General features: G+C 40.4%; 1 long non-coding RNA gene across 1 annotated transcript; it reads left to right on the top strand.

The window, feature by feature from the left end:
• Positions 1-70173: 70173 nt before the first annotated feature.
• On the top strand, positions 70174-108877 carry LOC120372284. The gene is made up of 3 exons (XR_005584834.1): positions 70174-70260; positions 71106-71242; positions 107621-108877. It is a non-coding gene; the product is annotated as an uncharacterized LOC120372284 (long non-coding RNA).
• Positions 108878-144179: the final 35302 nt, after the last annotated feature.

Genomic DNA, 144179 nt, shown 5'->3' with positions numbered 1-144179 from the left:
TGCAGTAATGTGAATTAAGCCTGAAGGTCCTGATCCGCAAACACTTATGCATATTCTTCACTTTACTATTGTGAATAGTTCTGTGACTACTGGTGGTAGTAAAGTTAGGTATGTGCATAAGTGTTTGCAGAATCAAGTCCTATTTGTTCTTATCATTGTGATCCTCATTAAACAAAGGATGGAAGCACATGCTTTATTCTAAGCACATGATGGTGTCTTATAGGCTTCAGTTTCTCCCCACTAACTTTTTAGCTCTGAGGGAAATTTTCGTCTTTTTGAAAGGAATATTTGGAAATTGTTCCTTTATCCTAACGGGTGCAAGGGCGTTTTTCTTTTGAGTAAAATATTGATTGAAAGAAGAGAACAAGGATTATGAAAGACAAAACATTTCCCTAAGACAGATATATATCACAAATGTGCATTTCTATATGGGTTTCCTATAACTGCATTATAATTTTTGGATGTAAGAACATATTCTTCCTAGTGTATCATTGCATAGAAATCTAAAGCTTCCTGGTTCTGTGCAGTTCATCACTGTATGCATGTGCAAGATAAATGAGACAATGAACAAGGCATAAGTGCTTGCCAGGTTTTATTCTGATATAATCTAAAGACTTTGAATTCTGTTCCAAATACTGATGTAATGTAGGGCCGTCTCTGTCGGCTGTAGGGAGAAGATTGCAGCTGTAAAATGCACCTGCTGTTCAATCCGTTCTCCTATTTCCTCTGCTTTTTTCTGCAAAAATATTCAGTGGGCTGAGTGGTTTTATTACCAATATTGCGTTTAGAGGAGGACCATTCTTTTTTTTGTCAAATATATTTTTAAATACGTGCCTCTTGTATTTTAATTGTTTTTTCCAATGATACAATGATTTCTATTTGCATAGTACACAGAAATACTAAAAAGAGCACAGCAATATGCTCTGCATGGAGTTTTCCAGAACAAATCTACCGCATCCAGTTCCCAAATACCTGCTTTAAAGGAGCTTGCTTGACATATCTGTCAAATTTTACATTGGTCACTTAAGTGAAAGAGCATACTCCATACCCAGATCCTCAGTTAATGTAAATCAGCAGAGCTATTGACTTCAATAGAGTTATGCCAAATTACACCACCTGAGGATCTGGCCTTTATCTGTCTCAGATGAAAGCAAAAACATTTCCCACATAAAGGGAGTCAATTCATCATATATTCTTCCTACTTTAAAAGGATAGAAATCAGGAAAACCTCAAAGAAATGAAAGCAACTAGCTCACTGTGATTTTCCCCCATTCACTTAGTACCACCTGATCAGATTTTCTGAATTAGTGAAACTAAGATCATTAAAGCCATTTATATATTGATGAGAAATGCACATACATTGCTAAAGTTAAGGGGGAGGAGAGTTGCAGTCATTTGTGGTATTTTTTTTTTTGGCAATTAACACACAAGTTAGTGTTATTTCATTATTTCTGGCTGCAAATAATACACATTATTAGCTATTAACATCTTTAGTTGTCATGGGTACATAACAAATTTAATCTATTTGCCTAATCTTCCTAATAAGTCTCTGCATTAGACCAGTGGTTAAACATTTTAATATAAGAAACATATTGTTGGGTAACTCACACTAGCCTTCCACTTCCATTTATAGTGATTTCTGGGCTAAGGGAAACTTCAGCCCTTGAGCAACTTATTTCACAAAGCACCTTAAGAAGAAGCTTAAAGAGAACAAATCTCTTGTTCATTAGGAAACTGCTAAGAAATTACCATAAATAAATCTCCAGTAACCACTGACTGCAGCAGGATGAATTATGACTGGCCTCATAGCTGATTCTAAAATAAATCAGTGTTTTTTTCCCCACTCTGAACAAAGATTTAGAGAATCCATTAACAGATAGACACAGTACTTTTGGAAAGATGCATCCTTCTGAGCAAAGGCTTTTTAGGGTAAAGATATTTATCCTCTTCTGCTATTATAATGTTCAGTGCTCCAGAGAAGTTGTCCTAAACTGTACTTCTTACCAGCACAGATAAGCTGATAAAATTGTTCTTAAGATGTTTCTGGCTAAGATACTTTTAACAGATTAAAATGAATAAGCAGCCTGAACACCAGTTTAGCGTTATAAAGGATACTTTATTCTGCAGGCATTTCCGGCAGCAACACTCAGAGAATTCTGCTCCTAGAGCTTTATTTTAGTGCCAAAACGCCACAGGAACTTTTAGCTTCACTATATTAACACTACCTAGGTCATTATAGATAGAAACAATTGTAATTGTGGAAGTATCAAAATAGCACAGGAACTCCTGTCTTTGTATTCTAAGTGCTTCTAATTAGGGGGAGAGAGGCATTTGAGTGCCCTGAAAGATATACCTGTTTTAAAATGTCTGTAGAAATAAAAATGGAGTACTTATGGGTTCGATTGTGGCTTTTAGTCAATGGCCTGGTGTGAGATGGTATCTCCTAAGAACGGCCATACTGGGTCAGACCAAAGGTCCATCAAGCCCAGTATCCTGTCCTCTGACAATGGACAATGGCAGGTGCCCCAAAGGGAATGAACGGACAGGTTATCATCAAGTGATCCATGCCCTGTCATCCAATCCCAGCCTTTGGCAAACAGAGGCTAGGGACACCATTCCTGCCTAATAGCCATTGATGGACCTATCTTCAATGAATCTATCTAGCTCACTTTTGAACTTTGTTATAGTATTGGCCTTCACAACATCTTCTGGCAAGGAGTTCCAGAGGTTGACAGTGTGTTGCATGATAAAAATACTTTCTTGTGTTTGTTTTAAACCTGCTACCTATTAATTTCATTTGGTGGCTCCTTGTTCTTGTATTATGAGAAGGAGTAAATAACACTTCCTTATTTACTTTCTCTATACCACTCATAATTTTATCTCTACCATATACTCCCCTTTGTCGTCTCTTTTCTAAGATGAAAAGTCCCAGTCTTATTACTCTCCTCATATGGAAGCCGTTCTATACCCCTAATCATTTTTGTTGCCCTTTTCTGAACCTTTTCCAATTCCAATATATCTTTTTTGAGATGGGGTGACCACATCTGCATGCAGTATTCAAGGTGTGGGCATACCAGGGATTTATAGAGAGGCAATATGATATTTTCTATCTTATTATCTATCCCTTTCTTGATGATTCCCAACATTCTGTTTGCATTTTTGACTGCCGCTGCACACTGAGTGGATGATTTCAGAGAACTATCCACAATGACTCCAAGATCTCTTTTCCATGGGGAAGCTTTGGGAAGCATTGTACATCAAGGAGACACAATGCCTCTCAGAATTCCCAGGCATGCAGCAGGATCCCTGAACTGTTTATTTTCAGACTTTAACATTTGCACTTCCTTTAAAAGTGCATCTTTTTGGTAGAGAAAACGTACTTTGTCCTAGTGGTAGCAGCAGTTTGCTGAAATACACTAATGTTTATATAGCACTTTTCATCCATAGATCTCGAAGTGCTTTACAAAAGCGGGGGACTCAGTGTCATTACCCCATTTTACAGATGGAGAAACTGAGGCACAGGTAGGTAAATGACTTGCCCAAGCCAGCAATAAAGCCAGAAATTAAACCCAAGTCTGTTGGAGTCCAAGTCCAGTGCCCAATATGCTAACTAACACTGCCTCCCTATATACTTTGCTGCTGTTGTATCAAAGAAACAATCTCAAACTTCACTAACTATTTTATGGCTTGTTTCTTTATTTTCCCCCCCTTCTTTCTAACCTCTTTTGTTGGATTTTATTAGGTTGGGTTAGATGACTAGGCTAGAGATCTTCATTTCCATCTCTAATGTATACGATTCCTAGTAATTATGTACACATTGTTTGGGTCAACATAATTATCTTTGTACTCAGCATTCTTGGTGCTCAGCCCAAACAAAAAGTAAGAAGCCTACATTTTCAAAAGTGACTAGTACGTTTGGGTGTCATTTGTAGAGTAGGATGCTCTGCCTGAAATGATTCAGGTTGAAAATTAGGGTCTAATATGTCTCTGCCCAGTTCCTCAGAACCAAAATGCAAGAAGCAAGCCACAATATAGGAGAAGATTGCAAAGAAAAGAAAACTAGAGCTGTGTAAGCCATCTTCATTTCCTCTCATAGTGGGTGCACACACTTTTCTGGCAGAACCAGTTTGCATAGTTATGCAAACTCCTAAAATTAGGAAAAGTTAAGGATTAAAAAGCTTTCTTCAGTTGAATATCAATGTGAACCCACAGGCAAGATCTGGGTTCAAAGTGTTAGCTGGTTGCCAGAATCAGGGCTAGCTGCGATAGTGGTAAATGCCAATCAGCTGTCATATGGCAATTTTTTTTTTCTTATCCCACATCTAGCCTAAAGTAAGGAGGTCAGGAGCCCATTAAACTGTTTAAAGAAAAACTAGCCAGCACATCATAGGAATGCTTTGAAAGAGAGTATCTCCAGATCAGTATTGGGCATTCTGCCTTTTTCATGGTGTTAAATCTTACAGTAAAAGAAAGGAAAGGGGTGGGTGTGTGTGTGTGTGTGGTGGCAAATTGCCGGTACTGTTATGCTGGGTCTCACGCTTTCTCTTCATTGGGGAAGGTTCAGGGCGCCATTGCTTGCCTCTGAATCGGTATTTTTAATTACCCCACTAGTGTCCTTAAGGAGTGGAGTGGAGAGGGAGGGACCTGGGCCCGTCCTCTTCTCCAGGTCCCAACCCAGGGGCCCTGAGGTTAGTGGTGAACCACTTGTACTGGTGGTTCCTTCCCCTGGGCTACTTCCCTCTCCTGCCCTTCAGCTTGTGGAGGGGCTTCTTGCCTTCCTTCTACACAAGCCAGGTGCCCCTTACCTAGGGGTTTTGGACTTCTCAGCCCACCACAGCACTCTTCCAAACTTTCCTTTTGTCTCTCTTCAAAACTGCTTCAACTCCTTCAAACCGCTCTCTGCTCCAACCAAACCTTCCTGCTCCAACAACCCACACTGTCTGACCTGAAGCAGGGGTTTATATCATGGGACTCACTGCTGGTACTCTAATTGACTTCAGATGCTCTAATTGGCTTCAGGTGCTCTAGTTAATTTATAGCAAACCTTCCACCCCTTGCAGGGAATAAGGCTCCCTGCTAACACTCTCCTGCTGCCCTCTGGACATGCTGTAAAACAGTGTGCACGCATGTATACACACAATTTTCAAAAATACGTTTAGCACTTAGGCCAAACATTTCATAGAACCAAAGCTCAACTTTTGTTTAGTTATGTATAAGGATATTGGCATTTGACCCATCTAAAAAATTCTTTTGCATCATGATACTGTGATATAGTTAAATGACTGTTGGCTCTAATTTTAGATCCCAAAAAGAGAGTGGGGTAGCTTTGTGCCCTACAGATGCCAGCTTTATGGTGTTTCCATTTTTTTCCAGTCCATAATCTCACTTACTTCAGCCAGAATATTTCAAGCAGAGGAAAGATGCATCATTGTATGCAATTAATAGGATTATATCACCTGTATGCGATATACCAGCCTTGTATTTTTCTAAAATGAGTCGTGGGCATGAAGTCATGAGATTATTTATTAATACAGATTATCAAAAGTTGGTCTAACCTTTTTTCTTCTCCTCACCAGTGTTAATATCAGCTTAATTGTACTGTGTTGAACATGCCATATAGTATAGTAGCTTTCTTGTATAAGAGTTGCTGTGATAAGTTTGTGGCAAAGTAAACCATATAAGACTTCCCATAACATTTAGTAACAATAATGTGTTACGGTATCTGTCACAGTTTCAGAGCAACTGCACTTGCGTTCCTCTTCTGTGGTTCATCAAGGGCACCTACTTTATCCTACTGGTTCCCAGCCATCACCTCTCTTGAGTGGAGAACTGCATCTCATTCAGCCCTGCCTGGGATTTTAAGGCTATATAGCTCCCTGCCATAGGACAATCAGGTCAGCATAACTATGTCAGATCCATACCCTGAGCAGCGTAGTTAAATTAAGGATTCTTCCGTCAATCTAGCTACCGTCTCTTGAGGAGGTGGATTACCCAGGCTAATAGGATAATCCCTCCTATTGGCATTGGTAGTATGCAGTGCAACTGTGCTGCTGCAGCATTTGAAGTGTAGACATGCCCTTAGACTGATATATCCCCAGACAACAGTTTGTCTAAAAGGCCAGCACCTTCGCTTTTTTCTCTCTCTGAGGGCTATGACTAGGGCCCTATCAAATTCATGGTCCACTTTGGTCAATTTCATGTTCATAGGGTATTAAAATAAATATTTTTTCATGATTTCAGTTATTTAAATCTGAAATTTTATGATGATGATGTAATTGTAGGGGTCCTGACCCAAAAAAGAATTGTGGGGGCTGCGGGGGGGTCCCAAGGTTATTATAGGGGGGGTTGTGATACTGCTACCCTTACTTTTGTGCTGCTGCTAGCAGCAGCTCTGCCTTCAGAAGTAAGGATGGCATGGTATGGTATTGTCACCTTTCAGCGCTGCTGCCTCCAGAACTGGCCCCTCAGTCAGCAGCTGCCACTCTCCAGCTGCCCATTTCTGAAGAGAGCAGCGCAGAAGTAAGGATGCCATGGTATGGTATTGCCAACCTTACTTCTGTATTGCTGCTGGTGGGGGACTGCCTTCAGAGCTCGCCTTCTAGCTCTTATGGTAGTGCAGAAGTAACTGTGGCAATAATATGATGCCCCCTAAAATAACCTTGTGACCCCCTGCAACTCCCTTTTGGGTCAGGACTCCCAATTTGAGAAATGCTGGCCTCCCCTGTGAAATCTGTATAGTATATGGTAAAAGTGCACACACATCCAGATTTCACAGTCTGTGATGCATTTTTCATGGCTGTGAATTTGGTTGTCCCTAGTTATGACCAGTGTATTGCCAGCAGATACAAGTTACCACACAGCTCCTTCTAAGCAAGCACATTTATTCATAAGGTAAAAGCATTACAGAGAGAGCATATAAAACAATAAAGCAACTTACACGCATGATGAAAAGCTTACCAGCAGTCACCTCCAGTTCCAGCCTAGAGCTCTGGTAGGTTTTAGGTCTTCAAAACCCACAACTGGGTTTTCCTTGTGATTGAGTTCATTTAACTTAGTTCCAGAACTCATCTGTCCAGTCTCATTTCTTTATACAGCTTGGGCCTTTGTTATGGTAATCTTGGCCCTCTGTAATAGGTAGTCAGTGGACAATGACCCTTTCCTCAGGGCATAGCTTTGAAATGCTGGGTTTTTGCATTATCGGAGTTGAGGGTGGGGAATTTGATTAACCTCTCTTTAGGGATTGTCCAGGAAATACACTTAAGGTCCCAAAAGTCTATGCTTGTCTGACACCAGGGCCAGCTCCAGGCACCAGCCCAGCAAGCAGCTGCTTGGGGCGGCCAACAGTGAGGGGTGGCACATCCGGGTCTTTGGCGGCAATTCAGCGATGTCTCTCTCACTCCCTGTCAGAGTGAAGGACCAGCCGCTGAATTGCCGCCGAAGACCGAAGCGGTGGTGGTAGAGCTGCAGATCACGGCTTTTCTTTTTGCTGCTTGGGGTGGCAAAAACCCTGGAGCTGGCCCTGTCTGGCACATTTTCAATATAATCTTTTGAACTCTCAAGTCTCGCAACTGTCGCATCTCCCCCCATGAGAGGTTGCATATAGTCCTAGCCCAGAGTGATATATACATTTAATGCAATAGAGGCTTTCAAGGATATTGCAAGAATTGTCCTTTCTTTTTCAATAACCAAAAGGTTGAGAGTGCAGGAGAATAGTGGAAATGACAACTTCATGGGACAATCTCATAGTCCTTACTCAAAGGAAGGATTTGATTCTGTGTGATCTATATCACACACAGCTGTTAATCACAATAGGCCCAGTCCTGTTTCCCCTCTGATCTTTGGGAACAGAGTTATACCCCAAATAAATTAGTTTGTGAAGTGAAATGCCCTTTATTCCATTCTCTTTTTTTTTTTTTAAAGCCCTCATATAATGATTGCGTGTTCACATAAGTTTGGAATTTGGGGCGTGGCATGTTCTATCCTGTTGCCATCTTCAATTGGATTTAATCATATGCTTTTAAAATTAAGCATGATCTTAAGTGCTTTGCTGAATCTGTGCCTGTGACATTAATGGATAAACATCAGCTCAGTAAATGTGGCGATATGTAGGGGAAGGGAGTGGTGATGGTCTGTGGGGTTACTCCATGGAGACTTTCAATCCAGTGATTGGGAAGTTGCTTTGTATGCTTCTAGGGCACGCTGTATATTCAGAGGACTGGATAGCTGCACCACTTTAGTAGAATTTTCCATGAGCTTCCTAATTTTACTGGCATTTCTTTAATAATAATAATAAAAAAGGACATAATGTTTCTCTGCCATAGTGTTGCAAATGTGCACATTTTCTCCCTGCTTCTCAAAGACTGTTAGTTTTTAAAATGTGACCGAACACTTTCAAATCTGCGGTCATTGTCACTTGCTTTTAGTCATTGTCACAATATCCCATAGATCATTTACAAGACTGTCAGGCTTTTTCAGGCAGCTGTTAAGCACTGAGTAGTTATTTGCTTTGTCTGTATTTTGTGATGTTCCGTGCTCAGATATTTTCATTGCTCTTGCAAAGATGGTGAGTTTTGAACTCATGCTTCAGATTAAGCAGCCAAACAGCTGTCTCTGTTTAGAAAAAGGCTATCCATGCTTGGCATCTTATGCTATATAATGGGAGGGTCAACCTACTATGCTAGTAAAGACTGACACAATCCCTGACACTCTCCTGAGAGCAATCAGTCCATCTCCTATCACCCAGTTTTCTCTTAAAACTTACTTCAAAATTTTCTTGAGACAGAGAAAAATGCTCTAACAGCAGCAAAGAAGGGGGGGGGGAGTAAAAACGGGGCACTTCAGAATTTGAAAAATGACACCATGTTACAGCAGTCCATTAAAATGAGTTTCTGAGAAACTGAAAATGTAAATTTAAATTAGCTCCTTGGGGCTCTAGTAGTTATTACACACTGTTTGTAGAGAGCTTTGACACATTTTACTTTTTCAGTTAGAATAGTTTGTAAAAATACTTAAGACTCTTCACATTTCAATATACATTTTAAATACTGAGTAATTTTTCTTCGTTTTTTGCTTATGTTGTCCAACTGAATGTTAAACTCCTTCCACCTGAAAAGCTGGTATTGGCTAAAGAATTTGTTTTGTGGAATGAATATTCTGAAGAGTCGAGACAATATTTGTATGTTCTGCATATTGATGTTTATTCTAGCTAAATTACAGTCAGGTACAGATCCTCAGCGAGTGTGTGAACTTGGTATAGCATCACTGAAATTAAGGGATCTACACTGATTTACACCAGCTGAGGATCTGGAATGTGACTATGTATTGTATTAGATATCTAGTTATAGCAAGTAGGAAGCTGGCATCAGGGCCGGCTCCAGGGTTTTTGCCGCCCCAAGCAGCAAAAAGGAAATAAATTAATTAATTAAGCCGCGATCGCAATTTGCAGCTCTACCAATGCCGCTTTGGTCTTCAGCGGCAATTCGGCGGCTGGTCTTTGGCTTTGAGAGGGAGCGAGGGACTAGCTGCAGAAGACCGGGACGTGCCGCCCCTCACCATTTACACCCCCCCCCCCCCAAGCAACTGCTTGCTGGGCTGGTGCCTGGAGCCTGCCCTGTTGGCATAGTCAGAAGGTATAGTTGTTAAGGTTAAATGTATTGTCCTTTCTATCTTGAAAATAGGAACTTATTATACCCATTAATATATTTCCAAGTAATAACATAATCCAATTTATTTTTCCATTTTCTTATTCCTGGAATAAATTTACTCTTCATTGCTAGGAAGTCCTTGCTTTTCACTATTATCCTAGATTATACGTACTCCAAAAGAATCCAGTGAGAATGTTAGAGTAGGCGTCTTATTAGGAATGATAAAGAAATCCCTTATGGGTAGGGCTGTGTTTCTTACCACACTAACACATACACAGCCGAATTTTGCATTTGTATGTAGTCATGTTCTGGGAAATTATTGATATATTGTGTTACCTCTGTCTGATTGCCTAAGTCAGCTTTCAATAAAGGCTATTCTTAAAGGCACAGAAGTAATATAGAGAAAAGACCTATGCTCTCTAATATAACAGCAAGTATTAAATAAATGCTTCTTTGTTTAAAAAAAATAAGACCTTTCTGTAAACTCTCAGCTACTTTTCATACACTAATGCATCTCCCCCACGTAAGGACAGAATCTGTCCCTTTTGCTTGCAAATCCTTCCAAGCTTCCCAGGAGATTGCTGTATGTTTTCTGATTTGCATAGTTCTTTTATTGCTTCTAGATCCATTGCATTAAGCTTTCCATTTTGCAAACCAAACAAGATTAAAGGATGAGATTCTTAGCTGTTGTAATTGGGCATAGCTGGGTTGAAGTCAGGGGTTACACCGATTTTGCTCTAGCTGAAGATCCAACCCAAAATTACTAATGAGGCTGACCTGCAAGTGTTCTGCTTGAGGAACTCCTGTTGAAGTCTTTGGAAGAGCCGCACATAGAATATATGGAAGATCAGGGCCAAAATTTGTCAAGAGAAAAGTGCCTCCAGGGGCTTTTGTTTTAAATAATTACAGGTTCATATGATGAGCAAAAGTATTAAATATCTCTTTGAGGTTTTTATTTATATCCAGTAGAATACTTTTATAAAAGTTGAAAAATCCCACTGGCTAATATTTTGTTCTCTTGGCTACATTCAACATACTTCAAGTTCACAAAAGCGAATAAGAATATGCAAATTCCTCCAGTAAGGTTCTTCATGATAAACTTATCTTGATTCTCTCAGTGTGTTGAATCCCTTTACAAACTCCATCATTGTAAGACTTTTATTATACCATAACCTTCTGAATTTTGCACTTGAAAGGATAGCTTTATGGAAAGGGTTCCCTGTGCAATAATTATGGAAGTAGTATAGTATTGAAAGATGGCATTTTGAGGAGCCATGTGAAAAGCCAAAGGAATTGTTTGAATTCAGCGTATGTTAACAATTTTATGACAATTTATGTAAAAGTTACAGACTTCCTACATTACTAATGCCAACTTTTTTGCATTGTCATTTAACTGTAGGGAACATACTTCATCAATTTCTGCTGTATTTTCAGTACTACTCCTTGAAATGATAAACTATTTAATCAGAATAACTTAACAAAATAGTTTGGACTTGATTGGTTGAGGAGGGAGAAGGGATTGTCTTATCCATAAAACACTTTGAATTAGGAGATCTGGATTCTCTTCTCAGTTGTGCTACAGATTTTCCATGGAACTATGGACAAGTCACTTAGACCCATTTTTCCCCCTCAAATGTAGCCACTGATTTTGGATGCCCAGTCTTTGGGCTTATAAATTGGAACACCTAGGGCCTGTCATTCAAAGTTGACGAGTACCCACATCTCCCACTAGAGCTAATTGCAGTTGCCATACTGAGTATTTCTGAAAACTGGGCCTAAGGAGTGTGTGCTATAGGTTCCCACAAAGTGAAGCACCCCAAATCAGTGGCTGCTTTATCTGTGGTAATATGTAAATACTACTATTTGCCTCAAAAGGATGTTATAAGGCTTAAGTGTTTTGAGATCCTTATTGAGAAATTTCTACTCCTAAATAATTTCCATTACACCCAGTTTCTTTTGTGTTTCTGGACCCTTGCGTATAATAAAATGGGTTCTATTAGAGTATGGATCAATGAGACATCAAATGGCTAACTCAAATTAGTTGTTTAGAAATCTGAAATTAGAGAAATCTGTCTTAATTACCAAAGAACAGCACATACAGAAAGGTAATACATACTGATCTGGGATCGCATACTGTCCTTTTGCACTGATCCAAATTGTTACCATTTTCATGTGTTTTTATAAATTACTTTTTAACCTCATTTTACAGTTTGCTGTTAGCTGCGTAATTTAGCATTGCCCAAGTATTATTAAATGTCAACCTGCGGTTTATACCCAAACAGTTATAGACGATCATAACAATTCTGACTTATTTAACAATACACTAACATGGATTCAGAAAAAAAGTCTTAAGCAATCATTTCATTTTGCCCTTGAGATTGGTTATATACCCAATTTTAACATTTCCTGCAAGGTGCTTTACATCCGTTATCTTTTTGCTAGAATTTTCTCTCCTTTTACAATGTGTCTACCTACTTAACCAAAACCACACAAAAGGGATAACTTGCTGTTCAAGTAGTGCTAGCCAATCATTCAGCTCAAAACAATCTTAAGCAGCTGCAAAAGTAGGTTACGACAGATATATTTTTGCTCTTTAAGCAAATGAAATCTACCTAACATTGCCAGTATATTGTGCCAAATACTTGCCAGAGCTGTGATAGTGACTCAGGAAGAGGAGTGAGGATTATAGTGCAGGGCACCCTTTAAAAAAAAAATATATATATATATATAGGGAGATCTAGTCAGAATCAAAGATACCTAAGTAATTCTTTGAGTAGGATGCACCTTTAGAGCAGACTAGCTCCCAATAATAATAATAAATAAAAAACATAATTACTGTGCTTTGAAAAAACATCACCTGGCCACAACAAGCCATTTTATATGGTTACCAGAAACTGGTCTCCAAGAATTTAGTGAAGTATTTAACTCATGAATCATTTTGTCTCAGATCCCATAAAAAAAGTATTTATTGTTTTTAGCAATTACTTTATGGTTTGTTGTGGGGATACAAAAAGGTGACAAATGAGTCAATATGTTAAGAAATGGAGAAACTTCAGAGTAGTGTATGAATGGAAAAATACTGGTCTCTGTGCAATCGGCTCTTTTTAGATATGATTGGTTTTTCTGTCTATAAACAAATATTTAGTCGGTATGGCTGTATGTGGCTTCACACACAGTGAGCTTAGATTCATCAGCTCTCTGAGGTATATGGTAGGTCTGTGCCCTACAGGAGGCTTGTGCTTAGACCGCCTCAGTTTGGACAGTTCATGATACAATTGATTCTACCTGCTAAATCTGAAGTATAGTTGACATAGGAAGTTCCTGGTAGCAATTAAACCTTCTTTTACTGGGGTTATGAAGTGGAATGAAGCAGGAAAGTCTAATGGAAAAATACTCTGGGCCTGATCACCTTTTTCCTTATACTGATGTAAATAACTCCATTGAAGTCAATAGAGGTATATCAGTTTAAAAGCAATTTAACCTAGAGGTGAATCATTACCTGTGGACCCAGACTATTTAAATTTGAATAATATGTAACAGACCACTTTAGAGACTAGGAGCTTGCTAGGACCAGACTGGGAATCCCTCAATATGAATAGTGAGCGTTTACTCCGTAGTAGTCCCCATGAAACCAATGAGATTACTTGTGTGAGCAGTTGCTCATTGGTGAAGTAAAGGTTTCACAATGTGGCCCTATGAAACTTGGCTTTACAAAAGTGAATTGTAGAAAATTAATGCTAGACTCAGTACAGGAGAATGCCAGCGCTACATGAATCTACCAGTGACACCTGAAATAATGCTTTTTACAGTAACTTTTCTAACATTTCTGAGGAAAAAAACAAACGGATATACCTGTTAGCCTAAAATACAATGCATTTGTATTTGGCCATTAGGTCAAACACATCACCTAACTTGTTGGAAAGGTAACATGTCAAATTGCCCTAGTACAAAAATGCTTTTTATCCAGAAATGGATAACAATTTCTAAGGGTAAGTAAATACTTGCTACGGGTTAGCAAGAGCTGTATGTTTGCTGTTCCTTGAATTAATAGGAGTAATTTTGTGCAATTTTCTTAAGAGCTTTAAAGGGTGAAGACATAACAGCTTTGAAAGCTTTAATTCTTCATTATTATTACTTGGCATCTTTTCTGACCTGGAAAACTTGAGCTTGGTCTGGAAAATTCTTTCGTTCTACTTGCCATCTTTGAGCAAATAGTCAGTGTGGCCAAAGAGAGAGTTCATTTACTTTTGTTTTGATACTCTATCTTCAGCTTAAAAGAGGGGAGGCAGCTGGCAGGACTTTATCTCTGTGAGACCCCCTTGATATGCAGTGTGCTTCTCTCAAGCCAGTCCAAAACAACCCAACTCTGTTGACCACATGCCTCATTGTATTCAGAATTAAATGCAAAACTCATCTCTTTGATTTAGCATTCCATACCTTGAGTCAGGTCTACACAAACAGGTACATCTCATGTATATCGCGTAATTTCCCCTCCCAACACGCATGCATGCATGAACAAAAAATATGCTCCCCACCAAAATGCACAACAGAAAACATCTCATCTTTTACAAGCTGGAAAGGAGCAGAGATATACTGTTGTTGATATTTCTATTTTTATGTATTTAGGAAGCATTCAGCACAGTGAGGTGGCACCACTTTAGTCCCTAAATATATAGATCAAGCATCTTGGAAAGCCCTTCTATTCGCTCGGCGTTTAGTGAGAGTTAAAATTATTGGAAGGACTTTGTGAACATGGGAAGAGAGGATATTTTTCTTTTTAGACTGACTTTTGGAGGTGGGGGCTGGGAAATGCGGCATTGTTGTTTTTATGGATGTATTGTGTTTTTAGTTATAAGTACCCACAGACCAGAACAGGCCATTCTTATATGTACAAATCAAAATAAATATTAAATCTCATCCCTGTTCCCAGTATCCCTGACCTAGGATTACCCAGTCCTAGAGAACTACCTTCTTGCACAGAGCTCCCCCCAGCCATCTCACCCTCGGGCCCCTTTAAGATGGGTCATGAAAACCGGGTTTTTAGTACAAGTAGCAAAGTCAAACCAGTATTTTTATTAGGACCCTATTTGGTCAATCTTATAATTACTACCTCACAAATAGGCCTTAAGATGAGAGTAATAATCTGAGATCCCTTCGACGGTCAGTTTACCTTCCCTTTTCCCACTAAAACATGTACAGGTCATTTAATATTTGACAACTCATGTACTGGAGAGAGATCTCAGTTACTGAAATCCTCTACTGATCTATAGAACAAGGGTAGCCAGTCAGCAGCTGTGCAAGCTTCTTCACATGATGCTATTCAAGTACATCAACCCTGACTCTATGGACTATGTCTAAATGGAAGAGAACAATTTAGCTTTTGTCTATGTCTGCTGTGAATGTGAATTAAGGCTTTGCTGACATTAAAATTTTAACCAAATCAAGTGACCAGTCACAACATGGTTGTCACCTGAGCTCATTACACTATGCTTAAAAATTGTAGTGCAAAAATTGGATCCACTCTACACTGCTATATTGAACTGTGGATCACAGGATAACAATGGTCTAATCAGGTCTCCTAACTTTATTTTAGTTGCAGTACTTGTGAGACCCATCTCTGTTAGAAACTGGGTTGAGATACTATGTCTAGTAGTCTATGTGAAATGTCAATCAGTCATTTAAATATAACCATTGCCAATCACAGATTTGGATTTGAACCAGAGACCTAGCACAGAATTAAAAATACTATATCTCATTACCATTCCTTGATGAATCCAGTCCCTTAATAAGTTTGTGTTCTAAAAAGGATCTTGATCTAAGAATTGTCTTGTAGTCAGAATGGGCTCCCTAACCATTTATGTCTAAATGTTTACATTTCTTCAGAAGCCTCGTCAGTGAAGAATGAACTTAAATTGTGACTTTCCAATGCTGTCTACTATTTTAGATTGAATGTCTTGCATTGTATTATGTCCTCCTGGGTTATAATTGTATGATTGCTGTTCCCCCAAGACCTCCATAAAAACATGAGCTGTAGCCCAGTCTGCTATCTCAGTGAGCAGGACTTTGAATTGAATTAATAAATCCATGCATGTTCAGTACTAGGAACTGTAGAACCACCCATTTGCCTTTTCCCATTTACTGCAATGTCATAAACAAAGTGGGCAAGATTCTGCCCTCTGCTAGAACTGTGCAATTTGATTGATTTCAGTATTTGATCCAATCTACTTAATATGTAGACGTTCTATACTGTGCATGCAGGATAAGAAAACAGGTGTTTTGCTAAAGAGCCCCAGTGACAGTGTTTGTGTTATGATTACTGTGCACCATAATTATAATTCCAGTGGTGGTCCTGCACAATTCAGGGAACTTCAGTAGCAAAATGACTGTAATTTATTGCCATGTGGATTCTGTTGTTGTTGTTTGTGTGCTTTAGTACATGCTCTATTGCTTGTTGACATGCTCCAGTGCCTACTTGATGGAACCATTACTCACCTGCATTGGTTTGAAAAACTAAGCATTTTTTACTGTAAATAGACTATCTTCGAGTGAATAACAGGGATGTAGGAAGTTATGAGGATAGGAACTTAAGGAAAACTGCAGTAATTGAACATAATACACTGTGCTTAGGTATATATTTATAATATACTTACAAACCCTGCAGTCTTTGTTCAGGCAAAACTCCCATTGAAGTAAATGGGTAGGAGGTAAGTTTTGGTGCTCCATGACTTAATAAAAGTGTATGTGAAATTTTCTTTAGCAGGAAGTCGGTGGGTATAGTGCCAGAGAAACGATTTCAGGGTTTGCCCTTCAAGAACTGGTTAAGGTACATGTAAATGTCAGAGGTAATAAACTGGCAGTTTACTTACATTGCTATTATTAACATGTGTTGCAATCAGATATAACAACCAGTTTCTGATGCCCTTCAAGTTGTTCCCATTCCTTCTCCTCAGGTCACAAAGTCAGTTTGGTCATATTTCAATTGGCATCCCCCTCCCACATCAATGGAAGTAACTGTAGTAGAGATGTGTACATCTATGGGCTTCACCTGGAGGTGGCAGTTCTGACTCAGTGCATCAGCCAGCCTAGCCTGTTTCACCCGGACTGATATTGACTGCTTCTAGGGCTGCCTCTGCTGCTTCAGGATGCCCTGGCAACGTGGCACTTATATGTGGCTTGTGATATTATAGCTCTGCTCCAATTAGATTTACCACCTCTGGGTTCCTCAAGCTGGTCTCTGCTTCTTTCAGGGTTAACCTGGAATAAAAGCTTATTCCAACCTTTACCTTTATGACTTGACATTGGACTATGACCTAGCAATCTGGTACATTTTCAAAATGTCTCTTCTCCTTGATATGTAATTTTAGCAGAACATGTGAGATTTATGATCTTCTGTAGAATTTTTATTTATTTTTACAAATCTGTCTTTGTGTACGCACAAGTATATAAAACCTTCTTTAATCAGACCTCACGATTCCAGCAGATATACCCATGTCCCTGGTCACTTGGACACGTTGAGGGCATTTTCTTGGGCTGTATCACATGTTGGTCACTCTTGGATATAAGATTCCAGTACTTTTCATTTAGTTCAGTAAGGCAAATCTTATTAGAAATGATAAAAGATAAAGTTCCGGGGTATTTGAATGAGGATTTTGATTTGGGCCCCTCTCTAAATCCTGTGTGTGTGTGTCTTTTAAGAGTGATTGAAGTGTGAAAACAAAGGGGAGAACAAGGTAGTGGGGAAGGAAGAAAGTGGAGGCAAAAAAAAAGTTGGCTCTTGCAAACATATTTGGGCTAATTTTTTCAAAGTATTTATTCATTAGAATTCCCTGGATAATTTTCTTAAATTATTCTTTCTTCAATAATTCATTTTGTTTCATCTGCTTTGATGCGTCAGTGTATTCCCTAGCTTACTAAACCTCCTCTATCTGCTGTCCCTGTTGGCCCTTCCTCTGACAAGTTTCATCTGCTTTAGGCTGCCACAACCTGGCAGACTGTCTACCACTTGTGGCCCTGCTTCTGCAAGAGAAAGGCCCTGAAATGGCTGTGGCCCATATGGCAGATTACAAGATCAGGGCCTTGAAGGCTACGTTTGAAAGCTTAGTATAGTATCTCATTAGAGAGCAAGGGCCATATTCTGATTCTCTTCTCGCCTGGATCTCTTTTTTTTTTTTTTTTATATTTGTAGTTTTGTAAGTACAGAGACAATTTTGTGCCCACAATTATTTGTAGGTTCAAAGTAAATCCTTTATAGTTCTAAGTACCTGATTTAAAGACAAGGAAGCCACTGGCAGAGCGTTCATTATGAATGCTCAAGGGAACTTTGATCCTGGAATTTGGAATTAACCCTTACACCACCTCTATCTGCCAAGCCCTGGGTTTGTTTTCCTTCTGGAATCTCTGCACATCACATTTTTTTTCTGGACATTCGAAGAAGAGATTGGTGAGAGGTATAGGGTAGCTGGGTAGGGTTTTGTAACGATTATGGCTATTTGTCTGTCCATCGATTTGTTATGTATCTGAAGAAGTGGAAATTTTATTGTAACGGTACCCAAAGCATCACACCAGATGGATGCTTAGAGTTGTACATGTTTTAAAGAATACATAAATTAAATAAATTTGCTGGGCCATTCAGACATCTAAGTGACATTTATTGCACCAATAAATAATTGCTGGCACGAATACACAGGCAAGTTTTAAAAAAATTGAGGTGTTTACATGCATTGGTGTAGCCATGTTGGCCCCAGGATGTGTGAAATAGGTGAGTGAGGTTGTTGTTTATTGGACCAATTTCTGTTGGCAAAAGAGACAAGTTTTCAAACTTGCAGTGCTCTTCTTCAGGTTCAATAAAAGATTGGACCTCACCCAACTTGTCGCTGTATGTTTGTAGTTACTCTGAGTCATTTTCTCCATTTCTGGGGTAATCCACCTTTAATTTTGTTTGTTTGTTTATGGGGTTATATTTTGGAGCTAAAATAATACACTGCTTTTCTACAACACTTTTCATCAGTAGATTGTGGAGCATTTTATAAGGTTAAGTATCATTATCCCCATTTTACAGATGTGAAAACCGGCACAGAGATAAAATGACACCTAGGTTTTGGGAGTTTCAATCCAGTGCTCTTACCACTAGGCAACACTAAATTCAATAGGTTACTAAAAATTGAAGCTCTATTGGCTGTGCAGTGGCAGTCACAGACCCAAATACTAAAAGTGCTTTTCAGCTTGAACAGAAGTAGTTCAGTGTTCTAATGGAGTTAACTGAAGAAAACCAAGACACTGACACTCTGTGGGAAAACTTCAGCGTGTGTTGTCTAGAAAGTGCAAAGACAGTTCTAATAATGAAATTGAAAAGGGAAGAATGGATTAGCAATGCTACTTGAGCAGCAGTGGAAAAGAGAATTGTAAAGCAAAACTCATGTCTACTAAGACCTGTGAAGAGACAGTGGCATGAAGAATACAAAGATCTAGACAGAGGTTAAAAAAAAAAAAAGAGTGCTAGAAAAGATAAAAAGATAACGGAAAATTCAAGAGGCTGAAGATGCTAGTCAAAGAGGTGACTTTACAGCCTTGAATGAGACTATCAAATAGCTAACAGGGAACATTAGCAATACCCAAGACCATATTAAAGATTCAAATGAAAAGACTTAATATAGAAGAAGAACAAAGGTAAAGATGAGCAGAACATGTTCAGACTGTTTTAAATAGATAAAACCCAAGCTAACTATCAGAAATACACAATGAAGACTACCACTTGAGCTTGATGTTGATGTAGGAGATATTACAGCAGAAGAAATTAATACTTCAGTAAACTCAGAAATGGGAAAGCAGCTGGAGAAGATGCTTAAATCAAGTGACAAACAGTCCTCCATAATTTTCCTGCATTTTTGGTTCAAATATGGATGGAGAAAGGAATCCAACCAAGTGGTAGAGAGGCCTTACAGTAAAATTGGGAAAGACCTTACCAACTGTAATAACTGGAATCACATTACTCTCCATGCCTTGGAAAATCATGTGCAACATCATCCTATAAATGTATCAAGAAACAGCTATATCTTCAACTTAGAGAGAATCAAGCAAGTTTTAGACTGCTGAGGTCATATGCAGACCATGTTATTCTCAGACATATTATAGAAGAAAATGTGGAGTGGCAAGTACCCCTTGTGATAAGTTTTGTAGATTTCCAGAAAGCTTTTGACAGCGTACACAGAGACAATCTTTAGAAAATTATGGGAGACCTTAGCACAAATAGAGCAATCAAGTATCTCAATAATGCCAAATATGCAGTCAGAGATGATATCAGCCAATGGTTTGCAATGACAACTGGATTAAGGCAAGGAAGTATGGTGTCCCCACTGTTGTTTGAACTGCGTTGAGTATGTCACGAGGAAAGTAACCACAGAAGGAAACCAAGAAATTTTATGGAGAAATGATAAAACACAATTGGATGACCTTGGTTTTTTGCTGATGACATTGTTCTGTTTAGTTCAACACATCTTTTAATGGAAAAAAGACCCAGCTTTTGGCATATACTACAAAACAGGTTTGGTTTGTTCATCAAGTGGAAGACCAAATAAATATATGGCTATCACTCTCCCAAACATAACCACTGGAGTAGATGAAGAAACACTAGAAGTAAGCCATTTTATCAGCCTAGAGAATGAGGTGTGCAGTAATGGTGATGCCAAGCTAAAAGACAATCAATGAATACCAAAAGCAGCAAATAACTTTTTATAATTTTGAAAAGATTTGGAAAAGTAACATGACTGGTGTGGACACACACATTTGATTTTTTTAACACTGGCATCATGTTTGTTCACCTGTACAGAGCAGTGTCATGGAAATCCACAACAGAAATTAAGATCAACTATTTCCAAAGTAAATGACTGCAGAAAATCTTCAGAGCCCATTGGAAAGACTTTCTTGCAAGGGCAGAAATTCTAAGTAGAGCAAACCAATCTAAAGCATCAAATATGGTAAGGAAATGGAGGAATTTAGGACACGATTTAAGAATGCAAACAACATGACTTCTATGGCAAGTGATAATATGGACACCACATGGAAAGGGAAAGAGGGCAACCTAGAAAAACATTACCCATAATAATAAAGAAAGAAGCCAAATTAATCAAGATGATACTCGGAAGCTTGAACAGAGTAGCACATGAATGCAATAAATGGTGGAAACTGGTGGATGCCCTATGCACCTGAGTGCAGGAGGATCCATAGATCTCTTGAGGTCAAATCTTTCTTTCACTGATGCCCTATTCAGATCTCCCTTCGTTCATTCTGCTCTTAGGCTTTTCCTCTTCACCCTTCAGAATTCGAATTTCTCTCTTTCAGGGTCTCAAACACCAACATCCTAGAATCCTATAAATTTTAAAAAGATTGGAAATAAAATAGTAGCTGTTCTTGTACTGTTCCAAAGAACCTGATCTGGGTGAAATTATGGATTTTGCTTGTCTTGGCTTCATTTAAAAAAAATATTGAATTTGAACTTCTCTGTGTGTGGTGGCTTAATATCCCAGCACAGGGATGTGTGGAGCATGTGCTCTGAGTTGCCTGCCTTAATAAGTTAGAAACCCATACTATTGTGTGAGTTAAATTAATTTTAGCTGTGTGAACCGTTCTGTAGGTAAGCTTTAGATTTTATTTTTGAATCTAAAACAAGAAAGATTGTTGTTAGATAAGCATGAGGCACATCTGTTGTTATGTTTTGGTCCAGGTTGGTCCAGTTCCTTACGTGCCCCAAATATCTGATTAGCACATGAAGATTGAGGGATGTGTAAGGGTGGCTTCAAGCCCCCTGTGCAAGTCAGAGCAGCCCCGAATCTTCTCTACAACTTGCAGTAGCTTGCAGGGGCCCCTTGCACTCCTTACACACCCATTATGGGAGGGCAGGTCAGGATGGCATGGCACAGAGTCCCTTCAATACCAGTCAAGGATTCTCCTATGCAAGGGTGAATTCCAGCTGCCCTTTTAAGGAAGCTTTCCAGCCCCTTTGTACTGCCAGAGTGCTACAAATGGACCAGAACAGGGGCCAAAGATCCTGGTCTTTGTGCTGATTTGTAGTTATTGATATTATCATTTAAAATATTTGTATTGTATGAAAGGAAAACTGAACTTTAACAATTTCAACTACATTGATTTCCCCAAAGCAGCACTTATCAAGCTATTTTCATCCTATCGTAAAATCATCTCTTATGTTTGTTCACTGCTTTGTGCTGTATGAAAATTCAGAGTAAAAGAACCAGAGGAAAGAGAACAAGCCCTAAAAAGTGAGTGAAAGATGACACTCAGAACATAGCCTGTCAGCGCCAGAACATAGCCTGTCATCCTGCAGCAAATACATCGGTCTGTAATTGTCTCCAGCTCCGCTTCACACCACCTATATAAAGTTGCCTGTACATATCATCATTTCATAGTCTCTTGTCACCTGAATAATTTTTAAAAAACCCAAAACCCCAAAATGTCAAATTTGTGGAGTCCTCATTTATATTCTGCTCTTTCAAGATCAACATATTAAAATTTAAAATCAGAAAGTGAAGGCGTGTTCAGGCAAAGTTACGCAGTATATTTTAATCTGATTTAAGTCAAATAAGAACTTAAAATAACAAATACCTTAGGATTCCCATTGCATACAATAACCTTGCAGCACTTTATATTTTTGCTTTATCTAAAAAATTCTATGATGAAAGCTCCCTCCTTATTACTGCAATATAAATAAAAGCTAATATCTTATACTGTGTCTTAAAGCCATTTATTTGCTGAATATTTATGGGAGTTCTGGGCATTTTTTTTAATCCATTCCCTCTGGCTTGTAGTGAAAAATTGGCTGAAACTGGCATGAATTTGCAAACTGGAGGTTGCACAGATACGATGTAGCATGGAAACAAAAACACATATTTTAATTCTGCTTTCAATACTAGATTCCTGCTGATAAATGGTACTTTAAATCCAGAATCCCAAACTGATTATAGTGCAATAACCTGATGAATAGTTATTTTCTTGAGAAACATCATGTAATTTTTTAAAAAGAAACCAAATAGTCCAATTCACTCTGAACAATATTGTTAATTGATTACTCCTGATATTAAGCCAATTCATAACAGTTTACATAGTCCTCCAGCAATGGTAATGGCTTAATAATAAATTAGTGTGATTTGAGGAATTGAAAGTCTGTTAGCATGAAAGTTTTCAAACAATGAATTAAAATCAAGTCCTGACAAATGATACCAGCATTTTGCTTTCAGCACTTGATATAAAGTGTGTGCTGCTCTTACTGCATCGTAATCATGGAATTTCTGCTTATTAATTTGTTAATCTTGCAGCAGGAATCGTCTTGGGAGCCTGCACTTGACAAATGGATGAAGTTGAAACCTCCGCCCTTTTGAGTGGTAACTAAGTTGAACTCAAATCAGAGATGTTCGTATCTTCTTATTTTCTATATGTAGGTATTGATGCCCCATCCACACACTCTGTCATGTGATACTGTCATAGTTGCTTTCTTCTAACACTGAACAGGGTACTTGAATAGAATAAGGCAAATATAATTATCCTAAAGCTGCTCCTTCTCTCTCTTTCCTTCCCTTTCATTACAGAGCCTAGAAATTCCCTGATCCCCTCCTGGCTGGCTTTCTGCTGTAGATTTAAAGAAACACTACATACTTCTTCAAAACCATACCATTTCTTGTAATATTGTACTGTGTTGTGACTGTTTTCAGTACTAAGAAAGCATCAGCAAATAAAAATTTCCAACACTGATGGTCCTGTCCACACCTGTTGTTCTCTAGATATTAAATACCATTTGTTATTACAAATCCCTTGTGACCAGTCAGATGCTTTCTCTGTCACACTGCTAATTGTCAGAGCACTGACCCTTCCTCTCTATCTTGTTGTTCAAGTGTCGTAATTGAGACCTGTCAGCAGGGTGCCTCCTGCTGGTCGTCTGGGAATTAGCTCTTTTTTAGCCTCGGAGTGCCCTCTGCTGGCTGGTGGCCTGCCTGCCTCAGGCCCCATGTCCCTCCCGGACCCCAGTGCCCCTTTACCTCAGGGTTCTGCCCCAGCCATTCCCCCACAGTCTCTGGGTCTCCCCTCCCCGGGGAACCCCCAGCCCTCTATATCCACCTTGCATCCGTGGCTACTGCCAGTCATCATCTAGCCCCCTTTCACAGGGGCAAACTGCAGTCTGTAATGGCCACTCATCATTGACAAGGGGGTTGGACCAGCTGCCTCTGCCTAACCCCAAGCTACACCTCTGCAGCCGCAGTACCTCTTTAGGCCTTAACCAAGGCCTCAGCCTGGGGAGTTGCCAGGCTGGAGCTCCCCAGCTCCTCTTCCCCTTTTTCCCAGCACTGCTCTGCTTCAGGTACCTTGCTCCCAGGCAGCTAGCCCTTCCCACTCCAGGGTTAGAGTGAGATAACTTCAGCTCCTGGCCCCTCAGCCCTCTTATCAGGACTTGCTGGGTCCTGACTGAGCTGGCCACACCTGTGGTCAGCTACTCCCTGGCCTCGACTGCTCTCACTCCTTTTATCCCAGCCATAGTCCTCTCCAGGGTTGCTTTTAACCTCTGTTCTGCAGCCACTCCACTACATCAAGTCATACAACTCATGAAGAGAAAAGACATTAAAATATATTTGTTTAACCGTGTAGAATCTGTGTAGGAGAATATTGGGTTTTTGTTCCCTGGGCTTTTCCCTTTAAATTCTAGATAAAATCATGGTCCGAGAACTAAAGTAATGTGTTGTCTTCTGGTCCAGATTTGGCATGCAGATAGACTATAACTTCTATTCTACCAGTTTCTTTCCTAATTATAGTTTGTGAAAAAAGGTAGCCAAAGGATTTCATCCTCCTCTTGTGGTGAGTTGGAAACAACTGCCAGGTATATTCCTCTTCAACCAGCAATGAAGGAATTAATTTGTATTTGAATACAGTATTTATCTTCCTACACACTTCGTTGTTTATACTATTAGCGTCAGAAACACAGTGAGTAGAGTCGCCTTCTGATATGAGTATTTAATGTTATTGCTAGGCTCAGCCAATTTCTTGTTCAGCTCAGCTCTCTTTTCCAGTATCTGTCATTCATTAGAAACTTTTGCAAAGAACAAGGACAAATTCACAGTGGGAGGTTCCTACAAAGAATTATTCTGCCCTTTTTGTACAGTACACGTTTCTAAGCAACCAATGGTTGGGGGGAAAAGCTTCTGTGGCGATTAGATGTTGCACATTAATACTGCATTCTGCTATTGAAAATGAAGTCTTATTTATGTTCCAACTTTGTCACCCTTATATTGAGTTAGGCCAGGTATACACTAGGAAATTAGGTCTGTGTAACTGTCACTCAGGGATGTGAAAAATCCATGCCTGTGGGCAATGCAGTCAAACGGACTTAAACCTCAGTGTACACAGCACTAGGTCAATGGGAGAATTCTCCCATCAGCCTAGCTATAGACTCTCAGGTAGGTGGAGTACCTATGCCAATGGAAGAAGCCTTCTCATCGGCATAGGTAGCCTCTTCACTGAAGCACGACAACAGTGCATCTGTAGTAGTGCAGCTGTGCCACTGCAGCATTTAGGTGTGGACAGGCCCTTAGTCTCAATGAGATTGTTAGGATTGCTTGCTTGGAAGGTACTGCTCAAAATAAGTGAGAGTTAGCAGAATTTGGTCCCTGTAACATAGAAAAACAAGTTTCAGAGTAGCAGCCATGTTAGTCTGTATCCGCAAAAAGCACAGGAGTACTTGTGGCACCTTAGAGACTAACAAATTTATTTAAGCATAAGCTTTTGTGGGCTACAGCCCACTCCATCGGATGCTCAGTGACCTCAGTAACAGACTTAAATCACAATTTTGCAACAGAAATGCTTCAAAAACAGACTCCAATGAGAAACTGCTGAACTTGAATTAATATGCAAACTAGATACCATCAATTTAGGTTTAAATAGAGACTGAGAATGGTTGGGCCATTACACACATTGAATCTATTTCCCCATGTTAAGTATCCTCACACCTTCTTGTCAAATAGTCTAAAATGGGCTATCTTGATTATCACTACAAAAGTTTTTTTTTCTCCTGCTGACAATAGCTTATCTTAATTAATTAGCCTCTTAGAGTGGGTAGGGCAACTCCCACCTTTTCATGTTCTCTCTGTGTATATATATCTCCTCACTATATGTTCCATTCTGTGCATCCGATGAAGTGGGCTGTAGCCCACAAAAGCTTATGCTCAAATAAATGCCTTAGTCTCTAAGGTGCCACAAGTACTCCTGTTCTTTTTATAGAAAGACAAGATCATCAATAACATCTCTATTGCCTGCCCTTTTTTACCTCCCAAGATCAGAAATGAGAGAGTTAAGATATTTGGTCTTCACAATATCACAAAAGAGAGAATTTTGATTTTTACTTTGCATTTGTACTTTATCTTATGTATTAGACTCTGTCTGTTTGTGTCTGTGTGCACATTTTCCCCCCCCCCGCCCCGCCACTTTCCAGTTGAGGCTTTTGATAGTTTCCAGTAGATAAACCTTTGAATATATTTGAGATCACAAATTTGCCTCTTAAATCAGCCTCTGTACCAGATGATTGGAGAATAACTAATGTAACATTGATTAAAAAAAAAACAAACACAAAAACTTCAGACACAATCCTGGCAATTACAGGCCAGTAAGCCTAATTTCAGTACCAGGCAAAGTGGTTGAAACTATAATAAAGAACAAAATAATAATAAAGAACTATCAGACATGTAGATGATCTTGATATGTTGGCAAAGAGTCAATACAGCTTTTGCAAAGGGAAATCATGCCTGCAAATTATTACAATTCTTTGAGGTGTCCTCAAGCTTGTGGACAAGGATGATCCAGTTGACATAGTGTACTTGGACTTTCAGAAAGCCTTTGACAAAGTTCCACACCAAAGGCTCTTAAGCAAAGTAAGAAGTCAGGTGATAAGAGGGAAGAAGAAAGGAAACATAAGTTAGGAGTAAGGGGTCATTTTTCAAAATGGAGAGAGGTAAATAGCAGGGTCCCCCAAGGATCTTTTCTGGGACCAGTCCTATTCAACATACCCATAAACATTCTGGAAAAGGAGAGTAAACAGGAGGATAACAAAGTTTGTGGGTAATACAAAGTTACTCAAGATAGTCAAGTTCAAAGTTGATTGTGAAGTTACAAAGGGATCTCACAAAACTGGGCTAAGTGTTAGAACCATTATAAAAGGGATAGATAATAAGACAGAAAATATCATAATGACACTCTGTAAATCCATGGTACACCTACACATTGAATGCAGCATCCAGTTCTGGTCACCCCATCTCCAAACAGATATATTAGAAATGGAAAAGGGCAGAGAAGGGCAACAAAAATGATTAGGGGTATGGGACAGCATCCATATGAGGAGAGATTAATAAGACTGGGACTGTTCAGCTTAGAAATGGATAGGGGGGTATGATAATTGCCTATAAAATCATAGGGAAGTGTTATTTACCTTTTCACATAACACAAGAACCGGCGTCACCCAATGAAATTAATAGGCAGCAGGCTTAAAACAATAAAAAGTAAGTACTCTTTCATATATGCCTAGTCAACCTGGGGAACTCATTGCCAGTGTATATTGTGAAGGCCAAAAGTATAACTGGGTTAAAAAAATTAAGTTAGTGGAGGATAGGTCCATCAATGGCTATTAGCCAAGATGATCAGGGACATACCCCATGCTCTGGATTTCCCCGAGTTTCTGACTGCCAGAAGCTCTGACTTTTTTCAACAGGGGATGGATCACTCAATTAAATCACCCTTTTCTATTCATTCCTCTGAAGCATCTGGCAGTGGCTACTTTCGGAAGACAGGCTACTGAGCTAGATGGACCATTGGTCTGACCTAGTATGGCCATTCTTACATTTTTATAGTCACAAGGAATTTATACCTAAGAACTCTGTCAAATGTCAGTGGTCCCTGATAGCATTCTTTGTTAGTGATAAAATACAAAATAATACAGATTTTAGCATCAACAAAGATGCTCTTTAATGTTTATCTGTGGTCTTGAAGTGTGCTGGTTCTAGGTTTCTAGCATCTTTTCGCATGTAAGTTAAAAAATTACCAGAGGTAAGTGTTCTTTATATGGACTTGACACTGAGCAGCCTTTTTCATTGCCCTGTTCAATAGATGAACTGGAAACTAAATTTGTATTCTTATGTGGAACTCTGTTTAATGTGGAGTGAGCGAGCACTCTACAGCCTCAAGGATGGAGGTTCCCACAAGGGAGCAGTATAGAAAAAATTATGTGAAATCCTAGATAAAGATCTTCAATGGGACATCCCAAACAACATGGAAATTCTTTTCTTTAGAATCCATATCCTCCTAGGGAGATACTAGCAGTGAATGATGAATGTAAATAAACTATTACTGTCCATAGAATAACTATATGGTCAGAGAAAATTGATGTCCTTTGATGACATTACCAGTGTCTCTCACATGGAAAGGAATTCCTGGCTTAGTTCCAAAAGTGAGAATGCACCATTGGAAAGTCACTGAGTCTAGGTAGACTTTGGCAAAAAGAGTAGAATAAAATGAAGGTTTAGAAATGTATTAAATGATTTACCCAGCCCCTTGAAAATCTAAGACTGAAGTGGGAGGATAAACTTATAAAACTTAGACTTTACATTTTTCATTGCAGTTCCAAAGCCTCAGCATATGCTGGAAACAAAGCAAAGGCCATGCAAATTGAATATAACCGATCCAGGCACTGAGGGTTTGTCTACATTGCAATTAGATACCAATGGCTGGCCCGTGCCAGCTGACTCAGGCTCACTGGGCTGGGGCTAAGGGTCTGTTTAATTGTGGTGTAGACATTTGGGCTAGGTCTACAGCCTGAGCTCTGGGATCCTCTCACCTCACAGGGTCATTGAGCCCAGGATCCAACCTGAGCCCAAACATCTACATGGTAATTAAACAGCCCCTTAGCCTGAGCCAGCTGGCACAGACCAATTGCAGGTCTTTAATTGCAGTGTAGTTATATCCTAAAAGTTAATGCACATAGCTCTGTACTCAAATTGTGGTCTCTACTTTCCTGCATCTTCAAAACTGGCATTCTAGGAAACCACTCAGTTCATATATCTTTGTGTTGTGATCTATAATTTATACAAAAGAGACTTACAGACAAATAAAACTAGCATTGCTTAATTAGAGTCCTAGACTTTAAGGTCAGAAAGGACCATTATGATTGTCTAGTCTGACCACCTGCACAACACAGGCCACAGAATCTCACCCACCCACTCCTGTAATAAACCCCTAACCTATGTCTGAACTATTGAAGTCCTCAAATCATGGTTTAAAGACTTCAAGGTGCAGAGAATCCTCCAGCAAGTGACCCAGGCCCCACAGTGCAGAGGAAGGCGAAAACCCCCCAGGGCCTCTGCCAATCTGCCCTGGAGGAAAATTCCTTCCTGACCCCAAATATGGTGATCAGCTAAACCCTGAGCATGTGGGCAAGACTCACCAGCCAGGCACCCAGGAAAGAATTCTCTGTAGTAACTCAGATCCCACCCATCTAACATCCCAACACAGGCCATAATAGTCAAAGATAAATTAATTGCCAAAATTAGGCTATCCTATCATACCGTCTCCTCCATAAACTTATCAAGCGTAATCTTGAAGCCAGATATGTCTTTTGCCCCCACTGCTCCCCTTGGAAGGCTGTTCCAGAACTTCACTCATCTGATGGTTAGAAACCTTCATCTAATTTCAAGTCTAAACTTCCTGGTGGCCAGTTTATATCCATTTGTTCTTGTTTCGACATTGGTACTGAGCTTAAATAATTCCTCTCCCTCCCTGGTATTTATCCCTCTGATATATTTATAGAGAGCAATCATATCTCCCCTCAGCCTTCTTTTGGTTAGGCTAAATAAGCCAAGCTCTTTGAGTCTCCTTTCATAAGACAAAAACAACAAGGAGTCCGGTGGCACCTTAAAGACTAACAGATTTATTTGGGCATAAGCTTTCGTAGGTAAAAAACACCTCTTATTCAGATGCGTGGAGTGAAAGTTACAGATGCAGGCATTATACAATGAGAAGAGAAGGGAGTACCTCACAAGTGGAGAGCCGCTGTTGACAGGGCCAATTTGATCAGGGTGGATGTAGTCCACTCCCAATAATGGATCAGGAGGTGTCAGTTCCAGGAGATGCAAAGCTGCTTTTGTAATGAGCCAGCCACTCCCAGTCCCCATTCAAGCCCAAATTAATGGTGTTAAATTTACAAATGAATTTGTTTTGCTGTTTTTCTTTGATGTCCGTTTCTGAAGTTTTTTTGTTCAAGAATAGTTACTTTTAAATCTGTTATAGAATGTCTAGGGAGGTTGAAGTGTTCACCTACTGGCTTTTGTATGTTACCATTCCTGATGTCCGATTTGTGTCCATTTATTATTTTACATAGGGACTGTCTGGTTTGGTCAATGTACATGGCAGAAGGGCATTGTTGGCACATGATGGCATATATCACATTAGTAGACATGCAGGTGGCTGATGTGGCTTGGTCCTCTGATGGTGAGGCTAGAGTAGATATGGGGACAAAGTAGGCAACGAGGTTTGCTACAGGGATTGGTTCCTGGGTTGGTGTGGTGTGTAGTTGCTGGTGAGTATTACCTTTAGGTTGGGGGGGTCGTCTGTAACGAGGACTGGCCTGCCTCCCAAGGTCTGTGAGAGCGAGGGATGGTTTTCCAGGATAGGCTGTAGATCGTTGATAATGCACTGGAGAGGTTTTAGCTGGGTGCTGTACGTGATGGTCATTGGTGTTCTGTTATTTTCCTTGTTGGGCCTGTCCTGTAGTAGGTGATTTCTGGTACCCGTCTCACTCTGTCAATCTGTTTCCTCAGTTCCCCAGGTGGGTATTGTAGTTTTAAGAATGGTTGATAAAGATCTTGTAGGTGTTTGTCTGAGGGATTGGAGCAAATTCAGTTGTATTTTAGGGCTTGGCTGTAGACAATGGATTGTGTGATGTGTCCTGGATGGAAGCTGGAGGTAAGTATAGCAGTCAGTAGGTTTCCGTTATAGGGTGGTGTTTATATGATCATCACTTATTTGCACTGTAGTGTCCAGGAAGTGGATCTCTTGTGTGGACTGGTTTTCCATTCCATAAGACAGGTTTTCCATTCCTTGGATCATCCTAGTAGCCCTCCTCTGTACCTGTTCCAGTTTGAATTCGTCGTCCTTAAACATGGTAGACCAGAACTGCACACAGTATTCCAGATGAGGTCTCACCAGTGCCTTGTATAACGATACTAACACCTCCTTATCTGTACTGGAAATACCTTGCCTGATGCATCCCAAGACCACATTAGCTTTTTTCACAGCCATATCACATTGGTAGCTCAGAGTCATCCTGTGATCAACCAATATTCCAGTGGTGGTACTCCTCTGTTACTTCCAACTGATGAGATGAGGCGATCAGGTTGGTTAGGCATGATCTATCTCTTGCCTTTATTTCTGTCTTTCCTAAACAGCACATATCCTTCAATACCTGTACTCCAGTCATGACTACTATTCCACTATGTTTGTGTTATCGCTATAATATCTGGTTTCACTTCCTGTAGTAGTAATTCTAGTTCCTCCATTTTGTTACCTAGGCTCCTCGCATTGGTGTACAAACATCTTAATTTTTGCTGTTTGGCTTCGCTCATATTCTTTACCCAATTAGACACAGACATTCTACCACCAGTATCACCTATTAGACTGGTATCTACACTACCCTTCCTCCTTATGTCCATTCTCCTACCCACAGCTGTATCCTTTCTTACTTTGTTTTCTTCCCTCTCAATGTTAAAATCTGGCGTGGAGATCACCTGGACATCTCCCAACCATCTCCCCCAAATTCCTAGTTTAAATCCCTCTTAATCAGTTGTGCCAGCCTCCATCCTAGAAGTCTATTTCCCTCCCTACTCAGGGGAAGTCCATCCTGAGAGAACAGTCCTCTGTCCATGAATGCCTCCCAGTGGCCGTACATCCCAATGCCCTCCTTATAGCACCACTGCCTGAGCCATCTGTTGATCATTATAATCTTGTCACACCTTTGTTGCCCTTCTCTTGGAACAGGCAGAATCCCACTGAAGATCACCTGAGCCTCGAGTTCCTTAAGCGTCTTCCCCAGCCTGGCATAGTCTCCCTTGATACATTACAGCGAGAATCTAGCCGTATCATTTGTTCCCACATGTAGGACAATCAGTGTATTCTTTCCCAATTGTTCACATTTTTCTGACTAAATTCTTCCTCCCAGCTGATCTGGCTCATAATTGTTTTCAGCTTTATGAATTTGGCCCTGTTAAACTTCCAAGTATACATATTACTCATTTGGACTTATTCCACTTGCACATTATAAATGTGATCAAGTCATGATCCCTTCTACCTAAGAGACCGTTGGCTTTTAGTTCTCTGATCAGTTCCTCTTTATCTGTTAGGAAAAGGTTGAATACAGAATTCCCCTGTGTTGGATGCAACACCTTTTTTGAGTTAGGAAATTGCTATCTATAATGTTTAGAAATTCAAAGGATGTTTTAGTACTGGCAGCATAAGACTTCCAACATATGTCTCTCAAATTGAACTCACCCATGATCACACAGTGTAGTTTTGTTATAATGAAGCAGAAGGTGAAAGATTAAACTTGCTTTAACTCCTTTAAACAGTGGAACCATTTGCACAGGTTGAAAGGACTTTGGCAAGGTGATACAGAATGAAAGAAGTTGTTTTCATGTCCAGATACCCTAAACCAGTGCATTCATGTAGCCTTCACACCCTGGTAAATAATAATAACCCTCCCCCCAAAATTTTTTATATCCAATTGCCAAATAGCTCTAATGATAAAATATTAACACTCTTTCTGCTTGTGGCTCTAAACATCATTTTCTCCCTAGCTTTTCTCCAACTTTGCAGCAGTTCAGTGCTATTACGATTTTTAAAACATCCCTTGCAAGTTGTGATGGAGTTCTGAAATATTCTGCACAAAATAAAAAGCAGGTTTTCTTTCAGCTGCAAAGTAGAATTCAAATGGGGAAAAATTCTCTCTAAGCTGATAACTGGGTTTAAAACAATTAGAAAATAAAGGAAAAATATTATTCTTTATCAGATGCCTAAGTGGTATTAAGTGACTTTCTTGGATTTTTGCTCAATTTTTTAAGGTTGAGTAGTGGGGGAGAGGGCACAAAGTAACGGGTGCATAATGCTTCAGCTGATGGAGGGGTCGGGAGTAAGCAGAGATCGCTGTTCTGACTCCCCTCCCTCAATCAGCCATGAATAAGTTGCATCCCATAAAGTGATGTTCAGTGTCTAAGTACCTGGGAGCATTAAGATTCTATGGATGAAATCCTGGACCCATTGATGTTAGTGGGATTTTTGCCATTGACTTCAATAGGGCCATAATTTCACCCTAGGAGTCAAAATGCCTCTAAGTGCTTCTGAGACAGTACCTACAAGATGAAGTCAGGCCCTAAATGTTTTAAATCTTTGGACCTAATTCAGCTCTCAGTTATGTCCATGCAACTACAATGACTTCAGAGGAGTTGCATCTAAAAATGGCCACAACAAACTGAGAGAAATGACAAACTGAGTTTGCTTTCCCCAAATACCCTAGTGAATGACTTTATTGGTGAGAATGCTCATGGAAACAGTGAACTTTTAAAGCAAATATTGGAAAATATTAATGGAAAAAATAAATGTTGAACTCAGTCACAGACCTAATTCTGAACATTATGCACACGTTTCTTTTCCCTGATAACAATACCATCTGATTTATTTGTCCAAGCTGAGCTAACACAACAGATGGTTTGGCTATTGAATACTGCTTGTGAACAATCTACAGATTAAGAAGTATTTGAAAAAAATGTTCTGTAAGTACTTTCTAATAACAAATTTAAGAAAATAATAAACTTCCCATGAGTAGAAAAGAGAGTAAGTAGATTTGTTGAATAAATGATTTGCTATGAATTCATTCAGCATCAGCTGCAACTGAAAGAAGAATTTGGTCTCCCTCATTTGGCCATGCCCGCTTTTCACTTTTTTACTCCCCACCATACTCCCTCTCTTTACATCTTCTGTACTCAGGGCTGGCTCTGTCCTTCAAGGTGCTGAGAACTCTAGCCCTGATCTAGTAAAGCACTTTAGGCATGGGAGCAGATCCACTGAAGTCAACGCCATTAGTCACATGCTCAAATTTAAGCATGTGCTTAAAACTTTGCTGGATCAGGGCTGGAGTGCTCTGTACCTTGCAGGATTGAGCCCTTAAAGTTGTGCCCTTCCACAGGATACTTCATGAACACTTAGTTCTTACATCCATTTTTTGCCCCTTACATATGACTTATGATGTAGCTCATGGTGTAACTTCCTTCAGAATTTACTGTAATAATAATAGTGATTTGTTATACAATTAGTGGAACATGAGTTAAGTGACCGTGTTTGGAACCAGAACAAATTGGTTGCTTAGTAGCGTTGCCTCTCCTTGTTACAGGATGAACAAAACTTTACTAGAACCTTTTGGATCATTTAAAGCAGGGGTGAGCAAACTCTGGCCCACGGGCTGCATCTGGCCCTTCAGGCGTTTTAATCCGGCCCTCAAATTCCCACTGGGGAGGAGGGTCCAGGGATTGCCCCACTCTGGTGCTCCAGCGAGGGAATAGGTTCGGGGGTTGGCCCTGCTCCATGTGTGCCCTGGCTCCTCACCGCTCCCAGCAGCGGTGGCATGTCCCCCCTCCTATACGTAGGGTCAGCCCGGGGGCTCAGCACGCTGCCCTCACCCCAAGTGCAGCTCCCATTGCTGGGAACTGCAGCCAATGGGAGCTGCAGTGGCGGCACCTGCAGATGGGGCAACACACAGAGCCGTCTGGCTGCGCTTCCCCATAGGAGCGAGAGGGGAGACATGCCACTGCGTCTGGGAGCTGCTTGAGGTAAGCACTGCCCGAAGCCTGCCCCCTGACCCGCTCCCAGGCCCTAACCCCCTGCCCCAGTCCTGATCCTTTTCCCGCTCTCCAAACCCCTTGGTCCCAGCCCAGAGCACTCTCCTGCACCCCAACCCCTCATCCCCAGCCCCACACAACGTCTGCACCCCCCACCCCAACCCCCAGCCCAGATCCCCCTCCTGCACCTTGAATTCTTCATTTCTGGCCCCATACCAGAGCCCGCACCCCCAGGGAGAGCCCTCAACCCAACCCCCAATTTCGTGGGCATTCATGACCCGCCATACAATTTCCATACCCAGATGTGGCCCTTGGGCCAAAACGTTTGCCCACCCCTAATTTAAAGTGATCACTTAAAACAGGGGTTGCCTGAATGTGGTCCATCATGCAGATTCTTTGTGCATGTCCGTACAGAAAGATTTGGCTCTAATTATTTTTAAAAGATGATACATTTGACCAGTCTAATTTTGTCATTTAGTTTCTTACCTCTGAAACTGTAAACCTTTTAAGATTGATGAATAATTTAACTGTGAACGTCTCCTTATATCAAATATTTTCTGATGTGCTTAAATTAATTGGCCAAGCCAGTGTTTTTAAAGAGAAAATTATTCAAAGATCTCTGAAGCATATTTCCCAGTCCAGGACTGAAATTTAACTTACTCATGGTATTTCCATTTGTACAGTGTACCCACATAAATAACTCACATCGGTGACTAGATAGATAAATGACTGTTTGTGTTTTCACATATAGGAATAAAAGCATAATATTTCATAAACCTGTCAATGCTGATTTGTTTTCCCCAGAAATTCTAAAATATGGTTATGGTTGTTGCTTCATGACTCAGCTTGTATTGTTGGTAGATGAAGGTGTGAGGGGTTCACACTCCGAATGCTCCCACCCCATCACATTTTTATTAAATTTAGAAGCTTCCTAAGAAAGCAAGAGAGAATAAAAAAATGAGGACATAGAATTAAATTTATGCCTTATTTTATACATAGCACCCAATGTTTTTAGGTGGCTTGCAGACATAGAATAATACAGGTCCCTGCGCTGAATGGTTTACACTCCAGGTTTTACATTCATAAATATGGGGGAAGGGAGAGAGCACTTGGGTCCTCTCTCCCTTCCCCTGCAGGGAGCAGCTGCCAGGAGCAAACTTTCAGGCCACACATCTTGTCTTCTTTCCTTTTCCATCCCATCCCATCCTGTCAACTCCTTCCACCAGAGGAAGGTGGAGTGCTTTGGTGTGAGGTCAGTTACAGTGAAAGGAAGGAGGGCACTTAGCGTATGTCTACAAAGCAACTAGACACCCGTGACTGTACGGAGACTTCTGAGCTCAGGCTGGAGCCTGGGCTCTAGGGGGGTCCCGGAGCCTGGAAGTCTACACAGCAATAAAATAGTCCCACAGCCTGTGTCCTGTGAGCCCAAGTTGGCTGGCATGGGCCAGCTGCGGGTTTTTCTTTGCTGTGTAGACATACCCCTAGGGTGAACAAGGGCTGTGAAAGATTTTGATTGGAAGCTGGTCAGAGAGGAGGATGGAGAAGGAAGTGGAAAATTGAGAGATTGCTTGTTAGTTGTTTTGTGACTACTAGTTTGCCCTGTTTGGGGAATGTAAGCTCTTTAAGGCAACCTTGAAGTTCAGGCTTGGAGACCCACCCCCATTGTTGGGTTTCAGAGCCCAGACTGCAGCCCATGCAGGAATATCTACATTGCTATTTTAAGCCCTGTAGCATGGGCCCTGCAAGCCTGATTCAGTTGACCCAGCTCTGAGACTCTCTGATATGGGCTGGGTATTCTTTTTTTTGTTTGCAATGTAGCTGTACCCAATGATGCCCTCACACTGATAGGGGCCTTTAGATATTACCAGAATAAAAATAATCATAGATTATTAGGGTTAGAAGAGATCTCAGGAGGTCATCTAGTCCAACCCCCTGCTCAAAGCAGGACCAAGCCCCAGACAGATTTTTGCCCCAGATCCCTAAATGGCCCCCTCAAGGATTGAACTCACAACCCTGGATTTAGCAGGCTAATGGTGTTTTCCCCTTAAAATATACTCTGTTTTATATCATTAGAAATTGTATCAAATAATCCTTTCTGTTGCAGTCCATCCCCCATCCGTTTGTTGGATTGGAGCATGTTCAGAGCAGGGATGCTGTCTGCACATTTGTCTTTAAAGTACTTGGTACACTTTTGGGTGTTAAGAGGAAATTCATATTTCTATAAAGGATTTTATAGTATTCCAGACTTCCTAGAATCCTTATGCATGTGATGATGAAGTACATCCAAACATTCCTGACACTTGGAACCACTGTTAACTGATCAGAAAACCAGATTAATAAGGTCTCCTGTGCATTCTCACGACAAATTGCCTAATGTGTTCCAAGCCAACAAACTGAACAGAACATTTGAGTGCACAAGCATGAAGAATCTCTCGACACTACTGAACCAATTTCCTTCAAATGTATCTGTTTACTGTGACTTACAAAACAAGCTAATTTGGAGCATAATCTGTTTTGGCCATTGTTGAGTTATGGATTTGGAGAATTTTTGAATTAAACTTAGAACAAACATATTATTTTCCAGGTGCAAAAGTTCAAGTTGGCTGACTAGATTTCTCTTTAGACTTTTTCAAAATCTCCTCTGGACAAAATAATAAAAATGAAAAATTTCACCCTCAAATCTTTATTATTAGTGATGATGCTCAAGAAGGAATAAAGAACCTAGTTTCATTTTGAGAGCCCACTTTGAGACTGGAGGACTGGCAATTGTAAACATCCATCTTTTTACTTGTGAAGTAAGCACACTGGTCTGGAAATAACTGAAAAACAATAAATACAGAGCCTCTCAATGCCTTTCTTTAAAGTCACTTTTCACTTACCTACATAATGTACTTGGTTGATTTTAGATAAAACAATATGGAAAACTATATAGATAATCAACAATAACATTTTACCAAAGAAATTATTTCAGATTTAAGTTCAACGGTAAGTCCATCTTTTCCTTAATTTCTTTTGATAACCTCTGAGTTGAGATATTCTACTGGGATACATGCATCCATACCCTTAATCAATTTTGACGTTGAAGGTACAGATGCTTTTTATCCAATGTCTCATTATGCATGTTCCTTCCACGGGCAATTGTTTAATTTTAATTTTGTTTCACCATTACTGCAGCCCTGTGATTCTTCTTATTTGGGATGCCATCTGCTTTTTTGCATTGCTGGCATTCAGTATTAGCCTTTCCAAAGGAAATAATTTTTCTTATTTACACTCATACAACCCTTTTAAAGTCAATGGAATAGGACTGAAAATCTCACTATCAAACTTCTGCTTAATAATACTAATACTAATATGTTCTATTACTTAACAGAAATTGTATGTGAGAAGTTACCACAAATTATTTAATATATTCAGCTGTGATTTAAAATTTTCTAAAATATCTTTGCACTTAGAAGGTAAGTAATGTAACTGCTTAAAGCACAGAGTTCTTCAAGGATTGGCGGCAATGTATTTTTCAATCTATGAAGTGAATACAATTTGCTCATACTAAACAGATCCTGGGCTTCTGTTGGTTGCAGATGACACACGCATTAGGGGAGTGGTAAATATTGAGAAGGTGATTTTGCTGATACAGAGCAATTGGGATCAGGCCCTTTCACAGGTCCAGCGAGACTGAACAGCAACTCCCTTTTCTCTGTAGTTTGTGTCTTTATTTTAATTCAGTTGTTCGTGTTGATTATTATGTTCAACTTTTAAAAGTATTTGCAGCTTAATTGTAGGTCACGCTACAATCTGTGAGAACCTCTCCCACTCCAGCTGAGAGATACTGTGTTCTAGTGCTTTCTCTCTATGGGCAGTAGAGGCAAAATATTTTCCCCCTAAACTATGTAGTCCACTGTGTCTAATAACTATATTGTGGGTTTAGAGCAAGTGTGTGGCTTTGTTTCTTTTCGTATTCTCTTTTGTCATTCCTTCTCTGAAAAAAAGAATAAGTGAGAGAATATCAGCTGAAGGTGAAAGACACAAGTGTTTACATACACCAATGAATTTTTGCAATTACCTTTGTGAGGGAAATGAAGAATGCTGTGCTAGTTGATTTTTTTTTTAAATGACTGTTTAAGAGCTACTCAGAAGCTAGAAGGAGAAACTTTTTAAATATTTAACTGCTCTGAGAAGTGTTCCTGTAACTTTGGCTTAATGTAATGGACTGTGAAAGGATGCAAATGAATATGCAATCATTTGTGAGTAAAAGTCAAACCTAAATCTAGCAGGAGACCAAGTGATGAAACAGTTCTGATAAAATCCTACTGACAAAAATAATTAGAAAAATACGGCATATCTCATAAATTAATAAATGAAATGTGGATGGAGCACAGGTGATCTTCTGTGTTTAAAGAATGAAAAATGGCCTGAGATTACAATTAAGTTGTGGATCTCAATGTACAGTGTTCTAATCAGTGGTTCTCAAACTGTGGGTTGGGACCCCAAAACCCGAGGGCTTCAGCCCCGGGCAGTGGGGTTCAGGTTGCAGGCCCCCTGCCTGGGACTGAACCCCTTGAGCTTCAGCTTCCCCCCTCCCCCCGCCCAGAGCAATGAGGATTGGGCTCTGGCCTGCCTACCTGGGGCAGTGGGGCTCAGGCAGTCTCAGGCTTCGGTCCCCTCTCCTGGGGTCGTGAAGTAATTTTTTATGTCAGAAGGGGGTCACAGTGCAATGAAGTTTGAGACCCTCCCTGCTCTAGATTACTTAAATTAGGGGAGCTTCTGGTACTTCAGCACTGTTGGCATAGCAACCTTACTCTGTGAATATTCTTGTTGAAGTCAAATAGACTACTCATGGAATAAGGAGCCACTCAATGGGCATAAGGGTATCTCAATACTGCCCTTATTGACTAAAGGTGAATGAGCTTGAAAATATTCTGAATTAACCAAGTCTGGGAAAGCATCCAAAAATTTGGAAGTTTATTTGATTATTCTCTGAACTATTCCAGCCCTCTGTGTCTGGAAAATTGGGCTGGAAAACAAGTTTTTCTTTCTTTCTGTCTTTTTGTCTTCCTTTAGCCAGGAACTGATCCTGCAGACTTTTATGCACATGTATGATCCTATTAAGTTCTTAGATTTTCAGGTTTTTTAGATCATGTGCTTGCATGGTACAGAATGAGGAGGTAGGTGCCACGGCACTATAAATGTGAAAGAACAATGGAATACCTATTTAGGTCAATGAGTCACTTCCCAGAACAAACTAGATCCATTTTTCAACAATAAATTGCAAGACAAACTCTAGTGGAAATGGAAAAGTGGGAAAGCACCCAATTTATAATATATGGTCAGTTATGCTTTATGTAAACAAATGTATAGGAGGGCAGCATGAAAACAGAATGAGTTATTGGTAGCCAAATGAACAAGTGGCTTCTACCCAGAGATCAAAAAAAAAAGTAGTTCGGGGAAACAGTAGGCCCATTTAAAAAAATTAGTTACATTGACTGTTCTAAAATGCCATAAATAGGTTTATTTTTTAATCTTTTTGTCTGTGGTGAGAAAAATATTTAGGTAGACAACTGAGAATCATGAAAAATGACTGTTGGTGAAACACAGGTGAGGGAAGACTTGAAAATGAGAATATATACAGCTGGTTTATCTGGTATGGTTCCTAGTACCTCAGTATTTCTCAAACTGGGGCCGCCGCTTGTGTAGGGAAAGCCCCTGGTGGGCCAGGCCGGTTTGTTTACCTTCCCTGTCCTCAAGTCTGGCAGATCGCGGCTCCCACTGGCTGCAGTTTGCTGCTCCAGGCCAATGGGAGCTGCTGGAAGCAGCACAGGCCAAGGGACGTGCTGGCTGCCGCTTCCAGCAGTTCCCATTGGCCTGCAGCGGCAAACTGCGGCCAGTGGGAGCTGCGATCGGCTGGACCTGCGGACGGGGCAGGTAAACAGACCAGCCCAGCCTGCCAGGGGCTTTCCCTACACAAGCAGCGGCCCCAGTTTGAGAAACACTGGTCTACCTAGTATGCACAGTGTATTTTTATCACTTGTTTTGTGAGCTCTGTCATACACACACTGGGTAAAATCCTGACCCCCACCGAAATCAGTGGCAAAAGTCTCATTAACTTCACTGTGGCCAGAATTTCACCCACTATATTGCATCTTAATAATGTCAGGTGTTGCAATCAAATGGTGAAGAAACCTCTTGTGTGCTAGTCTTGCTCCATTCCCACAAAGTAAAATGGCAATATTATCCATGGCAGGATCTACTGCATATTCCTAGTCTGTTTATTGCAAAAAATGTAATTTGTTGCAAATAGGAATCAGTTTGTCATCACAAACTGAAATATATTGTTTAGGATAACGTATTTACCTGCAGGCAACTTTTGTAACAAATTGCACTCAGTGTAACTGTTGGAGGCAGTTATCCTTTTCCTGTCTATTAAGCTTCTGGTTTACTTCATTAACATGTTACTAATTGGTGTGTGATTTAATTTAAATTCTACAAGAATTTTGTTGTAAAGCAGAAATTGTTATAATTCATATCAATATCCCATGGGAGCTTTTTTCAGATCCAATGCATTTTAGGAGGTGATTGGTGGTGGTTGTTTTTTTTTCTTCAATAAAGGAATTCGTGGGTGCCAGCTGTACTCGTAAAGATTAAAATAGTTTATTGTTTAATTATATTTTTAAATATCTATGAAATAAGAAGGACCAAAACTACTCTTAAAGGCAAACAATTCTTAAACCATGCTTCTTATCAGCATTTGATTGTGATTTTTATGAATTACACTGTCAGAGCTGAAGAAGCTTTCATTTGTGCATTAAAGTAAAAGGAGCTTTTATTTGTGTTCTCGGCCAAACTTCCTTTGAAAATTCTGGGTTTTCTGGGTTCCGTGTACCATCGAGCATTACTTTGTATTGCTTTGTGAAGTACTACACGATAATATAACTGGGATTAAAAGGGGGAGTTGAAAGTACTGAAATCTAATGATAGCTGCTCCTAAAATACACAATCTCATCCAGAGACACTGATAATACTCCGTCTTTCAAATGTACAAAAAGAAACATTGGATAACACAACATAGAGGGGATAAAGTGGAAATCAGAGCTAGAAGCATCTCTCTTGAAGCTTCCTGACACACACAGCATTGCATCTGAAAGCTCATTAAGTCTTTTACAGCAGTCACTAAGTATTAGGCCTGGTCTACACTAGGCGTTTAAACCAGTTTTAGGAGCGTAAAACCGATTTAACGCCACACCCGTCCACACTGAGTGGCCCTTTATATCGATATAAAGGGCTCTTTAAACCAGTTTCTGTACTCCTCCCTAACGAGAGGAGTAGCGCTAGTATCGGAATTACCATATCGGATTAGGGTTAGTGTGGCCGCAGATCGACAGTATTGGCCTCCGGGTGGTATCCCACAGTGCACCACTGACCGCTCTGGACAGAAATCAGAACTCGGATGCAGTGGCCAGGTAGACAGGAAAAGCCCCGCAAACTTTTAAATATTTTCTGTTTGCCCAGCGTGGAGCTCCGATCAGCACGTGTGGCGATGCAGTTAAAAATCAAAATAAAGAAAGAGCTCCAGCATGGACCATGCGGATGTGATTGCTGTAAGGGCAGGCAAATCTGTTCTATCAGCGCTCCGTTACAGAAGACGAAATTCAAAATCATTTTTAAAAAATCTCCAGACAGACGCCATAGCAGGGACTCAGCGTACTGCTGCATGACAAGCGTAATGGAAAGCCAAAGAATCAAATGGACGCTCATGGACTGGAGGACTCAAGCTATCCCACAGTTCCTGCAGTCTCCGAAAAGCATTTGCATTCTTGGCTGAGCTCCAAATGCTTCTAGGGTCAAACACAGTGTCCGCGGTGGGTCAGGGCATAGCTCGGCAATTTACGCACCCCCCCACCCACCCCCAGAAGTGAAAGGGAAAACAATCCTCTCTTGACTCTTTTACATGTCACCCTATCTTTACTGAATGCTGCAGATAGACGCGATGGTGCAGCACTCAACACCAACATCCTTGCTCCCCCCCGCCATGGGTGGCTGATGGTGCAATATGGCTGATATCCATCATCATCATCATCATCAGCCTATTGGCACATGGGGCAGTGCAAAAGGACTGGTAACCATGCCGACTAGCATCCGCAAAGTCGATCAAGGGCGCCTGGCCCTAATTTTTCCTGGTAGATGGTGCAGTATGGCTGGTAACCGTCCTCATCATAGCAACAGGGGGCTGAGCTCCATCAGCCCCCACCCTTCATGTGTAAAGAAAAGATTCAATTGCCCCTGGGCTAGCAGCGGGATGCTGGGCTCCTCTCCTCCACACTGCTTAATGTCCTGTCTGGACTATCATAGCAGCTGGAGGCTGCCTTCCACTCATTTCTCACTAACAAGTCACTGTGTCTTATTCCTGCATTCTTTATTACTTCATCACACAAGTGGGGGGACAATGCTACGGTAGCCCAGGAAGGCTGGGGGAAGAACGGAATCAACAGGTGGGGTTGTTGCAGGAGCACCCCCTGTGAATAGCATACAGCTCATAATTTCTGCGGGATCTGACACAGAGCAGCTGTGCTCTCTGGTTCTATGATACAGTGGTTCTCTAGTACACTTGCTCATATTCTAGGCAGGACTGATTCTATTTTTAGATATCAAAAAGGAGGAATTGACTCAGGGAGTCATTCCCAATTTTGGCTTTTGCGCCCCTGGCTGATCTCACGGTCCGAGGCTAGCATCGATTTCTGGAGCGTCTCAGCCAGGGGCACTTATGACAGCAGCAAATGGTGCAGTGCAAAAGGACTGGTAACCATGATCATCTTATTACCAATTTATGGTAGATGGTACAGTATGGCTGGTAACCATCTCTGCTGTCATGCAAAAGCAAAAGCATGCTGCTGTGTAGCGCTGCTGAATCGCCTCTGTGAGCGGCATCTAGTACACATACGGTGACAGTCACAAAAGGCAAAACAGGCTCCATGATTGCCATGCTATGGCATCTGCCAGGGCAATCCAGGGAAAAAAGGCGCGAAATGCTTGTCTGCCATTGCTTTCCCAGAGGAAGGAGTGACTGATGACTTTTACCCAGAACCACCCGCGACAATGATTTTTGCCCCATCAGGCACTGGGATCTCAACCCGGAAATTCCAAGGGGCGGGGGAGGCTGCGGGAACTATGGGATAGCTACGGAATAGCTACCCACAGTGCAACGCTCCAGAAATCGACGCTAGCCTCGGACCGTGGATGCACACCACCGATTTAATGTGTTTAGTGTGGCCGCGCGCACTCGATTTTATACAATCTGTTTTACTAAACCGGTTTATGTAAATTCGGAATAATCCTGTAGTGTAGATAAGATACAAGCCAACACGATGTCCAGTGCTTTCTCCAATGACCAGACGTAAAGCTGCCAATTACTCATTTTGGCTTAATTTTCAGCCAGTTTTCAAATTTTTTAGTTATGGGGCTCTATTTTTAAAAGAGAGGGAAATTTTACTACCAGACTGAGCTCAGTGCTAATAGTGCTACTCCAGAAGCAAAACATTATAGAAGAGTTACAAACTAAATGTCAAAGGACATTTTTGTGAGTACATGCATGGTTCTAAGCAGTAAGCATGATGTATCTTGATATTAGTAAGGATTTTGACATAGTCCCACATGATATTCACATAAGCAAAATAGGGAAATGTGGTCTAGATGATATTACTATAATGTGGGTGCATGGCTGATTGAAAGACCATACTCAGAGTAATTATCAATGATTCACTGTCAATCTGAGAAGGCATATGTAATGGAGTCCCGCAGGGGTCAGTCCTGGATCTGGTACTGGTCAATTTTTTCATTAATGACTTGGATAATGGATAATTGTGGATGGCTCTATGCTGGGAAGGGTTGCAAGCACTTTGGAGGACAGGTTTAGAATTCAAAACGACCTTGACCAATTAGAGAATTGGTCTGAAATCAGCAAGATAAAATTAAATAAAGACAAGTGCAAAGCGCTACACTTAATAAGGAAAAATCAGATGCTCAGCTATAAAATGGAGAATTACTGAGTAGGTGGATTAGTACTGCTGAAAAGGATCTGGGGGTTATAGTAGTTCACAAATGAATACGAGTCATCAATGTGATGCAGTTGTGAAAATATCATTCTGGGATGTATTAACGTGAATATCATATATAAGACACGGGAGGTAATTGTCCTATCCAGAGCCATAACTAGCTATTTTTGCGCCCGAGGCAAGAATATAAAATTGCGCCCTCCCCCTCCATATAATTTCATAGTAGTTACTTTGTTTAAAAAAAAAAAAAAAAGGGAAAGTGTCATATCTGAAGCACCTAAGGCTGGGATCTGGGATCCACCAACCTCCGTGGTCCAGCTGATCTGCCTGGGGGCGGCCCCTGCTCTCGGTGCTCTCGCTGTGAAGGCAGGGAGGGGCAGCCTGGCCTCTGCCTTGCTGGACTGAGGCTGGCGCTGTCCCAGGGAGACCCTGCCCGGGAGATCAGGCTGGAGACCCCGGGGCACTGTCCATCCATCACCCGTACCAAAGTCCCAGCCTCAGGGTCAGTGCAACCATTTAGGCAACCTAGGCAGTCGCCTAGGGCACTAGGATTTGGGGGGCGGCATTTTCTTTGGCAGCGACCGCAGCTGCCAGATCTTCGGCTGCCCCAGTTGCTGTTGGCATTTAGGCGGAGGGAGCTGGGGCAGAGGAGCGCGGGGAGAACCGCCTGCAGCAAGTGTGGGGGGGGCGGCATGCAGGGGAACTCCCCACCCCAGCTCACCCCTGCCCCGCCTCCTCCCCGAGCATGCTGTGGCTACTTCACTTCTCTCGCCTCCCAGGCTTGCGGCGCCGAGCTGCTGCAGGGGGCGCATCTCAGGGCGGGAGCTGTCGCAGGGGGAGGGGGGCGCCTCAGGGTGGGGGCTCAGGGACAGGGGAGGGCACAAGATGGAAATTTCAGCTAGGGCGCGAAACATCCTTGCACCGGCCCTGCCCAGCCTGCAGCTGGGCGGCTTAGCTGCTGGAAAAGGGGCCCAGACGTGGGGGGCACCTTGTAGCCAGTGACAAAGATCTGGGCCCCCCACCCCAGACTGAGACAGCTTGATCTTGGAGCCTCAGGCCACCCTGCTTAGGCTCCTGCTTGGAGGGGCATGAACCCCCCAGGCTCTGGGGGAGAGGCTGGAGGGCTCCTGGCCCCTGTGCCCCCCAACCCTGCATGGTCCCCTCCCTACACAGCAGGAATAGGAGCCCCGGCTGCCACTGTTTTCACTTTCCAGGGCAGCCCAGCGGGAGAGGCCCTGGCCCCGGCTGGGCGAGCCCCGCACCTGCCCCTGACTTGGGCAGATGGAGACGGCGGCACTCAGGTGCCAAGTTGCGGGGAGGGGGGAAATCGGGCCCCTTCACACCACCAGGCTGTGGTCTGGGCCAGCACCAGGAGCAGCAGGCAGGAACCAAAAGCCACATGCTCCCAGCGGCACCCCGGGAGGAGTGCTCCGGGCAGAGGGGTCCCCCACGCCAGGCGGCGAGGGGATGCAGGCAGGGGCTGTACCTGCAGGAGAAGCCATCCATGTGATGCTTGCCCATGGTGCTAGCCAGGCAGCGCGGAGCTCAGGCAGGAAACCCAGCCACGGAGAGGGGTCCAAGGCGGCGGCTCTGCGTTTCTGCCCCGTGGCACTTGCCGGTCACCTGGAGCACGGGACCGCCCCTCCCCCCGCAATGGGGCAAAGAGCAGCGGGGCGGGTGGGGGAGGGGCCTGAAGCGGCCTCGGGTGCAGACAGCGGGGGGGCCCGGCCCAGCTGAGTGCTCGGGGCTGCCGCGCCCAGTGCCTGTTCCCTGTTAATTAAAACTTAATTTGTCTTTTTCTGCGCCCCTCAGATTTGTGCAACCGAGGCAAGTGCCTCACTCGCCTTGCCCTTGTTACGGCACTGGTCCTATCCTACTGAGCACTGAAGATCTCAGCTGGAGTACTGTGTCCAGTAATAGGCACCACACTTCAGGAAAGATGTGGACAAATTGGAGACAGTCCAGAAGAGAGCAACAAAAATAATAAAATGTTTAGAAAACCTGACAGATAAGGAAAAGTTAAAAGACCTGGTCATGTTTAGTTTTGAGAAAAGGAGACTGAGAGGTAACCTGATAAGTCTTCAAATATGTTAAAGGATATTATAAATAGGACACAGATGAACTATTCTCTGTGTCCACTGGAGGTAGGACAAGAAGTAATAGGCTTAATGTACAGCAAGAGAGATTGAGGCTAGATAGTAGGAAAAACTTATAACTCTAACTATAAGGGAGTTGAGTTCTGGAGTATGCTTCCAAGGGAGGTTGTGGAATCCCCACCACTGGAGGTTTTTAGGAACAGGTTGTACAAACACCTGTCATGGGTGGTCTAGGTTTATTTTGTCCTGCCTCAGTCCAGGGGTTGGACTTGCTGACCCTTTGAGGTCCCTTCTAGCCCTATGTTTCTGAGATTCTTTTTTCTTAATGGGGTAACATATCAGATTATGACCATTTTAAAGATAGCGCATATTTTGGGCCAAAACACCTGAACATTTCCCTAGGAAGATGCACAGTTACATTTTTTATTCGAGCAATTTAAATACAAAAGCAACCATTGATGTTTGCTGGGCTTTGTTTCTGGTTTCAGATTTACGGTAGGAATCTACATGTCACTTCCAGCCCTACATCTAGGAAAATGTAAAATTCCCCTGCTCAGATGGGACTCCTAAAAAGTAATCTCCTTTTTGCTTTTCTTCCAGGATTGAGTGACTCAAAGTAAATGCCATGTACAACAGCAGTGTCAATGTAGCAAAAAAGGAATATGTGTGTACAGTAAACCCGCCTGCGTGATGGGAGAATGCATATAATTTGTGTGAGTGGGGTGGGAGGACCTCAAAAAGCTTGGTGTTTACTTAAGACAAGCATACAAAAGCATGGAAGGTAAGAAGGTAATGCGGCAGGAACTGTAGCCTCCTTCATTGCACCATTTGTAAGATACATTGTGCATGATGCAGGGCTTCTCTCATAAGGTAAGAGCTTCAGAACTTTTATTATCCTTCCTATGGACTGCTTAAGGTACGGATAAAAGCGCAGCATAAATTATTACAGAAAGGATCTGTAGTAACATATGCTGCTCTGCCCTCTGCAGTTTGGAATCTCCCCACCAGTGAGGTTCCAGGGGACCTGCAGCTGGGGGAGGCCTCAGCAGCACAGGTGCTGTGTGAGCTATCTGGGAGTCAGAGCCATTAACCAGGAAGGGGATAGACAACACATCTTTCTGCAATACCCTTGGCTTCTGGTAGATCCCAGGAGAACCTCATGTTAGTGAGCCAAGGCATGCTCTCTACCCTGGGCCATGGTTAAGAACTCCTGCCCTACTCCCAATAAAGAATTGAAAGAAAAGGATGTGGGTTTTCATTCCCCTGTGCAAGATATTTCTATTCAGACAAGCATGGGAGCTTCAGTATGTATTTACACAACTTACTAAAGAAAGTTTGTATGCATATGTTGAAATAAAGGTTGAGATTTTTGCGAATATATTTGCAAATGCACCACTCAGAAGTCCCAAGAGATCATGCAGCACCTTGCCCATTTTCCCTGATGATTTTATTTTTCAAGAAAATACTTCCTTGTTACCCTCTTCCTTTCTGATACTTGGGAAGTTGTGAATTAAGATTTGCACACTCTGGCTGTGTCCACTTTTAATCTAATCAAAACTCTGAGAAGGGAGGTAGTATTTTACCTATTTAAGAGTAAAGGTCTGACTCTGAAATATTCAGGGCATATGGTTTCTCTTTAGATGTATTCTAGGCTTTGATTATTTTAATAGGAAAATAATTAAATACCCTGATACCACCAAGAATGCACAGTTTATGGATTCTGCCCCTCTTTAGATGGCCAAGGGGGATAGGGTCTCTTGTGGAGTCAATCAATTTTGCAATTTAAACAACTACTTGATGTCAGAGTTACCACAGATATATGCTAACATACAGCAACTATGCTGCAGTAAAGGTTTTGTTGACATTACTTTACCCTTTCATTTCAACAGCATTAAATAAAGCAGTGTGCAAATGCACACATGCATCATCAAATGCCCCCATCCATCTCTCATTGTCATCCTGTTTCAGGTATAGATGACTTTTTTTTCAGCTCTCTATATTGGAGTCATGGTATTATACATTATGCAAATCTTACACTTCTTTGAAAGCACAAAGCAAAATGTAATTGAAAGAGTGCCTCCTGGATAAGTACTCTCCTCCCATTCCAACTAGTGCAGACCTGCTGCCCTCCTATTTTTGACTGCATAACATCCCTGTAGAAACTACAGTAAGGGCTTACTTGGGAAAGTTATAATAGGAAAACATTTTATGTAGCGTTAGCTTCTTTCAGTAAAATTTAGCAGTTGGAAACAAGGAGAATGAGCTAGGACGATATCACCAGTCAACTTTCTCCATACTAATAGCAAGTGCTCCATGGACCATTAGGGGCCATAGGCTGTAATTTGGAAACTGCTGTTACAAATTCCTACAAGTCATTGTGTTTTGCACAATTGTTTTGGATGCCTGTCTGTAACACAAATCAGAGCTTAAATTCCAGGTGTATATGTATGCAAAAATAAATTGTAAACTTGCATTATTTTGAAGATATTGAACCTTTAGGCCCTGTGTTGTGTGGTTTAATCTCTCAAAGTCTGTATATTTAACTATATATAGGAAACACCGAACAAATTCTTGTCTTAACCTGTAAATTATCTTCACACTGATTGAAATCTTTATAGTGTACAGAGTGTAAGCAGAGTCAGGATGAGCCCTACCCTGACATCTGGTGGTACATTATGAGGAGTGGGCAAAGGAATTTTAGGAATGTGCATTTGCATTGGAAAACCCACTCCACTTAGCATAACACACAGCAGCATGGGAAGGTTATTTTCACACTGTGGAATCCCCAATTTCTTTGTTATTGGGGCAGGAAGGAAAAAAAGGGGCTGTTACCTTAATTATGTGAATGAGGAACTATGAGACTGCTTTATGACAGAAATGACTCAACCTACATTAAATAGTACTTGCCAGACAAGGGACAGGGGTTCCAAAACCCAGTGAAGGGAGAGAGGCTGGGGACTGGTGTGTGTACCTGATGGTATGGGCCCCTTTTGAGGGCCTGGAACACCAATTGCACTTCCTCCTCTCTCCACTGTTAAAGAGCAGAGCTAATTTTGAATCCTTTAGGAGTCCATCTAGAGGCTGCTGACCTGAATTCACATTGGGCCATGTGGCAATGTGGCTCTCCTACTACAAGTGGAAATCACTAGGAGCTGAAATCACTAAAAGAGCTAAGCTTACTAAGCTAAGATCACTGAGTGCTGTGTTAAGTAGTGGGAGAGCCTGAAGATCTATCACCAAGCAGCTGGCAGAGCGGAGCAGTCTGCAGCACGTTGGAGCAGCCCATGGAACAGTGAGCAGTGTGGAGCGGTTTGTGGGGGACGGCTGATGCGGTTCACGGGTCTGCTGGAGGAGCGGCACAACTGGTGGAGTGGAGCCAGTCATGGTGAAGGCTGCAGCAGAACTCCACGGAGAAGCGGGGCAGTCGGCCCTGGCCCACGTAAGGTGTCCCTAGCACCCTGTGTGTGTGACCTCCCCCATTTCCACCCAGGCTGGGGGGGGGGTAAAACTCTGCAGATAAACTTTTGAACTCTGGGGTGGCACTGACCGGAGACTGAGACTTTTGGGTTGTTGGACTTTGGGGTGATTGGACTTAAGACCCTAAGGACAGTGCCAAATGTACTTGGAGGGGGGTTTTTGCTTATGGTTTGTGTATAATCCTGTTTGTGGTGTCTCTCCAACGTGATGCCACATTGTTTCCCTCCTTTATTAAAAGGATTTTGCTACACTCAGACTTCGTGCTTGCGAGTGGGGAAGTATTGCCTCCTAGAGGCGCCCGGGGGGGTGGTAGGTAATTGTCCCAGGTCACTGGGTGGGGGCGCGAGCCGGTTTTGCATTGTGTTATTGAAACGGAACCCCTGGATACTGAACCCGGCCCTTGTTGCTGCCAACTCAGAGGGGCAGAAGGGTTACATTTTTGGGGGCTCGTCCGGGATCCCTGGGTCAGTACCCCTCGCAAGCACCTGTTGAGTGTTCCACTGTATTGGGAAACAATTGTCTTTATATTTTGAGGGAAATACTGTTTGTATAATGGCTAATATGTCGGATTTGTTGGGCCCCAGTCCTGCAGCCCCTAGCTCAGGGGCAGCCTCAGCCAATGATTGGGCACAAGCACTGGGGCATATATTGGAAAAGATTGTGTTGGCCTATGCTACGTCAAACTCTTGTCGTAAGTTAAGGTTATTTGCTGGGAAGAGGAGTTTGAACCCTGGTTGGAGCATACCACTGAAATGCTGGGAGTGGGCGTACCTGATGTAGAAAAGCGAAGATGTCTAATAGAGAGCCTTAGTGGCCCAGCATTAGATGTACTTCGCACCCTGAAGCTCATTGACCCTAAGGTCAGTGTGAAGGACTGCCTAGAGGCCCTTGATAATACCTTTGGGAGCGTAGAGAGCCCTGAAGACAGTTACTGTAAATTCCTTGATTCCCGACAGGAAAGGGGTGAGAAAATTTCAGCCTATATACAGAGGCTGGAGAGACTGCTTCAGAGAGCTGTTATGAGGGGAGCAGTGACTGCTGAGCAGATGGATCAGACCAGACTGGCTCAAGTTGTAAGAGGGACTCGGTATCAGAACCCGATCCTACTTCATCTCCGACTAAGAGAACGGCAGGATCATCCCCCAAGTTACTCCCAGCTGATAAAGGAGGTCAGGGAAGAGGAAGAAAGGCAGGCTGCCAGCGAGTGTTGGGAAGCCCAAACATTGGAACCAGCCAGCACAACGCCACTGCAAATGGCCAGTGTACTGATGGTGAGCACTGCAGAGGAACTTGCCCAACAAATGCAGGTCCTGACAGAACGGATAGCTGAGCTGCAAAGCACCGTTGACCGAGCTAAGATTTCCAGGAATAAGGAGCCTCAGACTGTGACAATGGAGAAGTCAGTATCTAGAGCCACTGTCCCACCCCGGTGAAGGGGGAAAGGGCAATTCTTTTGCTATCGGTGTGGTCAGGATGGGCACAGTGCTACTAACTGCCATAAGGAAGAGAACCCCTCCTTAGTGTACGAAAAGCTGAGGAGCAGTTGGGAGAGACCCAGTAGCGGCCAGAAGGTCTGGGGACAGAGACCACCTAGACCTACAGGATTTGAAGATTCCCCCAAAAGAGACCGTCCAGCTGGGATCCCTGCAGGACTGATAGGGCCGCGAGCAGAGGTCATGGTGAGGATTGAAGGGGTGGAGTGTAAAGCCGTGCTTGACACTGGATCTCAAGTGACTATTATATTTCAGTCATTCTACCAACAGATGCTTAGGCACCTGCCTATACAGCCACTGACTGGCATTGGTCTGTGTGGCCTCAGCATGGATGAATACCCCTACCAAGGGTATGTCATAGTGCACCTGGAATTCCCAGAGGAGGTTGCTGGGGTAACGGAAGAGGTAGACACAGCTGCCTTAATATGCCCTGACCCTAAAGGGACCTCTGATGTGTCTGTGCTGATAGGGACCAACTCCAGTCTCTTCAAGGTGCTCGCGGATTACTGCAGACGACGGGCTGGGGACCAGTACCTGAGTACCCTGATGATCCATACGCTTTGTGCTGAAGCCTATAGGAAGATTGAGAGTGCTAAAACGGAGACATCTGAGCTACCGATTGGGGCACTGAAGTACATGGGCACAACCCCTTAGTAGTGCCCGCAAGGACAGAGCAAGAGGTGCTTGTCATGAGTACCAGGCTGAAAGGCAGTAAAGGGACATTAGCAATGATAGAGCAGCCAGTTGAAGGAGAGCTCCCGGAAGGAGTGCTGGTCCCCAGTGGAGTCATAACCCTACCTGCTGAAGCCCAGGAAAAGGTGACTATACTGATTGCTAATGAAACAAGTCGAGATGTTGTTGTGAAGCAAGGACAAAAGATAGCAGACCTCTTCGAGCCTGAATCAATTGTGAAACCCCAGTGCGAGACTCAAGTTCCGACAATAGACCCAGCAAAGTTTGACTTTGGAGATTCACCATTGTCGGAGGAGTGGAAAGATCGTCTGAGGAGGAAACTTTGTGAAAGACCCAAGGTGTTCTCACTGCATGAGTGGGATGTGGGATGTGCAAAAGGAGTAGAGCACAACATCAGACTACATGACTCCCGACCTTTCGAGAGAGATCTAGGAGGCTTGCTCTCCGAGATGGAAGATGTGCGACAACATCTTCAAGAGCTGGCTGCAAATGGCATCATTACAGAGTCCCGCAGCTCATACGCCTCACCCATTGTGGTGGTCCGTCAAAAGAATGGGAACATCCGGATGTGTATTGACTACCGCACCCTGAACCGCCCGTACAGTGGTTGATCAGTACACAATGCCTCGAGTCCAAGATGCTTTAGACTGTTTACTGGGAAGCCAGTGGTTCTCTGTGTTGGATCTTCGGAGTGGATACTACCAGATCCTCTGGGTGAAGAAGATAAGGAGAAGACAGCCTTCATCTGCCCATTAGGGTTTTATCAGTTCGAACGCATGCCCCAAGGGATTTCTGGAGCACCTGCCACATTTCAACGTCTTATGGAGAAAGTTGTGGGAGACATGAATTTACTGCAAGTGTTAGTTTATTTGGATGACCTGATTGTGTTTGGAAGAACTTTGGAAGAGCATGAAGAAAGACTTCTTAAAGTGCTTGATAGGTTGGAGGATTATGGTTTGAAGCTTTCAATTGACAAATGCCAGTTCTGCAGGACCTCAGTGAAGTATGTGGGCCACATCGTGTCCCAAGAGGGTGTGAGTACTGATCCTGATAAAATAGAAGCACTCACTACATGGCCACGTCCAAGCAACTACAGAGAACTCAAGACTTTCCTTGGGTTTAGTGGCTACTACCGCAGATTTGTAAAAAACTATGCTACAATTGTAAAACCCTCAATGATCTTACCAGGGGATATCAGTCCAGCAAGAACAAATCTAAGACCAGGAATAAAAGGCCTTCCGTGCAGAGACACTATGGCCCCTTCGAACCCTTTGGGCCACGGTGGAATGAGAGATGTGAAAAGGCTTTTCGAGAAATCATTACTTGCCTAACTCATGCCCCTGTCCTAGTCTTTGCTGACCCAAGCAAACCATTTATCCTGCATACAGATGCCAGTTTGGAGGGTCTGGGAGCAGTACTGTACCAGGAGGCGGAAGGCACGCGTAAACCTGTAGCCTTTGCCAGCCGAGGACTGTCTGATAGTGAAACACGCTATCCCACCCACAAGCTGGAGTTCTTGGCCTTGAAATGGGCCATCACTGAGAAATTTCGAGACTACTTGTATGGTGCTCAGTTCCAGGTGTGGACAGACAACAACCCACTGACTTATGTGTTAACAAGTGCTAAACTGGATGCTACAGGGCAAAGATGGGTGGCCGCTTTGGCTAGCTATGACTTCAGCATTCAATACCGATCAGGGAGAAGCAATGTAGATGCAGATGCATTGTCCAGGCATCCACAAGCACCAGGAGTTGCTGTGATACCCACGGATGGAGTGAGAGCTATTTGCAGTGTGAGTCGCCGAGCCAGAGGCCCATGAGAGCCTTCATGGATGCGTTGCTGAAGCTTTGGGACTGCCCCCTGAATGCGTGCCTTCTGCTTCAGTGAACTATATTGCTTTGGACCAATCTCCCTTGCCCGTGCTCAATGCGGCTGACTGGCAGGAAGCCCAGCTGCAAGATATTGACATTCGTGATACGCTACTTGCCAAAAGGGAGGGGCGAGGCCCAGCTGCGGTTGTCCCACCTACCCCAGAGGGCAAACTACTATTGAGAGAATGGACCAAGCTAAAACTGATTCAGGGAGTGCTACACCGTGTGACCACAGACCCTCTACAAAGGCAACGGAACCAACTAGTGCTGCCAAAAGAGTACAGAGGCCTGGCCATGAGGGCCCTGCATGATGACTTTGGACATTTAGGGATGGAGAGGACCCTGGAACTTATCCGAAGTAGGTTCTATTGGCCCCGGATGGCTGAAGATGTTCGCAGGAAATGTGAGACCTGCGCTCGATGTGTTCAAAGGAAAACTCTGCCCACGAGGGCTGCATATCTGAAGAACATTACCAGCAACAAACCTCTGGAGCTGGTTTGCATTGATTTCTTGTCTTTAGAAGTGGACAAGAGGAATATTGGGAACATTCTGGTTGTGACCGACCATTATACGCGATATGCGCAGGCATATCCCACACGTGATCAGAGGGCCATCACTGTCGCTCGGGTACTTTGGGAAAAATATTTCTCAGTTTATGGATTCCCAGCCCGGATACACTCGGATCAGGGACGAGACTTTGAGAGTCACCTTCTGAAGGAGGTGCTGAGGATAGCAGGAATTAAAAAGTCGAGGACAACGCCTTATCACCCGCAGGGTGACCCTCAGCCAGAGAGGTTCAACCGAACCCTGTTAGATATGTTAGGGACTTTGCGGCCAGAGCAGAAGGCAACCTGGAGCCAACATGTTGCATTTCTGGTGCACGCCTACAACGCCACCAAGAATGATGCTACGGGAGTCACCCCATATCTCTTGATGTTTGGGCGAGAACCAAGATTACCCATAGACCTGTGCTTTGGTGTATCAGAGGATGGCGATAGCTATGAAACCCATCAGCAATATGTATCCCGACTACGAGAAAAGCTGCGGGATGCTTACCACTTAGCTGCATCTGCAGCTCAGAAGAATGCAGATCGTAGCAAACATCGATATGATGCTAGAAATGCGTCCGCAAGAGCTCCAGCCAGGGACAGAGTCCTGCTGCGAAATTTGGGTATTGCTGGCAAACACAAGATAGCTGACAGATGGAAGGCAATACCTTACTTGGTGATGGAAAAGCTAGGAGACCTGCCGGTCTACAAGATCAAACCTGAAGAGGGTCCAGGGCAGACAAAGACCGTGCATAGAAACCTTTTGCTCCCGGTGGGGGAATTGGTAGGCAGCCCTTATAAGATGGGCCACAACAGGGCAATTGGGCAGAACGAAGGTGCTGTACCAAAGCCACTTCCCAACGTGGACAGCCAGCCTCCTGCAGCTAACCTACCCCTACTCAGCACATCTGAGAGTGAGTCTGAGGAGGAAGACACAACCATGGTGTATCCTAGGATGAAGACAAGATTGCAGTCTCGATCAGCTGAATCAAAAGAGACTACCTCCTCTTCCGCCCTAAACCCTATGGCAGAAGTATTTAGGCCCATTCCTGACACTCCTGAGCCACTGGTGGAACCCCCATGTAATGACTTACACAGATTATTGGACAGTGGCGACATACAGATGGAAGATGTCCCAAGCACCTTCGATCCTCCACGGTTAGAACTAGAAATGCAGGGGCCTATGCCAGTATCCGAGGGGAACTCACAGGAAACCTCCCCATCCGTCACTCAAGAGGATGTCCCCCCTACCACAGCAACAGAGTTTCTTCATAGGCGAGACAGAGTAATAAGACCAGTGAAACGGCTAACTTATGATGCACCTGGGGTGATTAGTGAGGAGCCAATACCTTTAGCACACAGGTTTGTGAAAGCTAAAGTGGGCTATCTGAGGCCCTTTGGAGGGGACTAGTAAGTTGGTATAGTAGGGAATGTGATTTGTCGGGACGACAAATTCTCGGCTGGGGGGAGGATGTAAGCAGAGTCAGGATGAGCCCTACCCTGAAATCTGGTGGTACATTATGAGGAGTGGGCAAAGGAATTTTAGGAATGTGCATTTGCATTGGAAAACCCACTCCACTTAGCATAACACACAGCAGCATGGGAAGGTTATTTTCACACTGTGGAATCCCCAATTTCTTTGTTATTGGGGCAGGAAGGAAAAAAAGGGGCTGTTACCTTAATTATGTGAATGAGGAACTATGAGACTGCTTTATGACAGAAATGACTCAACCTACATTAAATAGTACTTGCCAGACAAGGGACAGGGGTTCCAAAACCCAGTGAAGGGAGAGAGGCTGGGGACTGGTGTGTGTACCTGATGGTATGGGCCCCTTTTGAGGGCCTGGAACACCAATTGCACTTCCTCCTCTCTCCACTGTTAAAGAGCAGAGCTAATTTTGAATCCTTTAGGAGTCCATCTAGAGGCTGCTGACCTGAATTCACGTTGGGCCATGTGGCAATGTGGCTCTCCTACTACAAGTGGAAATCACTAGGAGCTGAAATCACTAAAAGAGCTAAGCTTACTAAGCTAAGATCACAGAGTGCTGTGTTAAGTAGTGGGAGAGCCTGAAGATCTATCACCAAGCAGCTGGCAGAGCGGAGCAGTCTGCAGCACGTTGGAGCAGCCCATGGAACAGTGAGCAGTGTGGAGCGGTTTGTGGGGGACGGCTGATGCGGTTCACGGGTCTGCTGGAGGAGCGGCACAACTGGTGGAGTGGAGCCAGTCATGGTGAAGGCTGCAGCAGAACTCCACGGAGAAGCGGGGCAGTCGGCCCTGGCCCACGTAAGGTGTCCCTAGCACCCTGTGTGTGTGACACCCCCCCCATTTCCACCCAGGCTGGGGGGGGGGTAAAACTCTGCAGATAAACTTTTGAACTCTGGGGTGGCACTGACCGGAGACTGAGACTTTTGGGTTGTTGGACTTTGGGGTGATTGGACTTAAGACCCTAAGGACAGTGCCAAATGTACTTGGAGGGGGGTTTTGCTTATGGTTTGTGTATAGTCCTGTTTGTGGTGTCTCTCCAACGTGATGCCACATTGTTTCCCTCCTTTATTAAAAGGATTTTGCTACACTCAGACTTCGTGCTTGCGAGTGGGGAAGTATTGCCTCCTAGAGGCGCCCGGGGGGGTGGTAGGTAACTGTCCCAGGTCACTGGGTGGGGGCGCGAGCCGGTTTTGCATTGTGTTATTGAAACGGAACCCCTGGATACTGAACCCGACCCTTGTTGCTGCCAACTCAGAGGGGCAGAAGGGTTACAAGAGTAATGACTTTGGCATAAAAAGTGAGAATGTGGTAATAAAATTTGCAGATGACACAAAGTTGGGAGATATTGCCCATACAGAAGAGGATGGGAATATTACACAAGAAGAATTGGATGATCTTGAAAACTGAAGTAATATAAATGAGATGAAATGTATCAGTGCAAAGCGCAAGATCATGCTTTGGGATTAATAACAAGATTTTTTTATATAAGCTGGGGATGTATCAGTTGGAAGTGACAGAAGAGGAGAAAAACCTGGGTGTATTGGTTGACCACAGGATGACTATGAGCTGCCAATGTGATGCAGTTGTGAAAAAGGCGAATGCAATCCAAGGATGCATCTGGTGAGGTATTTCTGGAAGAAACAGGAAAGTGTTGTTACCACTACACAGTGCAAGGATGAGACATTATATGACATACTCTGTGCAATTCTGGTGTCCTACGTTTAAGAAAGATTAATTCAAACTGGAACAGGTGCAGAGGAAGGCTACTAGGATGATCAGAGGAATGGAGAACTATCTTACAAGAGGAGACTTAAGGAGTTTGGCTTGTTTAGCCTAACAAAATGAAGGATAAGGGGACATACAATTGGTCTCTATAAATATATCAGAAAGAAACACCAGGGAGGGACAGCAGTTATTTAAGTTAAGGGCCAATGTTGGCACAAGAACAAATGGATATAAACTGGCCAAAAATAAGTTTCAACTTGAAATTAGACAAAGGTTTCTAACCATCAGAGAAATGAAGTTCTGGAATAGTCTTCTGAGGGGACAGGGCGGTGTAAAAAACCTAACGAGTTAAGTTTATGGAGGGTATGGTATGATGAGACTGCTGGAGATGGGACACTGAACAGGGAGGGCTCCAAGTTACTACAGAGAGTTCTTTCCTGGTCTGGTGGGTCATGCCTACAGACTTAGAATTTAACTGATTGATCGCCTGGGTCAGATTGGCAGAGACCATTGGAGTTTTTCACCTCTGAAGCCTGGGGCACTGGTCATTTGTTGATTTGAACTACAGTAAATGGTGGATTTTCTGTAACTTGGTGTCTTTAAATCCAAGATTTGAGGCCTTCAGTAACTCAGCCAGAGGTTATGGGCCTATTCGAGGAGTGGGTGGGTGAGATTCTATGACCTGCAATGTGCAGGAGTCAGACTCAATGATCATGATAGTCCCTTGTGGCCTTAAAGTCTTTGGGTCTCTGAGTAGGATGAGAGGGAGTGAGAGAATATATTCAGAGGAACACTGTGATTGACTCAAACCTTTGAAATAAACCAGAACCACAAACAAACAATTGACTTAGCACTATAACAAAAAGACAATATTTTTTGTGAGAGGTATTTTCATATTTTAAAGCATAGGAAAAAAGGGATCCCTTTTAAAAAACTTAAAGCAATTTACTCATGAAAAATACAAATATGATGGCAATATCTCTACTTTAAACATTTAACAGGTGACCACAAATTTTCCATGGCCAACATTTCAAATTATCCTCTGTTTTTGCACCCACAACCAATGACACAAAATCTGAACACACAATTTGGGCATGTAAGAGAGAGAGTTTTACTTTTTGTATACACTATGCTTGAAACTGCAAGTACAAAATTGGCAGCCTCATTGAAAATGTGAAGCTCAAGTGCATTATAAGTACATTTAAACAAGGATTTCGTTTAAAAAATATTTATTTTCAAAACCTAATGCTGGTTTTCAAAAACAGATTTAATTTTGAAATTGTTAGCATTTATAGTGGGAAAAATACCCCAAACATAAAACTATATTTATTTATTTCTAAGAATGAAATTGTTTGAGACTTCTCTTCTATATATAAGGACCCATATGACTGTTGCTCTGTATATCCCCTGGGAAGGGAGGAAACAATGAGCCCATTTCTCTCACCCCTTAAAGCGATGAGATATCAGATTTTCATATTGTGGCTACTTCCACTCCCTGAATGCAAAAGTGGGTGGATGGCTTGCTCTGTTGGCAGGCCTCTGAACATGGTCAGGAGGACACATTCATTAATGCATACGCTAAGATACTATGATGATAATGTGCCATCAATACCACCACTGTAACTGAAGTACCAAAGGTGAAATTCTTGCCCTATTGAAGACAATGGGAGTTTTAACATTGATTTCATTGTTGACAGGATTTTACCCCTAAAAATTCTGTTTTTAGAGCTGCAAACCTCAATAGTCCCATGGAGCTCATATTTAAAAATATCCACATTGATCACATTGTATATTAAGGTTACATTTATATATAATTTATTAGCCCTTCATAAACTAACAAACATTCTTTAACAAAGGGTTAGTCGATTGTATATATTGTTAGTCCAGTAGGTCAATAGGTTACTTAAAACAATGGTTTATAAACATGTATAATACCTTCTGCTGATATGCTGTTGTAACCTTTTAGGTGGGCTAGAGTTTGTTATTGCCATTCTCCAGTGCCTAAAAACCCAACTCCCATAAAAAAGCACCTGGACACCCAAAATTCAGGCATTGAGGATTTTCAGCAAGGGTTGCACAGGATCAGCCTCCCCACAATCAAGTCCAAAAGAACAAAAGGGATTAACTTAATTCTTAAAGTACCACTATTATAAAATTTTATAAAGAAACAACAAATAAATGTTATATTGTAAAAAAAAAAAACAGTTATCTTATGTAAGCAGAGTCAGGATGAGCCCTACCCTGACATCTGGTGGTAAATTATGAGGAGTGGGCAAAGGAATTTCAGGAATGCACATTTGCATTGGTAAACCCACTCCACTTAACCATCCCAGGCTTCTGTGTGTTATGCTATTTTTCACAGCTGTGGGATCCCCAATTTCTTTGTTATTGGGGCAGGAAGGAAAAAAAGTGCTGTTACCTTAATTATGTGAATGAGAAACTATGAGACTGCTTTATGATAGAAATGACTCAACCTACATTAAATAGTACTTGCTAGACAAGGGACATGGGTTCCAAAACCCAGCGAATGGAGAGAGGTTGGGGACTGGTGTGTGTACCTGATGGTATGGGCCCCTTTTGAGGGCCTGGAACACCAATTGCACTTCCTCCTCTCTCCACTGTTAGAGCAGAGCTAATTTTGAATCCTTTAGGAGTCCATCTAGAGGTTGCTGACCTGAATTCATGTTGGGCCATGTGGCACTGGGGCTCTCCTACTACAAGTTGAAATCACTAAGAGCTGAAATCACTAAAAGATCTAAGCTTACTGAGCTGAGATCACTGAGTGCTGTGTTAAGTAGTGGGAGAGCCTGAAGATCTATCACCAAGCAGCTGGCAGAGCGGAGCAGTCTGCAGCACGTTGGAGGAGCCCATGGAACAGTGAGCAGTGTGGAGCGGTTTGCGGGGATGACTGACGTGGTTCACGGGTCTGCTGAAGGAGCGGCACAGCTGGTGGAGTGGAGCCAGTCATGGTGAAGGCTGCAACAGAACTCCACGGAGAAGCGGGGCCGTTGGCCCTGGCCCACGTAAGGTGTCCCTTAGCACCCTGTGTGCATGACCCCCCCCGCATTTCCACCCAGGCTGGGGGGGTAAAACTCTGCAGATAAACTTTTGAACTCTGGGGTGGCACTGACCAGAGACTGAGACTTTTGGGTTGTTGGACTTTGGGGTGATTGGACTTAAGACCCTAAGGACAGTGCCAAATGTACTTGGAGGGGGGTTTTTGCTTATGGTTTGTGTATAGTCCTGTTTGTGGTGTCAAAATTTTGGGGACCAATCATGCAGACTCTCTCTCCTCTGCTAAAATCACATATCTAGTCAGCTAACCAATTAACCTACTACTCAGTTAAGTGCATAGATTTTTAAAAAACCCAACTCTGCTTCAAAATGTATCAGAGTTAGGGGAAACAGACTGCTCTTTGCACTTGGGGCTCAGCTTTTCACAGTGCACATGGTTTTTTTGCAAAGCAGCTGTTCTGACTACTTGCCCTCATGGAGTCTGAGTTTAGCAACAAAGAACTATTGAGCATACCCCAAAATGACCACACCCAATTCCAAAAACTTCTGAGTGTGGTGAGCTAATTGTGCATCAGCCTAGCAACAATGACCCAGATACAACTCATTCCTACCCTCCCCACCAATAGATCTCTTAAAGAGTTATTGCCCCATTAGGCACGTGGGTTACACGAGAACACATACTACTCATGTCTGTAACAACCGTAGAGTATGTCTTAATAATGTATTAATTCTTTAGAAAGTATTGATGAATGTATTCCTAATAGAAAGTGTGACGAGACCCATCCACACTATTATTGATGTTTTAAAGGAGAGTGGAAAAAAATGTTCATGATGCACTCAGTGCTATTACGCGACCAACACATTAGGGATTCCACAGGGGAAGAAAAACCCTTAAGCCTTTAGGAAAAATACAGTTTGGAAGAGTCAGGAAATGCTATAACACTCCTAGAAATGCGGAGGCTTATGTGCTACTGAAGAGCAAAGGAGTGAGGTAAGATACATATAAATTTAGCAAATGCAAGCATGTTTATTACCTTCACACATAACTGAAACATCACTTATTTGATCTGTTTTTGATGTCTGTGCTGCGTATACTATGTTTTATACAGCTCCCCTGTGTCCATAAATAAACTTTATTTAGACCATCCGAGGGAGCTGTTATTAACAGAGTTAGTCACTGCTAACATCAATTATCTGCAGTATACTACAAGTATTTATTTATGGTTACAATAAAATGTTCTTGTGAGAGTGCAGTTCTATGAAATTACTGAGACTACTGAGCTAGTATGGGGAACTTCATTTTCTGTCTTAAATTATCTGAGCAGTGCAATATCTAAATATGGAGAATGGGTGAGTCCTTGAATAACCCCCCAAAATAATAATGCTTATGAGAAAGCTGTGGTTGTATGGTGGTGGACAGGTTTTATAGTCTGCAAGAAAAAATAGCTGAACAAATTGATTTATTATTTGCTTTAATGTACTTCCAATATAATTAATTGCCTGTACAAAAAAAAGTCCATTAATATAATTCAGCTTTCTCAGAGTTTGGGGATCTCACAATACCTCTTGGGATAAAACTGGATAAAGAAAGGCTCATGCTATAACTATCTAATTTTGCCAAAAATTTCTTCTGCAGAATTGAATAATTAAGGTTCTACAATGAAGTGTCTTTTTGGCATATGATAAAAAGGAAATGATATGTTTGCTTTCTTTTACTTGTTGTGGCTTGTCTTAATGATACATAGCACCTGCCTCTAACAGATTATAATCTATTTTATTATAAGTACTTGCTGTACCTAACAACATGACAACCTAGGCACTTCAAAGCATACTACAATACAAATAATTAGTTTAATTAGAGTAGAGTTAGCAAATGTATGTTTTTTTTAATTTAGTACAAAATTGGTAAGAACTAAAATAGCTTCCTTTTTTTTTATTTTTTAGAGTTAATATCTCCCCCAGCATGTTACATAAACCAGCATAAGAGACTGAATAGTGTATACTTGTGACAAAACAAAATTGAAACTTTTCTTCATTTGTGATAGAATAACGGAAGATTGCTAGCTGCAGAAATCTTACCTTCTCACTTGGAAGTGGACTGATGTCATCATTTGAATACCTGAGCGTTATCGACACGTATATTAGACAAGAATATTTTGAGCTATACTCAGTGAGTTGTAAATCACTAGAGAGGCCCTGAATTGGTAAAGATATTACTGTTTAACCATGTCAGGTTATAGTTAGGTTTTTTTTTTAAATATTGAATATAAAGACATTGACATGATTTCTTGGGGGGGGGAAGTGCTTTATTAGTAAATTTATGGGCACATAATTCCATTGTTATGGGGTTATTTTAAAGGATTTTTTTGTGCCTTCAGAAGATTAGAGGTCCTAGCTAGAATCATCAGGTTATATGAAAGACTCTGTCATTAGAGATAAGTCTTCTAATGTGTTCATCCCAAATCCTTAAACCCATGGAGAATGATGTGTGGGTTTAACCACTGTGCTCTTGGCAAAATCCTCAGATTCACATTTGTCAAGTCACATGCAGATTTAATATGGAATACACTATTACACAGTAAAGTTGGACTCTTTGAGTTCCAGCAATCTGCCAGTCTGCTTTTGCATGTGACATGGGGAAGCCAAGGAGAGGCAAAGTCCAGCGCAACCAATAAAAAAAATGTAATCAACCATCCTAGAAGCCAAAGAGAGACTAACTAGAAATGAAGAGCCATTGAAAAGGACTTTGGAGATGACCAAGAGAGCATGTGCAGTTTGCTCAAGCCTTCCCATTGAAGTCGATTGGAGCAGCATTACATTCAGTGTGAGAAGCTTCCATCACAAACCTAGCTGTGTCTTTTTCACAGAGGCAAGTCTTCACACTGAAAAGAACCTTCCCCGGCTTTCCAAGTGGCAGGCACAGAATGTGAACAATGTCCATATGGAAATGAATGTAAGATGCCCTGTAAAGATTACATTGAACTGTACAACTCATTCTACCTATTTTTTCTGTCCATGTGACCTTAGGGAAAGGCTTACATGTTTTTGGTGTTACTGGTTATATTTCTGGTGATTTAGAATGCATATTAATAGGTCAGTTGGAGGTTAAACAAGTTGAAGACTTGTGCAATGCAATTATTTAGTAGATATCAATAGTCTTTTAAAAACTTATAAAGTATCTGTGATTCTATTAATGTCAAAATATAGTTGGTTTTAGAATGCCATTGTTTATTCCCTGATTGCATATTTTAGAACCCTGACACCTCTAGAAATAAAACAAAGTAAAAGGGGTAACGACTGGGTTGAGGTGCCTGAAATTTAAATGCAATTTTACCCGTGTCTATGGGTAATCTTGCACCTTAGCACTTGTCCCTCATACAGTTGAGTACTTTACCTGTTCCTTACATAAATCAATTCACTGTAGTGCCTTACAGTTGCTGTGCTGTACTGTACTCCTGGCTAAAATTTCAGCAAAGCAAGATCTAGGGAATTTCTATGAAGCTAGCATATCTGTGGTTCTCCACAACTGTGGAATGCCAGCTTACATTCTATTATGAAAGCACCTAGAGTAGCCTGCTCGATGTACAGTTGCCTTTTCTTTCTACTACTTGTCTCTGGCAGTGAGTCCTATGGTTACTCCTTCCATCCATATCTTGGAGAAACAGATTGGGCAAACCAGAGACCTGCTCTTTTGTAATTTGTCAATTGGTATGAAAGCCCACTATCTGGCAAGCAAAAACAGTGGCAAAGCAGTTGAATAAGGTGAATGGATGCCAGAAGAAATGGGAGCTCAACCCTGTGTTTAATCTTTTGCTTCATGTTTTGTTTATTTCATATAAAACAAAGGACATGATTTTTGTAGGTCACATTAAAAAACCCAATATTCCTTTCCCACTTTTGTCATGATTTGTAAAAGCACTTGTATTGTTTTCAGATTATCACAAGCAGCACCTCCTAGCATAGCAATATGAAAGCCCTTTCAGTAGATGCAAAAGACTTTAACACTTTAAAGGGTTACATTTTATTTTTTCCACTTCTGTGTATTCCATTATATCAAACAGAAAATAGAAAGGACAGATTAAAAGTCCAGGTAGGGCCTGAGGATATTTAAAGTGTAATCACTGAGGTACAAGGAATTTTTTTTGTCCTTGTGGCTTACATATTTGCTCTCTCCACTCCAGTGACACACATGATGACAGATTTTATTGATAATTCATGAAATCCTTCATGTGAATAAAATGTGTACAATTAAAGGCCCTCCCAAATGAGAAGAAAGGCATTAAAACACAGATGTTGTGCCAGATTGTCCCCTTTTGTGCAAAATACCATGCAGGGGAACAAGATGCATACAGAAATACATTAGATCAGGGACGTGGGAGGTAGGATAGTCTTCCCATTAAAGTACATTGCTGATGAAAAGATTATTCAAACCCATTAGCTGGAATAGCAGCTGTTAGGGGGCTGTGCTGAAGACTCACACATTGGTCCCCAATTGAGGGAAGATTTCACCTTCCCAACTATCATTCATTTATGCGGGTGGATTTTGCCCTGACTGCCTATTTGCTGGGAAAACCAAATGTTCTACTCTTGTCTAGCAAATAATTCTTCATGATGGAATGAAGTAAATAAGATTTATTGTGGCCACAGGTGCTACTTGACCTGAATAAGCATAGTAGAACCTGCCTTTATATAATCAAATGTGTGTGAGACACACATCCTGAGCTTTTCTTTTCTTGCGTGAAATTCCCTTGCGTCGCATAATTACATACAACACCCACCAAAGCACATTGTCTGTTTGCCTCCAGTTTTTCATAATCTGTTTGTGACATATATATTTTCCATTTAGTACAAATTTTCATCCATTCCAGTAACCAAGGCCCAAGTCTGAGACAGCTGCAGTAATCTTTGCAGCAGAGCAATTCTGTTAGTTACACTGGAGAGGCCTAATTAGTCCTTATAACTATTCGAGATCACCTAATTGGTGAAGCTGCTTGAAAATGATTCTCTCTTCATTTCTAACTCCATTATGAGCTCTAAGTTAAAAAGGAAATTCTGTCTTCCTGTATTTTGAAAGCAATCTATTATTCACTAATCCACTTGAGTTAGCTCACTGGCGATTTAAAACATATGGCTATTTAAAGCACTGGAATGGGTTACCTAGGGAAGTGGTGGAATCTCCATCCTTTAGAGGTTTTTAAGGCCTGGCTTGACAAAGCCCTGGCTGGGATGATTTGAGCAGGGGATTGGACTAGATGAACTCCTGACGTCTCTTTCAACCCTAATATTCTATGATTCTATGATATACTATGTGTGTTTTTAATTCATTGGGAGATGTGACTTCTTGGGTTAGACCATTCTGAAAGGAGAGGAGGGATTGTTGAACTGAAATATGTAATTTTCTACTTTGGAGGTTTATCAGATATTAAGCTATGTGGCTCCTCTGGTTATCTAAGCATTTAATGCTTTCAGTTGCTGTACATAGGAAAAGCTGATAGTAGCATTTGAACTCGTCATCTCTGACTGTCAGAATGCATTTCCCTTGAAGCAGCCCTGTAGCAGCAGCAAAAAATTATGTTTTCCTTGGCTCCTTTTGCAAAGACTATTAAATTTAACACACAAAATCTGGCTGGAGTCCAGAAATTTTACAGCACTTTTGTGAAGTCAGATTATTTTTATTCTTTTTGTGACTAGCTTGTCTAGAAGTTGTCCATATCAATCAGCTGTTTTTCACCCAAGACAAACATAACTAAGCTGCTCTCTTATTTTTCCAAGGCATTTAAAGGTCAATTTAATGAATCACTTCACTCCTTAAATTTACAATAGACAACAGGCCATATTCAGATCTCATTTACACACTTGTAAATAAGGGAGTCACTCTTGATTTACACCAGTATAACTGGATACAGCATGATGTGTATTTATTCCTCCTGCAACAGAAAAAATGGAGAGAGTAAATATTGTTCCACTGTTAACTGTCCTGGTAATACTGGGTCAATGTCATAGAGTCTAGGGTTTGGGAAACAATAATCTTTGCCTGAGCAAAGAGTAAGTGGATGAATATTATGCATTACTTTTGTATTGTGAATGACATAATGCATAGAATTGCAGGCTAAATATTTTTTGTCTGTAGCAACAGCTTTATGTACATAGGGGTCTAGTTTAAGGGATATATTAGACTTCATATTGGTCACTACTTTATTCTACAAACCTGCAAACAGTTGCTGCCTCCAATCCACTCACATGTTCCTACTATGTTAAAGCAAAGTTTCAACAGGAGGCAGCTAGAGAGTGCTCTGAACTGCGGGGAGACGGGGAATGATAAATTCCTTTGTATTTTTCTTCTGACATTTAGCTCTAGTTTCAGAAATTTCCACTAATTTGGAATGCCTTCAAATATCTGAGTGCACATTTAGAACATCTAGGGGACTTGTTTGGTTTTGTTTCTTTTGGAGGCGTTAGTGGTCCTGAGCACTCATTAACTTCAGGTGCAGTTCTGAGCACTCAGTACTTCTAAGGATCCAGCCCTACGTTTCTGTAATTAGGCATCTAAACGCAGTGTGTTCACTCGTCTTGATGTATTCTACAGCACTGCATGGCCTGAGTGTAGCTCTACATTAACAAGATTAGGGTTAAAAAATGAAGGAAGGTTGTGGCATACCATGGGCCTGGGCAGAAATGGGATCCTGATCCCATTAAATCTTTCCATTGACTTCTCTGTTACAGTTTAGCTTTATTTTCAACCTCACTTATGTGGTTTCACAAAGTCAGGGCAGAATTTTGACCTTAATGACTATGAAGATTGTTTGTTTTATTCTTTTGTAATCCCCCCCCCATTTTTCTGCATTAGTCATACTATAGTAAATAACATGCTACTGAATGTCTTCAGAGGTCTTGCGACCTACATACTAATATTGCATTCCTTGAAGTTGAGCTCTTTGATCTAAAGAGCTGTGTTATTATGACAAAGATAAATATGGTCTAAAGGATTAGGTGCCTTACGGATTATAAAACATATATCCACAGGGTCTTAAAGGGCATATCTTAGGACACTTAATCTAAATGAGAGACAAAATTGCAAATAACATGAACAATGCAATGAAAAGTATAAAGCAGCTTACAGCTTGTTAAATGGTGGCTATTGCCTATTCAAGTTTCTGTATCATAAAATACCCGGCCAGTCTGGTAAGATGCTGCTGTTGTATCCATATCAATTATTTCCTTTTTGTTCTTCAATTCTATTTCCTTGTTGTTTCATGAGCTTTAAATTATTGTATAATACAAGTAGAGTCTCATTTGGAATTTTATGGTAATACTCAGGCCATTTTGCTTCTATGTTGTGTGTCTGAAGATTAAAATGTTTGTCTGTGCTATGAATGTAGTTTACAATGAGAGTTATTACCTAGAGTTTCTTACTAGGTTCGCTTTTGGTTTTACTTTCGTTTCTTATTCTTTGTCTACATGTGATGAATTTGTGTCATGACTGAAAATAAAAAAAAAACCCATAATCTATATTAGGTTCTCAACCTTGGAATTCTGCAGTATGTTAAATCTTATGGTACACAGCAGACAACAGAAGTTATAAAAAAAATTATGATCACCTCTCTGTATTTGGAGCCTGATCCTATCTAAATAATAAACTAACAACAAAAAAATAGCCCTATATGGTACATATATAGAGATGGATTTAGCTCTATGTCTTTTAAAAAATTCCACTAATTGGAATACATAGATGGATAGCGGTCCTAGCAGCAAAGGTCAGATTTACACATAGGTCAGATTTTCCCAAAGTTTGGGAATGTTGCGATTCAGGATTTTGATTCTACTGATGATAGAGGTGGGTTAAAATACAACAATCTGAGTCCACATTTTCACAAACTTTAGGGTAATCTATATCTGTGTGTGATGGAGCACACCTCAGTCCCAATCACAAGAAGGCTAACAAGCTCCCCTGGATACAACCAGTACAAAATAGTCACACCTGGCCTGCAGAGCCTGCACCACTTGGAGGAAGCATGCTTAAAAGGGAACAGGAAGGGGTGACAACCAGGGGGAAAGCTGCTGTAGCTCAGTTATCTGACTCTTGCAACAGAGCCAGGGGGAGAAAGACAGCTTATAGACCTCTGATGCTGGCAAGGACTTATCAGACCAGGTATCAGCCAACCCTACCAGGAGGGATTGAAGATAAACTCAGATCTGGGGTTTAGCCATACATAGCCACCCTAAACAATCCAGAGCGCTATAGAACCTCTTAAAGGAGAATTTAGAGACTGAATATTACTGCATCTGTGAATCCAGAAAGATTGGAGTAAGATTCCCAAATGGGGAAAGGGCTTTGGAAGGGAAGGAGACTCTGAAACTTCCCAAGCAAGACCCAGTAAAAGTCCAGCCCATCATAATGAGGGGTTTTCTTTAATAGACTCTATGTTGATTGAATCACTATGGTGATATATGCCTTACTCCAATAGAAAGATTGGTTTTGGTCAATGTCTACATTGATCATACTGAGCCGTATTCAGCCTTTCACTTACTCTGGTGTTAGCCTTTTGTGTGCCCCACTGTTCTTTGCCATAAGGACAAAGCAGAATCCTTACCCTCCAAAGGGTGCACTGAGTCTCAGAAGAAGTGGTGCCATTACTCTTCACTATACGCACTAGCCACTGGAACTGGGGAATATAATTTGCATCCATTAAGGGTCTAGTTGGAACACACAGGCTGCATTTCCGCAAAGTGCTTAAGAATGTCCCCAAATTTAAATCCATGGGAACTGAGGCCATAGCTTCTCTGTAACAGCAGGAATTCCGCCTCCCAGTTCTTCCCCTGGGATGAAAGGCTCTACAACCCTTACCACAGCTGAGCCTACACTACACTATTAACCCCTCTGTAGGCAACAACTAGGGTTTCTGGACTGCTTTTCATGGCCTATCAACATTCTTAGGATGTCTCTTAATATCCACTACAAAGGATGCACTATTCCATTTATTTTTCTTGGCAACGTAAAGGTTTACGTCTTCTAAGAACAGTAATAGCAGTACATTTCCTTTCATGGTTTCTATTTAAAAGAAAACATCACATCTGTAAATGGCACATCTTTTCATTCATTAGAATAAGCCAAATCTCTGATTTTTTCCCCTCATTTTCTCTCTTTTTCCTCTCTGATTAATGTGCAGAAAGAAATCTTTATTAGTTCAGAGGATAGAACACCGTCAGACACTACTAAACCTAATGTGAGTCTCATCCTAGAAGATCGTTCAGGTAGGCTTCTGAGTTTTCCATTCTGTGTTACTTTTGGTATGATCCTTTATGATTTATGACAGCAGTTAAAATTGAAATTCAACATAGCACTTAAGGGTGGAAAAATTAATGTGAAACTGTTCAAAAAGCAAGCAGTATTATTAAATCATTGTATAACTGCAGTAAACTTGATGGGGTAAACTCAACAATAATTTATTCTCACAATAACTGCAAAATTGTGACTTCAGCAATTATTCACAATGCAGGAACTGATTATTTAGATGATGCTTAGAATGTATTAATTAATGCCATCAGTAATGACACTTGAGGGCATCATTCAAATCCTATATTTGAATTATGCTTATCATCTGGTTAGGAATAACTCTGAGGACTTTACATTATTAATAGATTCCTTTTGAGATTTTTAGTAAAAAATATTTTTTCTTCCCTCTATCCAATGAATGCAAAATTTGATTTTATTAATATATATAAAATCACTCTGAGTCTGACTGCAGCTTCCCACTATATAATCATGCTTTTTGTTGTAAAAGTGATTTAAACCATTTCATCAATTGCCTATAAGAGTTTTCATATACAGTGTACAATATAATCAAAGGAATGTCAGTGATAGAGGCTTTCTTTAGAAGACTAGATTTTCATTCTTATGGATATAAAGTGCATTTGTGATATAAAACCACCATAAATGACCTAACTATATCAACGATTGTGGCAATCAAGCCCCTTTCACTTCAGAGTATTTAAATCAGCTCATCAAATACACTTATATATTGAGAATATAAATGACAGTTTCAGAATAAGCAGGCAACGAATCTTTCATGTTCTAATTTTTCTCTCTCACTTTCAAGTTTTGAGATCTTTGGCCACTGAGATAATTAATCTGCCTTTGAGATGGAGTCTGTTCCCTGACAGTCATCTTGAACATGAGCCTAAAGACAATTTAGCAAATTGAAAATGTTGCTATATAGCTGGAAGAAGGAATAAAGTAAGCAAATTCACAACCTATTGCTTCTAACTGCTTTGAGGAATTATTTATTAGAGTCCTTTCATCCTGATGTCAGTTGCATGATACCCACAGTTGCCTTCCTTTTTCCTTTCTTTCTCTTCTTTTAAACAAATACAGTACGTTTTATTTAATGAGCTAACCCTTTAGAAGAAGATGTACACTTCTGCTAAAGCGTCATCAGAGGAGGGAGGAAAGATAAACATAGTATTGAGAGGTAGACAAAAAAAGAGACAAAAACTGGTCCTCAGAATAACAAATTCTGAAATGTCATCATGTATGGAGGTGGTGGACTCCAGAGACTGGTAATGGGAAATAGGTAGGTGTATCACCATGGTATCAGAGTCAACAAAAGTATCGCTACTGATGTTCTCTGTCCCCTACTCCTGTTCATGTAGATCATTTTTTCTTTCCCCTCTCCTTTCCCCTACTTCTGGCTTAGTTACATTTTTTGAGAGGTGCATGTTTATCATGGGCAAGCTTCCCAATCATGGGCAAGCTGCTCAGAGATGGAAAAAGAGATACCAGGAGATAGTTGAAGTCTGTTGAATTGAGTGATTTTGGAGCATCAGCTGAATTATTGCATATTTTAGGGTGTGTGGCAGACTTATTTTGAAAAAAGGCATTGGTGATCTCTGTTACCAATGGCCTAGGATGTCCTCACTGTCTTTCCGCAGACAGAATGAAAATGGGTCAGAATTTCATTAAGTAGTTTAGATCTTCTTCAGTACTTTAAGGAATTTCTGCTGTGAGAATTCTAAGAAGGATGGTGGGGTACTAGCTGCTTTGTGAATAGCCTTGAACTCCAGGGGTCCATTATAAGTTTGAAAGGTGCTCAGGTGCAAGTGGGTTTAAGATTCTAAATAAATAATTCCAAATTATTAGCATTAGTGGTTTCAGTAGTTGGGTAGTGCCCCGAGGTCCCAATCAGCAACCTGGCTCAGATGTTGTGCTAGGTGCTGTACAGGCACAAAATAAAATAAAATGGACCCTGTCCCAAAGATACAACAGATAGAAAGGAGGAGTTTAAAGTAACAGTGAGATAATACAGAACAGTGTTCTAAGCTATGGCTATAGAACATCTGCTGGCTAGCCTTTGGTCCCTAGATTCAAACATGGCCAAGAGCAGTGGTTCTCAACCAGGAGTACGTGTACCCCTAGGGCAGGGTTTGGCAACCTTTGGCTTGTAGCCTGCCAGGGTAAGCTCCCTGGTGGGCCGGGCCAGTTTGTTTACCAGCCGCGTCCGCAGGTTCGGCCGATCGCAGCTCTCACTGGCTGTAGTTTGCCGCTCCAGGCCAATGGGGGCTGCGGGAAGTGGCACAGGCCAAGGGATGTGCTGGCCGCCACTTCCCGCAGCCCCCATTGGCCTGCAACGGTGAACCGTGACCAGTGGGAGCTGCGATCAGCCGAACCTGTGGACACAGCTGGTAAACAAACCGGCTCGCCCGTGAAGGGGCTTACCCTGGTGGGCCACATGCCAAAGGTTGCCGATCCCTGCCCTGGGGTACCAAGAAGTCTTCCAGGGGGTATATCAACTCATCTAGATATTAGCCTGTTGTAAAACCAAGCAACATAAAAAGAACTAGCAAAACTAAACTACAAAGTAAAATTTCATACAGACAATGACTTTTTTTATACTGCTCTAGATACATTTCAGTGTATAGTAAGTACAATATTTATATTCCAATTGATTTATTTTATAATTATATGGTACAAATGAGAAAGTAATGGTGTGCTGTGTATTTTCATGTCCGATTTTGTAAGCAAGTAGTTTTTGAGGTGAAACTTGGGGTTCACAGACAAATCAGAGTCCTGTAAGGGGTACAGCAGTCTGGAAAGGTTGAGAGCCACTGGCCTAAAGGATTGAATAAACATAGATACCAAACTACCTTCTTATACCTAAAAGTAGTCTTCCCTAAAATGTTAGGGGTACATTGATTGGGAAGTGGAGGTAAGATTGTACCTTCTCTTTTGATAAAGAAGTCTTCTGTTAAAAATCAGTGAAAAAACAAATGCCCCATGTGCCCTGTTGGGGTGATTCTAACAAAAAACATCTTTTGTTTACAGAATGCACACTGCTTTGTCCTTGCAGTCACATAAGAATGGCCATACTGGGTCAGACCAAAGGTCCATTTAGCCCAGTATCCTGTCTACTGACAGTGGCCAATGCCAGGTGCCCCAGAGGGAATGAATCATCAAATGATCCATTCCCTGTCACCCATTCTGAGCTTCTGGCAAACAAAGGCTAGGGACACCATCCCTGCCCATCCTGGCTAATGTCCATTGATGGACCTATCCTCCATGAATTTATCTAGTTCTCTTTTGAACCTTGTTATAGTCCTGGCCTTCACAACATCTTCTGGCAAAGAGATCCAGAGGTTGACTGTGTGTTGTTTAAACCTGCTGTCTATTAATTTCATTTGGTGACCCCCCCTAGTTCTTGTGTTATGAGAAGGAGTAAATAACACTTTCTTATTTACTTTCTCCACACCAGTCATGATTTTATAGACCTCAATCATATCCCCTCTTAGTCGTCTCTTTTCCAAGCTGAAAAGTCCCAGTTTTATTAATCTCTCTTCATACAGAAGCTATTCCATACCCCTAATAATTTTTGTTGCCCTTTTCTGAACCTTTTCCAATTCCAATATACCTTTTTTGAGATCGGGCGACCACATCTGCACACAGTATTCAAGATGTGGGCATACCATGGATTTATATAGAGGCAATATATTTTCTGCCTTATTATCTATCCCTTTCTTAATGATTCCCAACATTCTGTTTGCTTTTTTGACCACCACTGCACATTGAGTGGATGTTTTCAGAGAACTATTCACAATGACTCCAAGATCTCTTTCTTGAGTGGTAACAGCTAATTTAGACCAAATCATTTTATATGTATAGTTGGGATTATGTTTTCCAATGTGCATTACTTTGCATTTATCAACACTGAATTTCATCTGCCATTTTCTTGCCCAGTCACCCAGGTCTGTGAGATCCTTTTGTAGCCCTTTGCAGTCTGCCTGGGACTTAACTATCTTGAGTAGTTTTGTATCATCTGCAAATCTTGCCACCTCACTGTTTACCCCTTTTTTTCCAGATCATTTATAAATATGTTGAATAGGACTGGTTCCAGTACAGAGACCTGGGGATCACCACTATTTACCTGTCTTCATTCTGAAAACTGACCATTTATTCCTACCCCTTGTTTCTTATCTTTTAACTAATTACCAATGAATGAGAGGGCCTTCCCTCTTATCCCATGACAGTTTACATTGCTTAAGAGCCTTTGGTGAGGGACCTTGTCCCTTTCTGAAAATCTAAGTACACTATATCCACTGGATCCCCCTTGTCCACATGCTTGTTGACCCCCTCAAAGAATTCTAGCAGATTGGTAAGTCATGATTTCCCTTTACCAAAAACCATGTTGGCTCTTCCCCAACAAATTATGTTCATCTATGTGTCTGACAATTTCATTCTTGAGTATAGTTTCAACCAACATTGGTTGCTTGTTCTCAATTAGCTGCAACTGAGCCCTACATCCAGGCACCGGCTCTGTTTTTCAAAAACTACAAAACCGCTACTATAAGAAAAGGCAGATCATATACCTGAGTTGGGGATAATGTGTCTACCAGAAAAATATGCTTGACCCAGCATCTGAACTATTCAAAAGGAGCATCTGATTGCAAAATAATATGAAGGCTTATTTTTTTAATAAGAAAAAAAAATGCTAGAGACAGAATTTGAAAAAAAAACAAAAAACTTGTTTGTCTCCATCTAATTAAATTAGTATTAAAAGGACACAGGATCAGATTTTTATAAGTATTTAGGATCTTAAAGATGCATAAGTTAATGGGACTAAGGTGCCTAGGTGCTTCTGAAAATCCCACTAGGGGCCTATCTGCATCGTTAGGCACCTAAATACCTTTAAAAATCACTGGCCCAATTAACTATCTGTTGCTGTTTAACACTACATTTCACCTGTTAAAAATGCTGTACCCATGGTATTGGAAGCCTTCCCCTTTTTGTCATCCCTAGTAAAATATCCCTTCATTTAGCCAATTGTCTGAGTGGTTATTGGGACCCACCAGGGCTAGTATAGTTTTGGTGTACCACAGCACTGAGCAGCAATTACATGCTTAATTAACCCACTTTAAAGCCAGGGATTTTATTTAATAAAACACTTTGAGATCTTCAGATAATAGCATGCATTGTATGGAACTTTTAACTATAATTTGTCAGTTATAACTACTTTCATAAAGAAATAGTGTATCTGAAATGCTTTGATGAATGGCACTATAAATATATAAATTATCATACCAGGAAAGGCATTATTGTTAAGTTTTTCTTGTTTCCATCCTAAGAGTTAGTGGCTTCTTGTGTTGTGAAATCTATATGAATAGTCTTTGCCCTTCTCATAATTGGACTACAAGAAAATCAGCTGTACAAAAACAGATTTCAGAATGCCTTTCCCAATGTAAAGTTAATGTCAACAGAATTGCATGTGAAAATCCTCCATCCAATCAGAACAGAACAGAGGAAGAACTGCATAGTAATTGACAATTAGTGGTAATAAGTGGGAGCCAGAAGTTTCCATACAATTACAGAAATTGGAGATAGAAATGGCCTATTAGGTCAGATCTCTCTCCTTGTGTCTAAAGTTTGATCACTTCAAGTGACTCAGTTGATTAGGCTTTCCAAAGGGATTGTTTCATGGTGTAATAATCTTCTGCACAGTCCTCACACGGTTTTGCAGCATGCATATATGTGGATTTGGATATGGCTGTGAATTTTCAGCCTCCCTCCCTCATTGACTCCTCCCCTGAAGACAATCCTAGTTCTCTTCATTACCTCTCAACAGCCTTCCTGGCAGGTTATCTGCCCACACTGTCTCTTCAAGGTCCTTTTATGGCTCTCTAAAAGCGATTGGAAAGAGAACTAGAATTTCAGTCCCTGGGGCAGTACATTTTGAATACAGCAGAAGAGTTCTATTTTTGTGTGCTTTTGAGGGGGTGCACAGCATAGCATTTTCACCTATATTTCATTGAACACACATTTGTGTTTCTTTATAAATAATGCTCCTTGGAACTCAAAAGGGAAGTTGAAAAATTCTGAGGTTGAGACAATGTCAAATACCATGGTTTGGAGTAACATACACATAATATTCTTTCTACCAAAGGAGGAGCCCCAGATACTGGTGAAAGCTCTATCTAGTACACGCTGACATTACAGTACCTAAAGGTTAATATGTTATTAGAGACACTACTTCTATGGGGCCTGATCTGGTTTTACTATTAAGTCAATGGCAAATTTCCCATTGATGTCAGTGGTGCAGGATCAGGCAGAATAATACCAATATGCCCATGAACAGATGGAGGGAAAACTGTCTCCAATATATTTTATTTACTAATACACTTTTAGCATGAACCTATAAACCCTTACTTACATGGGCAGTCTCTTTGACCCCAACAGTAAGAACTGCTTTCATCAGTAAGAGTTAACCAGGATCTAACTCTTAGCTATGAATTGGCACATAAGAGTAGATTAACAGAGAAACATAGCATCCAATGCTATCACCCCTTTTGTGCTCATGTGAATACAAGCCAATGGAACTATTCATATGCTTAATATAAGGAGTATTATGATAATTTTACCTCAGTGTTATCCAAGCAGGAACTATGACCCCAATCACTGACTTCAGGTGATCTACACTTGGCACATGACCTAGGAGAAGAGGAGACTTTCTTGCTGTTGGTTTAACCTGGGCATGAGTTAGAACAGCCTCAGAGCTACTCTAATCTCTGCCAGCTTGTGATGGCCCTCCAGGGCTCATTGTGCTAGGCAGAGAATACCAAAGCACAGTACACGCAGGCCATGTGCTGAGTGTGTCACCTACACTGAGGGAGGAATGGAGGGTGGAGAGGGAGCAGACCTGATTATGCTGTCTGTGCCAATGGAGACTCCCTTATGTTGGAAAAAATCCTCAACTCTCAAAGCCTGGGGAAATCTGTGGAGTTCACCATTTTGCTAGTGACCCACCCACATTTAGCCATCTTTCTTGGAGGCACTGTCTAAATTCTGTAGTACCTGAATCTGTAACTTCATCCTCAGCATAGGGAACTACCTGAACCAGTTCAGCTCATCTCTGTGCCTGTTCTTACTTGTAAGTAGCTAAGATTGAATGAGAGCAAACAATTACTTTGACATGCTTCTACTTGTTTTGTGCTGGTTAATGTGTAGTCTGATAAGTTCCTGTCTCTTAATATTTTTAGCTTTTTGGATACCTAACATGATGCAAACAAACTAATTTAAATGGGTTTGCAAAGATAATTTTTATATAAAGACTGCAATAAAAAAGGCAAATATTTGTACTCTGTTAATATAATGAACTGCTCTATTGCTGTGCTGCTTTTTGCTTAATGTAACATATCAGGCTTATTGGCTCTTGTTTGGCTTCTGACTGCAACTAGATTAATTAGTGTAATAGGGCTGTATTGTATGAGCAGAAAATGAGCTCAACTGTGGAAAGTAAACACTGCTGATTATTACTGTGATTCTGCAGAAAGTCCAGGAACATAAATAGGGTGCTACATTTTGGGAGAGAGCCCTTAATAAAACCGGTACAATTCTTGCCCCCTGTTCTATCCCTGCATAATGGGAACTTTATCTGAAGTAGCATTACAGATCTGCATAGTTTAGATATGTCTCTTTCAAGAAATAATTTATAGAAATACATCACATAGCGTGAATGCTGCTCCGAAATGGGAGCTCTAAAGCAACTAAACCTGGCTGGGGACATGCCTAAGGCTTGCATGCCTTGTTTTTAAATGACAAATGTAGAGGGAGAATCCCAGATATTCCTTCCTTTCAAGTTCCAAGCTTAGGGCCATAGTAACTAAAAATCCTTGCTGCACTGAGACTTCAGATAAGCCAAGGGACTATTTAATAAGCCAGTATGAACTGATCACTGGGAATAGATAGGAGTTTAGCGGAGCTCCAATTTACAAAAGTAACTAGGAAACTCTGCTGGTAGCTAGAAGATCAAACATTCTATTTATCTATATTTTATGCCTGAAGTTCTGGAAAACAAAGAAATTCCTGTTCTAGTTCAGTTTCATCCATGGCAGATTGTTTTTAACAATTACATTTGCCTTAATAAAAGCTGACTTTGTGGGAGTAATTTTATAGCAGTGCTGCATCATACAAAATGATTCCATAATAAACATTCTGCAAGGTGTGTTAAATGGATTCTTTTCTCCTTTTTGAGGTCAATTAAAGTTAAATTTCAGGATCCTGATCCAGCCCTGTCTGCGTACACTGGCTCTGGCTGAAGTGTTTTTTGTAACATATACTTTGCCTAAAAGCATTTGCCCCTTTCTTGTGCCCTACATTCCTGGTGGAAAATAAATCTTCTGACCCAAGCATTACCTTATCATGGATTTTTTCATTATGGTACGTAACACCTAACAATTCTGTGCCTGAAACTGGCCTAAGACTATTTACCCCATGTTGTTGGGAGTCAGGTTTTCCTGTTTCATAGAGCAAACATAAAATGGATTTACAGGCAGGAGCTCTAGAGGGTTGATGCAAATGGATTAGCATGCCTGTGGGATAGTTACATAAATTTTTAAAATTGCCAGTGTTTGGATGGAAATAGCAGATTTCAGTGCTTAGTCAGCAAGAGGTAGGTCACGCTAAAACACAGTGTAGGCTGAAAAAGCTATTCAAAAGAACTGTAGGCCCAATCCTGCAAACAAGTGTTCTAGGGATAGTGGTTTCTACCATGAGTACTCACACTGAAACCAGTGCACCTAAGGCTTGAGTGGACGTGTGTGGTATTTGAAACTTTTATTTTACTGAATTTCATCTGATGGAATTCAATCTTGCACCAGATCACTTTCACAGTGGTTACAGTTTGGCATATTAACACATACATCCATAGCTTTAGATATTTGGAAGTTTTTATGCAAAAGCCACTTTCACTTTTAAAAAATGGTCCTGTTGTCTCTCAAGCAGAATCCAATTCACTACTAAATAGGGCTTTTGGGGCTTCACAAATGCACACCCTTAGCAACATTTTTCTTGCTTATAGGCAAGTTTGAAGGGCAGGATAGATGCAGTGGGAATCTTCCAATCGCTGGATCCACTAGCTTTAGAAGCTTTGTGCCAGGACAAATTGTATTGAACCTAGGGTCCCAATCCTGCAAAGACTTAAGCAGTGCTTGTTTTTATGCAAGGCTTAATTTCTCAGAGATTATTTCTTGGAGTCACTCTCCCCACCCCCAACCCATTCAGGGCTCTGGGCTTCAGCTCAATTCCACTGCCACTCATTTGTGTTTACATTTTCTCAGTGATTTCAATGCGTGCAGGACTGGGCCCAAAACATGTTTCTATTATGCTTGTAGGAGGAACTTCCCTGCATGTAAATGAATCCTTTTGATTCCATCACCCTTTATTGTCTTGCATTCTTTACTATCCACGAAATGAGCGTGCAATGTAGAGATGTAGGGCCAGGATATAAATTGGCTTAGCCCCATTGAAACCAGTGAAACTATACTAGTTTATAGCATTTGGGAACCTGGCCCAGAAACTTCACAGGAAAGACCCTTTTTATAACCACTAGTATAATTAGCCTTAAGGAATAATTTTAAAGGGTTGTTACTATCTGAAAGGGCAGAGTCACCATAACATCATTAATGTAACAGCAAAGTCGCTGCTTGAGGACACTGCGGAACCATATGTGCAATGTTATTTGCATTGTTCAGTAAGACCATTAATACGTTCAGTTCGTCTTCAGTGTGACTTGCCTGGTAAACTGGCTTATTAACTGTAACAATGTCAATGTACTTTCCCTACCAAAAAACTAAATTTCAGTCACAAGGAGGGATATGTTAATGTATTGCTGCCTGCTAATAAATACAACGGCTCTAGAATGTGCTGCCAGGGTTTTACAAAACTAGCTGTAAATAGTGAAAAAGGCTATACTTGCATATATAAATAAATGTGCATCCCCCATACTCTGCCCCTTACATGAAAGAGATAAAGACAGAGGAGGAAAAACATATGGTATTTTAATGTAGCCAATTAGCTGTACATTAAGGACCTAATCCAAAGCCTAAAGGAGTCAATGGAAAAATACCACTTACCGTATTTCAAGGGCTTTGGGATTGGCCCTATTTTCTTACATATATAAACACTTGAAAAAAGGCAATCCAGCTCTGTCTGGACATTGTGTGATCGATGGCGCAATCCCTAACCCAGCATTGCCCCCACAAGAGGCAGGTACTTTCAGTAATATCACCAGGTGAATGATGAAGAGCATCGGGATAGCTTTATTCAAAGGCCTGCTCATTTTTTCACCTTGGTAACATCTGAGAACTTGATTGTGTTATTTAGGTACAGCCCATAATAAGTTAGGCATAGCTGCTTCTCCCCAAAAGATGTCATGGGAGGCAGTATGGCTCAGATAGGCCAAATGCCGCCTGAAGCGCCCACGTGTGTAGATGCTATGTGCCTGCTACTACATTGCTCTTTTGGGGGTGAGGGGAGAGTAGCCAGGGGTCTAGGTAGAGGAAGACCCAAGTTCCCCTTCCTTTCCCTGGCTTGTGTGAGCAGTGCTATAGCTCCCCACTCCATCTCAGCAGGTACAGAGAGAGCTCCCCCTCCTATGTCAATCTACTTTCACTAGTGGATGTAGCTACCTTCCCCCACACAGCTCCATGAGCCCTTGTTTAGGGGAGTGAAGCTACAGCCCCACCTTCAGCACACTCCTCCCCGCTCTCAGGTCAGTCGGAGGGAGCTCTGCTGTAAGACTGCTGTGCTCTTACATTGGCAATGAAAGTGTGTAGTGAAGGTCTCTTTACATCCTCCCCCACCATTGCACACCTGTAAGGGTTAGCCAGACTCTGGCCCTGCATAGTGAATGACTTGGATTATCATGCTGTAGTACAGGGGTCGGCAACCTTTCAGAAGTGGTGTGCCAAGTCTCCATTTATTCACTCTGATTTAAGGTTCGGTGTGCCAGTAATACATTTTAATATTTTTAGAAGGTCTGTTTCTATAAGTCTACAATATATAACTAAACTATTGGTGTATGTAAAATAAATAAGGTTTTTAAAATGTTTAAGAAGCTTCATTTAAAATTAAATTAAAATGCAGAGTCCCCCGGACAGGTGGCCAGGACCTGGGTAGAGTGAGTGCTACTGAAAATCAGCTCGCATGCCGCCTTCGGCACATGTGCTATAGGTTGCCTACCCCTGCTGTAATACTTCACACAGGTCCCGGCAACAATTGTTAATATCTATGGGCTCTATCTAGTGCTTGTCAAAAGATGCTACTGAGACATCAATATTAGTTTGATCAATAAGTATTTGAGTGGCAGCCCTGATACACACATTCCACCAGTGTCCCATGTAGAGACATCCAGTATTACCTGTTTCTTCTTGTGCCTATGTCAGCTTGTTCTTCCTCGCTCATGGTTTAGTGATATGTGAATCACACAGAGGCTATGGGATTGTGTTCAGTTCATAATGACCCATGCTTCTTACACAGTTCATGCCATGCTAGCCACATCTCCCTTTTCTCATTCTCCATTCAGATATTTCATGCCGCAAGTCGGTATATAATTAATTAATTTCCCCCAAGTATAAAAGTTTCCTAAGCAACACTTAAAACCTAGCACGTGGATATGAAGATTGTTACAGTAACAGCATCTGCGTCTTATTGTACACACATTATACTGGTGTAAGATTTGACATACCTTGTATTTTGTATTGGTAAGTACAAAATACATTTGCTACTTACAATTAAAATTACATCTTTAAATTAATACACATTTTAATATCTTGTGCCAATATGCAAAGCCCTGGTCTTTAGAGGTAATTTTCAGCAACTTGCACTAATTCCAAAAGTCTCTGGTTTGATGTGCCATTAGGATGATATATGCAGTGTTGTCATAGCTATGTTGCTCCCAGGATATTAGAAACACAAGGTGGGTGAGGTAATTTTTTTTGTATTGGACTAACTTCCCTTGGTGAGAGAGACAAACTTTGGAGCCACAGATCTCTTCTTCAAGTCATTGGGGTGGTATGTCATGCACAATCAACACTTCACTTAATACCCCCATAATGCAGCATGTTAGTGTAATGAGCTTGACACATCTGATTATTAAACGCCAACATTTATTTGAGAGAGACTTTTATGTCAATAGCAGATGATGCTTTTTCTAATGTTGTGCAAAAATAGCTCTTAAGCCTTTTTTTTTAATTAGCTAACTAGATTACTATGGCCACTCATGGGTTGGTTGGGCAGTCGGTGGGGGAATGGCCATGCTACCAAACTGGAAAGATACCTTGCAAAAACTTGGTAAGTTTTAGCCATGGGGGCGGGGGGCGGGAAATGACTATTCTAAAGAATGATACATCCAGCTATTTAGCTTTGCTTCATTAGTTGTACTGAAAGAAATGTGGGAATAGGAAACTGTCTATTCTGTTGAACTTTTGTCCATATTGAAGTTTTTAGAACTATTTTTCTCCATTTATATTTTAGGCATATAAACTTTTGCAGTGTTTTTAGTTTGACCCATGTGGGCTAATCTTTGTCTGGTACATAATTTATAGTGAAAATAGTTCATATTTATTTTTCATCCTAATCTTAATGTTTAAAAAGGTCAGGGGAGGGCAGAAGGTTGGTTGAAAGAAGTCCCATGGACACCTTAATATTCCTGTATTGCGGGAGTTCCATCCTGGCACCCCCATATTTAAAAGGTACAATGATCTCTTGATGCTTCTATTTGTTACATCTCTAATCACAGATGATTCAATTCCTCCAAGATACACTGGCACAATATGGAAGTGAATATTTCACAGGTCTATGCCCAATTGATATAAGAGTGTAGCTGGTAGAATAAATCCTAAGAGCAAAATATTTTATGCAGCAAAATCATGAAAGGGAAAGTGCTAATAAAGTACCCATTGTTAGAAGTTTGCGCTGAACAGGAAAAAAAAATCTGCACATAGTTGTAAAGTCTGTAGAGTTGCTTTCAAATCTGAATTACTCTAGTTTTGGAATGACACGTGTTTAGGAATGAGCTAATTTAAAGGCTAAAACTAAAAAAATGAAATCACATCAAGATTGGCTGGCTGACCAGTGGCAAGACAAAATGTCTTCTGCATCGTTGGATTAGTTAAAATATAACTCTATGGTCAGTAGGTGTTTGATCCTAATTCACATGCTACTGTAAGTGTGATGATCTTGCATAAATTTGTATCCATTTTCCATTCCCCTCTGCTTGAAATTAGGAATATTTGATAACTATTAACTTTTAAAAATGTTCTGTTCACAGGGGTTACCATGAACATGTTTCCAATTTTTTTTAAAAAAATAACATTTCTTCAGTGTTCCCTGTACTTTACTGGGCCAGATCCTCAGCTAGTGTAAATTAGTGTAACTTCATTTATTTCACTGAAGCTACACCAGCGGAAGATTTGACCAACTATGATGAATACCTAGGGAACAATGCAAATATGGAAAGAATACTATGTAGTTATGGAAGGCAATGGAAAACAGTTATGAAGGGCAATATTCTGCCGAGAGCTACAGTACTAAAGAACTACGGTTAGCACCAGCCCCTTTCTGCTGCAAATAAAGTTTATACTAATATAGGAGGACCTCTGGGATTTCCCAAGTTTGGGCCTGCTTGTGCAGCTATGGAAGAACTGGGCCCTATCATTAAGTAAAATATTGTCTTTACGTCATCTTAACAAGGACTGCGGGATTCACAAGCAATTCAGTTCTCATTTTCATGCTTTATACCTAATCTGATTTATCAGAGAGACTTGAGAGCAAAATACCTACTACTATTTTTAAAAATAAAATCCTTTTTGTGCCTTTCTGATTAACTAGTGGGAGAGAGGGACAGAGAGAACATTTTAACTTTTAACACGTTCTCAGAATACTCAGCTTGTTTCAGCCCTTTTTCTTTGCACCTATGAATTTCTCATATTGAAACTACTGCTAACCCACCAGGGATGCATTTCTTTTTGAGTAGGTTTAAAAAAAAAGGGATAATGTTCAATGTCCATAATACATACAGTGGGGCATCTATTATAGGCTACATCAAGGTTGGTCCTTGCACAGCTTTGCTGAAGTTTGGGGAGAGCTCAAGCCTGAGTCTTTTTCCATATCAGTTCTTGATGATGCTATCCACTGATTTAGATTGCCTGTTTTGTATTGCCTCTGATCCAACTGCATTGGTTACAGAGAATCTGCTGTGTGGATCTCCTAGAACTGTAAATAGTGCTTATGTGGAATCGGGATAGATGTTGTCAGATTTTGGGATGCAATCCAGACTAGCAAGGGTTGTGTCACTGCCTGCCCAGTAATCTTGGATACATTAAATACTCTGCTTCAGTGGCTCACAGCCCAGACAGCAACAGTCAGCAGACAACCAGGAACCTCCATGTGCTTCTACCTGCCACAAACACAACAGCCCCACCCTGGTTTCTGCCAGCATTGGTTACGCCTGGCAAGATGACCCCTATGAGCTTCCAGTCCTGAATTTCCCCAGAACAGTCTGCCCTGAAATTGTCCAGCCCTCTCCTGGAACACTCAAGAGAAATAATAAGGTGTGTTTGTTCCCTTAAAGAGAGAATACCCACCGGCTTGCCATGTTACTTGGCGTCAACAATTACTGCAAATCAAACACAGCACTGGGTTGATTTGAATTAAAATCAAATAAGTTTATTAACAGGACACAGGTTAAGTGAGGCCAAGTAAAAGAAATAAAGGTAAAAATGGTTAAAAGCAAATAAAAATGAAATATGCATCTAAAACTTATCTAGCAAGGCACAGTCTTTGTTTAAGATGATTTTGCTCAGCAGGACTGCCTGTGTCAGAAATACAAGGTGCTGGTTTCCCTAGCTTTCTGAGGTGAAAGCTAAAGATGGAGTCTCTCTCTGTTCCTTATATTCCCAAAGAATTGCCTTTGTTCTCAAAGTTAGGAAGGCCTCCTGGGAATTCAGTGCCCTGTGTCTCTCTGTGGTGCAGAAGCCATGTTAATTCTCTGTCTCTCAAGTTCAGGCTCAACTTAGACAACCCTCAGTGGTTTGCTTGTAGTTGTAGCTTTGTTTACAGCTAATACGTAAGTTGAGGTAAACCCACATTCCTTTGTGAGACCTGTTTATCACCTTTACCTAGGCCAGGTTCTCGCCTATTCAAGTAACATTATACTGAGGGAATTTATAACTTCACACGTAAGGTTAACACATGCATTTTACAATGATATTAATGACCAGTGTGCTATTAGTTTTCAAATTATACTTTACAAGGCATATTTTGTACAAACATCGTGGCAGTAGCATGTGGGATGTGAATACAGGATTGCCTGGGCTCACAGTGATGTCACTTCTCTCCTATACGAAACACATATGTTTACTGTAACTGCACCTACTGGTTACTGTTCACATTAAAAATGTATCAGTATTTCAGGGGTCCAGCTTGCAATCCCTGTGCTGGAACATTTTCCCCGCCTGTTATTTTTACTTCTTAGGAGAAGATCTGGCCCAATATGTTCTGCACTTTGGATCAGGCCCTGAAGTCAATGGAAAGGCTTCCACTGACTTGTCTGGGCTCTGGATCAGGCCACTGGGACTTTTTTACATAGCAGGTACTATTTCCTAGCAGGGCAGTTGTTACAGTTCTTACAAGGAGCTTGTACCATTTAATGCTCTAATATTTTTCATTAAACTGCAGATTATCTACTATAACATTAAAAGTATTGAAATGACAAATGATGAAGAATGCATTTTTTTTCCAGAATATTTAGACAGTTATATGAAAAATGAAGCAGTTGGAAGAGGGATTTTGGCTTGCCCCAGTTGGCAAAAGAACATTCACACATTCATTCTCAACCCTCTTCAGTGAGTAACAGCAGAAAGAATAAAAGTCCCAGATTTGCTGTGCACTGAGTGTTTATGTGCTTAATGGTATTCAACTCTATAAGCTGTAACAGAAACTTCTTTTGGTAGGTCTTTCATCTCTCTAAACAGCTTACTGCAGCCATCACAGTTAATTTTATTAGTGGCACTCAGACATAAACCCGGGGAAGTAGCAGTTTAAGAGCACATTTGCACCGAATGACTATATTGGGAATTCTAATCTCTGTCACAGTTGCTCAGGAGGGGCAGCTACTTTCTTCCTAGGTCTGAATATTTTTTAAATTTATTTTGAGCACTAGTGAGCCATATAAATGGAACATGGGGAGACAAGGCAGGAAGAGGGGGTGGGGGTGAGAGGGATTGTGTCACCTGACAAAGCCTCTTTCGTGGATTAGTTCACTGGAGGCCGTTCCACTTACTTCATCTGGCTACTAAATGTCACGCTTTCCCACTCCACATTTGCACAAACTAGAGTGGTATTTGCTGATCTATAAACTAAAATACTGCATCACCATGACTCCTGGAGTGTGAGGTAAATTACTTTCTTAAATATAAGATGAAAACCAAAATATCCTTGGCCAAATTTATCTTGGATTATACCCAAGATCTGTGTTCTATGTAAGCATATTAGATCCAAATGATTCAGCATGTGCCCCCACAAGCTCTCTCCCTCTCAATACCAGTCTATTCCAGTTGGGATAGTATTCTTTCCCAACTGGAAATTTTGATATTATTGTACATTAAATTTGCAGTATTTTATGTAGCCCCCAGATTTTTCAGTGTGCTGCAGATTTTTGAACTGAAAACACAGAAATGCATCATGCAAGCTATCGTGGTGGGGCAGGAGAGAGGGGAACTGGAGACAGCTGGGTAGGGGAAGCTGGTTTTGTTTGGAAAGCAGGTGGCAATTGAGACCTTTGGAACTGGGGACAGAGTGTGTTTCCTCCCAATTTTGGGCAGGGCAAAAGTGACATTAAATTCAATTAGCTGAATTTCATCATCCCCTCCCCCGTAAATCTTAAAAGCACTAGTGTCCAATTGCACCCCAGTCCAGTATTCTTCCACTACATTAAACAAACAGTAATGATGGCTTAGCACATTCACTTTATGCTTCTAAAACCATCAACAGTAAAACAATGAGGGCATTAAATGTGTTGTCACAAAGCCTCAGAGTTAATATCCAGTGAGAAGAATTCAAGTTGTTTGCATTAGTTTGCCTTTGTTTCACATTTTGAAGGTTATCTTTGCATTCATAAGAACTTGAAAGTTTTCTTTAAACAAAAGTTTATCTTCAGGGGTCTATTCATATGGCAAATTTAAAGAGAAGGAAAATTATGTGGCAGTTTGCATGTCAACATAAATCATGATGAAACCGCTTTTAACCTGAGCTGTATTGCATGAGTTGTAAGTTAAAGCAGAATTTGGCCCAAAGCAGACCTATCCTATCTACTAATGAGGCCTCTTTTCAGGAAGCATCATTAAAGGGATGGATATATTATGAGTGGTTAACTACTGAGAAATATATATTTATTGTAGCTACTCACTAACATGAACCTACCGATAATGCCCACTAATTTAGCTAGGTAAAGCTAATATGCACTTAATATCATCCTTGCAATCAGATACTTCGGCCTTGTATATCAGGTATATATATTTTGCACTATTAGAAACCAGTGACAAGTTTTCTTCCAATATTTTGAAACTCAGAAATGACATAATTGTAGACAATTGCTATTTAGTTGAATAAATTCCATCTAATATTTGGTATCTTATTAACAGAGCTCACACCAAAATAGCATAATCAGTCCTCAAGGAAGAATTTGGGTGTTGTTAATAATTAATGTGGGACTGAGATATTTTTTCTTGTCCATTCTATGTATATGAAAGAAAAAGCTAAGGCAAAAGAAAATTTTGTTTATCTAATCAAATTAGCTGCTGAAAAGTGGAATCACGATAATTTAGATAAATATGAACTTTGAATAAAGCCTCAAGTTGATTTAATCAGATCATAAATGCACAATTAAGCTTAGAATTCCTTCATCAAATTTTAATGTTAGAAGATCTTTTCACTCATGATACAACTTAGTATATTTAGTCAGCATAGCCTTGTATATTATTTATTATTTTTATTTAGAGTATTTAGGTTACTATACATTGCACCTATCAAGAGCTCTGAGGTGAGAACATATAAAGACTAAAACACAAATAATAGTCACTTTGCAGAATGTCAATAAGACACTAAAAATAATCTCTTTGAAAAGACCATCCAAACCTCCAAACCAACTACACTCCTGCCTTCTGTCCTATAGCCCCAATCAGTCTCCGCTCCTAGGACAAGCATAGGAAACCACGAGACTCCTGAAGGTCACCTAATCTGGGCTCTGGGGACGGGGGTGGAATGTGAGTTCCAGAAATGAGGGTGCCTCATAGGGAATGCCCTGTTTTATTGAAACATATGGTGGATTTACACTGCCTTATTATCTGTTAATGAAACAAATCATCTAGTCATAGAATCAGTTCTCAGTTCAACAACAGATTGTTGTAGTATATTTATCAACATTGAATGTATATAATATGATAAGTACAAAGTAACGCACACTGGAAAAAATAATCCCAACTATACGGCAAGAAGGGGATCTTGGAGTCATTGTGGATAGTACTCTGAAAACCTCTGTCCAATGTGCAGAGGCAGTCAAGAAAGCTAACAATGTTAGGAGCCATTAGGAAAGGGATCTATAATAAGACAGAAAATATCATAATGCCACTGTGTAAATCCATAGTATGCCCACACATTGAATACTGTAAGCAGTTCTGGTCACTCATCTCAAAAAAGATATAATGTATTAGAATTGGAAAAAGTATAGAGAAGGGCAACAAAATATGATTTGGGGTATGGAATAGCTTCAAGACTGAGACTGTTCAGTTTAGAAAAGAGACCTTTATCATATCCCACTTAGTTGTCTATTAAATCATGTATGGTGTGGAGAAAATGAATAAGGAAGTGCTATTTACCTCGTCACATAACACAAGAACAGGGGTCACCCAATGAAATTAATAGGCAGTAGATTTAAAATCAATATAAGGAAGTGCTTCTTCACACAATGCACAGTCAACCTCTGGAATGCGTTTGCCAGGGGATGTTGTGAAGGCCAAAAGTATAACGGTTAAAAAAATGAATTGGAGAAGTTCACAGAACTTAGGTACATCAATGGCTATTAGCCAAGATGGTCAGGGATGCAAACTCATAGCCTCTGACCGCCAGCAACTGGGCCTGGAAGACGGGGTGGATCACTCGATAATTGCTTTTTGATTCCCAATTCATTTGTAGACTCCTAAATAAGTATCCTGATTTTTCAGAGAGGCTAGGCATCCACAGTTCTCACTGAAGTCAATGAACACTGTGACTGCTCAGCATCTTTTAAAAGTTAGGCCACTTTTATTTAGGTGCCTATATATGACCTGTTGTGCCTAAATTCAGTCACCCAATTTTGGCCTTAACCATTCTCCTTTAGTTTCCCTATCAGTAAAACAGGAATAATAATAATAATATTCTTGCCCACCTCAGAGGACTATCATGACAGTGAATTGGTATTTGTAAAGCACTAGAAGTATTTTTATCAGTGCTAATTTAATTGAATTCCACAGAATTCACTGAGTCACCATAGAACCCTGGCTTGTTTTGATAATTCTTCCTTTCAAAATATTTCTAGATGCTGGTAACTACACAGCATAAGCAGCCAGGTTCCGCTTCTCAGGAGAAAGAGGGCTGCCATTTTCTATAAAATAAGCTACGTTAAATTGATTCTTGTACCATGTTCATCACTTGGTGTCTGAGTCAGATACATTGATGGATGCCCCTGAGAATAATTTTGTTAATGCACAGAGCCCAGAAGAGTTATCAGCCTGGCCCTGTATATTGTGGTGTGATCAGAGGGGACTGGAGCTGATGAAGTGAGATGAGGACAAAAAAATTAGTAAAAGTCAAGGACAGGAGTTTCAAAAGCTTCTAAAAGACTTAGGAGCACAAGTCCCATTGAAAGTCACTGAACATGTGTTCCTAAATTGCTTAGGTGCTTTTGAAAATCCCACTTCTAATTCTCACCTGTACCCAATGTCTGCTGGGCACAGAACTGAGGGCAGGCACAAATGAGCTGGCTGTGTGACTTCTTGATCTTGGGGTTAGATCTGCATTATCCCCAGCTCTGTTTAGTTTTAAAGTATGCTGGCTGGCTGTGGCCCCTAGAAGCCATTATGCCAAATGAAAATAGCAGAGTACTAGCATTCCAATCACATCCTCTTGCCCCAATACTCTCCCTCCATGAGGGCCTGTACGAGTGTGAGGTGTGAATTAACTTTGTTCCGTGTATGCCAGCTGGGGAGATCCTGTGTCTTCCTTATCTCTTTGCATCATCTGAGCAACTAAAAAAGGTCAGAACAAAGGGGAGATTATGACCCTAAGGCTGGTTCTGCTAGTTGGCAATCTCAGAGGAGAGGCTAAGGTTAGGAATGACATAGGAATCAGATTATTGTTTTACTGGTAGAGATGATCCTAGCAGATCTGGGGGTACGTCTACACTACGGGACTATTCCGAATTTGCATAAACCGGTTTTGTAAAACAGATTGTATAAAATCGAGTGCGCGCAGCCACACTAAACACATTAAATCGGTGGTGTGCGTCCACGGTCCGAGGCTAGCATCGACTTCTGGAGCGTTGCACTGTGGGTAGCTATTCCGTAGCTATCCCATAGTTCCCGCAGCCTCCCCCGCCCCTTGGAATTTCCGGGTTGAGATCCCAGTGCCTGATGGGGCAAAAATCATTGTCGCGGGTGGTTCTGGGTAAATGTCGTCAGTCACTCCTTCCTCTGGGAAAGCAACGGCAGACAAGCATTTCGCGGCTTTTTTCCCTGGATTGCCCTGGCAGATGCCATAGCATGGCAATCATGGAGCCTGTTTTGCCTTTTGTGACTGTCACCATATGTGTACTAGATGCCGCTGACAGAGGCGATTCAGCAGCACTACACAGTAGCATGCTTTTGCTTTTGCATGACAGCAGAGATGGTTATCAGCCATACTGCACCATCTACCAATCCATAAATTGGTAAAAAGATGATCATGGCTACCAGTCCTTTTGCACTGCTCCATCTGTTGCTGTCATAAGTGCCCCTGGCTGCTCTTAGCCAGGGGCGCAAAAGCCAAAATTGGGAATGACTCCCTGAGTCAATCCCTCCTTTTTGGTATCTAAAAATAGAATCAGTCCTGTCTAGAATTTGGGCAAGTGTACTAGAGAACTACTGTATCATAGAACCAGAGAGCACAACTGCTCTGTGTCAGATCCAGCAGAAATTATGAGCTGTATGCTATTCACAGGGGGTGCTCCTGCAACAGCCCCACCTGTTGATTCCATTCTTCCCCCAGCCTTCCTGGGCTACTGTAGCAGTGTCCCCCCACTTGTGTGATGAAGTAATAAAGAATGCAGGAATAAGACACAGTGACTTGTTAGTGAGAAATGAGTGGAAGGCAGCCTCCAGCTGCTATGATAGTCCAGACAGGACAGTAAGGAGTGTGGAGGAGAGGAGCCCAGCATCCCTCTGCTAGTCCAGGGGCAATTGAATCTTTTCTTTACACATGAAGGGTGGGGGCTGATGGAGCTCAGCCCCCTGTTGCTATGATGACGATGGTTATCAGCCATACTGCACCATCTGCCAGGAAAAATTAGGGCCAGGTGCCCTTGATTGACCTAACTGATGCTAGTCGGCATGGTTACCAGTCCTTTTGCACTGCCCCATGTGCCAATAGGCTGATGATGAGGACGGGTACCAGTCATATTGCACCATCAGCCACCCATGGCGGGGGGGAGCAAGGATGTTGGTGTTGAGTGCTGCAGCATCGCATCTATCTGCAGCATTCAGTAAAGATAGGGTGACATGTTAAAGAGTCAAGAGAGGATTTTTTTCCTTTTCACTTCTGGGGGTGGGTGGGGGGGTGCGTAAATTGCCGAGCTATGCCCTGACCCACCGCGGACACTGTGTTTGACCCTAGAAGCATTTGGAGCTCAGCCAAGAATGCAAATACTTTTCGGAGACTGCAGGAACTGTGGGATAGCTTGTGTCCTCCAGTCCATGAGCGTCCATTTGATTCTTTGGCTTTCCGTTATGCTTGTCACGCAGCAGTGCGCTGAGCCCCTGCTACGGCGTCTGTCTGGAGATTTTTTAAAAATGATTTTGAATTTCGTCTTCTGTAACGGAGCGCTGATAGAACAGATTTGCCTGCCCTTACAGCGATCACGTCCGCATGGTCCATGCGGGAGCTCTTTCTTTATTTTGATTTTTTAACTGCATCGCCACACGTGCTGATCGGAGCTCCACGCTGGGCAAACAGGAAATATTCAAAAGTTCGCGGGGCTTTTCCTGTCTACCTGGCCTCTGCATCCGAGTTCTGATTGCTGTCCAGAGCGGTCAGTGGTGCACTGTGGGATACCGCCCGGAGGCCAATACCGTCGATCTGCGGCCACACTAACCCTAATCCGATATGGTAATACCGATATTAGCGCTACTCCTCTCGTTAGGGAGGAGTACAGAAACTGGTTTAAAGAGCCCTTTATACCGATATAAAGGGCCTCTCAGTGTGGACGGGTGTGGCGTTAAATCGGTTTTATGCTCCTAAAACCGGTTTAAACGCCTAGTGTAGACCAGGCCTGGGACACAGCACATACTGGAGTGGTGCTGGGACGCTTGCACTGCTGCAGCTTGTGCTGTGCCTATTCTGTAGAGAGGACTTCTCTCCAGGACTGTCAGTCTGACTCCTTTCACAAGAACTGATTACGGGAGCACAGAAAGTATGGAGTTAGTTTCACGAGTACAGAAATAATTAGAGAAAAAGGAACAAAAAATATTTGTTATGGATATTCTATGTTACAAAGTAAACCAAAGGCTTCTTCTGTAAATCAGTTGGGAACAGATCTTTTCAGTTGCAACTTTTTTGTTGCATCAAAAACTTTCTTACTTCAAACACTGAGATGAAAACACTGTGTTGAAATACACCTTATGTTATTGACTCAATAAAGCTATAGTAATTCTGAAATACTATTCAGTGGGTAAATGTATTATTATTGGATACTTCTGTTTGTGGGCAAAATGTGACGATATTATTTTTAAAAGGCAAAACCAAAAACGGAGAGAGAAGGGTTGAAAGAGCAAAGTAAGAACATAAGAACATAAGAAAGGCCGTACCGGGTCAGACCAAAGGTCCATCTAGCCCAGTATCTGTCTACCGACAGTGGCCAATGCCAGGTGCCCCTGAGGGAGTGAACCTAACAGGCAATGATCAAGTGATCTCTCTCCTGCCATCCATCTCCATCCTCTGACGAACAGAGGCTAGGGACACCATTCTTACCCATCCTGGCTAATAGCCATTTATGGACTTAGCCACCATGAATTTATCCAGTCCCCTTTTAAACATTGTTATAGTCCTAGCCTTCACAACCTCCTCAGGTAAGGAGTTCCACAAGTTGACTGTGCGCTGCGTGAAGAAGAACTTCCTTTTATTTGTTTTAAACCTGCTGCCTATTAATTTCCTTTGGTGACCCCTAGTTCTTGTATTATGGGAATAAGTAAATAACTTTTCCTTATCCACTTTCTCAACATCACTCATGATTTTATATACCTCTATCATGTCCCCCCTTAGTCTCCTCTTTTCCAAACTGAAGAGTCCTAGCCTCTTTAATCTTTCCTCATATGGGACCCTCTCTAAACCCCTAATCATTTTAGTTGCTCTTTTCTGAACCTTTTCTAGTGCTAGAATATCTTTTTTGAGGTGAGGAGACCACATCTGTACACAGTATTCGAGATGTGGGCGTACCATGGATTTATATAAGGGCAATAATATATTCTCAGTCTTATTCTCTATCCCCTGTTTAATTATTCCTAACATCCTGTTTGCTTTTTGACCGCCTCTGCACACTGCGTGACATCTTCAGAGAACTATCCACGATAACTCCAAGATCTTTTTCCTGACTCGTTGTAGCTAAATTAGCCCCCATCATGTTGTATGTATAGTTGGGGTTATTTTTTCCAATGTGCATTACTTTACATTTATCCACATTAAATTTCATTTGCCATTTTGTTGCCCAATCACTTAGTTTTGTGAGATCTTTTGAAGTTCTTCACAATCTGCTTTGGTCTTAACTATCTTGAGTAGTTTAGTGTCATCTGCAAACTTTGCCACCTCACTGTTTACCCCTTTCTCCAGATCATTTATGAATAAATTGAATAGGATTGGTCCTAGGACTGACCCTTGGGGAACACCACTAGTTACCCCTCTCCATTCTGAGAATTTACCATTAATTCCTACCCTTTGTTCCCTGTCCTTTAACCAGTTCTCAATCCATGAAAGGACCTTCCCTTTTATCCCATGACAGCTTAATTTACGTAAGAGCCTTTGGTGAGGGACCTTGTCAAAGGCTTTCTGGAAATCTAAGTACACTATGTCTACCCGGATCCCCCTTGTCCACATGTTTGTTGACCTCTTCAAAGAACTCTAATAGATTAGTAAGACACGATTTCCCTTTACAGAAACCATGTTGACTATTGCTCAAGAGTTTATGTTTTTCTATGTGTCTGACAATTTTATTCTTTACTATTGTTTCAACTAATTTGCCCGGTACCGACGTTAGACTTACCGGTCTGTAATTGCCAGGATCACCCCTAGAGCCCTTTTTAAATATTGGCGTTACATTAGCTAACTTCCAGTCATTGGGTACCGAAGCCGATTTAAAGGACAGGTTACAAACCTTGGTTAATAGTTCCGCAACTTCACATTTGAGTTCTTTCAGAACTCTTGGGTGAATGCCATCTGGTCCTGGTGACTTGTTAATGTTGAGTTTATCAATTAATTCCAAAACCTCCTCTAGTGACACTTCAATCTGTGACAGTTCCTCAGATTTGTCACCTACAAAAGCCAGCTCAGGTTTGGGAATCTCCCTAACATCCTCAGCCGTGAAGACTGAAGCAAAGAATCCATTTAGTTTCTCCGCAATGACTTTATCATCTTTAAGCGCTCCTTTTGTATTTTCATCGTCCAGGCCCCACTGGTTGTTTAGCAGGCTTCCTGCTTCTGATGTACTTAAAAACATTTTGTTATTACCTTTGGAGTTTTTAGCCGTTCTTCAAACTCCTCTTTGGCTTTTCTTATTACACTCTTGCACTTAAGTTGGCAGTGTTTGTGCTCCTTTCTATTTGCCTCACTGGGATTTGACTTCCACTTTTAAAGGAAGTCTTTTATCTCTCACTGCTTCTTTTACATGGTTGTTAAGCCACGGTGGCTCTTTTTTAGTTCTTTTACTGTTTTTCTTAATTTGGGGTATACATTGAAGTTGGGCCTCTATTATGGTGTCTTTAAAAAGGGCCCATGCAACTTGCAGGGATTTCACTTTAGTCACTGTACCTTTTAACTTTTGTCTAACTAACCCCCTCATTTTTGTATAATTCCCCTTTTTGAAATTAAAGGCCACAGTGTTGGGCAGTTGAGATGTTCTTCCCACCACAGGGATGTTGAATGCTATTGTATTATGGTCACTATTTCCAAGCGGTCCTGCTATAGTTACCTCTTGGACCAGCTCCTGCGCTCCACTCAGGATTAAATCTAGAGTCGCCTCTCCCCTTGTGGGTTCCCGTACCAGCTGCTCCATGAAGCAGTCATTTAAAGTATCGAGAAATTTTATCTCTGCATTTCGTCCTGAAGTGAAATGTTCCCAGTCAATATGGGGATAATTGAAATCCCCCACTATTATTGGGTTCTTAATTTTGATAGCCTCTCTAATTTCCCTTAGCATTTCATCATCACTATTACTGTCCTGGTCAGGTGGTCGATAATAGATCCCTACTGTTATATTTTTACTAGAGCATGAAATTTCTATCCATAGAGACTCTATGGAACCTGTGGATTCGCCTAAGATTTTTACTTCATTTGAATCTACACTTTCTTTAACATATATTACAAAGTATTTTCCAGCTTTTTCCTAGGAGACTTTTTGGAGGCTTATGCTTTTTCTGTAGGTGTAAACAGATGTCTCACCTGTAAAATTGCAAAGCCTGCCTAGAAAATGCATCCTCCAGATAAGTTCTCATACTTTAAATTGAGTTCCAACATGGCATAAGGAAGCACATCTAAGGACTGTGCTTTCTTTTCATCATAGAAAACCTAAAGCTAATCCAGAGGGGGGGAAAGGACAGATTTTTTCTTTTCTTTTGAATAATATGAAAAATCATTGTAGTGAACAGACTTAAACATGACACCAACCTCTTGATCTCTGTCCCCCAACCCAACAATGGTATCCATTCATTCCTTAACCTTATTTCTTTTTCTACACTGCTTAATAGGGGCCATGCTCAGATTACAGTGTACTTCAATCAATGCTTTTAAAAAGCACTTGTTTCAGCATTTTGCTACTTTATAATCAACCATGAAGCCTACCAAATGCACTCTTATATATCATCTGCTGCACATTTTACTTACCATTAACTACTGGCCTACTTCCCAACAATGAATTCTAAAAATCCTGCATGCAGTGTGGATAAAATACTTTCTTTCTTTTATCTTGGAGAGTTGCCTCTATAAAAGGTGCAGTCTTTCATGACTCTTACTCATAGTTAGAAATTGTCTGAAATTCGAGATAGCTGGTAAATGCTAATTCCCAGAGACAGTTTTCTTAGCTAGAAATTTATACTTTTGCTACAGAAATTTCTGTTCCCCACATAATTTCCCTCCATCTTTTTTTTCTCTTAAAATAAGGTCTCTAATTCGATCTGCTTGGATTCTGCATCACCCATATCACTGCAGTTCCCATCACTGTGAGATCTGAGTGGTAAGACTGAGAGTTCTGAAAAGTAAACTGGTGCAGTAGGTTTTTAGTTTTTGCATTTTATTTAATTAGAGAAACTGATGGTTCTGAAATATCAGTATCCTCACTACAGTTTATTTTTATCCATATTAGAAATGTAGGGCCTGATCCTCCACTCCTCTCTGGATGAGTCAAGCAGCATAAATGTGGTTTATACATTCATAGATTCCAAGGCCAGAAGGGACCATTGTGATCATCTAGTCTGACCTCCTGTATAACTGGCCAGAGAACTTCCCCAAAATAATTCTTAGAGCAGATCTGTTAGAAAAAATCCAATCTTGATTTAAAAATTGCCAGTCATGGAGAATCCACTATGACTCTTGGTAAATTGTTCCAATGCTTAATTATTCTCACTATTAAAAAATTAAGCCTTGTTTCCAGTTTGAATTTGTCTAGCTTCAATTTCCAGCCTTTAGCAGAGAAACGTATAACATGATCTAGATTGAAGAGCCCATTATTAAATATTTGTTCCCCATGTAGGTACTTATAGACCATAATTAATTCGCCCCTTAACCTCCTCTCTGCTAAGGTAAATAGATTGAGGAGATTAGTCTAGCACTATAAGGCATGTTTTCTAATCATTCTTGTGGCTCTTCTCTGAACCCTCTTCAATTTGTCAACATCCTTTTTTGAATTGTGAGCATCAGAACTGCATGTAGTATTCTTGCAGCAGTCACACCAGAACCAAATACAGAGGTAAAATAACCTCTCTACTCCTACTCAAGAGTCCCCTGTTTATGCATCCATTGTGCTTATGCATCCCCTGTTTATTCATTAGTCCTTTTGTCCACAGCATCGCTCTGGGAGCTCAAGTTCAGCTGATTACCCACCATGACCCCCAAATCTTTTTCAGAGTCATTGCTTCCCATGATAGAGTCCCCCATGCTGTTAGTATGGCCTATATGCTTCTTTGTTTCAAGATGTATATATTTACATTTAGCCATATTAAAATACTCATTGTTTGCTTGTGCCCACTTTACCAAGCAATCCAGATCACTCCGTAGTAGTGGCCTGTCCTCTTCATTGTTTACCACTCGCCCAGTTTTTGTGTGATCTTCAAACTTTGTCAGTGATGATTTTACATTTTCTTCCAGGTCATTGATAAAAATGTTAAGTAGCATAGGGCCAGGAAGAGATTCCTGGGGGGATCTCACTGGCAATACACCCGCTCAGTGATGATTTCCTGTTAAAAATTAGTTTTTGAGACCTATCAGTTAGCCAGCTTATGTGCCATGTTAATTTTGTATCGTAGTTTTTTAATCAAAATGTCATGCAGTACCAAGTCAAATGCCTTTCAGAAGTTTAAGGCTATTACATCAACACTATCAACCAAACTTGTAACCTCATCAAAAAATATACATCAAGTTTGACAAGATGGAGCCCTGTGAGGAATTCCTTTATGTAGGGGAATATTCTGGTGTTATGAGCCACCATAGCACCTTTTACAATCTGGTCTACAGCATATGTCCAAGGACAAAGAGAGTGTCTTTCTATCCCCAGAGATCCTGGAATGGTCCCTGCAGGCCAGTGATAATGGGCTTAATAGAAGGCAGCCTTCAGACTACACTGTTTCACACCGGGGACCATGCCAGTACCTAGGATCAGGTCATTACAACAGTGGTTTAAAGCTAGCTTTGTCCTCTAAAACCTTCAGCACTGAGCACAACTTGGCCGATCTAGAGAATCTGGGATGTAATGCCCAGGACATATGGCCTGATGATGAAAATAAGTTAGGAGGTGCCATACTGAAATTATCTACTCGGTATGGTTATGCAGAAGGGTGTTGGAATACAGCCCTAAACAAAAATGCAATGTGAACTGCATTGCTTTTAGCAAAACATCATACAACATACACCTATTATACAGCATACTCAGGAATACTAGTTTTTATTTCTGCTCTATTTAACTGACTGATATCAAGGGAATATTTTAATCACGCTTAACCACTTCAAGGAATTTGGTTGGTAGCAGGTGATTTTTTTTGTTCTGAAATCCTAAACAAATAGATTATTTATTTTATTTTATTTGTTTAGGAAAAATAGTTAACAAACCATAACTGAGGGGAAAAAATAGTGGGTATAGCCCTTAAAGAGCCATAAGGTAGGTCTCTTGCTGTGGGAGATCAATGTAAAATGAGAACAAGGCCCATATATATATATTTCTCCCAGAATTCATATTCTTGATGCAGTTATTTTTATTCCATTAAAAATCTGTGAGCAAAAATAAACAAAAAGAAAATTTGGAGTAAAAACTTTGCATGAAGGTTAGATTATCCGGGAGAGCAAATAGTATCCTTCCTCAGCTGCAGGAAAATATGGGGAGCTACTGTCTCCATCTCATTCCCTCTGTAATGACCCTCTTATTCTGAAGATGCAATGATTTTTACATCCAACTTCCACAGTAAATTTTTATTGTTAATTTTGTGTAGCAGTAAGCATAGAAGTTACTGTTTACATAGCGTAAAACATAGCAGCCATTGTGGTGTTTATCATCCATGAAGCTCATTTCACATCTCATCTAGTATATGAATGAAATATGAAAATAATTGTTTTCCTAGTATATCGGAGATAGAATGGCTCACAATTAAAGGGGACGGCCATGGTAATATTCAGTCTTTGTGTCCTTATTTCAATTATCAGCAAAGAAAAGGAAAAAAATGTCCCCCTCTTCACAAGTGTCCATATTTCTGTACTGATATATTTCTCACACAGACTCATGGTGAGTCTTAAGATACTAGCCTCACTGAGAGAGCTTGTTTTTTTCTCTCTATAGAGTATCTAATTTTATGGCTTTGAATAGCTAGACAAATTCAGATGGGAAATAAAGTGTCAATTTTTAACGGTGAGGGTAATTAAGCATTGGAAAAACTTAGCATGAGTTTTGGTGGATTCTCCATGACTTGGCAATTTTAAAATCAAGATTGGTGGTTTTTCTAAAAAATCTGCTCTAGGGATTATTTTTGGGGAAGTTTTATGTTAATCAGAGGGCCACACTAGATGATCACAAGTATCTGACCTGGCCTTAGAATCAAAGAATCTATAAATACTAGCAATGAAAATGGAAACAATAATTAGAAGATTGCCTCTCAGCCTACCAACAAATCACAATGGGCCAGATGTTGATACTCTTAAGCACATTGAGCAGCAGTACCTTAGTCCAAGTAGTCCTGTTGAACTTGATGTGACTGCTGGAGGCTATACTGCTCAAAGGGAGAAGTTCAGTACCTTAGAAAATACAGATAATTTATCTCCGGTGAGGAATTGATGATATTCAGGTGTCATGTAGTGTCCAAGAGGTGGTGCTCTGAGGGTTGTGGAGTAGCTGTAGTTGGTTCTACTTTTTGTTTGTGTTTGGGTGGCTGTCGTCAGGTTTTTTTTTTGATAATTATTTTGGATTTCTTTCATGCTTTCCAGATAACTTTCCTGCTTTTTTTCCTCCAGTTGGTGGGAACGTGTTGATTTTTCATTTGAGGTGGTTCCTTTTGTGGGTTTTATGGCTTATTACGAAAATCTGTAACCCACTAACCCCCTCTTTTTTCCTATGACTGCAGAGATGTTAATAGGCCACTTTATCTTGAATGATCCCTTCTAATATGTGCTAACTACTTAAGCTAAACAATCTATCCCACCTATTCCACCAGGCTAAAATAGGGAAAGAACAAGTTAAAAATTACTTAGACAAGTTAGATGTCTTGAAGTCACCAGGGCCTGATGAAATGCATCCTAAAATACTCAAGGAGCTGACTGAAGAGATGTCTGAGCCATTAGCAATTATCTTTGAAAAGCCATGGAAGATGGGAGAAATTCCAGAAGTCTGGAAAAGAGGTAATATCATGCCAATCTATAAAAAGAGAAATAAGGACAACCCAGGGAATTACAGACCAGTCAGCTTAACTTCTGTACCTGGAAAGATAGTGGAGCAAATAATTAAGCAAACAATTTGCAAACATCTAGAAGATAATAAGGTGGTAAGTAACAGTCAGCATGGATTTGTCAAGAATAAATCATGTCATACCAACCTGATAGCTTTCTTTGACAGGGTAACAAGCTTTGTGGATAGGGAGGAAGCAGTAGATGTGGTATATCTTGACTTTAATAAAGCTTTTAATACTATCTCACATGACCTTCTCATAAACAAACTAGAGAAATGCAACCCAGATAGAGCTACTATAAGGTAGATGCAAAACTGATTGGAAAACCATTCCCAGAGAGTAGATATCAGTGGTTCACAGTCATGCTGGAAGGGCATAACGAGTGGGGTCCCGCAGGAATCAGTCCTGGGTCTGGTTCTGTTCAATATCTTCATCAATATTTTAGATAATGGCATAGAGAGTACACTTATAAAATTTGTGGATGATAGCAAGCTGGGAGGGGTTGCAAGTGCTCTGGCGGATAGGATTATAATTCAAAATGATCTGGACAAACTGAAGTAAATAGGATGAAATTCAATAAGGACAAATGCAAAGTACTCCACTTAGGAAGGAACAATCAGTTGCACACAGACAAAATGGGAAATGACTGCCTAGGAAGCAGTACTTTGGAAAGGAATCTAGGGGTCAGAGTGGAACACTGTTGCAAAAAAAGCTAACATCATTATGGGATGCATTAGCAGGAGTGTTGTAAGCAAGACACGAGAAGTAATTCTTCTGCTCTACTCCGTGCTGATTAGGCATCAACTGGAGTATTATGTCTAGTTCTTGGAGCCACATTTCAGCAAAGATGTGGACAAATTGGAGAAAGTCCAGAGAAGAGCAACAAAAATGATTAAAGGTCTAGAAAACATGACCTATGAGGGAAGTTTGAAAAAATTGGGTTTGTTTAGTCTGGAAAAGAGAAGACTGAGAGGGCACATGATAAGTTTCCAAGTACATAAAGATTCTTGCAATGAGGAGGGAGAAGAATTGTTCTTCTTAGCCTCTGAGACTAGAACAAGAAGCAGTGGGCTTAAACTGCAGCAAAGGAGGTCTAGGTTGGACATTAGGAAAAGCTTCCTGTCAGGGTGGTTAAGCACTGGGATAAATTGCCTAGGGAGGCTGTGGAATCTCCATCATTGGAGATTTTTAAGAGCAAATTAGACAAACACCTGTCAGAGATGGTGTAGATTATATTTAGTCCTGCCACGAGTGCAGGAGACTGGACTAGATGACCTCTTGAGGTCCCTTTCAGTCCTATGAGTCCATGATTTTTCTGTGACTCTGGAAATAGTTTTCCCAGATCTGAAGAAGAGCTGTGTGTGGCTTGAAAGCTTGTCCCTCTCACCAACAGAAGTTGGTCCAATAAAAGATATTGCCTCACCCACCTCTCTACCAGTATTAGAGTTTGTTCCAGAGGTACCTGGGGGTTGGTAGGGAGATGTGATAGAATCTAATGAAATTTTGTATCAGATTGTAGCAGAGAAGGTAAATATTTTAAAAGGAAACAAAAAGATGAGGCTGAGTACTGTGGCATATTGAGCGGCTGGACCATGTACAGTAGATGCAGAAGGTAAATGAACACACTCACTCAAAATAAAAACCTAGGATTGTACTATCAGAGTGGAATTTAAGATAAGAATGGTAACATCAGGTAGTGAATAATTGCCTGAGGAATATTTGTGAGTTGTACTTTGAGATGAAAAGAAGAACTGGATATATATTTTTCTGCTTGGGAGAAGAATGGATTTTATTTCTGACATGACTTCCATTGTAAACAGTCATTATAACTCAATCCGTTATAACTCTGAAAATGATTCGCTCCTGAGGGCATCTCTTTGATGAAGTTTAGAAAGTCTTTTGAAAAGTTTGGAAGAGCACTCTATATTACTTTATAGTATTCAGATTACAATTGTAGTGCAAGTGTGATAAAGAATATTAGGAGAACGGATTTGGTTGCATGCCTCACTATATTTAAACCAAGAGAGCTCAAGGCTTGCCTTTATGTCTTTCCATATATCTATTATACATCAAAGGAACATTGTGGTTGTGCTATAAACCAAGAAAATTCACAATTAAGGGTAAGACATAATATCTGTGCTCCAACATGATCTAAGGCACAATGAGGCTCATTACAAATTCATTAAGGAGCTCACCCTGCAATCCTTAGTTAGCGTGTAGGGGTACAACTCTGTATACTACAGCAGTGCTGAATTTGTCCCAAGGTTTAAATGTTTGACATCACTGTAGGATTTGCATGACTAAGGATTCCAGGGTCAAGCACTAAAGCTGAGTCTAGGTGTTGCAGAACAAATCTGTTTTCTGTCAGTGTGCCTGTGTTTCCTTATCTTTCTTCTTTTCACAGCAAAGTAAGAGTTATATTACAGTTTTTCTGTTCAGATCAGATTTAGTTCTAGTCTAATCAATATGGGTGTGATGCAATGTCCATTGAACTCTATGGGAGTCTTACCATTGACTTCAATGGACTTTGGATCAGGCACAATGGGAGCCTTGAGTGAGGGAGGATTAAATCAGATGTCTCTGCTGAAGCTTGGAGAAGTGTAAAATATTCTAAAGATATAAAAGCAGCAAAGAGTCCTGTGGCACCTTATAGACTAACAGACGTATCGGAGCATGAGCTCTCGTGGGTGAATACCCACTTCGTCGGATGCATGACATGAAAGCTCATGCTCCAATACGTCTGTTAGTCTATAAGGTGCCACAGGACTCTTTGCTGCTTTTACAGATCCAGACTAACACGGCTACCCCTCTGATTCTAAAAATATAGTTACTGCATTGGTACAGCAGCAGGACTTTGTTTCTAAATAATGAACAAAATTGTGACTTGGGCTAACAGCAGATGGATTACTTATTTGGCATATACAATCTGGTCAAGCCAAGCCACAATGTTGTTATCAACAGTGTTCAAGGCATGAAGACCTCCAGGAAGTCGAATCATTTTTCAGTCCTCAACAATGTGTGTCATGGTTTGTGGCTGCCCACATTGACATAGTGGACTGATTCTAAAACACCACTGAAATTCTGCTGCAGAACAAATTGCATTTCTGGTACAAAACTGGTTGAGAAGGTTCCACTGCCTTTGTGATAAATCAAACTCAGGTTGCCATTGAGTGGGGGTCCCAGACAAGATAATTATTTGTCACTTTCTCTTTGGACCATGAAGCTTGCCATGCATCTACTACAAATCCCTCGATTGGTAAACTTATCCACAGCAGGTGCCATGAGGGCAGACCTGTGGATTAAACAAGTCTTTAGTTAATCGGACATGTGGCATAGCACAAAATTTCATCACAAGCTTTGCTATGCTTTCCTCTCTGCAAACACTGGGTGGAGCAATATTGAAGAGAACCAGTAACCATGGTAGAGGAGTAGATTTAAGTGTGCTTGAAATAATACACATGATGGAATTAAGTTGTGTGGTGATAATCTTTGAGTGAGCTGAGTGATCTCATACTGCAGTACTCCACTGGTGAGTAATAGCGTGCCAAGGCTGAAGTGTGTAAAGTTTGGGTGTTGGAGCCGCATGTCGTTCAGGTCAATTTTCCAAGCACGTTGTTGGTATTTTGACCTTAGTCGCTGTCTTTGTAAGATGGCCATGATATGGGAAAGTTCTATCCAGCGTGACACCTAGATAGACCAGATGTGAAATTGGTCAGCTTTGGTCAGATGTGAATTTGGTCAGCTTTATTCGCTGACCATTGAGAACTATATTCAGCTCTCTGCCCGCTTGTGCATAATGTAAGTGGAAGACACTTGACACAGTCTTACTTCTACTTGTTATCAGGAGACGCCATACTCGTTATTGACATAGCCACCATATTTGTATTCAAAACACTCTCAAGTGGTTGAATTGCCTGGGTGTAAAGGAGTGCACAATTTGGCCAATGGCTTCTTGCACATATTAAAACCATCTTTTAAAGACACCCAGTTTAAGGTGGCAGCAATTCAGCCATAAGAAAATAGCCATTAACATCAGTGTGCTACTCATCCAAAAGGTCACAGATTATGGCTACATGATTGAGGAAAATGTATTAAATAGAAAGACTTGCCTGGAGCACATAATAAAATGAAATAAAACTGAAAAGCTGTGGAGTTGGCTGTGAGCTGGAGAGCACATGCCTGGATTCTCAAGTTTTTAGCCATTCATACTTATAGCAATGTAGCAACTGGAGTTATTTAAGATTTATCTTGCAATTAGTCTCTTTAGTCTCTTGTGGGGGCAGATGGACTCAGCACCCTGTGAGCCTTTCAACTAATATTTTTAATATAAAACAAAAATAAGCCTGAGGAATTGAATGAGGGAGGCATCATTTGATTGCTAGTTCTAATTGTGTTTTAAACACATGTTCAGGATGTCCATAACCATTTACTACCCATTCCTGGTTGATAGACTCTTCTTAAGGTCAGCTAGGGAAAAAACATTTATTGCATTCATTTGTTCCCAAATTTCCATCTAAATTAGGGATGGTTCTGTAGACGTAACATAACATACTGATCAACCAAAGAAAGCCCAGTAAGGTTGTACATTATGTTATGAATATCAGTAGGGAGTTGGCATTCTTTCTGAGTTTTAACGAACAATTATTCAATCAAGATTTGTTCCAGTGAAATCATAGGGATGCTCTGTTCAGTGCCTGGATCTCATGTGCCCAGAGGAGAACAGGAAGTTAAACGACTGATTGTCAGTTCATCTGAAGAGTCACAGAATCTTAGTCTCCTCTCATTTATGAACATTTTACAGCAGTGTAACTCCATTAACTATAATGGAGGTCAGCTCCTATACCAATGTCAGAGACAGTATAATCGGTCCCACAGTTTGTACGCTCTATACCGCTGTTATGAAGAACCCTCTGGTCTCAATGGACCACTTTATCTGGCTTATATCTGGCTGACTAAAATCCAGTGAGCCAGAACAAAGAAAGATTAATATGTTACAGGACAAGGTTGAATCAAAGACACAAATTTCTCCTTCTAGTTATGCCCCTGCAACCCTATAGAAATCAATGAAATTGTATGAGTGTAGCTGATCACACGATTTGGCCTGTTAACTCTGCCTTAGAGAAGGGAACAGCATGGAATACCACTAATTAGATATTCTGTGGCTGCTGAAATTGAACATTCACCTCTGCAGCTTTGGAATATAGACAACCCATTCAGCTGTTTTAGCCAGAGAAGAGCATGAAAAACCAATATAGCCCTTTTTTGTTCTTTCTTCCAAGAAATAAAGCAGCATCTGTTATGATCAAACTTTATTTCTCACTTCCTGAGAAACGGTGATGTTCAAGCGCAAATAAATAAATAAATATGTATCTACAAATATTGCCAAAGTTCTAAACCTCAAAGTAGGGAGTATTCAAGAAACTGCTGACCTACTCTTAAGTTATAATAATGTTTTTCAAATACTCCAAGCCACAGAAGTACTGTAGATTCCAAAAACGGGAACATGAAGAGGCACTATAAATAGAAAACAAACCATCATACAGTTGCAATGAAAGTGTGTCTATTTTCTTTCTCTTTTCTAAAGGAGCTTTGCAGGACTATTGCTCTGAATAAGCATTCAACAAAATAATTTTGCAGACTGTGGGGTGTATTCTGTTTTTGAATGCCAAAAAACCTCAACCCATTTAACAACAATTTTTTCATTTCATGGAATAATTTGCTCTTTCCATTTAAAATAAAATGGAACTACACAGGTGCCACAATGGGAATAGAATGGATTTTAACAGATCATAACTCATTCTTATGACATGATAGAACACAAGTTATTCTTTTGAAAAAGCACAGTAATGAGGACAGCTGGAAGATCTTCTTAGATCAACACTTTAGCCCCAGTTTTTTCTGAAGTAATAGTTAAGACAAACAGGTTCCTATGTATCTTTTCCTTTCCCCATTGTCGGCCAACATATTCCTAAGCACATTTTATTGAATTACACTAGAGTTTCTTGTTTAACTGATTATGGCAAACAAACTCAGTAAGGTTCTATAAAAATGAATGGGAAAATACTAACCAAGATTTGCCACATAAGACGTATATGGTCACTAAAAGCATCAAGGGAAGCTAATTTAAGGGGCTCATTTTCTCTGCAGCATTCAAGATAATAGAATGGATGAAATTAAACATCATATTAAACATGGAAACTGCCAATAGACATCAAGCTTGCAGGAATTATATCATTGTAGGTTTGTGGGTCAGATGATCAGAGTTAGATATTAACTAACAGTTGTGTTCAAACATTTGCATATGCTTATCAAATGCACACAAGTCAGGTATTTGTGCCTGACCTGCAAGTCAGACACCTTTCTATCTACATGTTTGGGCATGCATCTGATTCCCCTCTCCCCCCCACATGAATGCATAATTTAAGCCTATGCCTAGTACCTGGACAATTATACATACCCAACTGAAAATCTGGCTCACTTGTTTTAACAGATTGATCATGCCTGAGCACCAATCACAGACACACACACAGAAAAGTAACAAGGTTTTGTACTTTTGAGGTAGTGTCCACCCCTAGATTTTGCTGCAGTAGAAATATATAGGGGAGGCTGCTGGTCCTTACTTCAGATTTCCTAATGTGGTTCTCTCTTCTGGAACCAGCAGGAACACAGGAAAAAGAAGTACTGAAAAATAGCCAGTGACCATCTACTTTTTCCAGAGACAGCACGATCAGGAAGAGGGCTGAGAGCAGCTTGCTTTGGAGATAACCTGATCAGGAACCATTTTACTGGATGCAGAGCTCTCTAGCTGCTTCTTCCTAATTACCTCCCACCACTCCAGCCTCTGAGTCCATCCATCTGCAGTCTCTCTCACTGGCGTTCCAGATGATGGCTATCAGCACCTGGATCCTTATTTGGTAGTTGATGGCAGTAATAGTGGGTATTCATTACCCAGGTGAATCCAAAATTCGTGGATTAGCCCTAGCCTTGTTTAAAGTAATTGTTAGATTAAACTCTTGTCCATGAACTGAAGAGACATTATTGGTTCTGTTGCAGATCGCTAATTCTGGGGGGGAAACAGTCCGACTGCCAATTCAGATTTCACTGACTTAAAAATACATTAGCTCTGGAAAGCAACGCTGCTTACATGAAAAAAGGAAATAGCAGAAATGTTTATGTTTCAGTAACAGTTACTTTGCAACCTAGAGGAATTTACTAAATGAACAGCAGTTTAGGGTCTTCAAGGCTTAGCAATGCGAATAGTATCTAATGCATTTGAATAAGAAGCAGTTACAAGAGTAAGCTGAGTGGTGCAACAGTCTGTATATTTTATTTTCTGACAGACTTATAATTGGATTGATGAGTAGCCTGGAGCTCCAGGTACTGTAAGAGAAATGGGTGGCAAAGAAGATAGGTAAACGAGCAGCAAGAAATCTCAACAGATACGAAATTCTAAGTTCTCGATTTAAAATCACTACTTCAAGGCAAAGGATGAGAAAAGTCTATTTTGATCTTATTATGGTTTGACAAAACTCTCCATCACTGAAGTATAAAAGACAGACTAATTATATGAAAGCAATGATTTTTTTTTGGTTTGCTATAAAACTAATTATAAAACAGCTTTTAATAAAATATTCTGTGCCAAAGCCAATACATTTTATATTGTCCATTGTAAAATAATCCTTGATGTTGTAGTTTTTAATTCTTAATCAAAGTATTCATTTAGACTCTATAAAGGAAATTAAGGTGTCATATGTAACTGATTTTGTGGACAATATTTTCTTTGTAGATAGCCTGAAGATATGAAATACCTGCATTAATATGGCATGGGTGTTAACAGAGAGGTGTCTTCACAATAATGTGAGCACTTCCATACTCTTTTATGATGATACTGGGTGTCAGACTGTACCTAAGATGTGCTAAGCCTTAAAAAAATTTTTTTTTAAATTAAAGATTTTATTTTAAAATTAAAGATTTTATTTAGTAAACCTTATTGAGCCTTACCCCTAATCTTGGTCATCCTTATTAAATCTTGAAATTGAGATAAATATTTAAATGAAAGGAAATGAAAAGATATAAGAGACAACAGAAATCTGTTAAAAATAGTTAAGAATAATTTCCAAAGATTAAGAATATTTTATACTGACCAAACCTGAAACGGGGGGGAGGGGGCTAAAAATAGTTGCCAGCTTGATTTTTAACTTGTAGGTTTAGAATTTTACTAAAAATTTCAAAAGTTGTGTTAGTTTTTAGCTGCTCAAATCTCATTGTCTTTAATAGGGCGTGTACACTTAAAAAGTCTTTGTGATACTTTGGAAATGCAGATTTAAAGGGACAGTATTTAATAAAAGGAAATAACATTATAACTCTGCTCATCTGAGTTACTTATTAATTTAAGTTATCCTTCCAGGGTGAAACATAAGTGACTGTTGATTTGGGTGCCTCAGGTTTTGGAGTGCAACCTAAGGTATCCTAAAGGGACCTGATTTTCAGAAAGTGCTGAAGAACAGCCATCAGAAAATCAGGTTCCTTTTATGCTGTCCTATGTTGAGCACATAAAATTATTAGAATTTTTAAATTATTGGCCATAATTTCTGTTCTTTTGAACAACTTGTTATTTTTGCCCACTAATTGTATTGACAGAGCAACGTTTTTGCTGACAGCTACATAAGATCGCAATAGTTGTTGCGGTTACTGCTTATAATTTGTTTAGTGCTGAGCATGTACTTGACTCTGTCTTAATACTTGTGTACTGAACTATCTCTGCCCTGAAGAACTTACACTACACATCCCTTGGGCCAAACTCCAATTACTTTATTCACCTTGAGTATCACCTCACTCCACATGCAGGCCCACTAACATTAATGGGCCACATGTAAAGTAAGAGTATTGGAATCTGGCCCATATAAAGCAAGATTCACACGGACATCCAAAAGTGAGAGTTAACTTGAAAGATGAATTCGGACTGGAACAGATGCAAAAAAGGGCTAAGAGGATGATCAGAGGACTAAGGAGCCTATCTGTGAGAGGACTGTAAAAGGTCTTTAATTGTTTAGTTTGGGAAAATGAAGGTTGAGGGGGATATTATTGCTGTCTCACAGTGGTGAGCACCAGAGAGGATGAAGAGCTATTTAAGCTAAAGGACAAAGTTGGCACAAGAACAAATGGGTAAAAACTGGCCATGAATACATTTAGGCTGATAATTAGATGAAGATTAAAAATCATCAGAGGAGTGAGATTATGGAGCAGTCTTCCAATAGGAGTTATGATGGGGTTGCCTGTGACAAGTGATCAGACTCGATGACCCAGGAAGTTCTTTCCATCCTTATGTCTTATGTTCTTGTTTTAGGGATGCTGTTGAAAATGAAAGTAGAGTTTGAGCCAAATACTGTATTTGTCCTGCATTTTTAGATCTGAAATGGTTCGCTGTCCCGACAAAATTACATAGAAATGTTTTCACTAAGGACTAGTTGAGTTTGTCAACATTGTATGCCAGCAACATTATGTCCCATGGCACTCTCATGTTATGACATGATGACTGTGGCATCACAACACTTTCATATTGCATATCTGCCTAAAAGAGACAATTTTCCAGGAAACCATCCTCTGTGTGCTGGTGGCAGGAGAAGGCCAGCTACATAGAGAGGTGTCTAGTCACAATGGGACTGTGACCACATTTAAATGGCCATGTGGATGAAGAGTGAGAGAAGAATAAATGGAATGCATTTCAGGGAAGGATAAAGGCATGGGATAGGGAGAACAGTCACCCAAAGAAGGCTGATAAGGAAGGATGAAGGCTGGGTTGGGAGTAGGAGGTGGATTGTGGTATGAAGATTGTAACACTAGAGACAAAGAGAAGTGTATGGAGGAAGAAGTGAGATAAGAGCAGGATTTATGAGTGTATGGAGAAGTTGAAGAATTACTAATAATGAGGTGGTGGGACGGGAGAAAAAGACATTTTAGATGGAAAAAAAGTATGTGGGGACCAAAGGGTAGATGATCTAGGAATGGGGAGTGGGAGGCTAAAAAATAGGTGAAGAATACAGGATTCAGAAAATGATTGAGAGAAGCATGGGTGGGGAAGCAATTGAAAGTTGTGATGGCCATGTAATAGGACAAGGAGTTACTAGGAAAGGCTGATGGTTAATACAGACTTTCAAACAATGCACTTTGGCAGATTTAGATGCTGAAGTTGTGAAATGGCAAATCAATCAATTGCTTGCGATAGGATCAATGAAGCAGGTGGAGCTGTGAGATGATGAATATTGTAATTGAGGGGGCAGTATTGCAGGCTCCTGTAACTTTGCAACTAACAAAGGCACCACAGAGTGATATTTCTATTTGGGGTTTTGAATGGCAAAATCTGTATGGCAGCTGCAGCTATATGTAAATGGAAACTGTCATTGCCCACATATATTTTAGCCATGAAAGATTTGGAGACTTTTTTTTATTTTATTTAAAGCATCCTAGATGATGACAAAGGGTGAAAAAGAACAGGTGTCCTGTGTAATGTTGAATTTTTTAAGCTCTTTTCCATAGTTGTTTCTTTGGTTATCTGTTCTGATAAGTTCAAGTAATTAATAGGCAGTTGTACGATTCAGTTGCTGCTGCTAAATAGCTGTGGGGTTTTGCTTTGAAATATTTGCTCTTTGCTATATCTTTCATGGCCAGGCATGAGCATGAGGTTTCTAAACAAACTGCTGATTATCTTTATTGTTTTCAGTGGTCTGGTTTCTGGTAGCTGGCACCAAAGGCTTATATTTAGCTTCGTTCCATTCCAGAATCTGTCTGGACTGTTGGCTACCACTGGCAGAAGATGCCAGTTATTAAAATCACTTACTCTGAACACTAGCCAAGCTTTGTTTTTGTTTTTCAAATTTAGATCCTTCATGGACGAGTAGGCATCTAAATAATAGAAGACCAAAACAACTCATTTAGTCTTATGTATATTGGCCCCCCACAAGCTGTTATTTCTCATTTCCTCACAAGAAATCACATAAGTAAAATCACACAAGTAAAATGAAAGTTCTACCTATAACAAAACTTCAAGGTCTAGTTAGACTTCGAAGACCTAACTGAGGTGGAAGTGGCTTCACATAAACTGTAGTGTTTGGTCTTTAACTACAGGCAAGTAAGCAGCAGACACATCTTAACATTTGGAAACAAAACTGCTGAAGAAGCATGGTTAGTGTAATTGCAACGGACAAGGGAGACTGACTCTTTTTTAGAAACTACACTGAGGAGGAATCAATCATACCTAAATCAGTTAACTATTACCTCATGTGTTGTGAACACTTGTAACTATCTGCAGACCAAAAATTATTCACTGAAATTACGCAGCAAATTAATTTAAAGAAATACCTTTTGAGAAAATTGTAATGCTTGCAGATGATTTGAGAACAGACAAAAGGTGAAATTAACTGAAGAAATGATTTGTTATGAAGTGCTCACCCAGTTCTAGTAATGAGTAAGATGGATTTTACGTTGCTTCTCGCCTCTGAAAATAGTTACAAATGTATAGTTTTGTAGCTTATAGAAACAGAAGGCCAGATTCAGCCATTCCTATCCACGTTCCTTAGCACCTTCCTCTATGAGCTGAACCATTGAAATTATTAGGACTTTTTAATGAAGGAATGTTTTCCTGAAGTTGAGTAGCAGTGGTAAACTTGGCCTATCATAATTAGAAATGGAAAAAGGCCACTAGATACACTTTCACAGCCATACCATGTTTGTTTAAGTTCATGCTGGGAAAAGAACGTTCAGAGGTGAGATTGATTTTAAGTTTATTTTGAGGTATTGGTCTGTTGCAAATTTAGATCTGATGCCTAAAGTAACGCTGTCTGTAAAAGGATCATTGACATTAACAGCTGGCTAACAGTTTTAGCAATGAGAAATTATGCAGGCTCAATCTTTTTCACTCTGCCTTTGGTGATTAGCATAAAATTTCCATTTCCACAATGCATTGTATTGTGGTTCTGCCTCAGAAAACAATTGTTCAGCCACTACTAATGAACTCTTATATTTAATAATTCATCGAAACTGCATACATTTGAACTCAACTAGAATGGAAAGGAATACAGAGTACCACCCACTTCTCCAGTTCGCTTTATTTGAAGTATGAGAATCTTTCATGATGCTAATCTGCTTTGGGTAGTGTAGCCTTGGCAAGTGGAATGTGAACACAAAATATGTAGCTCGTAGAGTGTGCTGTTTTCTTGTATTTCCGGTAAAGGCTAAGCTGCTAAACTGTTATCCCTTAGGTGGAAACTTGGTGAGAATTTGTCAATCTTCCATTAATTTCTTCACAGGTTCCTACTACTTTTCAATGGACCATGCTGCTTGGCCCTCTGAGTCTATCTGAGTTTGTTTTGCAGTTTCTATTATGCACACAACCTCCTAATATTTTAATACAATAGGAAGGTTATGGATGGGAGTTTCAAAAATGCTCAGTGTTGGCATAACTCTGCTTCCACTGAAGCCAATGGAATTTAATCTCAGTGAGGAGCAGAATTAGGCTAATACTGAAAGCTTCTGAAAATCCCACCCCCATGCCCCAGGGGGAAAAAGCATGGTTCCCACAGGGACAGCAGCTCCTTGCCACTACACACAGATTCTGATCCCCACCGTGGCCACTTTGTGCTGTGCTGGTGGCACAAGAGGATTGTACAGTTGTCTTACCCAGCTAGTTGAGGATTCCCCGGGCTTGGAGAAATCCCTGACTAGCAGAGAAATAAAAATCCATTGGGACAGTGAAAAGCTTCGTAAGTTGGGATGCTCTGAATGAGATGCTCAAACTGTAGTTTGCTGTACTTGGGTTCACTCTTGAATCTCAAACCACTATCTAAACAAAAAGGCTTGCCATTTTTCTTAGCGCAGCTTTGATTTTTTTGTGTGTGGTAATTCTATACAATAGTCTATTGACAAACAAATAAACATTCCCTCTTTTCCTCCAGGATGGTTTGAATTATAGTTGTTCCTAACTAATTGTGTTTTCAAGTTCGAATGCAATCTATGATGAGAAAAACCTTTTAATTAGATTCCCAACCTAACAGGCCAAATCCCTCTTCTCATAGTCTAAAATACTTATCTTTATCGACTTAAGCAATGCAAAAAAAAAGACAAATAGCAACATTTCATTAACAATCCATTTACTTCAACTGCAACTTCAAATTGAATTGACATTATTCATTACTGCTATCATTTCCCTTGAGACTATAATATAGGCTTAAACCAGGGAGCATGCTGTGATCTGTACCTTTATCTGAAGATTAATTTATTCAGTTACTCTGTGTTATGAGAAACTCAGGCAGTGCCAAGCAGGAAATGAAATGGGCCACTTCCCTAGATTTCATTTGAAAGTGTTGAGATGGAAAACAATAGCTAAAACGCAGTAAAGTTGCTGTCTTAATTCACAGTTAGTGAGAGACAGTAGAGCACCCTATGCAGATAGAGCAGAGACACCAATTGGCTAGTGGGTTGTCCCTATCTGTACCCAGCCCAGGCTGGGCAAGCTGATGATCCAACCAGCAGACGAAATTCAGTGATGAATCCTGGTCACCTGCCACCTGAAGCACGTTGCACTTATGCTAAGAAGAAGTGGGTTGGGATTCTTGAGAGTTATGGTGACTTCCCTTCCCATCAGTGGTCACTGATGTCACCTGCACACTGCCTGATCCCTCTCAGAGGGTATCCTTGTACTCTTTAGCACATAGGGAGGATGCCGTTTGCTCACTCTGCCCTAAGGCTCCTAAATCCCTAAAATAAAGGCTCATTTGGGCTTTCCTCAAGATCCATTTCCTGGTATTCTAGTATCATTAGCTGCAATTAACATACTGTACAGGTAGAAACAGGTAATTTAAATTTGTTAGCTACCTATTGCCTTGAACTTACACCAGGCAGCTTGATTATAATGAACTCAGCCTCATGTCACAGTATTTGTGAACAATATAACAGACAACAGAGACCAACTTTTGATATGAGAAAGAGACTTTGGAGGTCCAAAGAAATTTGAAACTAAATAAATGGGGCTCATATTTTATTAACTGTTAAAAATTGCAATATTTTGCACATAAAACCATTAAAAGTCATTTTTCCCCTGTGGGTTTCTAGACAATAGTACAATCATAAGAAGAATGGATCATCTCAAACACTGCATGAATGCAGTGGGCGCACCCTCATGGTACTATCGGCGTATCAGTAACAGGCTAATAAATCACTTGAAAGCAGTTCCCTTCCATCAGCTGTAACCTTGGGGCAAAGTGAATTGGTAAATCTAATGCTCAGTTAAAAAGCATCAAACTGCAGATTCAAAACAGTCCCAACCCCAAATCCATATGATTTATAAATAATGTGTATGTACTTACCTTAGAATAGTCACCGTGGTACAGTGATCTCCAGTGACTGAGGTGGAACAGAGATTGCATTTTTCCTAATGAATCAGACTGTTGGTTCATCAGCTCCAGCATCCTGTCTCTGTCATTGGCCAATACTTGATGTTCCAGAGCAAGGTGAAACCTTCCATAATTCACCTCCCTTAACCAATTATGATTCAGGGGAGGGGATTTCCTCCGGATCGATGCAATGTTATATGTGTGTGTCTTGCAGCATGAGATTTGTTTAAACTTATTTACATAACTACAAATGTTATTTTTATTTATTAAAATATCCAGTCCTTTCTAATAGCCACATCCAGTCAGATCCATCTTGGGGCAGTGAATTCCAGGCTGACTACATGCTGTGTGAAGAAAATTTGTTTGTTTGTTTGTTTGTTTTTAATGGGGCCAAATCCTGAAGTCATTACTTAGATCCAGATCTCTGCATGGATGCACAGGAAAGGATGGGAGAATGCAGTGAAACCCCGTCCTTTGTGCCCTGATTGCTGTCTTTGTCCTCACCTGCTGAAAAGTGTTGCTCCTCACTAGTGACCCCATGAGTGCTAGCTACCCTGGAAAAGGCAGAGCTAGCTGACCAAGGAGGGGTGTGCATGCTGTGCTATTTTAAGGGTATTGTGGAGATCAATGGAAGAAGGAGGCACACATCAGGACCCTAATGGGTCTCTGGGTGATCGCTACTTCCCACCACCCAACACAGATGTCATGAGGTTGAGTAGTGTCCGCAAAAGAGAAACTGAACAACTAATTATTCCTCAAGAAAGGTTTTTAATGACTTATGACTATAAAGGTAACACAGACAGAATGTGCCTAGCGACTTCACATGTACTATAACCATCTCCAACCAACACAAATTCATATGCAATACTGATACATTAACCAACTATAGTTTCCTAATTTTAACTTACCTATTAACTTATTTAACAACTTATAAACTTTTACGATAAACTTGATGGTAACTTATACTGAAGACAGGCACAGCAACTTGTAAAGCCACTATAATTTATAAACTACTAACTTGACCAGCGCTGTACCTGCTTCCAGCAAGGCACAAAACATATACAGTTACTATATATTGATTAACTATTGACTATTACTATTTTTAAACAACTTAAACAATTTACCAATATACTTAAACTATAGTATTAATACAGATTTAAGATTAACCAGCTCGAGCATAACCAGACCTTTTCAGTCCAAAATCTTACCCTGCATTCTTCCAAAGATACATTACCTTCAGTTGACCATTTCCTGCACTGGCCAGGCACAGATAATCAGTGAAGCGCAAGTCCCTTTAGTTCAGGGGGTGTATGTGAGCCTGACAAAGAGTGATCTCTTTTAGGTCAACACACACACACACACTTGCGCCTCTGCATCTTATTTATACGGTATTTGCTGGCCGTGTTTCAAAACAGGTCAACCAATGAAGGTGGCCAAATGTTTCAGTGTGGTATTTGTGGTTGCCTTGATCTTATGAACTGTGCACCTGTGCTCAGCTCATCTCTTTTCTATGAGGCTAATAGTGGTTAATTTTCTAGACTAAAAAATGCTCGAATCAGCTTAAAGAGGTGTTTGGTTGCAGAGCACAGTAACCACAAGTCTGTATCTACCTTTACAGAGTTTCCTTTTTAGTCTATAAAGCTTACTAGCTAGATTATGCTTATGCTTTCAGGATTCAACTGTACTTGCTTCTTACAACTTCTGGAAGGTTGAGGCCTAACAGTACTTGACAAGATTTATGCACATTAATCACAGATATATCTCTGGGTACACTTCTCCTGTGCATCTGAGGGCTCTAAGAAGCTCTGCACTATCCCAAATTGGGAATGATGCCTAATCAGCATGATAGAGCCCTCTCAGTACTTAGTCAGGCATAATTTTTATTTAAGTCAATAGCCAAATCTCAAAATGATTCATTTGACTAAATTCTGATCTTGATTATCCTCATGTAAATCCACTATAATCCCATTGTTCTTAGTGCTGTTGGTCTAGTTTTACACCAGAGTAACAGAAACCAGATTTGCCCCACACTAGGCCTTTGGCTGAGTAAAAACTAAGTAAGGGGCTTTGAGTCTGGCCTTTTGTTTCTAAATTTACCCCCAACTAATTTCACGGAGTGGACTTAGTGAAAATAGGATTTTGGAGACTGTATAGTGTAAATCACAGGTAGGGACAAAAATTATGGGGAATGAGAGGAGAAAATTACAGCCAAAAACCTGTGGGATTCCAGCCTTCTTGTTTTACAACATAAATCCCTTCAGGTGATGCTCATCCCTAATCTGAAGACAACATCTAATCACAAAAATAACTTCATCATGCTTTATCGGGTACAATCACTTTAGTCACTTTAATCACAGTCCGTTACCAAACACCTGAGTACTTTGTGTTCCGGCTTGGGCATGACCTCTAGGTCACAAGCTTCTGGGGCTCTTGCTCTGCTTCGTGCAAAATCTTTTAGGCAGCAATGTTAGAAGGCGACAAACGCTAAAATTGAGAAGAGGCCATCTCTGGTTCACAAAATCAACAGGCACGCTTTCAAGTGTAAGTCAGGATTTCTAGAAATGCCTGCTCATTTCGGTGACTCCAGAGCCAGTGTGGTGAGGAAATAAAGCTGTTCTTGCTATGACTTTATCCCCGGAGAGAGGTTAGCCATTGCTTCCTTGGAAACAATGATGACCGAAATGTTTAAGCCACATTAGCTAGCAATAATAACACTATTGTACATTGTTATTTTGGGGTGGTAGTTCAGGTTGCCATGTTTCCTTGATCTTGGAATGTTAGGAACAGGATAGTGTCTCTTTCAGAATTCTGCTTGCGGCAAAGTTATAAACCCTGTTTCTAGAGACTCTGGCTTGGACCTCTTAATTGTACTTAAACTGCTATTGATTCCATATGAATTATAAACTAATGTTTGAGCTTCTTGCAATCTGTGTCAGACCTTAATGCCAGGACACCCAAGAGGTATCTGTGAGCTATGACCTTCCCAGCTTCTGAACACCCAGGCTGTTCCATACTGTGTTTGATATGAGTGTGATGATAATGTTAGTACATGCCTCCTGTCTAGTGAAATCCTTACTGTAGTTCAAGAGGAATTCTTCAGTGTTGAAATAAGCTGTCTCACTTGATTCACTAGGTCTGTTAAATGGCTTATATTGTAAATTATGTAACAAAGTAGCAGATGGACTTGTTTTTAACAAGAGGTTTACTTTGAACCTGGCAATTTTTTATATTGTTTTTATTTTAATATCACCCTCTACATTAGCAACATATAGTCACAGAGAAACTGAGATCTAAAACCTTCAAATTACATGGCAATTAATCTTTGAATTACTTGGTGACTTCAATTATGGTTACTAAATTATGCTCATAATTGCTTCACCACATGCACGGGTTTGGATGAACAGATAACATAGCTTCACAGGACAGAGGCAGCCTTGGACTGCTTGCCTTTATACTTGGAGGTGCGAGGGCCAGTACTGGGTTCAAAGACTTAATTATCTCTCTCCCAAATAGTCATCAAACTGGTGTCACTCAGGCCAGGGGCTACTGGGTTTTATAATTCAGCGATGAGAAAGTTTAGCCTGGGCTGGTACATGATTTGAGAATCAGCACAAGATGAGAGCCTTAACATTTAATGGCAATGGTTTAAAGTTGTACCACTTTCAATTTGTATCCCTGTCATCATCATGGGAATGAATTCATGTTTTGCAATTCCCCATTCTCGTTACAGACATTGTCAAGAGAATGAGGTAACATAATGAATGCTAGTTAACTGCTGGGAAGCATTACCATTTGTTCTGTAATGAGATTCCTTGGCAGTTCCTGTGCCCCCCCACCCCAACTGGAGCTTCAGTGATAGTAAAAATATGTAATGGTACACTGGCATTTTATGGAGAAGAGAGGTGGCATCAATGGCAGCTTCAAAGAGGGAATATTTAAAAGCTCAAAATTATGAGGCTTATCAATTCTCATTTAAAAAAAATGCAAAATAGGAATGCTGCAATTTCCCCAGCATCTCAATGCAAACTGAAAAATTATAGGGCTACAGTCAATCAAAGATCTATGCTGGCTTCCACTGGTATAATCCCATGTGGTGGCACCCACTAGCAGAAAATCTGTCAGGGGAAACTTGAGGCCATGCATAATGGCCTCAACCTCCCCTTCCCTCAACTGAGGAGAGTCCGTATAGCCCCCAAAATGGGGAGCAATGTCCAGGGTGGAGACACAGCCAGTGTAGCCCCCTCAGGGACCTCCATTGATGGGGCTGCTGTGGATTTTAAAGGTCCCCATGTGGTGGTAACCCCTTAAGAGAACAGGGGACTATAATATTCCTTACCCTCCCCCCATCAAGGTGAGTGAACTTCTTGTCTAAGGGACTAGGTGGGGATGGGAAAGTGTGAATTACACCTCCATCTGCCAAGTTTGATGAATATGGCTGTAACCTGAAGGTCCACTTAAAAGTTGCTGTACCCTTTAACTTCTATGGAGAAGTTTCAGCAGATGGGATTTGTAAAATAATGCTCTTTGTGACAAAGTCATTTTTAAAGGTTCGTGGAATCCACTTTATTCTCTTCTATTAACTGTACTGTAGCCAGCCAGCATTTATTTATAGGGCACCTAATTTTGGTCTAAGGATTCAGGGCAGTTGAGCCCATCAACTTGCTATTCCACTTGGTGCTTTAACTGTCAAAGATTGCAGAAATGCTGGACAGCTTTTAATGCTGAAGCTTTAAATGTCTTTTGTGCCTGTCCTAACACAGAAAGAAAATTACAATCAGAACACTTTTCAGAATTGGCATTGAGTTTCCTGCTTGGAGAAGCACTTATCTAGCAATAGCAAGTGATTTCTTTACTTTTTCACCACCATATACTCTTTTGAAATGTAAATTAGGAAAATGGAGGCTTCAGAGCTAAGAAGAGCTCTGATGATTCATTTGTTATGAGGTACCTCTCCTGCTGTGCTATCCCTGAAGTCATACAATGTGACTGCATGGCGCAATTCAGCGATATCAAACAAAGAGACCTATTTAAGATATTAAGCTACAGTGGTGTTTTGTTGCAGAGCATAGAAATGCCACTTGTTTGGCATACCTGTAACACATATGGTAATTAGTGGTTTCACTTGCCTTTGCTTTTATGTTACAAATTAATGAACATGTCAATGACCCCAGCTGTTACAACAAATGAAGAATGATAGGCCTCTGGGTAAGAAGTCCACTTTCTCCAAAAGAAGTCCTAAAAATAAACATGCAACGGAAGAACCCAGCACTTTATCCAGGTATAAGCGATAAAACAAAGGGGACATGAATGATAGGAAACCGTTGTTCTGGCACCCAAAATTCTACATATTATTGGATCTGAATGCAATCATATTGCATGTACCAGATGCTACCATCATTAGCAAAACATTAATGCACTTTTTAACATGGAGATATCACATTTCTCTAGTGTTATTGGGTGGCAAAGAAACTGCTGATACGCCAGCAACAACTGCTTTCATACAACTTTTGGATATCTTTTTACAAATGCAGGTGAGCAAACGACTAAAAGTGTAAGGAACAAATAAAATGTTTTTATGTGTCTCATACTTGGATTTTGTTCACTAATGTGACAGCAGGACTGGATGTCTGATTTCTGATTGGAGAGGACTTCCACTTGTAAACAGGCAGAGGACATCAGGAACAGAAATGTCAGTCTGTGATGGCACTCTGGGGCCTGCAAATGCTGTAAGTCTCTCTCCACTTACCTTCCTACATTCGCAGTGCCTCTACACGGTAGAGCTACAGTGGTGTTTTGTTGCAGGGTAATGCACACTACAGGGCTGTGATTTGTAAAGCGCACTAATGTCTTGCACATTAAATGGCCTGTGTAGACCCTGCTGATGAACAATAGAAGTTTCCTAGTCTTCTTTGATGTAGTACATGCACGACAGAGGTGTGATACAACATGGTACATTAAAGCCAACATTGGAACTTTTAGTGTGTACCAGCAGGATCTACATGGACCAATTAATGTGCAACTCATTAATACTCTTTAGAAATCACACCCCCATAGCGCACATTACCCCACTGTGTAGACAAGCCCCCTATGTGCTATCTAAGTTCTGGAAAAATGAATTATGGAAAACAGCAGGAACTATATAGAAGGGATACTTCTCCGTTCTAATCTTTTTGCTCAATCATTCTACTTCAGAGCACATTGCAGAATTTCTGCTGTTCTGGTTCTCTGAGGAACTCTTTTTTGAAGTATTGAGTATTTGTTGTTCAGTATGGGGAGGGAAGGACTGTTCCTGGTCTATTTTGGGAGAGTGTTCTAAAGCCACGGGCTTCTATTGATAAACTTTAGAGCCACCTCCATCAAGTTTTAAACCTGGACCCTGTTAGTCATAGTGCGTGGGATGAGGAGAGCTACCATGGTGATAGGTCTTGGAAGTAGAGTGGGTCAGGGATTTTTCAGTGAACCATTTTCCTGTTGAAAAATGTCAATTTGTCAACACCAAATCATTTTCCAAATTAAAAATTCCAGTTTCCTGGATCAAAACACATTTTTGTTTTGAAATTTGATATAGTTATAGTTTAAAAAAAGTCAAGTGAAGTGAAGCAGTTAGAAATTATCAAAACAAAATATTTTGAATTGACCCAAACTGAAATTTTTTTAGTTCGTCACTACAAAATTTTCCAATATTTTGACTTTTGTCCCGATTTGGGATGGGAAATTTTTTCAAAACTATTTCTCACCCAGCTCTATTCAGAAAAAGAGGTGCTCCTTGAGCTAGAATGACTGTATCTCTTTAAGAGCTTTAGAGATCAATATCAGAACTACAAAGTGGATTGGATCATGGAGCACTGGCAATAACGTACTATCTTGAGCTTACCTGCTGAAGAGATAAGCCACTACATTAAGCACCAGCTATTACTTCTTGGTGATTTTTTTTAGGCTCAGGTAGAGAGAATTACAGTGATGAAGCCTGAGGATGGCAAAAGTATTAACTACTATGGCTAGCTCTACATCTGAAAAAATGAAAGAAGTCTTCTTGCTAGCCACGGAAGAAGGCACTTTTAGTGACTTTAGTGTCTAAATAATGAGTCCTACAGGAGCCCTGGCTGTTCACTGTATTAACTACCAGGATCAAATGCCCTCAAATGAGGGTGAGGTAATGGCACTCGCTATTTCACTGAAGTACTTCTCTCTTTCATCTAACCTCAGTCAGTCAACCAAGGCTCACCTCAAGGACAGGTGTTCTTCTTTCAGGTTCCATTGTCCTATGTGCTCTGAGATATCACATGGAAAGGGCTGTGTATCGGTGGTGTGTTACTAGCATGGCAGCACATGTCATATCAGAGTACTTCCTACCTCTGTGCATATTGTAGGAAAGAAATGACACAACTGAGTCTTGTGAGGCCCTTTGTGTTGGAGTATTTAGGCAGGAATAGCTCCCCCATCACAACTCTTTGGGACTTGGTGGAAAGAATTAGTATAAATTACTTTCCACATTTTTGTTCACCCCTGCCAGTGTATGTGCTAGTACTGTGTTGATTTCAGTGAGCTTTGGATCAGGACCAAATTGCTTAGCACCACTAAATAGCCCTACAATAGAGTATAAGCATATGTACTCTAATTTACAGGTTTTGCTGAAATGCAATATGTTGGATTAGTTGTGGTGTTATACTTCTACTGTATATATATATTAATAAACAAAACTGACACTACAGTGTTTTCTTTCCAGGTGACTTGATCCATTTGTTTCATCCTCATCAGCTCTTCGTTTTCTGGTCAATTTTTTTTTAATTAACTGCAGCTGAAATGTTAATTACAAACACTGTTAAACTGCAAGCAGCTCAGAGTTCTGTCACTTGCATCTGCAATGAAGTGGAAAAAATTTAGTTCCCTAAACCCCTCCACATAAAAAGGAACAGTTCTCTTTCTAGCACTTTTCAGTTAAATACCAAGCACTGCATGGAAAAATAGCGGTGAAAGTTTCTTCATGAGCAGATACCACTAATACTGTGCTAAACTAGTATAGTGAAATACTATTCCTCACCAGAATCTGCCCTCCCAATTAGCAGTCACTATGGTAGTCTCTGGCAGTGAGAGAGCTAATGCACTGTGTCATGATTATTGCACTCCTCTGAACATAAACTGAACGGGGAATGGCTAGTAATTAGCTCAAACCAAATAGGCTCTACACTTGTCTTCATTTGTTATTAAAGTCCAAACTGATAATGAAGGAAGCTCCAGCAATTACCACAAAACCCAGCAAGAGGTCTAACTGTGCTTAAAAAAAACTCTTTTGCCCATGTCTGTTTCTTCTAATGGAAATTTGGCTTAAGAAAAAAATAGAGAATGATAAGATAATTTCACATGAATAGGCAATAATTGTTTTAGAAAAATAACTATTTTAAGAAGCATTTATCCTAATGATAAGGAATAATTAATATAAGAATTATGTACAGATACACACAGATGAGTAATGTTGCTATTCCAAATTCATGTCAATGAAACCTTCATAACACCCTACACCACCTTGTATTTTGTTTATGCCACATTTTAGAGAAAAGTTACTTTAGTTGTTTTTTCCTTTAAATTTTACAATTGTTATTAGTACTAATATCTTTTGTATTCCTCCACAGTTAGAGCCATGGTGCCTTAGTTACTATCTACTAGCCTCAGAAATTTGTACTGGTAAATATTTAAAATCTCTAAAAAGCTTATCTTTACCCTTGTTCACATTCCTCCACCTGGAAAGCTAAGAATGTCACTAGCCTGTATGCAGCTATACAGGACTTAATAAATAAATAAATATAAATGTTTCAAACCTCTTAAGTATATGCTATGACTTTCCATGTATACATAACAGTGTGACAGCTGTAAAATTAAATATCTCATAATCCAGCAAATGCCCTTATAATCTAAGAAAGGTGATTCTGATGGGTCATGAGACTGATCAGACTTCAAACCTGCACCTGGTCCAAGACTGAATGTCATCTGTCCTGCCTCTGAGATTAGCGTAATTTTAATAATTAACCTGCATGAGGGTTGAAGTATGACAGACAAGGCAACTTCTTTCAATATCTTTGGGAGATAATATTGTATTAAGTGTACAAATAATCTGTGTATCATTGTGGATGGACTATAAGAACTCCATGGGTATAAGGTTACCACAGCTCCCCCAGGAAGTGAAAACAATAGGGGATGATTCCAGCAAATCACTCAGCTTATTGTAACATCTCCAGAGAGGTACCCCCTCCTCTCCCAGTGGTGGAGGCTCACAGATTCTGGTTCAGTTGAGATTCTCCAGAGATCAACGGACAAAGAAAGGACTTTGGGATAAATAGCCCAAATTAAACTGACTCACAGCCTTTGTTCTGGTTCCTGATCTAAAGACGGATGTGAACTTGTAACCACAGGGAAAACCCACTTGTAGATATGAAGGATTGACATCTAACAGGGCCCTATGTTGGATTTGGAAGTGATCTCTGGTGAGCTTGTTAGCTTCTTTTATTGTTTTAAATACATTCTCTGTAATGCTTTTACTTTAAGAATAAATGTGCATGCTTAGAAGGAAGTGTGGAGGAGGCCAATTTCCTAAGGAAAGAGCAATGGCTAGGGCAGCTGGGGATAGTTTTGCATGTGCAGGTGAATGTATATACTTCTTATTTCAAAATGAGGACCATATCTTTCCTGCATGTCTAATTAGTGCTTATTAGGTTTGGAGCTTTGTTGTAGGATAAACAAACTGAGAATGTAAAAGATGTCCAGATTTCTGTCTCCTTAACAGTAACTTTCTGGACTGTATTATGTGTTCCTGAAGATCTTCAAAGCACGATTTGGTGAAAAAACGAGGGCCTGAGACTAAATTCAAATGAGATCCTCAGATTCCAATTGCTTTTAATTTATTACAACACTATTTTTCAACATGCCTCTGTTTGTCAAGTGCTGCATCTCTGAAAGGTTTTTTTTTCAGGGAATGAATTAGTTTTCTTTCACCCATACAAGAAAAATCTAATAAGACTCCTTTTAGAGATAATCTTTACACATATTGTGGGGCTGTGATAGTTACATGTTACCATGTAACTGCATCATAACCTCTGCAGCCCAACCTAGTGTTACAGAATATTATGAAAATTTTAGAAGTGCTTTTCCTTCCCTGCCTAGTAGGGATTCCAGCTGGTTTCTTCAGTCTCATAACACATTGTTTACACACTGGATAGCTATGACCAGCAGTAATGTTTATCAAGTATGTGTGTGCAGGGAATGCAATATAGTAGTTGTTTATCTATGTTGACTGCCTCTGCTTTATTCCCTCTCTTTGGCTAAATGCACTATACAAGCATATTGCCTTCTGGAGAGATTACCAGCAGATTCATATATGTAAAGGGCTTGTCTATGGGCTAGTAGAGAGAGAGAACATATAAGCTTGTTGATATATAGAGAAAACCTTCTTAAGATGCTTTCTGACTGTCAGTTGCTTTTATTGATATGACTTTTACATTTGATCCTTCAGTAGAGGGGGAAATAGGTGACATATCTTAAGCCTCATATATTTCAGATTTAAATGATAAACCACTACCATCATCCAGGAAGTGGAAAATCCTCCATCAGTCAATGTATCAGTAGTATAAGGTCTTCAGACAAACAAACACTCACTTTTAAGAGGAGCAAGTAGGAGCACAAAGATCCTGGCAGGTTTTGCCATGCTGGTAAATATGTAGTAAAGGGGACTTCATGACTTAAGGATTCAGTAGTGGGATAATGGAGCCTTTCATCTAGAACTTACTGGTTCAGATTTGGTCAGGCTCAGTGGTGACAAAAAATCATTGCAATCTCTCTGGGTTTCTTCAGAATGAGTTGGAATGGATCACTTGATGATTACCTGTTCTGGTTATTCCCTCTGGGGCACCTGGCATTGGCCACTGTTGGAAGACAGGATACTGGGCTAGATGGAGCTTTGGTTTGACCCAGTATGGCCATTCTTATGTTCTTATCAAGTTCCTAGCATAAAAACCATCTCTAGAATTGATACCTGTGGGCATCTTAGGGTACATCTACACTGAAGCTGTGGGTTTAGTTTGCAGTTTGTGGAGACATACCCATGCTCGCTCTGCTCTAGCTGACTTGCTAACAGCACTGCAAATCCAGAGTAACTTTATTGACTTCATTAGATCTGTACTTCATAGTTACACCAGTATAACTGAGAGCAGAAGGTGTCCCTTTGTGCTTAGAACTGTAGTGCGAAGAGGTATAAGCCTTAACATTTATATGTGCATCAATATAGACATTAATTAACCCTCCAATCCCACCCCCAATGGAGGTAAGCAGTACAATGGTGGAACAGACTGATAGAGGTTCTGATTTCTCCAAGGACAGTGGCAGACCCAGGAGTAGAACCATTCCTCTCATTCTTCAAACCTGCCAATGTGTGAAGGAAGCAACTGAAACGTGAGACAAATGACTGAAATGGGGAACACCCTATGCTTTGTTGCACTTCATGCCATAATTGACATTATAATGGTTTTTAACTATAAAAACTGTTTTTAAATAAATGAGTTGTAAAAAGAAAACTGGCAAAACACAAATTGTACTGCATGCAAACACAGGTATTCCCTATGCCGGTCAGTCCTCGGCTTTGCATCCAAGACTTTCACATTCCTAACTTAGACATCTACCACTTGAGCTAAAGGAATAAAGGTTAGCCTCTCTGTGGGCCAGCAAACACCCAAGAGGGGGACATGACATACACTTTGCCAATGAGTCACCCAGCTATTTGCTAGATGGTAGTGGAAGATTGGGGATCAGGATTCCTGAGTTCTGTTCTTGGAGGAGGAGTGTGGTCTACTGGTTGGAGCAATAGTTAGCAATAGGTTAGTCAAGTACCTTGGTTCTATTTCCAGTTATGCCAGAAGTCACCTTGTGCAATCACTCATTTGTAAGATTAGGTGATAGATACCGCCTCTGTCTTCAGCTGTGAGGCCATGCTTAATAATAAATGTTTTAATGTGCACAGAAATATAAACACTAGGTAGTGGAAGAGGTATGCTCCAGTCTCATGGCCTCTTGTCTCTCAGCCCAGAACAACTTTGCCTAAGGCAAAGAGGCTGTTTCTCTCATCCATGGAGCATTGCCTTGCTAGCGTGACTGCAGGAAAAGGAAGCATTTCACAAAATCTGGGATGCTTGAAAAGTATGACTAGAACTAAGATCTTAAAATGTGTACCTACTCTAGTACAGCATGCCGCTTCTCAGTGAGAGTGTTACAACGGTTATCAGACCATTTTACAAAAAGTAGTGTGACAACAAGATGGACTGTACCCACAGGACATGTAGAATACAGCACAACAATTTTATTTATATTGGTTATCTGGTGACCTTTACTGTTCAATGAATATTTTCCTTTGTTTTGCTGCAGCCTGAATTAATGTTGAAAGTGTAAATACTATATCTCCATATGTGAACATGCTATAACCTTTTTCAGTCACTTACAATTAAAAATAGATTGAATCAAACTGAAATCAATTGAATGCTTTTGGAATTTTACAGTTTAGGAGGAAACATTTCTGTGTTCAGCATTTGACAGTTGCTTTATACAAAAGCACAAGCCAGATATGCTTCCTTTTTCTACTCCTTACCCATTGTCTGTTTAATCATAATTACAGCAAGTAGCATTCCATTACTGTTGTCTTGGAAGCTAGTTGTTGGCCTTCTCAGAAAGATTTTATTAGTCCCTGGAATGGCGTGAGCATTGGATACAAGGAGGAATATTGGTACTCCAGTTGGTAGAACCTTCAAATCTAATTGCCAGGATTATTTATTTTGTATTGCTCAGGCAGTTGGAAAGCTTCACACCAATTGTAGTCCAACTGAAGTGGTGATAGATTCTGATTAAATTAGTATCATTTTTGGAATTATATATATTTTCCTGGGGGTGGGGTGGGGATTAGAAATATGTTGTTTTTTTTAATGAAGAGGACACTATGAAAATAAATAACAAACCAACTAGCAACTCTGGAAAGTCAAATATTTAGCAACTGAGGAGCATTTAAGGGGTTTGCCAGCATTATTTCTTATTTAAGCTACAAGTTCAAAAAGTGTCAGCAGATAGGGTAGATTTTTAGGCAGAGTAACTGATGATGACTAGAATGACTGTTCAGTGGATGGCTTGAGCTTTAGCATAAATCCAAGGGAGATGAGACAATATATATATATATATCTTGCGCCAAATGAAGCTTGGATCCTAGTGAGGCAGCCAGTATGGCTAATATCCACTGGAATGGATATTCTGGCTATCTGTTACAATGCTCCCATTTACAATGCACTAATTAACAGTGTGGCACCATGTCCATTAGGCAGCCTATTTTCCAGGCACTTATAACTCAATCATAAAATTTGGCTTCAGTCTGAAATCTGGCACCAGACTGAACCCTGAAGTAATGTTTTTCTTTTCTGATTAGATAGGAGTCCAAACAATTACATGTGAGTCATTTTAACTTCTCATGATTAGTTTTAATGTAGAGACTGACGAGGCTGGATTCTCAGCCGGAGTAAATTCATGTAGCTCCATGGATTTTAATGGAGCTATACCAGCTCTGGCCCTCGGAGTCGGGAAAACAACTCATTATTCAAAAATTGTAGGAGTGGCTGCAATTCCCCAGATAAGGCCCTGAAACTAAAAAGGGATGCAATAGAATAGGTGGCACAGGGACCCAATTAATGGGATTGGGACCCTAGTGACATGAAAGGGCAGAAGAGGAGCATTTGCACGTGTACGCCCCAACTATTCCATTATAGAGCTGCACCTTGAAAAGATGGTTAAACTGTCTTTAAAAATACCTATGGGAAATCACAATGACAAAGTATGCTTAATCTTGATGTGAAGCAAACTTGCAAATTGACTGTAATTCAAGGTGAAGGTTGACATTATTTCATCCTGTTGTTCTCAGCTGAGTATGATTACAGGTTGCAGTGATAGTACTAACTTTGTATTTCTTTGCTTTTGTCAGTTTGTGTCTCAGCCTTTATAGAGATTTCATTTGTCAGTGACTATTTACATACAGTAGGGCACATCCTTGTATCTCACAGGGATCCTTAGCGAATGAGTCAAGTTGAAACTTAATATGGCTTCATGTGATAATGCTATTTAAACAAATATGCAATGGAAAAAACACATTCCTTCACTGATTCATAGCTCTGACTGGAGACAGCAAATATCTCAAAGAACCCTACAACATTGACAAGGAAGACAGAGCATCTGAACTGTTTATTCCAGAGCTGTAGGAAACCATCTGATTGATTCCTCCTCTCCCTTCCCAGATCTGGATTAGAGAAGCTCTACAATGGGCCAGTCAACAAGAAATCCTGGCACTTCTGACAGTATTTCAACCTTTTATTATCCCCACCTGCAACACTTGACATTCACAACCTCTGATGGAAAATGCAAGGATTTTGTTCAGTGTATAGGATTGTACAGTAGGCTCTGGTGTACCATGAAATTATATAAATGTTTTCCAAAGCAGTTTTATATCTAACAAAGCTATTGACTTGAAACTGGGAAAAGAAGAGCTAGGATTTGGGTGAAATTTGATCTAATGGGGCCAAATTCTACCGGCTGTAACAGAAGCATCATCTGATTAAATCTATCAATTTAATGAGAGTTACCTGGGATTTATGCTGGCATTAGAGCAGAACTTGGTGCATGGAATCCCTCTGTGCATAGTGGGTCAGATGCTGTTTGTCTAAATCGGTGTAGTTCCAGTGAGTTCAATGGAATGATTCCAGTTTAGATCTGCTGAGGATCTAGCTCATTGCACTTGGTAAATCAGGCTACTATCATTTACTAATAAAGCTCCATAGTCTGCTACTGTGTTCACTTCAAAATTTACCTAGCAAAATCCAGAATGTAAGAATTAACTAAGGCCAAATGCTGCCCTCAATTACACTGCTGTAAATTCAGAGTAACCACATTGATTTTACTGGAGTTGCTCTGTAGTTACCTCAGTACAACAGAGGTCAGAATCTGCCCTTTAATCTCCAGATTCAAGCGTGAAAACATACCATAGCAATTAAAACTGGGAGGGTGGCAGGTAAAAAAGGGAAGCTGGAGAGTAGCTGTGCATTGATTCTCTTTTTGGTGGTATATAAAGTGCTACTGTCATTTCATTTTTAACTCTGCCAAAAATAAATTAGTCAGGAATTCATCATTCTCCCAGTATTGTTTCTTTTATAAAAGAAAAGAGTTTAATATGGAAATGGAAGTCAGTAACGTTGAAATCCCTTCTTTAATATGCTTTTCGCTGCTTATTTGTATTATTCAGTCCTCTCTGTGCTGTCTGTCTCTCATGCTATGGTCTGACACTTATATCTTCTTATACTTCTTTTAAGTATTTCCCTTCCTTAAAGTGAAGCTGTCATGCATAGCAGCCTTTATAAATACTGGGCTGGATTCTACTCTCATTTTCTTTTCTGCAAATTCAGAGCAACTCAACTGAAGTCTAAATGGAATTACTCCGGATTTGCACTGGTATAAGTCAGAACAGAATCTTGCCAATGGTCTATTGATAAATGCCCTAACGTTAATGTTTGCTACATTGTCACTATCTAGATCTATTGATAATAAGAGCAGTATTTATTACAGGATTAATTTGCTATGGCCTAGATCATCCCCTCCTGCAGTAAAACCCACAGAAGGGAATTATGGAGGAAGAAATCTTGGCAATGAACACTTCACTGGGGCTTCAGTGTAGATCCCAGGAGTAAGTGTCCCCTGAGAAAAACATCCACATGTAAAATGGACCACTGGGCCCATGCATAAGCCTAGCAGTTCCTTCTGGAAGTGCATGTGTCTGGGGGGGATCCATATACAGTCATGGGCTATTGTGCCTCTGCACCTCAGCAGCTTTAGGGGCTCCTGCCTCCATGACCTCTACAGAATAGATAATATGTCCCCATATTGTATTACCACATTCTCACTCATGGCCCATCTGTTTCTGCCCATGCCCTGTGTGATTTCTGCCTTGTCTTTCTTCCTGTGTGGACATGGATCTGTGGAATGTTCTTCATGTCCAAAGAAGGCTGGTGGGAGACAAGTGAAGATGTCGCTGAAGTGGCTGACCATCTTCCCTTTGTTGCAGAAGTGGGGAGATCTGCACATGGCAAGAGAGATCTGGGCTTGCATAAAGAATCATTAAAATAACTAAAAGGTCTAGTTGTGCTATCACTTACATCAGCTTACACTGCTGGGACTCCACTGATTCTTGTTGTTACTCCTGGTTTACAGCAGTGTAAGCAAAGTCAGAATCAGGCTCAGGAAGTGTTCGAAAGGTACAAAGAGAAAGCAAGGAGAGAAATGTTCTTAGAGTGATCCAAGAATTTGCAACTAGCAGAAATGGAAGAAAATGAGCAAAGGAGCATTTTGGCTTAGTCCCATTTGTTAGTTTCCCAAGGGAAATGGTGGAAGTTTCTTTGCTTGAATTATTTAAAACTAGAACAGAAAAAAGCCCACTTAGATAATAGACTGTAGGGAAATATCAGACATTGGCACCTCTTCCCCTTTTTTGTAACTGGGCTTCCTATTCCTTCACACTTCAATTTAGTTATAGGATTACAGAAATTTGAAAACTAATAATGGGCCATATTCTGCCCTCAGGTACATGCATACAACTCCAGTGAAGTCAATAGGATTGCATGGGAATAGCTAAAGGCAGAATTGGCCTGATTTGACGAAGACAATGAATAAAAGCGGGTGGGAAAAGGTGAGGTTTAATTCTTTTTTCAACTCCTTTCCCCCTTAATTTAAACTTTCAGGGCAAAATTTTATTTCCAGTGACACCACTACAACCCCACCTGAAATCAGTGGTGTTGCACTAATGTAAGTGAGAACAGAACTTGACTCTTATCAATTAATCAAGACTATATACCAGGAGAAAAATCAAAATCCTACATCATATTGTGCCATCAGTTTTTAAACAGAGCTGCACATTGAAATCACTGGGGAGTTCTACTTCAAAAAAATCAGTGGCATACCAGAGTTCCCAACAACTTGGTTTTGCTTTGAAAAACTGTTGAAAAGTCAGACTGGCATTATCAAGAAAATATTTTAAGTAACTCTAGGAGTTCCTGGGAAGAGAGTCCCATCACAACTGTATCTTATTCATTAGTTATCCTAACTCTAGCATCTTTCATTATATGTGCAACTTGAAATATTTGAATGGCAGGCATCAACAATGAAATGAAAATTAAAAGCAAACAGAAGTCTGCCCATCTTACCAGATGGAGGATTTGAAGGATGGTTGGACCTTGGGGAGAGTCTGCTCCTGAGGAGATTTGATTCTCGGCATATTTTTTGTTAGAAAAATAAATCCATTTTAAATAGTTCTATAGACCCATCCTTTTAATGTATAAACCAGTCTCTGAATTTCTTTAAAACAATACCAGAGCTTTGCCAGTCAGCTCTCAGTGTGAAAAGAGAATTGTTAATTTACAAAGACTAAGATTCTGGCCTTCAGAGAGGAAACATCAAGAACAATAATTTGTTCAGAACATTCTCAGTACTATTGGAGAACCTGGGAATATGAGCCAGAAGAATGATGTTTGTCCTTTAATATTAAGAGAAGCAAAAATGAGAACCCATATGAACACAGTGCCTGTCTGCCTAAGCCCTTGGAGGCGTACGTGATAAACATAACCAACTCCAAAAGTATGTGACAAAATCTTTCATTCATTCAGATGACAATGTTCAATCTCCTCACTGCAGGTCAGATTCTGAAGTGGATATACATGGAGGACAGGGAATGCAGAATAAGCCTATTCCCGCCCCTCCCTCCCGGTGTCCAATGTTGCACCCATAAAGGGATGTGAGAGTGAATGCACTGCCCATTTTCCATTCTGTGACCATTCATAGCAATTATATTAGATAAATGCAGTGAAATTTGTGCAGTGATATGTTAGATTAGTACTTTTTTCTGATGTTTGACTAGCACTGAGTGTTGGGTTCAATGGTTTTGTAGCGTATTACAGTGCAAACAGCGTCTGAGTGGAATTCATCAGTTAAAATATAGGCCTCTGTTTGTAATCACAAAAAAAAGCAGCCTCATTGAAGAGAGGTTGTCCTTTCAGAGCCAATTTTCAGCTGCAATTTTGTTGAAATGGCAAAGGTAGACTTTTACATAATGTTCTTTTATTAAGTTCAGTAGAAAGCACACACAGTGTTTGCCATGACACCCTCCTGATTTCCGTGATGTAGAGCTCCACAGAAACTGCAAAGAATTAACCCAGCTGCCAGTACACTAACCGCTAATGGAGGAAACCTAGAAAATAACTGGACAGCCCCTGTTGGGAGTAAACACTAAATGGGCCTTTCACTTATTGTTGGCAATGTAAAACCAATAGGCCAGTGCCAGCATGGTGCAATTAAAAAATGAAATGTACTGCCCAGACTCTCACCTTCCCCGTGGGTTGGACAGAAGTCCCCACAAAATCATTACTAATATCTACTTGAAGTTCTGGGTAAGGGGTGAGCAAGGGAAGTTAGGTGGACACAACTTATCTTCCTCGCGTAACACACCATACAAGTTTTCCTAGTGGTTACTTGTGTATTAGAATTACAAAATATAAAATATATTCTTTGTAGACAACAACTCTTTTCATTCTACAAATCATATATTTTTCCAGGTTTCAGAACACCTCTTAAACTATGGCACCTTTCAAACTATGAATGGAAAGACTCACTATTGTAACATGAGTAGCTTTTGCTCAACCATTGGCAAAACTCTGAAAAATTATTGCTGCATAACAGGACATTGTTTATTGTGAATTGCTGATATATGTTAATCTGTGATTTACATAAGATATGTACCCAAAACCACACTCCTGGAAATCTTTTCTCTCATGCTTTTGGCACCTGAGCAATCTGAAGATGATTAAATTCTAAGTCCCACTATATATTGCTGTAAAGGACTTTCATGTCGGAAAAAAAATTCAAATCCAGGATAAAGGGGACTACTTATAATCTCAGTTATAGTGAAACTTCACCATTAGGGTGAAATTCAGTCCGCTCCCTGATCCCCCTACCCAGATTATTAACAAATGGATTTTTTCTGGGACCTCTGCCAGAATAGGGCAGGATGGAATCAGAACCCGCAACCCATAGGTAGATAGCAGCATAGCCCCTTTCATGCCTGCTACGTTTGGGTTTTGGACCAGTTGATTTGCATACATGTGAATTCATCACCTCCTTTTTTCCTAGTGGTTATTGCTATCCACCCGATTCAGACCCATTATGGAGCCCCTGGGTACTCAGGCTTGAATGGCCTTCTCCAGAATGGAAGACAAGCACCATATTGCTTCATTATATTTGAATGGGCTTTCACTCTTCTTCTACTAAAGCTTCAGCCTTTTTTACTGTGAAGCGTCACTCCAATATAAGTGAATTCCACTGCCTATCCCCTTACAGTGTAGCTATTAAAGCCCACCAGATAGGTGTTAATTACTGCATTTCACAGAAATTATCACTTCCTATCCTGATGAGCATAGGTATCAGATGAGAAACAGTAACTATGGAGAAAGGGGTAAAATGAGACCTCTGGCTTTTGCTTTATCTGCAGCTGTGTTCAATATGAGTTTAAAAGGATTTGGTTTTGATATAACTGCTTTCCAATGGGAGTGGAAATATTGGCCTTCCCCTCCCAGAGCCTTTCTGCCTGCCCCACAGAATCACACAGCTGCCAGTGCCACCTCTAGCTGCAGGCACTCAATGCCAGCATTTTGGTGTAAAGAGGATGGGATGTTTCAGAGGTAGGTCCTCTCCCACTGTTGTGAAGCTCTGCTTGTAGGCAAATCTCTCTCACACACACACACTTTGCTTTGAGGAAAAGAAATAACATTTCACTCGGGGCAGATTTGGACCCTGCATCTGTGGAAGGGCTGCTAAGCACTGAACTAGGGTGATTCCAATATCTGCGTGGTGGGGGAGTGCAGGATAAACGAAGTCTGTGCAGGAGAGTCTGTTTTCCCCTTGTACTAGGAATCTGTGCTGCACAGGAGCGCTGGCTGAGCAGGGGGATTTTAGCAGGAGTGACTGGTGGATCCATGATGGTACGGCTACATCAAACAATCTCTTCCCTGCTCCCCTCGTGTCTGGGAGAGGGGAAGAGGAACAGCAGCTGAGGCTGGAGTAGCAGAGCAGCTGGGCTGCTGCTCCAAATAGTTGGGGTGGGGAAGGTTGCTATCTCTTTCCTTCCATCAACACAGAACCTTTCTCCAGTGAATTCATTCACTTGGACTTGGTGCAGGAAAAGGATTCAACTGTATATCATACGTACAAGTATGTAATGCAGCAAATGCTCCGTGTCTCTCATAGTTTTCCTTTCTCCTTTGTTAAACAACAATTGCTTCCTCGTTGTCTTCATTACTCCACCTGCTTGATCCTGCAGTAAAATCACAGTGTAAAAATGGTGCTATCACATTCATTTCACAATGACACACTGGGAGGACATAAGCACATGGTTATTCAACAGTGCCACTGCCCCCCACTCCCTGCCCTTCCTAATTAGCAGCCTTGGTTATGCTTCTGCAGCAAGATCAAAGAGAAAGTCAAGCCAGGCTGTAGGGGTGAATGTTGTTACTCAAAAACAAAACAATAGCAGGTGAACACAGAAAATAACCGACACTTCATTTATAAATACCCTCTTGTTTCAAATTTGCACCAACAAGAATAAAGGGTTTCTTTATATAATGTGCAGTAAAAGGTATTTGTTTTAGAGGTAATTAATCACAGCTGAATCCTGGATTATTGTCCTTGGTTTATAAAAAATGTGTTCTCGCAGATTTATTTTGTTTTATGCTGAAATGATGGGATTACTAGCCAAACAATTACACTTTTCAAACAAAAGACTAATTAAATTGGCAAATCTTATTATTAAGAAATAAGTAATATGTTGTATAACTTAATTACAGAAAAATATTTACATTTTAAAATTAAATGGGGCTATTTTGCCTTCCTTATTAATGTGGACTAGTGTATTACTATAAAGATAGTCACAGGGTAGGTGCAAATAAGGAGGGCAGAATTGGGCCCAAAGATTGATTGTACAAACTATTCTCCTACATAAGCAATAAGACAGTAGATATTGGATAGTCAAGGTAAGGGCACACTGCAGTGTCAGTGAGTTATAAGTTATGGGTTAGAGTGAATACACATATTGTTATTAGAAAAGTTATAGCAATGACTTATTTTTGACAGTTTGTTCCTTCCTCTTAATATAGTATTGGGGAAATGTCTTGATTTACAGGAATTAAAGATGGATACCAGTATTGTGACTGCCTCCAATAAATTATTTACAACAACAAATACCCACAACCGGAAAATGGTTGGCAGGAGTAAGAGAAATGGAAGGGATTTACTGTCCATTTTAGATGGGAGAAAATGGGAAAATTTAATTTTGTCAAATACTATAATTCTTTATGGCAAAATGTGAAATCTTTAGAAGGGAAAACCTTTTAGGAAAAATCATGCCATAACTAAATAGTGATTATGTATAGCAGTCAGACACCAGCATCTTTTCCCAGAAATCACCCTGCAAATCCATCAGAGCAAATCCATTGTTCTTGCTGATTGGAGAGCAGAGTCGAATGGGTGAGTTATTAGGGTGACATCTGTTAAGTGACAGATGTCTGGGCAGGGTCAGTACTGTGCGGGCTCATATTTTTTTTATAAGGCAATTGCTTTTAAGAGTTTATTTTTCTATTTGCCTTTAGAAAAAAACTAAGCTAGCCTTTCTGTTTAATATCATGTGACTTGTATGTTACTCAACCCAGGGAACTCATGCTGATCTTTTCTTTTTAAAATGTTAAGTAATTGCTAATAATTAGTTTGCTTGACTTTTCCCAAACTTTGTTTATATATTCTATACTGGAAGGTATACTGTAGTGTACTTATATAATACAATGTGTGTGGATCATGATATTTCAGATTCTATATACATTTATAAAACCTTTAAACATTGCTGTTCTCTCTGACTCTCAGATTCAAACTAGACCTGAGGCCTTGTTTCCATGGATGCAATGGTTGTTATTAAAGTTATTTCTACTACAAACAGACTTGTCAATTCTCACGCCTTTAGTGCAAGCCTCATATTTTTAAGCCTTATCTAAAGCTCTTATGCTTCCATTCTTTGATCTTCTGCCAGAAAGCTGTAAAATGCAGACTAAGGGTATGGTGTTTGTACATTCTTTAACTTTCTGGTTGTTATTTGAAGTGCAAGAAAGAAAGAAAGAAAGATGGGGAATCAACAACATAATTCCATATTTGCACACTGCGGCACTCACAGACACATGAAACACACATAAAATGTATTATTTTGTTTAATTATTGCTTTGGTATGTTTTTTACATTTTCCTTTGGGAAAGGCCTGAATACTGAACTAAAACTCTAGTAATTTTAGCACATCTGAAAGAAAATACATGGATAAGTTGAACAAAATGCTTGTGCAGATTGAGTTGGGATTGTGTGCCTATTAAAAAGCTTTGAGGAGTCCAATGGCACCTTAAAGTCTAACAGATTTATTTGAGCATAAGCTTTTGTGGGTAAAAAACTGACTTCTTCAGATGCATGGATCTGAAGAAGTGGGTTTTTTTACCCATGAAAGCTTATGCCCAAATAAATCTGTCAGTGGTCTCCTCATTGTTTTTGTGGATAAAGACTAACACGGCTACCCTCTGATACCCCGCTTGGTACTATTAAAAAGCTTCTCCTTGCAGGTTCTGGTAGATCTTTTTGTAACATTTTAAGAAGGTGGAAGTTGAATTATCTTACCTGTTATGAGAAAGGGTGTGTTCATATTTCATAGATTTGAAGGCCAGGAAGAACTATTAGATCATTTAGTCCGACGTCTTTTATAATTCAGGTCCATAGAATTTCATCTTGTTTCCTCTGTATTGAGCCTAGTGTTTGACTAAATCATATCTTCCAGAAAGTAATCCAGTCTTGATCTGAAGACATCAAGAGATGGAGAATTCATCACTTCCTTTGGTACTTGGTTCCAATAGTTAACCACTCTCACTGTTAAAAATGTACGCCTCATTTCTAATTTTGAATTTGTCTGGATTTAACTTCAGCCATTGGCTCCTGCTATTATGTATTTTTTTCTAAGATCCTTTAATACCTGGTATTTTCTCCCTGTGAATGTACTTGTTTACCTTGATCAAGTCACCTCTTGATCTTCTTTTTGATAAAGTAAACAGACTGACTTCTTTAAATCTCCCACGGTAAGGTATTTTTTCCAGCCCTCAAATAATTTTTGTGACTCTTCTCTGCACATTCTCATTCTTACAGTGATGACCACAAAACTAAATTAAAAATAATGGGAACTGGTCATAATCCGCTATAATGGAAAGAACAAACTGCATGTGATAGATGTCAATCACACTGCTCAATGCACTACTGTGAGGTGCTCAGCTACTCTGGTGATGACTGGCATAATAACCTCAGCAGAATAGAGTAAAAGTTGGATCAGAGATATATAATAACCGGAACCGAACACAATAGACGGTATATAACAGTTTCTATTATAAGCCCCTGATTTCTGTCTGGAAGTTTTTTGAAACTTTTCTCCTTTGGGCTGGAATTTTCTCTGCTTGGTCTCTGCCTGAAGGTGTGCTATATTTTGACGTTTCCGGGTGGGAGAGGGAAAGATTTTACACAGTTTTTGAGTACAAGGAGAGGGAATATTTCCTACCCTAAAAGAAATTGTGACTTTAAAAAAAAAAACCACCCTATAGCAAAAATGGCTGACACTTCATAGATTAAGCCTGGCATGAAAATAATTCTCTGTATTGCATTTGATCATATTTAAGAAGAAATTTTGTTTTTATTTAACCGACGTGTGAGTACTTCAAAAGTAGGTTTGGAAAATGCTCAAGAGATGGATATGCTCAGGTAAGGGAAGGACTTTTTAAAACAGCCTGTGTTAAGGAGCTGTGGGGAGAACCGTAGGCCAGCAGAGCCCTGAGTGATGTCTTGTGCCAGAGGGACAGAAGTCTCCTGGAGCTCCCTGGAGCTCCTTAGGATGCACAAAAATGGGATAGAAAATATTACTGAACATTTAGGTCATTACATGAATAGATAACCCCCATCTGGAGCATCGTCACCCTTCCCAGAAATGATATAACAAAGAGAAGGGTGATTAAACTGATTCAAGTTATAGAGAGATTTCCATAGGAGGAGTGACTGAAAGGAGAATGTTATATTTAGAGATGGAATATTTAGAGATATTCAAAATAATGACAGATATGGAGAAGATAAATTGGACACTACTAATTTTCCTTTCTCATAATACTAGAATTTAAGGAAATTCAGTTAAAATTAAAACTGATAGGAAATTATTTATACCTTAGATAGATTCATGTATTTTAAAGTCCCAAGAGATCATTGAGATCTTTTAAGCTGACTGCTTGCATAACACTGGCTATAGATTCTTGTATCTTTCTCCAAAACATCAGATTGAACTAGAAAAATATCTAGCATATCTTCTAGAAAAATATCCGGTCTTGATTTATAAACTTGAAGTGATGGAGGATCCATCACTTTCCTTGGTAAGTTGTTGCACTGATTAATTACGCTCACTGTTAAAAAATTACACCTTATTTTCAGTTTGAATTTGTTTAGCTTCAACTTCCAGCTGTTGGATCTTGTTATGCCTTTGTATACTAGACTAAAGAGCTCTCTTGCTATCATAAATCTTCTCCCAAGATAAGTACTTATAGGCTATGATCTTAACCTTTCTTGGATAAGCTAAATATATTGGTTTTGTTAAGTCTGTCACTCTAATGCAGATTTTACAGACCTTGAATCATTTAGCACTTCCTGAACTTCTCTGAATATTTTGATGGCTTGTTTTTAACGTGTGGACACTAGAACTGAACACAGTATTCCTGTAATTGCTTCACCAATGCCATATCCATATGCTCTACTCCTATTTATTTCCCTAGTTATACATTCACGGATCTTGTAAGCCTGACAGGGGGTTGGGGGTCATGTTGAGTTGCTTGCCCACTAAATCCTTTACATATGTAGTTATATTAGCTAGGATTAAAAATATAAGAGAGATAAATGTTCATGCTTCTGTGCACAAGCCAACCAATAACTGACAGAGGTTAGAAGGAAATGTTCTCTATGGGCAATTTATTCCATAACTGTCCACTACATAAATTATTATACTTTTCTTTGAGGACTGGATATTAGGAACTGTTGGAGAAAGGACAGGTTGAGATGGCTCAATGGTTTGATTCAATTTAGAAATTCCTATATTCTATAATATAGTCTCTGAAATATTGTCTTCTTATTAGACTAAATGCTGTAGACCAGATCCTCAGCTGTTATAAATGAGTGTAGTGTGGCTCCACAGAAATCAATTTACACTGGATGGGTATCTGGTATATATTACTCCTGTTATGTTGTCAAGGTTGTGGGAAAAGATGGCTGATTTACAAGCTCATGGTTTTTTGGGTGGCAAGGGACCATCTGCCAAAATATTTAGCTTCCTTTCCGCTAACAATTTCTGCAAGATTGCTATGTTTTGTCAACAGAAAAAATCTGCAGCACATATCAAACTAAAACTGTGAGGACAGGTAACTTCAAAATAAATAACATGTACTGATTGCATTATTCATTTTCACATTTATACTAAAAAGCTTCCTTTATAATGCGAATGAAGTTGCCACAGAAACCAGCGACCCTGCCATAAAATTTAGGACCAGTTTTGTGTGGGGAACATGGGGCTTTGGATATAACTATGAGTGATAGGATTAAATTAAGAATCGGAAAAATAAAAATAGTTACTTTGCTGGTTGCTGGGGAATGTAATGATTACATAGCTGTGGAAAAGGCCTCCTCTTCCTTTGTATCTCATCTTCATAATTAATGGTCCAGTCTTGCAAATACTTACTACTGGACAGTGTGATTCTGTCGTAAATAACACTGTTAACAGTAGGGTTGTTCATGGTAGTGAGAGTTTGCAGGACTGAGCTTTTAGATTGTAAGATGTTACTTTCTCCACTTAGCTTTGTCAGTAAAGTCCCAAGCATATTTATAGCACTGCAGAAATTATTGTTAATATACTGTAGAAAAGGAGGTGGGGAGGTCTCTCCAGGAAGTTCTCCCTCAGTGGCTTCATATTCTCCCACACCCTGTAATTTCTACCCTGGGGAACCTGTGAGAGATTGGTTCTACCTATGAAATTTCCATAAGTACCGAACTAAGTGCTATTAAATCCATGGAACGGAAATGTGATGCTAAATTGGACACTTATACTCCACGACTGCTAAAAATTAGAGGATAAATGGAAATGCTTGAAGGGGCTCATTCAGGTAAGAATGTTCAAAGTGATCGTTTTAAAAATTTAAGGGACAGCCTGAAAAAAATTCTGCTCTTATTAAAGAAAATGCCATTTTACACCATAACTTAGAGCTCTTTGGGAACCAGTATAAAAGTCAATATTTTAGTCTGAATGGAGTGTTTGAAGGAAAGAACGATATTGATACAGTGGTTGGTATCTATTACTTTTTTAAACTGCTGCTGGAATTTAACTTTTAAAGTAGACAAAATATAATTCTAGTGGAATTAGAGGGGCTAATTCTGAGATGCACATTCCGGAACTGCCTTACAAAACTGCTAGTTTCCTGTCTTTCACGTACTGGCTTCCTAGAACTGAAATAATGAAATATGTTCCATATTTGAGGCATCATACCCGTATTTCTTGATTTTGTTTATTTTTTTTTTGTTTGCTTCTATAGTAACTCAGACATAACATGGAAAGTCAGATCTGCTTAAATCAGGATATTTACCAACAAGAGCAGAAGTCCCAGTCTTAGAACTGGACTTTTTTTTTTAACAAAAAGACTTTTAATAAAAAGTGACCTTTTCCATATGTGTCAAAAGTGTCATTTTCTTTCCTTTTGGAATAATTAATAATTATGCCCCATCTTTTTCAAAACTTAAAAAGCATTCTTAGTTTTTGTAGATGAAAATTTTAAATTAAAATGTTCATAATGATTCAATACGTATTTACTTTTTTTTAATTTAAAAACTTCCAAAAGAACACATACAAGCGCCTTGTGGCCTGTTTACATCACTGTAGTGGTGTAAAAAAGGGTGTCCTGTAAATTAGAATTGGGCTCTGAGTAAGGAATGAGTAGGATTAGGCCCAGCCTAGAATCCAAATCTATCTTCATCCCCCACAGACAGAAATTTACTTCCTTCTCTAAGACCTGGTCTGTGCTTGAAAATTTTATCATTGTCACTCCTCCTATAGAGGAAAAGCTATGCTGGTGTAAAACCCCTTTACGCTGATATAACGGCATCCGCACTGGGAGGGAGGGGGTTGTACCAGTATAGTCAAAGCAGTACAACTATCTAGAGCAGACAAGGCCAAACTAAACACAGTGGCCAACATAAACTGTAAATTAGCCAGATCCCATTGAACATACTCCTGAGAAGTAGCTCTCTTCTCGAGGGTTAAAATTACCAGATTTTGTTGTCAGTGCAACGTAATAAAATTAAAATGTGTTGTGATGCCTAATATGCCCTGTTGCCCAATGAAATTTAAATTAGACATTACAGAACTTAAAGGAAACACAGTTATTCTTTTAATAGAATCCTCAGTGGATGCCATACTGCTTGCAACATTTAAGACAAGACTGGGCACAACACTAGTACAGACGCTCCCCGACTTATGTAAGTGTTCCGTTCTGGAATGCCTTGCGTAACTTGAATGTTGCGTAAGTCAGGAATGTATACCTGACCATTACGCAAAAAACAAACAAACAAACAAAAAACTTTCTAGCTTATGGAACTTTTTCCATAAGTACAGATTTGCGTAAATCGGGTTTGTGTAACCCGGGGAGCGGCTGTAAATGTACAGCATAAAGCTATCTTGCATTGGCAGATGGAGCGGATAACCTAATAGGTCTCTTCTATGCAGTGATGTTGTAGCTGCGTTGGTCCCAGGATATTACAGAGACAAGGTGGATGACGTAATATCTTTTATTTAACCAGCTTCTGTTGGTGAGAAAGACAAGTTTTTGAGCTTCACAAAACTCTTTCTGCATAAGCTTGAAAACTTGCCTCTCTCACCAACAGAAGATGGTCCAATAAAAGATATTACCTCACCCATCTTAACTTTCTTCTACCTCTGACTTTTATGAGTCTGGATTTCTCCCCTCCCCCCCCACACCCACACTTTGTGTTCAGGCTCCTTACTGATTTTTGTAGAGTAATTGCAGGGATTTATAATAATAATAATAATAATAATAATGTAAAAAGAAAAAGAAAGAAAAAATATCTCTGCCCACACACTGCATATAGATAGCAAAGCCAGTGTTTTGCAATCGCTTTTCCCCTGTGCTGCCTTGTTCTGTGAAATATTTATCTCCAGTGCAGCCAGAAAGTCTACTAGCCCCTGAAGTCTGAGAATAATGGTACTAAACGTAATGCCCAAACTTGGCACCTCCACTGCATCCAGCTGTTGTGGTTAAGCCTTTTTGTCTGCCACTAAAAAACAAAACAAAGACAAAACCCTCTCTGTGAGGACTGGGCCATTCTTGATGGCCTTTTTTTCTTTGCGTTTGAAACCATAACTGTAATATCTTAGCTCATTGTCAGAGATAAAATGAAATTGCTGCTCAAACTCTTGGAAGTTAGATAGAAGCTCCACACAACAGGGAATGGATTCTGAGCAAAGGGAAGTGTTTACACACTATACTCTATACATTATTCCCCTGAAGTTTTTGGTGGGTAATACTAACTGCATAATCTGTTGACAGTGGGTGATTGATGTCAGGCTAG

This window comes from Mauremys reevesii, linkage group 9, assembly GCF_016161935.1.
Source record: "Mauremys reevesii isolate NIE-2019 linkage group 9, ASM1616193v1, whole genome shotgun sequence".
NCBI lineage: Eukaryota > Metazoa > Chordata > Testudines > Geoemydidae > Mauremys > Mauremys reevesii.
This window is presented reverse-complemented; position numbering and strand designations above follow the sequence as displayed.